General features: G+C 42.0%; 1 protein-coding gene across 2 annotated transcripts; it reads left to right on the top strand.

The window, feature by feature from the left end:
* The first annotated feature begins 52,669 nt into the window (after positions 1 to 52,669).
* RAI14 (retinoic acid induced 14) lies at positions 52,670 to 141,389 on the top strand. 2 transcript variants are annotated; one of them, XM_075137989.1, is made up of 18 exons: positions 52,670 to 52,852; positions 62,650 to 62,741; positions 106,735 to 106,865; positions 121,896 to 121,984; positions 123,787 to 123,851; positions 126,041 to 126,098; positions 126,821 to 126,891; positions 128,313 to 128,419; positions 130,694 to 130,872; positions 131,545 to 131,573; positions 132,554 to 132,640; positions 133,296 to 133,382; positions 134,081 to 134,141; positions 134,489 to 134,607; positions 135,117 to 136,643; positions 137,429 to 137,578; positions 139,164 to 139,229; positions 139,347 to 141,389. In XM_075137989.1, exons 2-18 carry the CDS (start codon positions 62,706 to 62,708, stop codon positions 139,422 to 139,424), a joined length of 2,940 nt encoding a protein of 979 aa, XP_074994090.1. In that variant the 5' UTR covers positions 52,670 to 52,852; positions 62,650 to 62,705; the 3' UTR covers positions 139,425 to 141,389. The 2 variants fall into 2 exon arrangements, with proteins under 2 accessions (XP_074994090.1, XP_074994091.1); XM_075137990.1 differs by having other exon boundaries at positions 52,761 to 52,852; positions 134,084 to 134,141.
* The last annotated feature ends 2,790 nt before the right edge of the window (positions 141,390 to 144,179 follow it).

Raw genomic sequence — 144,179 nt, 5'->3', positions numbered from 1 at the left:
TGGAGTGCCTTCCAAACGTCAGCTTGCATGTGTTCGAAGGAATGGGATCAGGAGAGCAACACATTTACCTACTGAATAACCCTCATTCCAACCCTGAATGGCAGAAAAGTAGCATTCAGATTCAGAAACCTTACGTGAAGCCTCTAACTCATATCTTGTCCATCGGATCTCCTTACTCAGTGCCCTGTAAATGTAGCAAGACCAGTTCTTGCCATTTATCCATACATCCATCCATCCACGCACGGCTTTAATGCTTCAGAGATCCATGTTGAAAGCTGTAGGTAATGTGCTCATGGTTCATGCTGTGGTTCTCATGGATTTGTATTTTATCTCTTCTTCATATATTAAAGTGAAGAACAGAATCTACATCCGGGAAGGACTTAGGTTTTACATGACTGTCTCCATTGCTCTGTGATACAGGTCACGGCCATTCCTGTGGAAACTGGACAGCCTTTGAACATTTACAGTCCATCGCCGTTTTACACGTTGGTCTGAGCCTGGTGTGAAATAGGGCTGGAAAAATCACTGCAAAACTTACTTGTCTTTTTCTACTGTCACAAGCCAAACGGTCATGGTTTAATGCAAGCTCACAGACCTGAACACCGAGTTTGTGTCAAAATTTTATGAACTCATTTATAGCTTTGTGATGAAAAACATGCAAAGCTTAAGCAGACTAAAGTACTTCATCTCCCTCACGCACATGCAGACAGCAGCGACTTCTCCTGTGACCAGAGCAATGTAAATGACTTTTGAGATAAGACAGAGCCCCACGAGTGCACAGGACCTTGGTGGAATGATACCTGCAGCATAGTGAAGTGGGTGAGCTCCCTGCATTGGGTGCTTGGCTTTCACCACCTTCAGCTCCTGTAGCCAAAGAAGGCTCCTCCTGGAAAAGGAAAACTTTATTTCTGCTCTGACACCTCCAACCACTTCACCCACTTGAGTGGGCAGAGAAGAATTCATTTTAATTACTGATCAATACAACTAGCACCAAGAAGTGTCTTAACATTAGGCTTACTTATGGCAAAGTTAGTTTTTCTCAGGTTTTTTAAAGATCCATTTTTGAATAGCAGACCTGGTGAAAATAATGACTGAAGCCTCTGAATTGCTAAGCAAATCCCTGCCACTCAGGGGTAGTACCAAACTTCCAATTCTGGTCCCAGTTTATGAAAGTCCTTAAACCTGTGTTTTCATCTACCTTAACTTGGCAAAACGTTTATGTTGCTTTCCTGGTTGGAGCTACGTCAGGAGCCCTAACTCTGTGCACAGCAGGTAGGATGCTGGAGGGGCTGAAGAAGATGCCACTGGCTCCACAGGCCAGGGAGAATTTGGGAATTCGACACGAAGCTGCATCTCAGAGCTGCTTGTGCAGGTCATTTAGAAGCTGCCTTCAGCCCAAAAGAGGAGGATGTGTCTGAGCAACCGTGTTGGTTGGATATGCTTCTGAGAGTGAAAGAGCAAGTTTGGAAACACAGAGAGATAACTAGTCTAGACGATCAAAACCGTAGATGAATAGCTTGAAATTCTCCTTTACATGGGAGATTTCCTGCATGTCAGGATTACTGGGGCTTTGCTTGCCAGCCCTGCTGTGTTTTGACTGCACAGAAAAAAAAGGGTGTAGAAAATTCATTCTCTGGGAAATGCAAAGTAGGAACTTGCTGAGCACTTTTTATTTAAATTACCCAGACACAGGTACCCACTGAATAACTTACCCTCATACCCACTTATGCCAATCCATTTTGAAGTAACTTATTTTGCTCTTGTGAAACTTGCTGTGTTTTTTAGCCTCCCATATGTGTTACATGGTAGTTATGTAGTAAGTAGTACCATCAATCCTAGCAATCATCAGGGAATTTAGCACCGTGAATATGTTGCTCTGTACTGCAACACCCTTACTAATGCTTGTGTAAGGAACCATCTGCTTTTAAACTTGTGAGAAATATTGGTAAAAAACACAAGCCTAGAAATGTTTTGTTGTTTGGGTTTTTTTTATTTATTTAAAGTTGGTGTGTATCCGAGTGCTTGACTTAGAAGGTATTGACAGAGCTCATCACAAAGAAGTGGCTTTGAAGAGATGAAGTTAGAGTAATGCCACTGAATAGGCTTATTTCTCTAGGTCTCACTTGAACAGAAACAGCACCATCTGTTGCTCTCCGTGCTGTCAATCACAGCAGCTTTTTCTCTGCCCAGATGATGATTAGGAGAAATGAACCGTATGCAACAGAAATTAAATGAGGTGGAAAACGTTTATTTTCAAGGTGGGCTTAGACTGGAATAATTTAACCTGATCCATTAGACGTGAGGGCTGAATCACAGCTGCTTTTTCACTTTACAAAAACAATGCCCAATCGATGAGGCTTTTTAAAAAAACTGGTAAAAGCAGTGCTGATTTTGCATTTCTCCAGCAGCCTTGCAGTGTAGGAATGACCCTCATAAAATTATAACCACTAGGGATGGAAAATATTTTCTAGGTTTAGTCTGATCCCTAAATGTCAGCTTGAGTACATTTCTCAGGATGCATCTTGCCCGAGTGGCACCACCCGTCATTATTTGACTGGTTGAGACGCTGCGTTTCTCTGGACTGCTTTCCCGACACTTGCTCCCAGAAGGGTTAGATGACACCGTGCTGAAAGCCCTGCTACCAGCTGGAAGCTGTCTCACAGCAGGGCTCTCACGTTACTGCGGCTGAACCCCGATAGCAACGGTGGAAAATTTCTCTCCGTTTTCCTCGGTGCAGTGTGAGCCAATATATGAAAGAGCGTCTGGGCTAAGCAGCAGACATGGGCAAACCATGGCAGAAATCTGAACAGGGAGCTCTTGGGCTGTTATGCTTGTGCCGTTCATCATTTCGCAGTTCCTCCTCGGAGGTGGAGATCCTTGTCCACAGTTTAGGAGGCAAATGGTGCTATTTGTCTAGGTTTTGCAGCTCTCTCTTAGATGTGAGTCCAGGTGGTGCCGATGGCTGGAGCCAAGGCGAGCTGGACAAGCCCTGCACACTCATACCCAAACTTGGGAGAGAGGACCTCCTATTTCAACTGGTCTAATGTAGTCTGAGTTATTCAGAAAAACGTTTGGCAGTGGTAATCTTCAGGGTTTATTGTTATTTGCATGGCAATGTGCTTTCTTGCAAGCAGTGGAGTAACGTTATTGCTAACGTTATTGCTATCCACGTGTCTGCAGGGCGGAGCAGCAACGCTCAGGAGGTTGCTCAGGGCGAAGGTGCTGCATCGGTCCTGCGCTCCCCGGTGCCCAGCCTCAGTGCTTAGGGACATGAATGACCACAGGCCCTGCAGGTCCCCGTCGCAGATTGGAGGAGAGCTACCAGGAGCTGCACCCCGCCGGCTGCAGCCCTCGCATATTGCCTTGCACAGGCCGAGCGCCAATAATCTCCTTTGTCTGTATTTTGAAAACGAGGTGAGGAAAACAAATTACTCTGTTCTGAGTGATAGAAGGAGGGTGCTGAAAGAGTCAGAAGAGACTGGCAGCTGCTGTTCTCCTTTACTTCAAAGTTGCGTTCGGAAAATTGGACATTGGCGTTATGGTTGAGATACCTTAAGGGTGCCTGATGGAAAATGTGACTTCTTCCCCTCCCCTCCTTTCCCCACACTGAAGTGTTTGGTTTCTTTACATAAAATATCAGACTAAAACTGACATTTGTTTCACATCAAGTCCCAGTTTTGACTTCAAGTTTTAAAATGTGAAGAAAAAGAAAAAAAAAATTGCTTTTTGCTTTTTTGGAATGGTTTCTCTTGTCATCCCACTGAAAAAGTAAGAAGATATTTAAAAAGAGGGGAAAAGTGGAGATTTAAAAAAGCAGAAACAGAGTAAACTAAAGAGCACAGCAAAACTAAAAATTTATTTCTTTGCTCCTCAGCTATTTTTCAGAACTACACTAGGTTACTTAATTTGCATTTTTCATGCTGAAATTTTTGTCAAAAATCAAAGCTATTTTACAAAAGGTTTCAACATCAATTGATGATGGAAAAGTATTTGTCAAAACTATTTGAGGATTTCTTCCTGTGCAGACAGAACATGTGGGGGCTGTCTGAAATTGGCAGTAGCCGTTCAAAATGTCCGCACAGGCTAGCACAAGAAGATGGAAGTGGATGTATTTTCTAGCCACTTGCATTAAACTTGATGGTGAAAGCTGAGGAATTTGTCAACCCCTCCAGCTGTGCTCTCCTTCCCTTATCAGACCTCTTGGCGCATGAATTACATTCTGCGGCAAAACCAGATGCAGATGGGGCTTCCCCGCATTCACACTGGCCACTGCAGCACACAGGGCACAGCCACAGCTGAATAACACCCTCCTAATTTATCCCCATCTAGATCAGGGGAGCAACTGCTGCTGGAGGAAGAAATAGTAAATGCAAAGTTAGGATGTCCAGTCAAAAGTCCATTATATGGGAGCACTGGTGCTTTTTCTGTGAGACCTGGGAAACTGCAGAAAATAAATATATACATCAGTGCTTGACTTCTGTCTGTTCTGGTTTTTATGGTCAGATAAAATAAAAGGAATAGCTCAGAGAAAGGCAAAAAAAAGTTACAAAGAAATACTCCAGTGGTGTGGCCTCAGCTCCACAGTATGGGAGGCTACAGCTGAAGATGCTGTGCCGTGGCAGAAAACATCTCCTGAAGAACAAGTTCAAGTGAGACTGACCTGCAGAAGCAGGCACCAGGCCAGGAAAGAGCACAGGAAGATCCATGCAGGAGTTCTTGGGGCAACAGGGTAGTGTTGAAGCAAGAATAATTTCTCACCAGCAAGGCCACCAAGATTGAATCTTGCATCCTGAATAAAGCAGAGATCACATCACTGCTGGGGAGAGCAATTCTGACTGAGTACGCTGGCAAAGATGCCCGGGTAATATTGTATGCCTAGGAGGTAGAAGATTGCAAAAACCTGAGTGCAACACCCCTGTCACACAGGCACCTTTCAGCTTTGGGCCTCAGGTGACACTTGCATAACCCCAGAGAAACCCATTGTTTTAACTAAGTGTGGTAACAGCTGTACTTGACCTTGTTTCAGTCTGAACACAGAAACCTGAAGGGCAGCAGTAGGCTGGCTTCAACAACTCCACCCTGCTCCAACACAGCCAAGGCTTTCTGGCAAGCATGGCACACCTGCCATGGACCTGCCACCGTGTGCGTGGGATCTTCTGAGCCAAGGTTGAGGAGTGGGAGAAAAAGTAGTCCGAGGGAAGCTTCCGGCCTTGTCTCGTTGCTTTCTTTCTTTGGACACTGTTTGCAGTTTGACTGGTGATACTCATGCCAGCCGCCTTTCCACCATTTACCTTCCACTTTCCCCAGCCCTGTGGGAAATGTTGGTTAGATCCCACAGAAGAAATCTCTTTTTCAAAATAACCCTTAAAGCAAAGAAACAAAGGTAGATGGTGAGTTGTTTGATTTCTTGCAGCTGTCAGGACACTTATCAGCACTGTCTGCATGTTTCCAAGTCTTTTTCTCTACAATATGAGCCAACACCTCTTATTCTCCAGTCACTCAGCACTATTCACCTCCACGTCAGTATAACATTTCCCAGCAAGGGAAACCATAACCTGGCTTCAAGGAGTCCCACAGAGACCAACCACAGCTGCGGGTTAACCTGTGCCAACGTTGTTCCTCTTGCCAGCAAGGGCAGCTCCAATCATCCTGCCCAAATACTCCAATCTCAAGCTCCAGCACATTCTCCAAAGCACCTGTATCTCTGAAAATATCTAGGGTGGTCACTGATGGAGAGACACCTATCATGGTAGTCCAAGCACAATCCTCTTCAGTACTTAAATTCGGATGCATACACTTCACCATGTATATCCAGGGCTAAAATATTCTTTATGTCTGGAAAAGAAATATAAAAATGATTCTACAAAGCCATAGAAATGCATTCTTAAGGGGAGAAAAAGATATTCTTGAGTTTCATGTCCAAATGTTTTCTTGTATTGTGGAATCCAAGCCACTGGCTGCTTGTTTCTTACATGTATGTTGAAAGTCCTGGTGTGATGAGACCTACATTTTGATACCAAAGTCAAAGGCCTTCACGCAAACAAACAAACAAAAAGGAATAATACTCAAACTGATGGCCTGAAATAGTATAGGAAGGAATAGTATAGGAAGGAACTGAGAAAAAAATTTGGCTGAAAGGAGAGCTGTCTGCAAGTTCACATCTGCTATATTTTCGGTCCTTTGACTTTGTATCTTTTTTATGCTACAATAGTCTTTCATCCATGCTCCTGAGGAGAAGATTAATTATTAAGAAGAACCCCCTCGCCTGTCTCTGTGATGATACAAAGGCACCTCCCCTGCAGCTTTCACACATAGTCACAGCAGAAAATCAGCGTCAAAAGGGTTTGATGAAATAGTCTTGAGAAGTTTGAGTAGTCTTGAAGAGTGGCTGCTGGAAAAACCATCTCTCTCTCTGGAGCAGTCTGGGCACTGCAAGGAACCACTATGGCTACACCTATCCTGCTACTTCAAACTGACCTTCAGACCCCTGCAAGACCCATTTCCATCAGCCATCAACACAGTAACCCTCAACAGCTGTCTCAACAGCAGAGACAAGCTCGGAAGGAGCTACAAGCCCACGGGGCAGCTCCATGAAAGAGAGTGCTAAACATCTCAGTGCCATGGTCAAGGAGAGCAAAGTACAACATAGAAGACTTTGGTGCTACCCTCATAGACAGGGACTGGGATTCACATGACTTAGGCTGGCTGAGAGCAGCTCCAAAGTCTACGCTATATATCTGTATGGACAAATGCTTTAGGCTTATACATGCAGCCCAGCCTTTCAGATGAAGTTGTTACCTCCAGGCTCACCTTTGAGCTTCTGTTTTGAGAAAATAGCCCCTCACAGCTGTGAAGAGAAGCTGGAAAACATGAGCTCAATATAGCAAGAACAGATGTGCCTTCTTGATAGGGCTGCACTAATAACTCTGGGATATGTCTAACACAAATTGACATTGCCACAGATGCACCCAGCTGAATACAGGAGCAGAGAGGGGCAGCAAGCTTGCACAGCTGTAAACATCCTCATTTATCGTTACTAATTGCACACCCAATTGCTGTTACCTCCCAGACAGGAGTCCCACTGAACCTACTGCTGCTGACCTTACAAATAGCTGAGAGGCTAAGTTCTTCTTTTAAAAACCCACAAAGTTCATTTCTTCACCGAAAGCCTCTCCTACAAATCCTTCCCCTCTTCTCCATGTGTCTCAGATTCCCACCACAGGCCTTCCTTTGCCCAGGCTTGGCTGACATGGCTGCTTCGACGGGCGTCAGCACACATGCCCTGTCTGCTCTCGGGTGCTGCTTCTCACCCGCCGGGACATGCAAGGTGATCTGAAAGACGGCGAAATCCTGAAAGCTGAAAGAAGTGTTTCTCCTATATGCTCTTCCATCTCTGCAATGCATGCAGGGGACCCTGCTGCTGTCTCTGCTTGCTTTGAAGAGGGAGACTTCCTCACCTACCCCAGCCCCCAGTCTGGGAAAAGCACAGGGATGTCCCATGTTGCTGAGACCGTGTGGTTTCAGCTCTGGCTGAGGGCAGCAGCAGACCCTGCCTGGGTCCTGCCACACTGGCATTCACTTCTGCAGCGTAAATAAAACCAGAACAACTATTTTGCATGGCTGAGCCATGTGTTTTTAAGGGTTTCTGGGGAAGGAGAGGAAAGCTGGCAGTGGGTTTGTGTGGGAAGAGTGAGCTTTTGGGGAAAAAGCCACGGGACTGGTTTTAGTCAGAGCTTTACATGGGCTGGATTAGTGAAACCTACCCCTGGAGTATCAGTTAAGTAATTAGTATAGTATATAAAATGAAGTATAATTTATGGAAGGATTATAGGTCTGTTATGAGAAGAACTGTGATGGAAGACAAGGTTTTTCTTGCTTAAATTAAAGCAGCCACTTTGCAAATTCAACAGGAATTTGACTGACCTCAGCATCGCTTACCCATGTGCCATAAAGAGTCTAGAAAAATAAATAGGCTTTTCTTTGTGAAATGAAAATATGTTTCTCCAGCACCGCGCATGCGCACAATGAGGCGTGAATGGCTCAGCAGACGGTGTGACCCGCTATTCCCAAAAAGTCGTGTGGGAGTATGGAGGCGCTTGGCCAGAAATGCCAATGTGCAGGAGAATAAACAAGGAAACAGGAGGGGAGGCTGGGGGTGACTGGGGAAGGAGCTGTCTCAAGGGGGTTCATGTAGCAGAGGAGCCCGTTGTGTAGGCAAGTATGCAGACAATTTCCGAATGCGGGATATTCACTTGATAAATCACAGCAGATTCCTTGGAGTCATGCCAAGCTCTGTATAAGTACATGCGTTTTGGATAAGATGAGAAACGCATGGGAGGACTGGGGAGGTTATAGCTGCCGCTTTGAAACATGGTGCCAGTGGGGAATTTGGAGCCATTGGTTAAGAGCACTCTTCTGGATATTCCAGTTGGTACTTGGAACAGGCTTATGTTATGAAAATATTGTAAAATAATGTGCTGTTCATACACAATAATGTTCAGTAATACTCTGCAGTGTTTCTCTCTTGCTGTGGCAAAGGCTCTAAGAAATAGTGACTCTCTAGATCAGAGATCTGTAGATAAAACATACAACTATTGTATTATCAATAATGAGTTATGTTAGTTTAGAAACCTTTTCCTGTAGTCAATTTGTGCATCACAAGATGCAGTGTTCAAGACAAGGGTCATTTCAAAATGGCAAGAATGCAGCACAAGCCTAATTGTGAATGAAGGCTATAAAAGAGCTTTTGTGCCCTGGAATCTTGATATTTTAAAGTTTGTCACAGAGATCTACTAAATGTAATGACGGTGAATCATAAGGCCTCCCTAATTAGGAGAAATTGATCCAAGACTGGATATCTGCCTATGTGTTGAAAATAACAGAAGCAAATCCATGCAAGTATGGGGCACATGATGTCCTTCATAAAAGTTAACTGCTAGCAGAAGACATCACTTTTCACACCATAGGCTCAATAACCCTTATGGGTTATTAACTCATGGATTAATCTCGTGATTAACAGGATGTAAGTGTCAGTGTTAGGTAGGCCACGAGGGCTGCCAGGCTGAGGCATGACTTGGATTTCTGGTGGGAGAAATAAGCAGAAGATGCTGTGGTCCCTGAAAACATCCGAAACACTGTGTGTGGTGGGGCAAAGGGGTAAAGTGGACACCACACACAACAGAAAAAGGGCCAAGCAGGCCACCTTCAGCTAAATCCCATGGAAAGGGCTGGCTTTCTTCCAACTGGGAGCACTGGGGGGGATCAGCAGGGGTGAAGCAGACATCCCGGGGCTTTTGGGGAGCACCAGCTGTGCCGTCAGGGATCAGAAGGAGCCGTATGGGTGACTCATTGCTGTAAGTGCAGTGGGGAGGCTCATGAGGACTTCAGCCAATGAGCCCTGCCATTGCCCAGCATGAGACAGTGTCATGCTTCAGAGAAGATGTCTGGAGAATAAACTCATCTGGGGCTTGGTCTAACCTGAGGAAAACCACTTGCAGCTCTCTCATGTAATGGCAACGTGTCCACCGATGCTCCACATCCTCTGGCCAGTATTTGAAGCTGCTCAGCTGGATATTGCCGAAGGTAGGCAGGTTCGGAGAGAAATGCAATGACCTGCAGTCATGGTCTCCCCGTTTTGATTTGCAGGCGGAGCAGAGATCACCCCCAGGGGATGAGATTACACTGTGACAGACATAAACAAGCTGGTGGCAGGCTGTTACTTTGGATGGAAGTGCACACGCTGGATGCTGCTGCTATCTGTAATGTATGTATCGATCCTGGATATTTGGGGCCAGATGTGTCCCATGCCTCTCATCACCATGGAGGTTCTTCCTGGGAAAGAGGCATTTCTTTCTTCTTCTTCTTGAATCTGTCACATTACTGCCTACAATTAGGATGATTAGTGATACTTGGGTCCTTGTTTCCATTAGGAGGAAAAACCTGACTATACAATTCAGCTATCTTTCCAGCATACTACAGTTCATTAACACGTAACATGCCCTCAGTCCCACAGCCCTGCAAACAGCTGGAACAAGCAGAAGGAGAAGCAACTTTGGTTGTCCCAACCATGCCTCCCTTGTTTCAACCTGGCCAGTGCTTCAGGCCCCCCCTGGCAAGGGCAGCATTTGCTCGTGGGCAGTGACTCACTGGCATCTCTCCGAGTGTGCCAGCATGACCACACGCTCACATAGATATTCTTCAAGGGTCTTAATTCAAGACAGGCATGAGCAAAAATAAGAAAATGTCTTAATGTTCTCTGAATTTGGAGATGTCTGAAATTGCAGATAGGATCTCAGTTTCACAAATGTGCTGTATCTTTAGCTGCCAGATCCCTGGATACGACCATCTTTGAATTTCAGAGAGTCTTAAAGCAGGAACCAGACTGGATTTCTGTGGCATGCGGTCCTGGCAGACAGGGAGCTAAAGGTGGAAAAAGGCCTGAAGGATACAGGATGGCCCTTGGGCACACAGCAGAGGGTAAATGCAGGACACAGTAAGAGGTGGGAAGGGGAGAACTGGAGTTGTAGGAAAACAAATTGAAGGGCATGAAGAGCCCCTAGCACGGGGCAGAAATGGGAATGGGGGGCAAACATGGAGGAGAGCGGTGTCACCATGAAACCATGACAGGGTGTCCCTGCATCGGCCCTGCCACAAGTTGGGGAGCAGAGGGGTCCCAGAAATAGAAACAGATATGAAAGTAACTCTCAGTGAGTCTGGAGGGTGAACAGAAAGGAGCAAGTCATGGGCCGGACCTACGCGTAGGTGCACACATGGCTCGTTGTCTCTCAGGCATTTTGAGCAGCTGGGGAGGAGCTTGAATGTAGAAGCTTAAAAGGGATCTGGCCACATCTGTGAAATACAACGTCCTGTGCTACAGTGAGCGTCATCTGAGGACTCTCGGCAGGAGCTTTCCCATTTCTCAGATTTTAAATGTTTTATGTTGCTCCAAATGTTACTCTTAGTCAGGGGCACTCACAGAAGATGCAGGATCTGTAGCTCTGAGGCGCAGATCCCATATTAACTAGGTTTTTTCTCAGGAATTTTCCACCAGGATTTTGAGAAGCCTGAATGAAATATGATGGTTGCATGACTTTGCTGATCTTCGTCTTCTTCTTAGAAAAAGGGAGAAGGGGAATTGCAACATTTTCTAAGGGGTTCACCACACCACCAGCAACCATTCAAACAGTGTGCACTGGGAGGGGGGGTCTGACTGTAATCTTTCTTCCCTTCCCTCCCTTTCCTTTCTCCCCGCAGTTCAGTCATGCGTCCTGACACCAGGAGCGAAGCTGTGCACGTGGAATATAACCCCCGTCAGCCTCTGCTTAGCTGCCGCTGTTGGGGGAGCACAGCCACTTCAAAGTATACAGCTTCTCCCTGGCTTCCCACTCCTTCGGGCCGAGAAAATGCTGGGTTTCTTTTTTCTTTTTCTTTCCTTTTTTTTTTTCCTTCTTCTTTCCTTTTTTCCCTTTTTATTTTCCCTTTTTTTCCTTTTATTTTCCTTTTTTTTTCCTTTTTCTTTCTCTTTTCCTTGTTTTTCCTTTTTCTTTTCCTTTTCCTTTTTTTCCCCCTCTACCTAATGACAAGCCGACAATTCCATAGCTGATCATTTGTTTAAAGACACAATGGAGATGATCCGGCCATGTCAGGGAGGAGGAGGTGGGAGAGAGCAGGCAGAGCAACGCCAGCTGCTTGGCAGAGGGCTCTGGGAGGCTGCGGTGCAGCACTCGCGCTCGGCAGGGAAGGATGGAGGGCTCTGTTTAACCAGGTCGGCTGCCTGGAGCTGGAAGAAGGCAGGCGTGTAGTGCCTCAGCCTTCCAAACGGTCTCTGAGGAAGCTGGGAGGTGTTTTTTCAGGTCCCTGAGGCAATGATTTCTAATGATGAGAAGTTCGACAGCAGGAAGGACGGCCGCCGGCCGCACTGAGAGCTCACACAGCCGGGCAGGGCAGGCAGCCAAGCCCTGTTGAAGGGGGAGGTTGTGAAAAGTTTGGTGGACCCAAGGGGCAGAAGTGACACTCTCGGAGGAGAGCACAGGGCTTCTCTGACCAGGCCAAACAACCTGAAAGGTCGCTTCCTCACGCTGCCAGCCGGTCTGGAGCATCCCCGGTCAATGCGGTCCTCAGAGCAGAGCCAGCTGTTTCCCAGCCACTAGCACTCCTCTTCATCCACTGCTGTTGCTCTGCAGAAAGGGACTTTTCTGTCCAAGACCGTGATGGCAATATGAGGAGAATTGCATGCATTTTGCCAACTTTTTATATGCACATTCATAGCTGATATAATGCAAATTGTTTCTTTCTAATCATAAGTCCCTGTTTATAAATGTACTTTCTGTCCATAAGTCCTAAATCATTTTACAAGCTATGGCAGTATGGCACTGCAGTTGTTGTTATTTGACAAGTGGATAAATCAAATAGAAAAAGGAGAATTGATTTACCCGCTGGTGAAAAACAATGCTATAAGTCCCCCAGTCCCCAAGCATCTCCCACTTCCAGTCCTGGGACTGGCATTTTTTATTTTCTCTAAAACAAAGTTTGAAGGAAACACAAGGACATCTCACATAGAATTTGTAGCAATTTTATACATAAGATAGCGTTACACCAGCAGTGACATAAATTTAAAAGTATAATGTACCAGAGAAAAATTAGTGCTGAGAACAGCATGATAGCTGGATTTCATGCTGTTTGCTATAATCTTCTCATATAATGTGGCATACATATTTCAGAATGCAAACACTCCAGCTTGCTTGAGTTTTGAATTGGAATACAATCCACATGACAAAGACTAGGAAACAAATGTTTGAGAGATGCCAGTTCATCTGTATCTGCACGTATTTCCTGAGGAAATGCAGGAGAAGGAGGTAAATATAATGCAGAAATAAAGGAGACTTGGAAAGTGAAATAGAGCGAGCACAAAATTAACCTTTCCCAAAAGCCCTTATTTCATCAAATAGAAAAAATCCAGGGCAAAATTTCCCATACTACTGTATTTATCTTGGAAATGTCCTGTAAAAATGTATTTCTAACACAACTGAAGCAAATTTACAAAGCTGTAGGCAAAAATATCAGGCATATGCAATGGAGTCTCTCCTGGGAACCTCTGGCAGTTGAACAAGACAACAGTCATAGTGGTTCAACAGCTCAGCAAACGTTCCTGGTGTGATGTGACAAAATTGAATTTGTACCCAAGGGACAAAAACACATGATCAGGGAGGTAGTTTTGATCCTGTACGTAGCCTTGATCAGTCCAGTTCTGGAACCAGGCAAACTGTTCTGCTGGCAATGTTTTTTAAAGATTTCAAAAAATTTGGAGAAGGTAAGAGTAATTAAATTATTCAAAATGCCTTTAAGAACCTCTTCCTTCATCTCTTTATCAAAATGTAAATTGAAAGGGCATTTGAATATCATGATTAAATAAATTCATGGGGAGAAAACAAGAGAGAAACACATTGCAAGAACTTGTGACTAGAACCTAAACCCAGGTGAATTCAAATCAGAAATTAGAAAAGCTGTACAAGTAGTGCATTGCCCAGTCCCTGATATGCTTGGCAGGCGTCCTGCTGGAAGATATGTGTGTTTATGCTTGATGGAGGAGAAACAGGTTGGTGTGGAATGGGCAAAGAAGCACGGCAGATCCAATTAAAAGCCATGCTTGGTCCGTCCAGCACAAGCCAGCAACAAGACAGCTCTTCTAAGTGAAGTGTGTAGGCTCCTTCTGTAGCCAATAGAGACAGTAAATCAAAAGAATGAATGACAACATTTATCTCGGACATTAGTCCCAGGAGGAGGTGAGTTGCCTTATGCGGGTGTCTGCTGTTTGGACTGGGAGACGAGACAGCTTCTTCTAGACGCATAACCTTCAGACAAAGTTCTGCGAGGTGAGGCCCAGCTCTGCCTGATGGTCCCTTTCAATCTGCTGTGACCAGGCAGGAGTGGCTGCCAGCACCTGCTGTCCTTCACTCAGCTCCCAGCCACCCACTGCTTTAACCCAAGATCTGTTGTGTCTGGGAAGAGCGTTGCTCCTGCTGTATTTATACAAACATTTAGACAAAATTTGCTCAGTAAGAACAGATTCCTTTCTTCAAACCCTGCCTTTTTCCTGCAATTCAGCCATTCTCAGCGCCTCGTGTCCCCCCACTGTCACTTCTGCTTGGTGGGATCTTTTGCTGCTTTTCCCTTACAGTGGCCCAAGCCCTCTACAGCTGATTCTTCTTTCTCATGTCCTCTTACACATTCGGTACAGACCCTAGTACAGGCACTGCCTCGTAGCTGCTTTACAGCTGGGTGCATTCATCTCGGTGCAGGCTGCCATCACAGGGCTCCGTGTCCCCAGCGTCGGCAGAGGCAGCCCCGTGGCGTCCCGGCAGAAGATGCCGAGGGCCCAGTGAGTCCGGCGTACTCCGCCATGTCGTATTTCCAGCAATAATCTCAAGCAGAAAGAAAAAGCATGGAAAATGGGGCTTAAGGAGCTCCTTCTGGGCAGTGCCACAAGACAGTGCTCCGTCTCCCTCTAGTGATGCCTGGAGTGGGGAGGCGGGTGGCAGAGCTCCGGTTGGACCATGGCTGGCATTTGCGTGTAGCTCATGCCTTACGGTCAAGCCCTGGGAGGGCTGCTCACCCCTCTGGGGACCTCTCCCCTCTCCACAGCCTCCCTCATCAGCTTCTTATCCCTGTGTCCTCCCCGAGGTAAGGGAAGACCTCAGCCATCGATGCCACAGGAAGGACAAGCAGGCCCAATTAATTGTACAGGTCAGACTGAAATAAAGCAGTTTCACCCTCAGACCACGCCACAGATGTACCACACAAGGGGATACGTAGTGACACATGAACCCAGTTCCTGCATCCATGCCTAGACAGGCTTTTCCCAGCACGTGGTGGGAAGCCCAGGTCCATACCTCACCGGTGGTTCCCATCTCTGTCTGCAGGACAGAGCTCTGGTTCACACTAAATATATCATTCATTATTGTGGAATGCCGTCCTATGGAAAAGCTGCAGTCTCTCAGGCAGCCCGATCTAGCAGAGGCCACGTGGGAGCTCATGGCATCCTGCTGCTGCCAGACACGAGTGTTGTCTGGAGACAACCATCCATGCGGGCAGCTTGCAAAGCAAGAAAGCAGGAGCTGGCAAAATGGTCTCGTGCCCTAGGGGAGTGTAACCGGTCTCCTTGGTGTAGGCATTGGCCCTGCTTTGTGCTCTGCTCACAAAATGCCCTGGATTACCCTCCCTGAGCAAAAGACCTCCCAAACCTGCTCTGTCTAGATAGCCTCATGTGGCAGGGGGTAAATACAGTGTTTTCGGTCATGCGATGAGAGGACACCTTGGAAACGTATCCTGGCACAAGGAGTGAGCTGCGTCCCCCTGAGCTCCTCTGAACAGGCCCTGGGACTCAGCCAGTTACCAGCAACGGAGCTGGGCAGTGGGATGGCAGCAGCAGCTCCATCTGCAAACGCTGGTGGGACAGAGCACAGCAGGGACACACAGCACAGCAGAGATGGGACAGGATCTGCCATCCAGCAAAGACAAGGGAAGGACACAGGGCCCAGCCGTTTCCAGCAAGCTGGTCCAGGAGGCACCGACCTCACTTGAGCTTGCATGAAGAGCAGAGCCCACTAGATGGCAATCACAGGTCTAGGATGGCCAAGATCCCTGCAAAGCTCCTCTGGTTTAGCTCTCTGGAAAAGTTAGTAAAACGTATTCTAGTGCCTGTACCGTGAGCACACTGATATTTAGTGCACCTAATGTTTGCTGTGAGTTGCTTAGGGATAATCGTCCAATAAATATGGAGTTGCATCTCTGTGTGATGCTACTGTAATTGGAAGTGCCGGGCTTTTTCTTTTTTGAATGGTCTGCATCATGGATGCTTCACCAGGGTGCAGTTGTATGCAACAGCTTGAGCTAATCAAACAGGCCACCTTGGCTGAAAGGAAGGAGAAGGCTCCTTCCCTGCCGCATCCCACCAGCTCCAAACGCTGTGACCACCCTCACTCTGCTGGACCTGACTTGCCCTGAGCCTGCACCACCCCGATAGCGTTCTGCCAGGCTGGGGGCTGGGGTGGCCCCACAAAAGGCACAATGAGCACCAGAACAAACATGAGGGAGAGGGCAAGACACGTCTGGGAGCAGAGATGTGAGCGAGGAGGGCAGGACCACTCTTATTCTTCTTGGTGGGAAATGTTAGCTGTTACCTGTAACTTCACCGTTAGAGACTTTTTCCTTAGGAATCTGCTTTTCTTTGAGGAATATATGTGGGGTTTAGCTGGTTACATTCATAGAATCATTAATCATTTTGGGAGGGACACCCAAGTGGAGGTCGCCCAGTTCAACACCCTGCTCCAAGCAGGTGAGATCAGTTGCTCAGGCACTTTTCCAGCCGAGTGTTGAAGACCTCCGAGTATGGAAATTCCCTACATCTCTCGACTGCTTCAAGATTTGTTCGCCCCCCCCAATGAAAAAGTTTTTCCTGTTATCTAATGCTCCAGCTTGTGTCTGTTGCCCCTTGTCCCATCACCATACACCTTCAAGGTGAGTTGCCTGGATCAGTCATACCCTCCCATTAGATAACTGTAGACTGCAATAACATTCCCTTCAAATTCCAAAGAACCCACTCCCAGAAGAGTATTACACCTACAGAGTTTTGCTATGAAAAATGACCGCATTTTGTTTAAAATTGCATTTTTCTAATAAAAGACACTTTGCAAAGCATTGGGCAGTTACATGCATAAACCCAACTGACACATGGGTCCTGAAGCAAAGCTTTTTATGTTGCTTCATAAAAATCAGTGCCTGTGGTTCCCCGCATGTGGTTCACTATGCCTGTTCAAGGAAGTGCGGTTTGCAACACTGGCGGTTGACACCCACATCTGCATTATGTGTCTGATTGCCAGAGACACACGAAAGCTTTAATGACTTCAGCTGGGGTGAGGGCTCTGACTCACTAACGGGCTTATGACAAGTATGGGAGAGCTGACCTGACTGCCTGCCCCCTCTCTCTATCCCACCCTCTTTTAGAGGTTCCCACCCCAAGCTCCAGGCACGGCTAGATGTCTCTTTACACACTCCTGAACTGCCATAAACTATAACCTGGCATGTTAAGGTAAACCAGCACCAATTTTGGTTCTCTTTCATGCATCAGGGCTGTAATTTGTAATTTCTGAACTGCCTCTCCCATTGATTATCTGGGACTTGATGGACATGGAAAGCTTCATTTCCAAACTCTGATAATCAGACAGCTGAATCATATAGGCTATATTGTGCTCATGGATAATTTGAGCTACAAGGAAATGGAGAGGTTATCTCTGCACTCACAGGCAATGAATCAACAAAAATACAACGTTAAAGAACTAAAGCTGAGGGAGGAGAGCAACACAAGTTCAAAGTCACATGAACTCACTGGCCATGCTCAAGCTAAGCCAGCTGGGAGGTGGGAAATTCTGCGTGACTTTGAGTTAACCTTGACAGCATAATATTCCTTCAAAAAACAGAGCACAAGAAGAACAGTATTGTCTTAAAAGTCACTGTTATTGCCAAATATCACATTTAGTGACTCCAATATTCAAGTCTCTATATCCAAGTAGAGCAGACCTGAAGAAATATCAGTCTAACTTTCAAACCCTTTATTCCTGATTAGTAAAACTCCCATTGAAATGTAAAGGTTTGACTGACTGTAACTTGTACTTAAATATTTCCACAGTCAGTTTGCAAAATAAATATTCTCCAAATCAGGAAAGGGACACAAAAGTCTCCCTTGACTCTGATGATTTTCCGTAATTCATATGATGACATCATGATTCCAGGCACTAACCCTTGCACTTGCTATCACATGCTGGATAAATGCTATGCCGTCTCACCGCCCCTTCCCGATCCCTTTGATCCAGGCAGACACACCAGCTGCAGCAGCTGTTGACATATGTCTGGAGGAAGAAAATTCTGTTCTGTGGAAGATTTAAAGATTTTCCTGTTTGATTCATTTGAAGCTGGAACAAACCTTCTGAATTTATTTTATGAAGAGAAACCTTTTCTCAAGCCTATGGAGATTTCATTTTGGCAAAACGGGAGGTTTTGTATTTTGTGTTGTATTACATAACACACAGTTTAAAAATGTTTGAATATTCAAAAATATTCAGGCGAAAGCAGGTTAGTATACAAACTAGAACCATGTGTTGAAACAGGACTTTTTCTTCCGTCTTGTGAGTTGAAACCTCAGCAAATTCAATTCCACTTCTCAGAACACCTCAAATTCCTCAGATGGGCATATCCTAGCAGCCTTTTCCACCTCGGCTTGTTTCACCACTTCCACTGCTGGCACCTACAGCAGTTTCAGAGCTGCTTTGCATCCATCCTGGAGTTACAGGAGTCCTATCACAGCATTTTTATATGCGAGGCCACATTTTGGGGGGGTTGTTTTGAGCACAGCTGTGCAAATCTGCTTGCAAAGGCAACCTAGCACAGGTCTGCTCGGGACACCGGCCAGCTCTGCCTGGCATGCAGTGGAACACAAATGGAGGTTTTTCTCAGCTCTAATAATCACAGCCAGACCTGGCGCTGCTTAATTTAACAGCAAGGCTCGGAGGCCAAGATTTTCTGTTAGCAGAATCACGTGGGAATTGTAAAAGGCTCAGAATGTCTGAAAATCAGGCAGCTTATTCAGATGGCTGAACAGCGGACTTGGGGACACAACTTTAGGCAGACAGTTTCAAAGTCTTGGTTGTACCAGCTATAGGAAGGAAGGTGATAAGCATTGTTCCTTTATATTGTGTAGAGATGCAGGTATACAAATGACTGAGTCGTATTGCTAGGTTAAGAAATCTTGCCTCTAATCTAGTGCATACTATATTGTCCCCCTTTTATTTGGGTATTCGTAACTTTATTACGCAAAAGTCCGTCTTTACCAGTGAATGGAAAAGAGATCAGCTTTATTATCCTCATAACTGCCTTTTCTTCAGAAATGGGGAAAACATTTTCACTGCTATATTTTTGCCTAGCAGAAACTAGAAAAGAAATTATGGAAATGTGCTGGCACAGGAGAACTGGTGCTAAGACAGGCCAGGACAGAGTCTTAGGGGAGACACAGGAAAGCAGACGCTGACATAAACAGCAAGAGTGCCCTCCTTTGGCCACCTCAAAGGTAAGTCCCAGAAAAGTTTGTCACCTGTCCAGATCTTCCCACCATCTTTCCTCAGGACCCATTTGAACTGTGCTGGCAGCCCACTTCCAGCTGCCCCCTTTCCTCAGTCCCCCAGATGTGCAACCATGCGGCCACAGACACGAGTCCCTTCTCCTCTGATTGCCTGTCAGGTTGTTGATTTGACAGTCAGTCCTGTGACCCAGACTGGATGGGATGGACACATGTCCAGCTGTCCAAGGGGACACGCAACAGTCTCTCGTCATAAATGAGCTGCTCCTTCTCTGGAACATATCTGATGAGATACTGCAGGAGAAGACATGGCACGTGTCCCGCAAACACTTGCAGTGGCTATGTGGCCCATCGTAGCTCAGAGGCTGGCTGCTGTGTCTTCTGAATCCCACACTTTCATTTGATCTCCATTTTCTTCAGGGAGGAAATGTTGGTGTCCTGGGAGCAACAAGCACCGAGAAGCTCATGTTCAGTTATTGCCCCTTAAAGAGAGGGTGGCCACATCCTTGGCCTAGCAAAAACTATCCCCAGTTCATGCTACCCATGGACCCTGCTGTTGTCCTTGAGAGTGTGAGATGTGAGCTCATGATTAAATAGCAGCCCCTGCCCTGGCCCTCGTAGTTGGCACAGGCAGATGTGTCTTGGATGCACAGTCCCCCTCCACAAAGTCCTCTCCTGCCCTAAGGTGAACGACAAATTGGCCAGGAGCTGCTTGTGGTGGCCCTCTGTACCCTTCACCATGGTGTGAACGGGTGCTCTCAGGTCACTGTGAGCTGCTTTTACTACAGATTTCTTCTCCTTCCCTGCCAGCCACATTTTCCCTCGAACGATATCTAGGTCTCCACCTTAGCAATACTCACCCACCACTTCATCCGATGTCAAATGCCTGTTCAAACACTAAAACAACAATGTCCTTGCAGAGTTTCCATTTACCTGTTACCAAGTAGACTGAAATTACTGGTTACATGCCTATCACTGCTAGCAGAGACCAAGGAGCTTCACTCGTGGCTAACGAAGGCTGGCAGCAGGCTTGCCTCTCGCCCCTCTGCACTCTTTCCCCTCTGCCATATCAAATCGCTGCAGCCCTTTGAGCTTGGTGAGCGGTATTGCCAATTAATTACAGCACAACTGTGAGCCCTGCAGGCGCCTGCAGAGAGAACAGAGGTACCGAGGGAAGGGGGAGCGAGATGGTGCCACTGCGCTCGAGACACTGGGTCCAGTTCCCTGTCTCTTTGATAAGGGACAAGTGCCATCACAGAGGGGCGTGCCACCTGCCCTGCTGCAAACGAACACTCTGAAATTTCTCCAATCCACAGCAAGACTCAGAGCTGCTCAAGGACCATCTTTTTTTTTCAGCAGAACAGTATAATTTAATTTTCTCTGGAGGAAAAAGACAGCTTTTCACTGGCAGAGAAGTTGAACCTTGAAATATTCACCTTAAAACCCAGAAGTTTGAATTCAGGTGTTTCCTAAATAGAAGCTTATCAAACTGTAAATACCACCATCATTCATCATGATAAAGAGAGACGCTTACATTGCAGGAGATATAGTTCACCTGAGGAGCCTGAGTACAGAAAAGTACAGAGGTATAAAGAAATTTGATTGCACCTTTTCCCAGAAAAGTCAAATGCAATGTCCAAACTAAATAATTTCAGAGTATGAATTAAAGAGAAATTTAAAAAAAACACCTTTTCTTTTTTTCCCCAGAAAATGCATGCAATGAAAACCCATATTTTTCAACGGTAAAACAGTTTAAATAAAACAATTCAACTAGTTTTATCGTATTATTTTGTTTCAAATAATATTAAGAAATAAAAACTGGTTAAGACAGCATGAGAAGCCACGCCACCCCCAGCAGATACATTCCCAATGGGGAACAAGAGTGTCTGCGGACTCTGGGTGGCTCAGCTTTCCTAGCACAACCTAATCGATCATCTTGCACGCAAACCTTGCCAGCAGCCCTGCTGAGTGGCAAACATAGGACACAAACACCAGCTTCTCAGAGGGAAGGAGTCGTGTCTGACTACACAGGACCAACCACCGCGGACCTGTTCCTCTGCGCACATCTGGGGCTTCAGGCAGTGAACTCCGAACTCATCCGTAGGGATGTGGTATTTGTCCCAGCTAACACCGTTTGAGCCCAAACAGGAGCACCTAAATTTCACCGTGATTCCTGCTATCCAAATTAGTCTGCTGCATACAGTTTTCAAAACTGTGGAAAGGGAAGGCCCCCTTGATAATGTGCTATTAGGACTATACAATGTATTCACAGTTCATTCACTCTCTTTTGGAGAAGGAATATGTTTTCTGGGAGCTCTGGCAGGTTACAATCCTGCCATGTGCCAGCGGTGCCATACCAATGCAAAAATGTAAACACCACATTGACATGTAATAAATAAGATGCACAAAGTAGTAATTCACCTCAAATCGGCACTAGTAAAGCTTCACCTGCAGAACCTGAGTCTGTTTTGGGGAAATGTTCTTCAGAAAAGATGCAGACCAAGAGGAATAAGGATTTCAGCAAGAATGATCAGCTGTCTAGAAACTGCTATCTTTCCAGAAAAATTGAAGTAATGGAGCAGGTTGCCTTGGGAAGCTGAGGAGGTTTCTAAGAATAGGTTAGAGAACATCTGTCGGAAATGGTTAAATTATATTTGATCTTATCTTGTAACAGGGGAAGGGACTAGCTGGCCCTTTAACATCCCTTCCAGAGCTATTTTTATGTTTCCATGACAACTCTTTTGCAGATATACTTTTTCATTGTATCAAGGCACTGGGGTACTTTAAGGTGACTCATAGAAGAAGCTTTTGGGGGTTGACACTTAACACCCACATGTGAATTGCTCCCACATGTGAATTGCTAATAACAGTTTTTCCCCAGATTGATCCTCATATTAATTATTTGAGGACCCTTTCATATAAATCTGTCGTGAAACCATTTTCATCGTATTTGCATCCTCCTACTGAAATTCAGCCAAGGATGGGATGACAGCAGCAAGATCGCACCCATTTTTGGTAGGACAGAGAGGGAAGAATAACATTTCCTGTAGTCACCACTAAAGGAAGTTCTTTTAAGCAAGATTTTCCAGCTGGAATTTGCCCAGGTATCCCAGAGCTCACATCATCACTCTTTTAAAAGCAATATCAGAACAAATGGCCAGAGAGAATTTGAATTTGCATTGCCTGGCCGAGATGGGACTGCGCAGCTGCAGCCTGGGGAAGGGATCAGAGGAGGGACATAGTGCAGAACCAGTGCAGAAGATGCTGTCAGTTTGGACATCCTGGAAAGCAAGCCAAAGGAGAAGCTGCAAACTGCGAGACCACAAATCAGCCAGGACTGATAAAGAAATACTCAATAAGCAAATATTCTTGGCCAGGGAATAAGCTCTTACAAGAGGTTTCCACAATAGCAGTAGCATAGAAGATGAAAACAGCTATCGAGCGACAGAGAGCTGGCGGTACAAGAGCGGAGGGTGAGGTCAGATATAGCAGGTGGGATGGGGGAAATTCACTTTGCCTTTTAGAGACAAGCTTAAATTTTCCTCCCTATGGTATTCTACCCCTCCTAACTGGTATTCTACACCCTCCTTATGTAACTGTAGGAAAATGTTAGTTAAACAGACTCTGGACTGCTACCCTGAGCAATCTCCTAACCGGCCTGGCGGGTGGCTTGGCAATTGCCGAGGATTCAAAAGCCCGGATGGAAAACTCTGAAACAGAAGCTCTCGCCACGTAGCACATTGGCATCCTGCGGAAAAGGCCTTGGCCTGGGACCAGGTACTTCTGAGTAACAAAATCAACCCCAAGGACAAGCTAGCATGGATACTTTTTAATTGTAATTTACACACTGCTTAAACAATTTTAGTCAGTCACAGAAGTACAAGAGTAGTAAGACCACACAAGCACCTACACAGACATACAGACAGCAATGATGGAGCGATGTTACACGCCTGTTAAAAAAACAACTGCTTATCTCTCCCTTTCTCCCTCCAAACAGTTTTTCTTTATTTTTTTCTTTTTGCTGCACCCCACCCCACTTCAGTTTCATGTGGAATTCCCACAGGGCCAATCCAGGCCACATGCCCACAGCTGGGATCTGCTGGTCCCCCAACATATATCCAATGCTCCTTCGCAGATGATCTTGCCTGGAGGTGCAGCCAGCCAGCCATCGTGAAAGCTGGGCCGCCTGGGCCATGGCTGCTCTTACTGAACCAGGAGGCAATAGGAACATAATGAACATAATGAGGAGCTGGGCCAGATACACATCTCAGTTGGACTAGTATTGAAGTTGGGAATATATTGGTGTGCAGCTGCGATGAGTGAGGTCAAAGTGAGCTCTCAAGCACAAAAGGGAATACAGAGCAGAGGCAGCTCTAGGTCAAAGTCATAGGAAAGGCGCCGTGATGCTTAACTGCATTTATAGTTACTCTATACGTTATATCATACATTATGTTCTTCCTGCTCCTGCAATCCGGGACGAAGTTGCTGAGGAAATGGCCTTTAGTTCCTCCACCTGTCCCCTGTGTGGCTTGTGGGGGGGCCTCTCCATCGCTGTGGGAGCATGCAGGACATGGGATGGGAGGGACAGCTGGCATTGCTGCACTCACTCAGCCTATTTAACTGCTAAAAAACTCCTCTGGCATCCAAGGAAGAAACAGGAGGTGAATAGGTTAAAATAGGTGAATAGGTTAAAAGGAACCACTGGGTACTTCATAGCAGCATGAGGAAATGAGATGAAGATGCATCACTTTTGGTTTTATTATTACGCAATCCTTTCACCACATGGGACAACATCCAGGCAGCAGAAAGGGTTCTTCGACTGTGTTTTTCAGTATTACCAGGAGTGGGTGATTCTAGCTGTAACTCTAGATTAGGTATCTCTGGTCTAAGGGATTTGTTTTGATTCCTTCTGTAGTCAACAGATAGAGAAAGGCAGCTGCAAAGGGGTGATTCACCCCACCCTAAAATAGATGTAATGAGTCATCCCCAGACAGGCTTATCTCCTTCCACTGATTATAGAGAGAGACCAGACAAATAGCTTAGGTGAGATGCCATAGCTTTTAGATGGCTAAAATTAAATGGGTGGTATCCCAGTCTGTAATCACAAAGGTCTTTAGGTTTCCTGGCCCAGTGATTTTGCTAAGAGATAAAAATTTTTCCGTCTTCCACTTGCAGTGAAATATCAAGTGTTCTTGTGTATTTAGAAAAGCATAGTCCAAACAGAGGTCTCAGCTCTCAGCACAATTAGCAGAAATTCCACAGGAGGATAAATAGGGCTTCAGGCAGCTGGACCTGATGAAAATCCAGGCTACGTTATGTGTGCTCCATAGCCACTTAACGGAATGGGGAGTGTTTATTATTAGAAAAATGCATTTTGTGGTCCCCCAGCACCACTTGCTGTCACGGTTAAACAAACACACCATGAGACGCTTTCTGCAGACACTGAACAAGGAACCTAACTGAAATGCTTGAAAATGAGAAGATGCCTAAATCCAGCCTTCTTCTGCGTGCATTTCGTGTAGAGTCCGCACCCTAGCCCCATCCTGTCCTCTCCTCTCCTGTCCTCCTGTAAGCAGTGACATGTCAAGAAATCTCTGACCCCCTGACAGAGAAGAGGAGCAAGGTTTGCCGCAGCACAGTAGAAATGTAGCCATGTACCTTCTTAAAACTTCAACATGTTTTACAGAATAATAAATAATAGCCCATTGCATAGCTCAGGGCAAAACTGCTAAAAACAAGTGAAGTCAGTTCTGCTGGATAAGGTATGGAACAGCACGAGGGCAAAATGTCGCAGCCCAGAAAAATGGGTGCGGTGGGGTGGAGAGGGAGAGCAGAGCTCCTGGGCCGAGGCAGAGAGCAGAACGATGTCTTTGCACTGCCAAGCACGTTTCCTGCAGCATCAGTATTTGCTTTGGTTGCATTTTCCATGTGACATATGCCAAGGCGGCAGAGCTGCGGAAGGATAAAGCCTACGGACAGTGGCAGTTTCTCTGGAGCCTGGGTGGAAATTGAAACATCCCAGCGTACGCAAAAGGCTTGTGATTAGTGCTGTAAGGGACTCAGTGTGGGTATAGACTTAGACCCCAAGAAACAGGGGTGAGCTGCTGCTTGGGAGTGTCTGGAGCACAAACCAAAGCAAAGCTTCAGCACAGCTGTATTGAAACTGGGGAGATCATATAGCTAAAATCTCAAACAGCTGCCAGGGCCTCATCATTTCTGGAACAGCTGTAGTGATTTAAGGTGTTACCTCCTGTGATGAGGGAGGTCTCCATCACTCCTGAGAAAAGGAAGAGTTAAATAACAGTATCGCACAGTCCCAGAGCTCCCTGACTTGGGAGGCTTAGACCACCTGGTAGGTAGCTACACAAGGGAGCAATCCACTGACCAGTTGCAGCAGTAAGGAGTTAAAATCTTTGCTTCCCCTTTCTTTAGACAAATAAATCTTTCTGTGGTTGCCTTGAAGGAAGAGCCGGCTGTGGTATGTAGACCTCTGGGAGAGATTCAGGCCACTGGTTTTGGTGGGGGGAGAGACCAGTGTGGCGAGGCTGCTGCGAGCCACCTTCCACCCCAAGCTTCTTGCTGGAGTTTGGCAGTGGCCGTTCAGCTGCCCGCTCCTGTCGCGGCCGTCCTGGGATGCGATGTCCCACAGCAGCCCACACCTGAGGGAGGTGGGCTTGCCCACACCAGGTTATTCTGTATTTACCTTCCTGTCCCTGGAGTCTGTGGCTGGCTGAGAAAATGTGTCACTGAAAAACCTCATGGAACGGGAATACAGGACCCATGAAAAAATCTAGCAGAATAATTAAATGAGTGAGTTAATAGCTCTTGGAGCTCCCTTTCCAGCAATGCTGGGTGTGCCTTCCTATTTATATTTGACAGTGTTTTTCTCACACCATAAGGACAAGCAGCACAGACTTTGCCGCTCCACGCGGAAGCACCGAGGAGCCCGGCAGAGTCACACCCCGTGGAGCTGCTCACAGGAGACCGCGCTTTCTCTCGAGAGATCCCCATCTGAACAGTCTCCCCGAATGTCTCCTACCGAGGCTGCAGAGGCAAAGCAACAGAAAAACACTCTGTACTAACACTTCCATGCAGAGAGTTGTTTCGGAAACTGTCGTCCCTGCCAAGTATAAAAAAAGGCATTTTACCTAAAGGAAATGACTCCTGCCAGACAACGAGCTATCAGATCCCTTCCAGATGGAATTTGTACTTTGAAGCAACACTGTGCACTGAGCAACCATGTTACAGAGCAGGAGGCACCGACCTTGGAGGAAGTGGAGAGGTTTGCGTGGCTCCTGCGTGCCTGCTGCAGATCAGAGCTGAGGCTCCTTTTAATGGACACACAAAGTTTTCATGGACAGGGTCAATGGCAATACAACAATAGGTATGAAAAGAGGCATGGGAGAAGGCACTGAAGGGTTCAATGCTTTTGGAGGTAATTTGGTTTCTCCCAAGATGAAACAGGGGTAGTTAAATAAGCTATGGACACAGGCAGGAGCCCCAGATGCAGAAACTACCTATAACGGAACAGTAATTGCAATTCCAAATGCAATGAAATCCAGGAGTATTAAAGTGATGCTGATACCAGCTTTATGCACCATGCTGTGGCATTATATGGCTCATCGTGCTGCTGCTACCTCTGAGATGGAGCCATGCCTGGCCCCTCTGGTCCCTGGGCTGGCAGCACTCATCCCTCTTCCCTGCGAAGACCTCGAGCGGAGCAGGGCTGCCTGCATGCTGTGGAGCCTCAGAGTGGGTTTATGGCTTGTTTTCAAGAGGAATGTAAGAAAAAAGCCATCTTACATGGTAAGCTGTGCTGTGGAGAAATAGTCCCAGGGATGTGACTTCATTTCCTAGGTAAACCAAATCACAAGGGGAGCAGAAGGCTTGTGACTGTCCGAGAGCACAGATGCACAGCCAGTCCCAACCCTCACTGCCTCTTTGTCCAAGACGGGTGGTATCATGTTATGAAGTGAATCCTAGTGCTGGTTTCCCTTGTTTTTATGAAAGATGCAAGTGTTATTGCCCATGGCTGTTACAGGATCTGCTTCCTCTTTAAAATGTACTTCCAAGAACAACATTCCTTTCCTATTATCTTCTCTTTTCTCTCCTCTCTCCTTCTTCCTAATCCCTTCTCCACAGACCAGCCATTTGTCACTGTGTTCTCAGACTAAATTCCCCATCAAAACCTCCTCCACCTGAAGTGGAGAAAAGGGCTGCAAGCATCCTGCATACCCGTCCTAAAGGCTTCGCAATGCCTTGCACAGACCAGCCGCAGCTGCCCACTCCAAAACTCTCCATAGTCCCTCCTCTCTTGAAACATCTATCTCAGGGTATTAGGTGGGCAATACCGTGACTTGCAAATGCTAAGAAAGCTTAGTGTGGGGTGCTTGAGGAGCAGGGAAGGATCTTGTTCTGCTCTTCTCCGCCTGTCGCTGGCAACCTCCACCAGGTTGCCATACACTGAGCAGCCCATAGCTTTTTAATTGAAACAACCACCTCACAACCTCTATTTGGTTTTGCAGGACTGGAATTACCAGCAGGATCAGGTGTGTGGCCTACTAAGTTTGACAAATTTGATCATATGCATTTAATCAAGAACTTTACTACAGGTTTTTATATAGGTGTGTTCAAACAGCTGAGGGTAGGGGGGTCAGGGGAGTCTTACCTACCTGAGCCTCAGGTCAGCCTCAGGCTAGGGCAGTTTGTCAAGGAAAAACGGCAGGGAGAGGAGGGAAATCAGACTGTACACAGCCTAGTCCTGCTGTAGTTTTGGTCTCTTAGGATTAATTAACTTCATTGAGAGCAGCCAGAAAACAGCTTTAATGTACGCCGCAGCTGCAAGCAGTGTAGGCACAGTGTGAGGATCAGTTGCCACTGATCCTTGGTAGTCAAATGCCTGAAACCAGTTGCCATTGCTCACAGCTAATGTCTAGAGTGTGCTTTCGCTCATCTCCCTCTGAACAACCGCCACCAGCGGCTAAGAAATGTCCTCAGGCAGGGCGTGGAGGAAAAAAGCTAAAGGCTCTTGCTTAAACCAGTTCTGTGCTTGTGTTTGTCAGAGTCACCCCAACCATCATGCACAAACCAGAGAACAAAGTTTTAGACCCTCAGGACTGGATCCCGTTTCCTGGAAAGTCAGTGACTAATCCCCCAGGAATGGCTGCGGTGGGAGATTGCTGCAGCACAGTCCTGCTGCCTCACAGCTTGCCCCGATGGTGGGGTGAACAGGGCTCTGAGGAGCTCCACAATAAGCACACTTCTTTGTATAGCTCAGTAACTGTGCACACATCACTGCTCCTCACACTGATCCTTCCATCCATCCTTGCCAGCCCGAGCACCATGCCTCTGGCTGAACTGATTAGTATCACTGAGGCGCTGGATGAAGAGTGGTCAGAGGGACGACAGGGAAAAGGATGGGGTGAACTCTCCTGACAATGAAATTTGAAATTTCCTCTCCAGGAGAGCCCTATCTCTCTCTGTCCTGGGGAAGAAGTGGCCATCAGGAGCTGTACACTTTCAGTGGTGGGGAGAGCTGAGACCCTGAGTTGACCTGCTTTAAGGTATGAGAAATGAGATCAGAAAAGTGGGAAGACAAAACTTGCTTCATACCGTCTTTGATACCCTTCACACCTGAGGACCTGAATTCATCTAAAGCTGGGGATTTAAAGCTCACATTTCACCTCTTGAGGAAGAGTCAGGCTAAAACACTCACCCCCTTTAGCCTTCCTTCTGCGTCAGTGTCGGAAATCAGAGTCTGTGTTGGAAAGCCCCTTGTGCTCCAGCAGTGACAGCAAAGGCTGGAAAACTTCCCCATTCCCGGAAATCCCCTAGCAGCTCCAGCAGCCCGGGGCTGGGGAGATGAGCCAGAAATGACCAGCGTTACACTCCTGGAAAGCCCAACCAGGCTGTGGGCTGGGCAGGGGCTGTGGAGAGCATTGCAGTCAGCGGGGCAGAGCAGCAAGTGCTGCAAAACAACGGGACCGGGAGCTGCAGGATGATGAAGAACAGTAGGAAAGGGTGCTGGAGAGGAGCCTGGGCTTTTTCAGCAGGGAATAATCCAGGAAAATGAGGATGACTGAGGGGATTTTTCCTTCCTTCCCCAGCCTCCCATGTGGGAGAGGAGTTACCAGGGTTCAGCTGAGACTAGTGGGGACCAGCATCTGCTTCCTCTGCCTTTTTCAATTTCTTTATATACGTATATGATTGTCTGGAAGAAATGTCTTCTGCATTCCAGACAGGGATAATGAAATCCATTCAGGGCAGGTATGGGGACGGCAGGTAAGGCAGCACAGGTGGCCCAAGCCAAGGACTTGGCTGTGCACAGGCAACAGCCCAGCAGTTCCACACCATTGCCATACACCCTTTCACGCAGGAATCGGCTTCCTTCATCCTCCTCCCACTTCCTCCTACTGCCCCTTCCTTTCCCCTCCATTCGGTTCCCGAGGGAACAAAAGTGCACTTAGGAAGACACAGCTCATCAGCCTGGGACTTGCTCAGAATATTCAAAATCCCTTTCTCATTAGGGTTTTTCACATCAAATTAGTTTGATAAACGTTTTGACCTCTCATACCGCTGATAAACTCTGAAGGCTGATCCCCTCCTCCCTCTACCCTTACTGTAAATATCTTGCAGATGCTCTGCTCATTTTTCTTCTATTATAGCCAGCTGGCAACTTTGTTGGCACACGAAAGAATTCCAGTCCTCATAGCAAAGCAACCTTTTAGTCTTTAACTCTAGACGTCTTCTCACCAATATGCCAATCAGTTGATATTTTTAAGATTTGTATTTAATTTTGCCATTAGACCAGTGGACAGAAAGTGTAATCGAGAATAAGCATCTTCAGAAAATGCTGTTCATCAGAATGAGAATATTAAACAGATACAGCTGAGAAACATTATGGAAAGGGCCAAGTGAATTTCACAGAAGGTTATTGCCTATTTAAACCAGTCTATAGCAATTTATATGGATAGAATTTTCTATTAAATTCCTTAGGTGGGGCTAAAAGTTCACCTCGAAGGATCTCATTCCGTACTGAATTTTCATTTGTTGAGTATATCCCAGATATTTCCAACTTTGTTTCTATATAATACTATTATTTTCATCCCTATTAATTGCTAAATGTTTTTCCATAGAAGAAGAAGCGAAGCAGCTAGCAGGATCTGCTAGGTAGTACTATGCCTGCTATGTAGGCATCAGCACGCACAAACTGCGTTAAGTCCATGAGGCTGACATCCAAGGAATGCACACAAAATCACGGGAAAAATGTGCTGGACACAGTTGATTTGGAGCCCCTGTGGTGCTGTGCGCTGTGCGAGGAAGAGAGCTGGAGAGAGAGGAATTCAGTTCTGTCTATGTCGGCGGTGAGAAGAACAGACGAAGCACAGGAGAGGGTGGTTTGAGGCTGGTTCAGTATAACCTGCCTTTGACGGAGCTCGTTAGTTTGGACTCTGGGCCACACAAACATAGTCACACAGCTTCCAGGCAGCCCTGAGCACAGGCAAGGGGAGACTGTTTCCACTCACCATACACCCACACAGGCAGATGCCCAGAGCAATAGGCTTGTCTGAAGGAAGCCAAGTTAAGCCTGTGGTTTTCGAGCGCTCCCAGCACTCGTTCCTCTCCCATCGCCGCCCCCGCGTTATTCCCATGCAGCAGCCTGAGGAGCGCTGAAGTGAATTGCAATGGGCAATGCCTTTTTCTCCTTCTCCACATACGCTTTTAGCTCAGAGGAGTTCGTTGACCCGCTCCAACATGTAACATCACATGTGGCACCATTAACAGTGGTTTTAGCATGAGTAACAGGGAGGCGTGAGGATGACACAACCAGGAGCGTGGGTAGGAACTGGTTAGGCAGGTGTAGCTGTTGGGAAAAGCATTTACAAAGTTTGGCTCAGAAATGGAGAGGTTGATCTGCAGATAAGTGGGGGAAAGACAGAAGGGGTAATAATGTGAAGATCAGCCCAATATCGTGGAAAGGACAAAGACGGAACAAGCATGGAAAATCAGGGAGGTCTGAGGAGCACCAGGAGAGGATGGAGCAGTGAAACTGAGGGAGAAGAGCATTTTGAGGAGTGTGTCTGGTGAGTGGAGTGGAAGGAGCAGAAGCCAGATTGATGGCATGTCAGACAGTTCTGGAAGAGACAAATTTGAAATGAAGTTATGGATTCTGCTTCTGAGGCAGAAGTGATTGATTTGTGCATCACCATTACTTTTATCCAGCCTACCAAATGAAAGGTTGTTCGCTGTCACAGCATGATTCAAGCATTTTCAAGGACCAGATCTAGAAGTCACAGTTAAATACATTGAGCAGTTGTGCCTAACTCACTTGAATGGATGCACTGGTAAAAAATCCAATACTGGCTCAAAATCTTTATGCATGCAAGTTAAAAACTGCTTGCACTCCTGCTCCCTGCACACACAATATTACCACCTTCCCTTTCCCCTTCAAATCCCCTCTTTTCCTTTGGCTTGATTGCCTCTGAATAAAGAGGCAATCACAGCCAGCCAGGAGACGAAGAGATATAGGAAATCTGACTGACCAGTTGTCTGTGGACTCTTGGCAAGTGAGAAGGTTAAACAAATGGATTCACAGGCCACGTGTGCAGAGTCAAACTGAAACGCAGCTGAGTTACTCGCTTCCCCTAGCTCAGCACCACCTCTGAACCACAGCCCAATTCATCAGCTCCTGACAACCGAAACACTATCTCAGAACGCTCCTGGGATTAATCCGAGCCCTGCCGCAGTGTCAGCATACAGCCAACCTGCCTGTCCCCACTAGCATCAGCCCTAACCCTTTGCAGAACCTTGGGACGAGTCCCACCCCAGCCTATTCGGCTTGATCAGACTTTCCCCTTGCCTTCACAACTAGTGTCAAATCCAATCAAGGTCTGAGAGCTTGAATCTCCCAGCTCCATTATTACCCACCTTTGTTCATTAGCCCATCCAGACCTTAATGCAGAGACGGCTTCCCCTCAAGTCTAATCACACAGCTCCTGCCTTAGTCATTTCCTATTTTCTCCTGACCCAGTGCTAACTGGGTAATGAACTCAACCACCCTGAAGCTGAGTCCTTTGCAGTGACCCCTTCACCTGGGACGCAGGGAAGTCCTGCAGCTCACAGCAAGCTGGGACAGAGGCTGCTTAGTCAATGCGCCCAGTGGCATGACCCGCCTTATGGGTGTGAGATCTCCAGTAGCAAACCAAAACCACTAAGCAAAATAGAAGTGTTTTACAGTGAATACATAGCAGAGTGCGAACATGGTGGAGCTGAGAAGGATTTTCCCATGTATATTATGCTGCCTGGAGAAGGAGGAGTTGGAGAAAAATGTAAGACAGCGGCCTTTCTAACCAGGAAGGATGGGCAGGACAGGAGCCAGCATCCCTACAGGACTTAAATATCATGGTCCTGATTAAGCCATGGAGCTTTTTCATGGTCATGAAAGGGCCAGTGTAGCTAGAGAGCTGTAACTGGGGGCAGAAGGGAAACCTGGGTCTCATCGGATCATCTGGTTGCTGGGGCAGGGGATGCCAGGCACACATGCCCCAGCATCTGCAGTACAGAGCAGGCCAGAGGAATTAAAGGTAAGGGACAGGCCAGTGAAGCAGTGAAGAAGGAGATTTTCTCTTCTGTTTGCTTACCGTAACCTTGTTTCCAGCCTTGTAATGAAAAGCCAGATCCTGTTTCTTCCTGAGTAGACTCTTACTCTGCCTGTACCCTTACATTCCTCTGCAGCTGGAGGTGGTCCAAGTGGGACTCTCGGATTCAGTGGCTTTTTTTTGTTTGAGATAACTATTGCAAATAAAGCACTGTGTGCCACCCCTGTCTTGGGTGTTTGCACTGTGACATCTGTTTAGCTTCATAAAATAAAAGGACCCTCCCTTGACTCCTTCAAGCTGAGTGAAATGGGAAGTAGACGTTACAACAAAAAATCAGAGAAAACTGTAACTGTATATACACAGACATACTCCATCAGAGGCCTCATACATTGGGAGCTGGTCCACGGGCACGCAACCAGGTAGTCTGCAAAGTTGCCAGGACATAGACACACAACTGCAATACCTGCAGAAGTTGTTTCATGATTATGGCTATGTGAAATTGCACCTCTAGTTACTGAAAACCTGACTAGTAAATGTGAGATTCAGTTTGACATAGATCTACAGTATGTCCATGAAAACGCCAACAACTTCCTAACCTGCATGCATATGTAAATCAGGCTCTCAGGCCATGTATTTGAGTCTGTACTACAGGTTTTACTACAGACAGCTTTGAACTTTTGACTCTTCGCTCCACTATATTGGGCCCAAGAGAATTTTTTCATTCCCAAATGAAGGAGCTTTGTGTGGAGCAAACACGAGACGAATCAGTTTGGTGAATGAGGGTTTGCATCTTTCTTCACTTCCCCCCTCTCTCTGACCCCACCAGGTCCTCAGAAGCCAACGATGGCTTTAGCCTGTACTGGCCAGCAATAAGGTAGTTGTGGACTGCTGATGCAGCTACTATTCAGATGTGCCTATTTCTCCCCAGTAAGGCAAATTGTAACATAAGTCCTGTGAAAGTTATTCTGTTCTCATTTAGACAACAATCTTCAGAAAGAAATCTTTATCTCTTCTAAATCCTTATAACTTACAAAGGGAAAAAGGAAGCATAAAGCAAACACACATTTAAATGACCTGGATATGGGCCTCACTAGAAAAATCTCAAATGCTTCTGTGGTCACAAGAACAATTTTCACTCCATGTTTCTGGACTTCGTAACACACCACCAAAAGCACTCGACATTGGGAAAGTAAAATCTCTTAATGGAAATATTATAGACTTGTAATTTGCTTAGGCAGCAGTTTCTGTAAAAAGATTTCTTACTATTCTAAGGAAATCAAAAACGTATGTTTTGTGTTCATATAAAAAGCACAGCCATTAACAGAGAAAGGCCAGTAAATAGCAAGAGGGTTACAGCAAAAGTCTTGGTGCAGTGCTATTTTAAGGACGGTTCAAAACAAGTATAGACTACTCTGCTGAAAGACTGTAGCAGACTTTTATACACAAGTCGTTTAGCTTGAAATGTAATGGACAGCATAATCAATAAGTAAGTACTGAAACTGGTTTAACTTTAAGATGGACTTCACTTTGGGCTTGAGTTCTGTTGCCATTTACACAAGGGTGATTTCCTTGTCCTCAGAGTTGTAATTCAGAAGGCGCAAATCCGAACAAAATTTGTCTTTGGCTACACTGAATTGCTACGATACCATTAGACCGTCGAACTCTGCAGAGGGACATTACCTTCACCTTACCCAGCTTGCCAGATGCTATTCTGGCTAAAGGAACATTTTACCCAAAATGGTAGATGGCTTGTTTTTTTCCAGGACACTCTCTGGATTACAAGCCAAAGGCTCAGCATATAACTACTTCTGGTGCCAAAATGTGGGGACAGGTACATGCTTATAGGATTTACTTAGTACATATTGAAGTGTACATCTCTGAGTGAGTGACATTTCTGAGTGAATGATATAGGTCATATTGCTGGCAAAGTTGTAAAGCAGAAGCATAAAGTTGTACACATTGAATTAGATTTCCAAATACTTTAAAGTGTGCCAGATGAGTTAATATATATAGAATTGCCATTCTTCTGTTATTAAATCCATTCGTTATCTGTGAAACAATGAATTCCAAGTAGGTCTTGGCCACCATTAAACCGCTGTATGGAGGAAAAAGTATTTAAACAGCAGTAAGTGATTTGAGGTACACATCTCTCTAAAATAACTGGATGTTCAAAATGCTTCAAGCACCCACATTAAAAAAATCAAGATCCTTAACCTCGATTCGTATCGAACACCCCAAAATGGAGTCACCCAAAGTCACTATTTTGTAATGACAAACTCAGTTTCAGCTCTTTGCAAACTCAAGCTATGTTGTTTAGACCTGAAACTGAATCCCTTTGCAGTTTCAGCATGTCCAGATCAAGGGTTTAGGTCTGGTCTTTTTTATAGAAAGTGGCCCAGCTGAAATGCTTTGAAAATAATTGAAACACGTCAGAGTGTTGGTGAGGATCCAGGGTTTTGATTCTGGCTCCTCTCTAATTTAAACCCTCTATTTGATGAATTTACTCAGAATAACAAAGGCTGAAGGCTAAATGGGCCTGTGGTCATGCCTGGAAAGCAAAAGGATTTTTTTTTCTTACCGTGAAGAATTTATATTCATCATACTAGGAATTTAGACTGACTTCAATCATTTTTAAGTATTACTGTGTCAAGGAAATGGGACAAGCTGAGAGTTGTATCTCTAATAAAAGATATCTGACAACTGAGAATCACCTTAAGCAGGGATTATCTAACTGTAATATTCTCAGTTAATAGTGAGTACATTCATGTTAGGCAGCTAATGGTTTTAAACAGCAACTCACTTGCACATCCACACAACCGTAAGCAGCGTTTTGGCACACTTTCTGGCACGTCTGCAGTCCTGCCAGGGCTGCACTAACGATGAGTTTCCCAGTTCACAATTGCGTGGTGCCTGACTGAAGCAATGCAGGGTGAGCCGACCTGCCGTGTGAACTTTTTGTTTCTGAGATGTCTGGACCCTGTGGAATGTGAAAGTTTCCTGTTTCACCAGTGTACCATGACTTGCATTTCGGGCAGAGAAACATGTAAACATAATTAGATGGCTGGCAGCTAAAATTCCCTTTGAAAACGCAGTCAACCTCTGTGGCTTTCATTTTTATTTTATTTGGGGTGGATTAATCTGCTATTGCTCGAGACTAACTTGCCTATTGCCTTAAGAATTTGGGAGTATTCCAGCACACATGGGTTGTGTGTGCCTGTCTGTCCAGAGTAAAGGTGAAGCAAAAATTGTATGATTTTCACAAATCAAGCACTCTTGATTGTAAGTGATCAGAAGATGCTGTGTTATTTAGCTTCTTTCTGGTTTTCCTCCCAAGTATCAAGATATGCAGCTTTTAAATCCCACCAGCAGCAGGGTCCAGGCTTTCAAAACTCAGAAAACATGTGTATTTCTCAGCTGAGGGTGATGAGCTGCAAACAGTTATTCTGCTCCCAAAGCAGCTGCCTCCTCTGTTCAATTCTGCTGTTATCTGTAGCGAGGCTGAACTGAATCAATGTGAGGCCGATACATTATTGATCACCTTCTGGGTAGGTGTAACAAGATGTGGAAACTCAGGGGCTGTTGGAAAAAGAAAAAGGGACTGACAAAGGGCAAGGTCTGTAGCTGAAGGTCAGCAATTCCCTCCTGTAATTAGACACACGAATACCTGATTTTGCTAGAAACTACAGTCAGGGATTCACCCACCTCCCTCATGGTTGGGTAGGAGGTGCAGACTCCTGGTGTCACTGCCTTTTAGGTTTCTTGTAATATGAGGACACTGGAACTTGTACGGACTCTAAGAGCAGTTCTCCAGGGCAGGCCTCTGGTACTAAATCAGGATTTGCTGCGCTGTCTGTGATGGGGGAGGAGTATCACAGGCAGATTGATTTCAACGTATCAGGAATTTCTGAGCCTGTGATTGCATTGAATGGACAGAGAGGCTTTTCTAAACTGCTTTTCCAGAACATCAAGGAAGGACTTTTAAAAACTAATATGCACGATGAGGATATACTAATTTATCTTCAGTCTCTTGCAAAGCACTCACAGTGCTCTAGAAGCCAGCCTGTGAGAACTGCTTGACAGTTAGTGCCAGGGATGTGCATTGACACCCATGAAACCCAGATAAATGACCTTCCCATATTTTTTCTGGTTTTGTTGCATAATACTTTCCCTTTTCATGGCACTATGTTCAGTAGAAATGCCATGTCTACTATTTTATTTAATCTTTAAAGTCAGTTTTCTCCTTTCCATTTATCAATTCTGCACATATATTATGTCTGCAACCCCTTTGTCTTAATGCCGACTATAGGTAATAGATCAGCTCCAGTTAGCTAGTTAATTTTGAAATCTGTACAGTTACTGGCTATGGCCAAGGTTATTTGCTCAAGCAATTATTGAACACCAAGAAACACTTATTGGTAAAAAAGCACTAAAATCTTTTGACCTCCTTAAGTAAACATTGCAGGAGTATGTTTAAGAAAAATAAAAAAAAACCAAGTTGCAGTGAAAAATCTGTATTGAGTGAGGCTGCATCAGCTGCAGATTTCCATCCAAAAGATGGAGATGTCCCTTACAGTCTAACTTCTGGGAGAAGCTCATGCACTCTCTTTGCATCCGCACTGGATATAAGGATAAGAGGGGAAAAACAGCAATGGGCATTAACCGCACCTTGAAAACAACTCCCTCTGGGCTCCTGCAACATGGGATATTTGCATTAGTAAACTCACCATAGCCGAAGCACAGACCTTAGCACTGGACCAAAATCTTTTGTTTTGCGTCAGCCTGTGTTAACAAAGGTCTACGGCAGACGGTGCTCACCCTTATGCCGGTGTCAGCACCAAGCGGCTACCACTCCCCCCAGACAGCTTGGCACAGCTCACTGATGCACATGCAGTGACTATAGGGTGCTCTGTAAAGTCACAGACAGCCCAAGGGAATGGAAGTGAAGGATGTGTAAAAATGGTAGGAATGTATGGTTATGTGGATCTGACTAACTTTTTTTCTGTAATTGTATTATTATTTTAAGAAGAACACCTCCAGCAAGAGAGCATGAGGGAAATCAGAGGAGGAGAAGGAGGAAATTGGACAGTGTGTAAGAAAAGTATACAAAGAAGGGAAAAGGAGCCACAAAGAAAAGCCATGAAACATGATTACGGAGAAAAAGAAGGAAAATTTTGAAAGGAACCATTTGGAAAACAGAACAACAACAAAAAAAGAAATAATAAATGCTGAATGTGTTCAGTGCATACTTATGAACTGAGATGTCGTTTATATTTGAAAGAGTATTATTTGTTCTTTCACACCCAGAAAACAATCTCCCACACCCACTTTATAATATATTCTCAATGTTAGCTGGATACAGTTATACTCACAAACAGGATGCAATAAATTTCTGTTCATGTATGTACATAAAAGAAAAATATTTGCTGTAAATTTTCTGATTTTGCTGACCTGCTTAAATGTTGAGGAGGTTAAAAAGTATTAACACAAACTATACATTTTCAACCTTCTCCCCTGCCCCCTTCCTTTGCCCCAGAATTTGTGCCACAAGTTTTCATTTAAAGTTCAGGTTGAGTATGCTGTGTTCCTAAAGCACAGCTGTATTCCTAAACCACAGCTCAAAAATACACCCACAGCTCAATTTTTAGGGCAGAGTTATACATCTTTCCTATTTTTCCTTAGCAGTAAGGCCGGCATAAAGAGTCCCCACTGCACACTCCACCCTGGGACGTGGGCTCACAGCTTCCCCAGCTGAGCTGATACAATTGCTTGGGAGGTCACACTGAACACATTTTTGCAGTATTTAAGGAAATGATTTAGGTAAAACCCTCCCTGCTTTTCGAAGGCAGAATGCTTTTTCTGTCCAATGTGGAAGTTTTACTGGAGTATGACCCTTGTGTTTTTATAACTGATCCAGATCAGGGTTATCATTAGCTTAAGGGTTTCCAGACATGCTCTCCCACCCCTTCTCCTCCTCCCAGGCCACTAGCAGTCTGCAAAACCTTGTAACAGCCACAGAGGGGATCTTTTACTTGAGGCTGTGCAGGAGAATTTTCTGATGCAGCCTCTACCTAATATCATACCCATTCTGCTTATCTACCCAGGATGAAAACTTTAGGAAATCCTAGTCTAGACCTAGGTTCCTAAGGAACTTATTTTTGTTGACAGAAAAAGAAACTGCATTTGTTATGTCTTTATAGCAGTAAGAGAGGTTTTTCATGGTTATCTGTTGTTACTCACACATTTTTATTATTGCTTTAAAAAACATTTATAGAGCATTCAGACCATAATCACACAGTTAGCAAGTATTCCTACCTCCCAGATCATTACTCCTCAGAGACAGAGGAGGCTGGGGTGGAGGGAGAGAGGCAGATCTCAGCCGAATGGAAAGGACCAGGAGTTGTATCTCACAGAACTAAGTTAATCAGAGTGAATAGCAATGATTTTTATCAGTGACCTGGGTATGGACATGAAGTTTCTGTTCAAAATCTGCTTTGAAAACATCAGAGTTTATAAACACAAAACAAGGCTATCGTGCTCAGGTTGATAGTCCCTCACAAAATTTTTCCTCCTACTAAAAAGCTTATTCATGATTTTCTATATGAATCCCATTCAAAGGTAACAAGCAAACCAACCAAAGAACATTACAGTATCTTTATTCTCCTACCATTGCAAAAATGGTGTATCTTTTAGAGTTGTTTGCAAACAAACAAACAAACAAAAAAATAACATCTACAGAAAAAAATTTAAAGATGGATGGATTTTTATGGTTATAAGTGACCACCGTGATCTCATCACAGGTGTAGCCTGTGTCACAGAATTTCATTCAGTTAATCTTTTACACAGTCCAGTAATTTGCAACAGCTAAAGCTCATCCCCTGGAAAGGTATCCATCTGCTCTTGAAAATTCCTTCCTGAATTTGTGCTGAATTCCAGGGGCCAGCAACCACTTTCTTTTCATGCCCCATTGCATCAGTCTGAGATATTAATGTAATTTACAGCTAGTCAGATGTCCCCTTTCATTGGCAGAACAACGTAAAGAAGGTTTAATAGGCATGCAACTGAGTTCCAAGTGCATAAATAACTAAAAATGCAAATATACATGAGGTCCGCTATAGCTACCTGATGAGCTGGTTGCAAACTGTGTTCTGTTCAGCCCTGGAAATCGTGCCCACTTTGGCCCGATAGGTAGTGGGAATTTATGATCAGCTTTAGGATTTTGTTCACATTCATTTATCCTTCAGGGCATGCTCAAATGCCCTTCTGCTTTCCTAAGTAATTAAGGGGGTCAAGCAAGGAGATCTGGGCTCCGGGAAGGTAGTATGTTTTGAGCAGTGATAGCTTGGATAATTAGTCAGATTAATTGATAGACAGAAGCTTTCTTTTTTCTGGTTGTGTCCTCTACAGCATAAGGATTCTCACTGTAGAGGTACTCAGGCTTGGATATAAATCTAGATATATTAATTAAAAGGTTGTCTTTAAAAAGATCAATCCATGACCAGCAGCCTTAGAAAAACTGAATGTCATCACTAAGGCTGCCCTCTCTGACACAGTGCCTGGGAAGAAAGGATGGGTAGAGGAGAGAAAATGGGGGAGGAGAGAGAGCGTTAAAACAAGAGTGGGAGAAACAGAGGCAAACAGAGGGGAGCGAACCAGGCAGGGAAAAGAAAACACAGGTCATGGAAGAGGGCAAAGGGATGAGGGGAGATGTAAAGGAAAAATCCAGACAAAGAGAGAGCAAATGGGCTGGAGACTGAAAGACAAAAGGTGTGGGGCAGGGCGAAGGGAGAAAAGGAATTAGAGGACTCTATTTCATCAATTATTGTCATTACTAATGGAAACGTTTCAAAAAACCTGATGGATCCAGAGTCCTCTCAAAAATTTACACATGTAGCATGGGAAGGTTTTGAATGCAGGGCATTTCTTTACACGCATGGCTATGAAACCCAAATTGCCCTCTGATCAGTGAAGGGAACTGTCAGCATAAATGATGTTTAATGGCTGGTCTTGACACTAGTAAGGATTTCCTGCACACTTGATTTATAGCCCCAAGGAGAGAGTCTGTGAAACAATCTTACATACTGAATTTCCAGTTTAATAGACACTGCCCCAATATTCAATAGAAGTATTTCATGCTCTTCATATATTCTTTTTTTATGGATTTAATCTCATCTCAGAGCAATAAAATCTTAGGATATGTTCCTACTGATTAAAATTTAAATTAAACATAAATTGATCTTATTGATTAGCTGATCTATAGAGTCTCAACCTGCCACTACCTAGAGATTTGATGAGAAGCACTCGCTCTCTTTTGCACATCTTCAGATCCCTTTTGTAGCAGGGAAAGGAAAAGCTTAGATTGATACACTTTCATGAAAGAAAAAGTTTGAAGAATATGACTATGTGTTGGAATGCTTTCAACTAGACATAATATACATACTGCTACAGGTTTTAACTGTTTTTCTGACATTTATGCATTTCATCCCTTTCTTATATCTATAATCTGTTTTATTTTAATAGAACTATTTGCGTGAGAAGAAGCTATCTGAGTAAGTAAATGTTTCCAAGATTGGCCCCTAACTGCTTTTAGTATGGTTATCAACACTGGCCATCTGTGTTTTTTCATTTTAATTCCATAAATGAATGCTTGCCCTTTGAGAATTTCAAGGACCAGGAAGTAGCAATAAACCTCTTCTGCAGCTCCAGACTGAATACTCCAACAATTATTAGTTGATGGGATATGCAGGGAAAATAATTCTTTTTGACAGTGCAATTTATAAGCATAATTTCTTTTTGCTAACAAGTATTATAACATTTCTGTGCAACGATGTGGCTGGCTTAGCTGTGTGCTTAACCAGTTTTGAGCTGGTCTTTTGTGGTGCAACCTAACCCAAAGAGCAAGTATATAATCAGATAAGTAGCTCTGTGTTAATGGTACATCCTGATTTTGGATTATTAGGCTTTCCACTTAATTTTACTTTGCTTTAGAGACTGTAAATTCCAAGCCTGTATTTTGTAGTTGGTAAGTAAGGAGAATTAAAAACCTGCAACCAATGAAAAGAAGCAGTCCAATCTGCCATCTGTACTGGAATGGCTGGAATGCTGGTAAAGGATATAGTCATGATCTTATGATTCAGTGCTTACTCAGCTTTTGTTAACGCTCCCATAATTAGTTTTAATAATGAGATAATACCTAAGGATCCAATCTCTATACTGGTTTAATGTTACTGGGAGCTGTAACCATGTAAATGGAAGCAGATCTGGCTCCAGGACCAGATACTTACTTAATATTAGCTGAAGGAAAGAATAGAGCATATGGATAGGTTCTTGTTTACACTAAGGTAAGTAAAACAGTGCAAATGTAATTGGATCCACTTTAAAGGAACTTTACATGCAATAAACAGCATAAATCATCCTTATAAATGTAAATGAGAAGACAATCTATTGTATTAGGTTAAATTGGCACAAAATTAAGATTTGTAATATTTCACAAAGTTCTTGACATCCACATGAAATAAAAAAAGTTGGTGTTAATAAATGCAATTTGCATTTACAGCATGAAGCCCACAAAGCAGAACTCTGTGCTAATGTTCTTACCCTGAGACTGAGCACAAATTGACAACAAACTGAAGGGAAGAGACCGTTCTCTAACCATTCAAGAGAGGAAAAGGTGCAAAAAAATCCCACAAAAGTATAAAGAGTGATAAGTTGTATCATTTTTCTTACTGATTTCAGGTATTAGTTGCAACATAGTTATGGATTTTTTTTAAACAAATGATCCTATTAGCTCAATTACGCCTTTTATGAGGAACATCACATTCTTTTCTAACCTTCTGGACTAGTGAAGCATGAAGCCATTCCTCATGGACAAATGCTTCTTTAGATACCAGTTGTATAAAGCAATACATGCTATTTTGTAGATTAAATTCTGCTGAATACCGATGGCAATCTCACTCCATCAGGAATTGAACTGAGATTTAAAGGCCTATTGTCATGGCATGGGTTCAATTTAATTTGATACAGCTTTCATACATGGGTACATAAAATGCAATCCTACCTCCTCACATGCAGAGAGGGGATTTGGACAGGCATTTGCTATTGTGTAACAAGATAAAGGGACTGTCCTGGTTCTGGTTCCTATATCAAGTTAAAGTAAACGAATTTAAAATAAGTCAGGAAGCGCTGACTGTGTCTACATTAACATTTTGGTTTGGTGTGGCTTGAGAGTGAATCTTCCATCATGTTGGTTTGACTTACAGAGCAACTTTGGTGCATATGAATTAGATTCAGAAGAAGCTCCATCCCAGACGCCCATTAAACATGCTCCAACTCCTTGGAGGATGGGTCTAAAGCAACGATTTGCACTTTGGATGCCTTTGAACCACCTGTGTCGGGGACACTTTGCTCAGGGGACAAGACTAACCGTTGTCCGAAGGAAAAAATCCCAAATGCATGTAATGTAAATATGGTGGCCTAAGCTAAAAAATGGCTAGCTAAAGCAGGCATAGGGCATTATCATCCTGACTTATAGATGTCTCTCACTGAGCCCTTCTATTCACTTGTATGATATTCATTCCTCACTGAGCAAAAAAGGTCTGTTTTGACATATTCTGAAGGATGGCAGGTGGGATGGTCAGGTTCCTGGAACTGACAGCAGAGTCTTGGGAAGGAATGATGCCGAGAAAGAAAGGTCAAGGGAAATTCAAAAGCTGCATGAAAGCTCCATCAGAAATTAAAATGAAAATGAAATTCAAAGACAAGACTGCCATTCCCAAGGGAATTTCTTATTCCACGAATTACATTAATAGAGACTCTCAAAGCAAATGGACCTATTTGCTTTCTTCAGAAAATGCCGTGCTGCAAACAAATCTCTCAAAGCACTGAACATGTTGAAGGATGAAGTTGGTAGCAGAGACTGCCTTCTTCACCAGACAGCACCTCATTGCAACCAGCTATCATCTCACTGCGACCTTTGAAGAATAAATTTTCCAGATATAATCATTGTGAACGTGATTGCAGTTTCATTCTGCATACTACTTCATATACAAACTGGACTTACAATATCCAGAGGAGCAGAGCAAAACATATGCAGGATTCTGGAATAAATACCAAGGCTGAATTTAAGAGTGATTTAATGAAATTGTGCTTTGAGTTGAATTGAAACTTGTTGGAGATTTAATGAGACAAAAAGTGGTATGTGAAACTTGTTCCAAAAGTCAGAATAGCAGAGGCTAAGACTTTTGCCCAGCAGGAATGAAATTCTGGATAGAGAACACATATGGGCCCAACTAATGACAGAAAATATAAATATATCCAAATGCAAAGATTTTAGGATCTTCATTTAAAATATTTACAATTAATAACTTTAATGTACCATTTACCATGAACCAATCTGGTTCAATTATGGGGCTATCCTCAGGGATAACTCCATAGAGAAAATTATGCTGTTGTAGAATTTGGAAGGCAAAATTTGGGTCAATTGATAAAAGGGGGAAGGTAACCTAGTCCTTTTTGACAAAATGACAGAAAATGATGGTTTACAAGCCATTCTGTGAAGCTTCATGTGCACAAATGTTCTCAAGACTCTTCCTTTCTTTGGATTTTCTAAATGAAAACCTCTTGGTTTCACAAGTGGTTGCAGAAACAAATGCTGAGAAAAGGCAATAAAAATTATTTTAAGGTACTTGGTATTTACTTCATTCCAACAAGCACCAACTATCTAACGTTCATAGAAAAAATGTTTGGTGTAACCATCTGTCTCCACCCTTCAGTATCCAATCACAGCGATACTTTTTTATTTAACTACTTAAAATGGAATTGACAACATCCTTACTGCTAATATGTATGCACTGTTTATTTGCAAAACAGATTTGTGTTTTAAAATTGCAAAGTAAAATGAAATGGCAAGCAAATGCCCAAGTAAACAATTCTATCTTAATTACATTCTGTGCTTTATTATTACGTTTTGTTGTAATGGTTCCATTCCTTCCAGTAATAATTTCAACCTGAGGCTGTAGTTTCTTGGCTTTTATTTTTCAATGCACTTAAAAGTTGATTAATAAAGTGTATCCGTATCTCTCAGTAGTTGTATTCTTCCTTCCAGGGCAACAGAAGGAAATAACTAGCAACTGACTAGAAACAAATGTTCATTTTTAATATTTAATGATCTTTATTAAACCTGAAAGCTAAAGGAAATGCAAGCAGCACCAGACTGTCAGACGGGCTCTTGCTGTCATGGCCTGTGAGAACAGACTCCTGTGCCCAGGGCAAAAGCTAACAGGTTCCAGAGTCAGGCTCCATATTTCCTCAGAGGTTGGTAGCACCAGACCCCTTTGTAAGATCAGACCTTTCTGCGTGAGCTGGAACTCTTGCAAAAAAGGTGCTCTATTCTCATTTCTTGGACAGCAGTTCAAACTCAGGAAAAGTTTGAAACTGAAAGAACCGGTATGAGCAAACTGAATTCTGTACTTTCTCTTTATTGAAAGACAACAGTAAGACACTCCGAGATGTTGCTAATCCTGAACAGAAGTTGGAGAGAAGAGTCTGCTTTTAGGAACTCTGCATACCATCACTTGTAGAAGCCCATGGTTTCAAGTGGATTTGTGCATGGCTAGGCACCTCTCAGCACGAATGTGATCTGCCTTAAATCTGAGCACACCTAACCTGGCATCAGATCAGCACAGTCACCTCATGGTGTTTACACTGATGTGCATATGGAGTGCATTGCTGGGTATCCCTTGTGTTCCGCTATCCACTTAGCTGGCTAATGCACTCTGGAAAGGCTCCCAGCCTGTGGTGTGTTGCTGGCCCCCTCCCACGGTCATGACCATTCATTTTTTTGAGACCTTTCACATTCTTTCAGCTCCCAAATTCTCACCAACGGTGAAGAAAATGGTTACTGCTTGAGTGTCTTCACTCCCAGATGCCAGCTCTCTAAGCAAGAGAATAAATGTGTTTCACATACCAAGCCCTGGGAGATAAAACCCTCCTCTCCTCCTTACCAGACAGAGTCTATTTGGTGGGACAGTGATAGCCAGACCTATCTACAGTCAGCTGCTCCATCCCCAGCTCTCCACCTGGAAGGGGAGGAGAGGCAGAGGAGCGAGTCCTAATGGTTCCTAGAAAATAAAGGCTCCTGGCATGCTTGGTGTAATTAGAAAGCAGCAGATGCGTTTGTAGTGAGAGCATGTTGGGACTTCTGTTACATATGTTTCTCTGACTGGGAAAGTAGAGTGAGATTTGGCCAACTGGTCACGAAGGATGGAAGAGTGTGTGGGAAGGAGAAAGGGGGATCACCCTGCTGGTGACCACTGACCTTTTGACACAACGCACACACAGGATGATGTGATCCTGTGAGTCGTTCCATGGCAGCAAAATTATTTCTTTCCTCGAGACCAGAGGAACCTGCCAAACAGATGGATTGAGGCTTCTTCAGCGGTTCTGAGGCAACAAAATGTCTGAGACTGAACATTCAAGCAAAAGAGCAAGTGCACAGTGTAAAACCGTGAGAATGGAGGACATTTCAGCCATGGCGTTGTACAGATACACGATATTCCATGTGGGAAAAATTCTACTAGACAGAAGAAATCACTTTAAAGAAATTACTTCAAAAAGGTATGAATGATTTCTATTCAGTGGAGTGAATTTATACTGGTTCACCCCTCTGGAGAAGGTGGCTTTGGCTTTTTTTAATCTTGATAATGCCAAACCCAGATCTCATCACTTCATGAAACTCTGCCCTTGTGTCCATATTTGTAATCTTCTGCATACAACTGCATTCTTCTGTGATATTTTGGTTTGTGACAATCTCTAAGAACTGGTACAGCATATCAAAGATTTACTCTCACTCCTTTGTTTGCTACATATTTGGTGGCAATTAGGTGCTCCATTTGTAGAAGTCCTTATGCAAAGCCTCTCTGCTGGAGCAGGATTACGTAAGATTTATATCTGTCCTTGTGCAAAGTGCAGAAATCTCCAAGGTCTCCACACTAAATTGCAAAGTCTTAACCTTGGATCCCATCCCACTTTCCAACCCTTTGATATTTTTTCTTGTGATGCAGGATAAATGCTATAGCCATTCCTGAGAAGTAAAAACACTAATTTACACCAATCCCAGCAGAGGCAGGGGGCTTTGCATGCAAATATGAATCAAATCCAAATAATTTGTCAGTTTGATTATTGTGATACAGGGGAAAGAAATCTTGGATTTTCCTTTCTTTTTTTTTAACAAGTTTTGATTTATACGTACAAAAGAAAGATCCTAAAGCCTCAGAATAAATGAAGACTCATAGAAGAAAAAATATGGTCTGCAAGTCTCTGTATCAGAGGAAGCTTTTTAAAAAACAAAACAGATGACTGACATAGTGAGATTTGGTTCTTCTGGAGATGTAAGGAAACTTCTTTTCCAAAAGCTGGAAGAGTGACAACTAAGATAGAATGCATATGGGATTTTGCACCTCCACAACAAAATCATCAGCAGAAATTGTGTCATGGGAATACAGCGTGGGACAGGACTGAAGTTTCAGCTTGCAGATGCCAAGTACATTAAGAAATCTTGTAAGGAGCAAAGACAAAAAAATAAGCAGTTTGAAATGCCATTTGCAAGGTGCTTGGTTTCTCTGTAATGCAAATAGTCATACAAAATATGCAGGAATGTGGATTTCTTCGGTTTGAATAGGAAGAGGAAATTGATTTACAAATTCTGAATGGAATAGAAACCTCAGAGCAAGAGTAGAGACAAAGCAACTCCCTGCATAGTGTGGAGTAAATATGGCACATAACTGCCTCCTCCTGTGGGAACTGCTTTGAGTTTTGTGCTATTACAACATAATCAAGGTGCTCGCTGGTGTAATTGAATACTAGGGGTTTTACTCTTCAGTGATCCTCAGATTAGTATAATATTCTTCTTGGTTGTTCTTGGGCAACTGGCCTTTCAAGACTTTCAGTGATGTGCCTTCAAAGAGACCTTTATATTTGTGAAGGGGTGGAAGCCAGCTCTCTGCAAGATGTGCTCCATCTGGCCTCTTGTAGTTTGGTGGCTTCACACAGATGTTCCCATCAGGCTTTCAAGAAGTCTCAACCCTCAAGCTTGTAGGGAAGCCTCTAGGTTGTGCAGGGACTGGGAAGCGAGGGATTTTGTCATGAGTGATCTTGATCCCCAGCTGTATCTGTGGGATCAAGCAGAGAGAAAATCTTCCTCTCGCTTGTGGAAGAATGGAGAAAAGTTGAGCAAGCCGAAATGCACGGAATTCCCATGGCCCCATGCAGGAGCAGCTGTGCAGGTGAGAATGAAGCACTTCTGTTAGAAAAAACAAAGAGAGGATGCTACACAAAAACAGTTCATTCATGGTATAGAGACATGAAATATGCCCTGTTGATTCTGGGATAGGCTTTTAACAAAGCTTTGTTTTTTACCTCCAAAGGTCTTGTTACGGATTTGGACAGTTGCCTTTCTGCTTCCTGAGCTTTTTCTACAAGAAGAAATGAAGCACTTTTTCTTCTTTAAATTATTCACATAGATGCACTGCCATTTCAGGCAAAATCTGTTTGTGTAAGGAGTGCGTTATCCTCTTTTGTTGTTTCCATGGACTTGTGCTTTTAAAATAATTTAAGAATGAAATATGTTATGGAATAATTCTGAGGATGAGTCTCTGTGGGAAAGCTGCATTAGATCATCAAGCCCACTTCCTTGCAGCTCCAAGCTGTGGTCCCCACAGGGAAGATGTACAAGATAAACTTATTTTACACTGGATGTTAGTGAAAAGGCCAAGAAATTATTTTTCTCCAGTTAAACATACAGAAAGCACATTCAAGCACAGATTTCCATAATAATGTGAGAAAGTAAAAGGAAGAAAGAAGAGTATTTTTACTCTTTGTAGTTCAGAAGGATTGCATTAATTCCTTTTGTATATCCCAGTGGCTACAAACTAAAATGAAAAATATATCCAGACGCAGATAATATCCTTCCTCTCACAGGGAGAGAAGAGTGAGCTACATTTCTGGAGGATTGTTCTCTTTCCTAACTGGAACCGATCCATTCAGTCCCACCCAGCTAAGGCTACTGTTTAAGGCAGGCTCCCCAAGGTCCAGCTGACTTCTGCTGTGAACCCCCTGAAGGATTTAGCAACAGTGACACAGACAGCCTGGCCTCCTCCGTCTGCTCCTCATTTCTGCTCCTACAGCAGAGGAGGAATATTCAGGTTTACAGGGCCCAGTGGAGGGCAGCCCAGCCTCGTGGTGCCTTCTGCGACCATGGCACAGCAGGGCCCTGCGGTGCAGGAAGAATCGCAAGGGCAAAACAACTGAATTTCTCTGGAGCTTTCCTAGAAATGTCACCTGGGACCGTGAAGAAGTCAAACAAATTACAGGCTAGAACTCCACGCAGAAAGGTGTGAAGAGGAGAGCATAGATGTAAAAACTATGGGGAAAAAGGAAGGTTGGTGAAAGCAGAGGAAATACCCCCTAGCAAGTGCAAGTTTAAATATTCTAGACAGTTCCCTGCAACTATTTCTGGATTTTTCCTTCAATCTTTGAAAGGTAACTTCAAAGGAAAAGAAGTCCCTAGGTAGGCTTTCCTCTCTCTCAAGATTTTGTCTCAGTTAAGAGCCCTGTCTGAGCAACTCCTGTTGTGACTTTCTCCAATCTTTAGTATTTTCCTGTGTTGACCCCATCAGGCCCAATGCTGGTGCTACACAGAAACAGTAGAAGAGAAGAATTCCCAACCAAATTTTCTGAAACATACCATATTGTGAAGAGTCATCAAGTACCTCCTTTCTGTACTAAAAAGTTACTAAAAAAAGAAAGTGCTCTGGTGAAAGCAGATATAAACCACACCTTTTAGCTGTCTCACTTGTTACCACAGAGATTCTTGCATTTATGGGGGACATCTGTCACAAAGAGTGAAAAAAAAATTTTACTATAAGCAAAGAACAGCCTGGGAACAAAATCATGTCTCAAAATCTAAAACCAAACTTTCTTTAAATTATCCTTCAGCAAAAAAATAACAGCTAATGCAAAACAAACTATATTCAGATCGGAAATAATCAGACCAGAACAAGTCCAACGAGGGAAGAGAAAATGTGGCACTTACAGCTCATAGAACAGGTATAAGCTGCTTGAAGGATAGCAGGGAAGTGATCAACCAGCTCAGGAATGTGATTTCCTTTGCAAATAATTTCTAAATGAAGATGTGACCAGCGCTTTGTGTTCTGCAGAAGGCAGTAGCCAGAAGCAGCAAAAAAAATTTAACAACTAGCCAGAAGCATTAGCAAAAAAATTAACAATGCCAAGTAAGCTAATTAGCAGATGCTATCAAGTCAGTGCAACAGAGTGATAAGGTGTGATTAAAGACATCTTTAAGCCACTTCCAGGCCTCTCTCTTCTGGAGAAGTAGCTAGGAATGCATGGGTGGTTTCATCACGTGGGTAGCCGCTCAAAGTCAAAACTGGTTGCAACCCCCCCAGCTTCTTCAGGAGACTGAGCAGAAGAGGATATTCTCTTCCTCTGGCATCTTCACCTCATGCCTGCTGTACAAAGGAACAGAGGGGCATAGGAAGGGCGTCACGTTGCCGACACGCTAATACTTAGATTTTAAGAGAAGCTGCTTGTGTAGGATGTACTCCACCTTCTGCTTCTTGCAGATTAGATCCTCTCCATCTTACTAACAACTTCTGTTAGCTCATGCTGAGCATTTAATAAAATTCTCGAAGAGTTGTTCTCACCCTGTAGATACACAGTAGAAGCACAGGTGGAAAAACATGACTATCGCAGAGTCCTACAGCACACTGAGGGCAAAATTAGGAATAGAGCTGAGATCTCCTGATTCTCAATCTTGTGCTCTGCCTGCAGAGGCTTCAGTCACGGAATTACATCGGAGTGTTTTGAATGAGAGGCAATGCCTTGCCCTTGGAGAGGGACCCAAAAGGGGGCTCGGAAAAGAGATAAAAGCACAGTCTTCCATGCAAGGAGACTAACCTAGAGGGCAGTTAGGTTCTGTCAGTTTGGATGAGTTTGGATTAATTAATTTAAGCTAACTGCCACCACAAAGCCCAAAGCCTTTATCCTGGGCCACAGTTTACTTCTCTGGGAACTAGTAAGTACTGTATTTCCCAGTTCTCAAAAGCTGAATATTATCATAGAATCATAGAATCATTAAGGTTGGAAAAGACCTCTAAGATCATCGAGTCCAACTGTCAACCCAACACCACCATGCCCACTACACCATGTCCCTAAGCGCCTCATCTACACGTCTTTTAAATACCTCCAGGGATGGTGACTCAACCACTTCCCTGGGCAGCCTGTTCCAAGGCCTGATATTCTGTAATACCATAGCCAAAATGTACTATCTATTATTCCTGTGTCATTATATGTGACCATCCCATGCAAACATGCCCAAACCCCATTTTTATGATATGCTGGCATTGAGAATGGAAATAAAAATTCAACATGGTCAAACTATTCAAAATGTAAGAGACTGTACTCGCATATTAAATAATTTTCATGTTAGTCACACATGATTACATGGAATTTTGCTGGTGTTGGAAGAAGCAGGCAGAAGACTTTCTAACCATATTGTACACATGTATCCGGCTTTTAAAAATAACTGGAATTAAAAATAATTGCATAATAATTGCAACATGTTTTGTAGCTGCTGAGCTAGCATTGCCGGAGAAGTTTAATTTTCCTATTTTTATTGGTTTTGTACAAATTAAATTCTCAGCATTAACTATATTAGATTAACATTCGTGTGCATGTTTTTTGTAAGAAAAAAGAGAGGAAACAGTGCTGGCACGATGGCTGTTCTCAAAGGTAGAACACATGCAAAACAAAGTGGCCAAGGTAAGGACTGCAGATTAGCAGAGGAAAGTATGCTTCTGGTGATAATCAAGTGTATTTGTTTAATAACAATACTTGCCACTGTTACAATAATGACCTAAAGTTTTGAAGTGCTCATTTCCTCCCTGTACTGTTTGCCACTTTAGAAGGTGTGGATATGGTTGAGAACAGAGAAGATAAGAGCGATCAGAGAGTTTAAAGGAGACCTTCTCAGGCGGGGAACATGGTTGCGGTGAGTGGGACCAGTAGATGAGTGTGACATGATGGGAAGATGACTAGCAACTCTGGCAGGACTCTCGTGGTGGGATGATAGGCAGTGGCTCACCAACTCACTTAACAGGACAATTTGTCGACAAAGTGTCCAGAGTTCCTTGCATAGATGAAGGCAACTGTGATTTTTTTGGCGATACGTTGAGGTGGTTTGCCATCGCCTTGCCGGAAGACTCAAGAAAGGGTGCTCTGGAGGTTCAACTTTGAGAAGAGGGGTTTGGCCTACACAGAAAAGAGACTTCTGGAGCACATCCAGTGAAGCAGTACTTTGGCACAGCTATAAAGCCCACTTGTGATTTTCTAACCTCTAAATTCCTGTGTAACCAAACACTACACTGCTCATTAATTTGGATATTAAATGAGAAATGGCCCACTTCTCTTTCTTCTGAAGCACTCCTTCCTGCCTAGGGGTGTGAGAAAGGGGAATCTGACACACGGGGAAGCTTTGGAGGGAACTGAAGCGCAGGACTTCTCTCATGCTCTGAAGCACTTGCACTCTTTGAAGAACTCGATATATTTTCCCCCCCCCTCAGCTTTCTCCAGAGGTGGTCAGAAGGCATCCAGAGGCAGACGGGACCTGACACCCACCTCCCCACATACCCTTCCCACACACACCCGGCCCTGGACGAGCAGGGTGGGCTCCTTGAAGCGTCTCCCACCACCACCCCGGCTGACAACTCCCTTTTTCCACCCCTTCCCCTCAGCAACCCGCCCCTCCGGGCGGCAGCCCCGCGCGCCGCCACGTGACCCTCCTCCGCGAGCGCGGGGCTCCGGCCCCCCGCGGGGAAAGGGAGGGGCGGGGAGGGGTAAAGCCCCCTCCCCGCCCCTCCCTTTCCCCGCGGGGGGCCGGAGCCCCGCGATCACGTGGCCGCGGAGTGATGTCACGCCCCCCCCCTCCCCCCCCGCCCTATCCGCGCGGAGCGGCCGAGTGTCCCGCGGCGCGCGGCGGCGCCGCTCCGCCCTTCAGCAGCGGCGCGGCTCCGTGCGCGGCGGAGACGATCGTAGCGGGACGCGGTTCCTCCATGCGGTGAGCGCGGCTCGGCGTGAGGCGGCGGCGGCGGCGGCGGGGAGGGAGGATGCGTGCAGGCACGCACGGCGGCGGGCGTTGTGAATAGGGGCTTTGTGTGCGGCGCCCACCTGCCCCCGCCGCCGGGGACTGTTGCCGCCGTTGCCGGCCGGCGCTTCGCCGGCGGAGCCTGAGGGGAGAAACCCCCTGCGCGGCGCAACAGGAGGAACCGTCTCCCTTCTCTTCCCCCGGCGCTGCCGGAGAGCCCCGTTTCCCCGGTGTGGGGTTGCGGAGAGCACCGGGGGCGCGCAGCCCGTGAGTCGCTACCGCTTGACTGTTTATTTTTATTTACTTTATTTATAGTTTTATGATTATTTTTCCTCTCCCCTGGGTGGGTGGCGGGGGCTGACAGCTGCCAGCGGGGGTGAGCGGTAGCACCTCGGTGCAGTCAGGCCGGCGCCGGTTCACCCCCCGCCACATACCCCCACCCGCCCGGCGGGGGGGGTCTCCGCGGGTCCCTCAGCCCCGAGCGGAGCCGCGGGGGCCGCCCTCGCCGCCTCGGGGAGGGGATCGCCCGGTCCCTGGCAGCGCGGGTCCGGCTGAGCCCCGGGGGCTCCTCACCCCCTCTCCGGGGGGGCCCTGACAGGAGCTAAACCCGCCCCCGCGGGGGAGCCCTGAGATGGCCTCGCTCCGGTAAAAAAGGTGGCCCCGAGGGCGGCGTTGTCTCGGTGCTCGCGTGGGGCGGCTTCTCTCCGGGGTTTTAGTGGGAACTCGGGGAAGGGAGGGCTGGCTACCGGGCTCCGGCGGGTCCCCCCGCGCCGCCGCTAGCCGCCTCTCCTCCTAGGAAGGCTACGCCTTCCTCTGGCAGTGGGGGCTTAAAAGATGAAGATTTTCTGTAGCTCTTAAGTTTAAATAGTCTGCTTTAGGAATCGCATCAAGTTTAGCTAGGAACCTGTGCTTCTAGCTTCCAACAGAGCACGTGAAAGATTTTTGCTTTCTCTTGCACAGCGTTTGGCAGCACAAGCCTTCTGCAGTCTGCTGTTGCCACTTGTGACATTCTCAAGTTTCTCCCTGTGAAAAGACTAGTTAAATTCTGCTTTATCAACATTACAGGATCTTAACAAATTCTCCCGTTTGTTTCTATAGTGAGTGTGAGCATGCTTATTACAGAAGTGATATAAAACGCTTGCAGTCTAGTGGAGTTAGTGCTACTTTGGTGGAAGCTGTAGTCTCTTTTTTTTTTTTTTTCCTTTATCCCAGCGGGTTGTAGATTAGTGTGTGTTATTTAAAAAAAAAACACAAGCTACATATACATCATTTTAGAAAGGCCTTCTGATGTCCTAGATTAACTAGGAGTAAATGAATTTAGTAAATATCTGTCAGTGACCTGCTTGGCTGTTGTCTTGGGACACTCATGGAAAGCTGTCAATGAGATTTTATTTATTAATTGAAGAATTGCATAACAGCCATATGAACCAGAGTGAAAGAGCATTTGAGTAGAATGAGGCTTGATATGACCTCAGGGTTCTCTTGAGTAGAAGCCAAGCTCAGTGCCAATAAGTCACTATGCAGTAGCAGATGTCCATCCTTCCAGTCTCTAAAAATATTGGCCCTGTGCTATTCTATTCCCTCTTCCAAGAGTGCATCTGCCAGCAAAGCAATAAAATGCTGTCTGCTCCCCTCTCCTTCCCTGAACCAAGAGATGGATAACATCAAGGGGAAAAGGGACGAGGCAGGCGGCTGCTGGTCTCATAAAGTGATGTAAGCATTTCACAAGAGGGTTCACTCACTTGCCTCATCTCTCTCTTTTTTTTTCTTTTTGTGTTCCCCACTATGTTACTTTTCTTCTCCCCCTCTCTGATAGGGAGTTTGTGCCTCTTTTGAGGGAGAAGCAGTACCTGGAGAAACATGAAAGCTAAGTTCTTGTGTGAGGTGTTGGCCATTTCTAAATCCTACTGCAACAATACCCTAATTGCATTCCTTTTGAGAGCTGATTGTGGGCTAGTTCTTTTTTGCACAGGGATAATGCTTGAAATAACTACAGAGAAAAAACAAGCAAAACTAGAACAAATCAATTCAAAGCTTTAGTGCCTTTCCTAGTGGCAGAGATAGTAAGTCTACTATGCTTTGAACTGAAAATCCCGAGGTGGGAGCATAGCAATCCATAACATCTGGGGTTATAGGTTCGAGTAACTGGCTCTCCTGCTGTTTGCATACTTCCTGCATGTCTGAGAAGCCTGTTCTCTTGCCTGCAATCCCTGGAGTTGCTGTCTAGGTGCCTGTGAATGTACACAGATGATAACTCTGTATTTGAGGTAGCAGGGGGCTTGTTTTCAGAGTTGTCAGTCCTCGCTGCTCCTTACATTTTGAGGGTCATCTAATAATGCACTTTTAGGGTACGGAGGAAGTAGTGCGAATAGCTGTAATTCGGTTAATACATTAGAGCAGAGCTTATCACTGTTGTACTGCCAGAGACAAATGCAAGTCTGGTGAAGTGTGGAAGCAACTGATGATCTCCACTAGCACTTAGGACTAGCTACCAGTCTAGGTACTTGCCAGGGACTGCTGGAGTGGAAGTACACAGCAGTGAAAGAAAGCATCCTTTCCTTGTGTTGAGATCCAGAACAGGATGGACAGTAACGCCTGGAGGTGGTGGTGGTAGTCCGTGTGCTGAACTTGAGACCACCGCTGGAGGAGGGAGCCTCTGGCCTAATGGTTAATGCATTTGCCTTGGAAGTGTTAGATCTCGACTCAAGTCCTTTCTCTGCAGGCAGAGATTTGGATGAATGCTGTAATAATGTATGTGTATTTTCTAAAGCTGCCATAGTCTCCTTTTGGTTTTGTGCCTGGAAGCCACTGCTGGTATTCAAAGTACTGTAAAACAACATGTGTGGGTTTTTTCACCTGAATCTGTGGGGGGATTGGTAAAGTGGAGAGCCAAGTTTGCTCAGTCATTACAACAGAAAAAGAATTTGTATGCTGGTCTGTCTATGACTTTGTAACTTGAGTAGCGGAGAATGTTCCACTTCTTTCCTCATAATTGCTGAGAGGCAGGGAGCTACTGTTGGTTATTGCAGATGTCTGGATTCCCAAAGGCACTGGGACACCCTGAAACGTCTCTGGGGAGTTTGACACTCGAGTGCTTTCTGAGGACTTTGTTTACAATGACTTGTTTACAGTTTACAGCATGATAACGCTAAGGGAGATCTAGAGATTCATAGGTCTCTGAAGGCTGGGAGAAGTATCTTAAACACTAGATCTTGTTTTCCAATATTTGTACAGCACCTAGTGCTGCTGCTATTGAATGTAAGATTCAACAACCTGAATTAAATCAGAAAAAAATCACTTGATTATCACTAAGATGTAGGTGTTGATCTTGCTGATGTTCTGCTAGTTTATAGCATTGATAGTCTTCCAGGATAGAAAATATCTGAATTCCTAGTACTTTTTTTTAGAGGTGGAAGCACGCCCAACTTTCTTTCCATTTTTGGGTAATGTTTAAAAAGATACTGCATTTTCATCAGCCAAAATATTTTCCCTACCCAAGAACTTGGAAGCTGAATACGGGAGTTGTGTTATCAGCACAGTCTCTGAAGGTATTTCTAGACTACAGGAGTTTTCAGTAGGATACTTTTCCAAGACCTTTCAAAAGTATAAGGGCAGAGTTCATGGGAGTGGGGCTTGGCAAGTGTCTTAGGTAATTAAATTGATGTTCCCATCTTCCTAACTCCTGCCCTAATAGATGACTGTTCTGCCTGAGGCTATTTCAGAATACTCATCCATAAAGTCATGGATATATCTCTTCATAGATTTAACGTTCCATCTGTACAGATTGTCATGTTTGCATCTATTTGAATGGTTGATATAGAATATTAGGAAGGGAGTAAGCATAAACAAGTACTAGCTGTTATCCATCTGGGTTTCTCATTTAAGAACTGGCATTTCACAAGTGGGACTCTGTGTCATTTTTCTCCATTTCTAGTTGTAGCTGGATGCTTCAATTCCAATCTAGCCCAATCTAGCCCTGTTGGACTAGGCATTGAACGTGGAAAAGTCTTCAGGACTGCAACTTATCTTATGTATGATCAAACCAGAGAATATGGTCTCAAAATTGAGGGGCATGCAAGCGGGGAGGGCTTTTTGTTTTAGAGACGGGGAAATTGAAAGCAGAGAAAGACAGCGGTATGTCCCAGTTCATGCAGCAAGTCTTGTCTCTTTTACTGTGCTCTTCAGTGAGCTGGATGTGTGTTGACAGACAGTTCCAGACAAAAGAACTGGAGTAAGAACAGAGTAAAGTCGTTGTAATGAATGAATGACGAATTTGCCTGGACTTCGCTTGAGCTAGGATTTTGCCTGGAGTGCTGTCTAATATGCCAAGTAAACAAATTAGGGCAATGTCACATTTTGATTTTTCTCTACTCTTCTCCTGTAATTCACTGTGTCTAAGGCCTTGTTGATGCAAGCTTTCTCCTAGCTGTCTAGAACTGATTTTGAAAACACTGTTTAACAAACTGCACATATCCCCACATCGACAGTCTTGCCTGGGTTTGTATTGGTTGTATAACATCCACAGAGGCCAGTACTGCTTCAGCTGAATCCATTAAAAATGAAGTTTATCATTTTCAAATTCTGAATATCAAAAGGAAGTGTAAGAGTTGATGCAAAGCGTTCTGGAGGGAGGAGCAATAGCTGTAGATTTGTTAGTGATGCAATTATCTATGTAGCTCTAACTTTGGAGCTCAAATGCTTAAACTTGTGCAGTTCAGCACATCCTTGCCGGTGATTTGTGAACAGATAGAGGGATTGTACTAAGTTACCCAAGGCCCTTGCTATCTCTGATGTCTGATTCTGTTTAGAGTGGGATTAACTGTATATAAATCACTCCCACTCTTGTGTAGTACTTGGGCTTCTCAGTGCATTTTTCAGTGTGTTTTCATTAGTAAGTAATAGTAGATTAATGAAGCCAAGAATTATTTGTCTTTATAGGTGACATTAAGTTTAAAAAAATTCTGTTCCATTTGACTTTTCCTATGATAGGAGGATGGGTTACTCAAGATGGAAAAACTGTGCTGTGCTGATAAAGAGTGGGGAAACGTTCCCATTGCTTTTGGTCACATCATACATGCTTCTCTGCTTTGGCCTGAGAAATAGAAGAATATGCTGGATGGAAATGGGAACTTAATCAGAGATGAAGTGTTGGGTGGTTTTTTTTAGGACAGCATGGGCTTGCTGCATTTATGTGCGAACAACCAAAGAGGCTGAGCAATGGCTAATGCCTCCAGGTGGTCTTGTGGCTTTGGCAACGCTAAGGAGAAGCTTGGGTTTGAGTATGTTCTTGGATAGTAGGTCAGGGGAGCTCAGGCATGTGAAACATTTGAGAAGTTGGGTACTGAAGGTGGGCAGCAGAAGAGGTGCTAGTAGTGTAGATGCGTCTGGCTTCTCTGCAGTGCTGGCTGCCACAACGGCTTGTGCTTCTGGGTCAGAGCAGGGCCTGTGATTTAGAAAGTGATCATCCAGACAATAAATGGTGGTGGTGTGCTTTGGGAGAAGACACTTCTGGGGCTCCTTATTGTCCCCTTTGAGCGTAGGTGTATGCATGCAAAGGAGATGTAAGTGTACAGTGGCAGTGGTATTCTTCCAGACCATCTTTTCTTCCCGTGCCCCCCGCCCCGTTATGTTGCCAGATCTTGTATGGAGTCTTTAGTTCTTTCCTGTAGCCTCATAAGGTGAAAAAAATTTTGACGTATTTTTGGGAGGGGAAGGAGAAATTAGTTGACAACATGAATCGTGTTTTGCTGCAGAAGAGCACTGTCCGAGATGGAGGCTTCTTAGAGTGCTCTGAAAGAGGTGCAAGATTTTTGACACCTAAATTAATTGAATTCAGCACTTATCAGTAAGGGGTAACTCGTTGGCATGAACAGTGTGCATAGTGTATGGTTTTACTGTAAACTTGTAGTTTTACTTAGTAAAACTAAGGCTGTTTTACTGTTGCATCACTGGATCTTTGGCCATTCAAGGAGTTAATTGTAACATTAAAAGGCCTTGCTCTGATTTTAGTGCAATTTATTGAAAGGAAAAAAATATGACAGTATTGTTGTTTACTGTGATTTGCATGAATCTTACTGTAAATCAGTGGGGAAGATTATCCTAATCTGTTACTTATGTTTAAACCTGAAGATTGTATTATGTATTAAAACACGGTTTCAATGAAAGTATTGAGGCCAAAGATTACCACCACTTCAGTGTCTATTGTTTTAACTAGATAGGTTTACCACTAACCTAAAGATGTTTTCTGTGGCTTGTATTCCTGAAAGCTATTTCTTAACATTAAGCTGAAGGAAGTTGAGATAGAGAACTAGATATTTAATTTTGGAGCTAATGGTTAAAAGCGTGTGATCAGCATTAGCTGTTGAGAATCCCTGGAGTTAAGCACTTCTCTACTGCTAACTTGCTGCAGCTACAAAATGACAGCGCTCAGTATTTATTATCACATTTGTTCTGAAAGTGGAGAAATGCCACTATTAGTAGACATTGCTTCTTGTTAATACCTGTGATTCATTGCAGAAATACTGTTTTGAAGTGTCTTGATGCTCCCTAGTGAATTTTTAGTAGTTGTTTCCTATCTTGTAAAACAGGACTGTATTAATGGTCCTTCCTTTATCCCCCCTCTGGCAAATGAACAGTTGTCATAAAGCTCTGCTGAATCAGGATGCTGACCTCTTCTTGCATCAATTCCAATAATTACACCCTTTGAGAGGTGACTTCCTCCTTTAAACAGTGCCAAGAAAAGGCAGCCCTCACCGCTTCATGGGTTTTTATCTCTACCGCTGAAGGATTATGGGCATTATGATGCACAAGCTGTAATCTTAACATTTGTGTTTAACTACCTCTTATGGAAAAAATACAGATGTGACACACAATAAACTTGGGAATGGTATTTTTGTGTGCTTGTGCATGCTTTTTTAATTATGCTGAGGACTTGAGTTTCACATTCAATGTATAAAATGCACTTACACAAGAGGTGAAGTATCCTGTGGGAAAAATAAGTTGGCTTCTAATAGAAACACAGCTCACCTCCTTTCTTCCTTCCTCAAAAGGGGGAAAAGTAACATATTAGGAGTGCTTGTCAAGCTTGTTAATTAGACTGTATTACAGGTTCCTCATAGAAGAGAGTCCAGCTTTGCAGCTGTTCTGTGCATATACCTACAAGGAGTTGTGATCTCCCCCATAACCCTGTAGTTGAGTACTTTATCTTCCATGGGAGCTGTAACAAATCTTTCGTTCATGGGAGCCAAAAATGCTGAGGGGGTGGAAAGGGGAAAAACAGCATATAGCAGACAATTCTTTGGCAATCTGTATGTGAGGAAAGATTTCTTGTTTTCAATTCCCGATGCGTAGGATTTCTTTATATTAACTGGTCTAATGAAACAGATTACCTTTTTTTAGTCAAACATGCTTAACTTTTCAAATAAGAAGTCCTGCTAATTTTTGGATTTTGTGGGATATTGTATGATGTTTCTCAGCTTTTAAAGTTCCTTTAAATTGTGGTTTTGTTTTGTTTTTCCCAAAAGTTTTAAAAACAGTTTGGGTTTTCGTCTTCCATTTTCTTCCCCCCTGGTGTGATATGTAAAGAAGGCCAGATAAGTGTCCTGGCATCTGTCTTGTCTGTACCCTGGCATTTCTAATCTTTGCAATGCTCATCGTCCTTGGTGTTGCTAGAGAATGATTTAGGAGATTATTGGGCTCTTGCTGAAGTTCAGTCTCCTTTCCAGTGCAGGTTATGACAGCTGTTGTGCAATTCAAACACTTTCTCCAAAGTTTGAGTAGGTGTAGCAGAAATAAAGTGGTGTGCTTCTCTTGGAGCAACCTAAAATAATTCCTTCTTTTTGATTGTTCAAAACTTTTTTTTTTAAATTTTTTTATTTTTTATTACTATTTTACAAATACTCCATTCAGCCCAGGAAAAAGCTAAGAAATTGTCACTTAAGCCAGGGAGTGAAAAGCTTCTGCAATTTTTTTTTTCTTCTGCTTTTGCATGCTGAAGAATTAAAATGCCACAAGCCCATTCTCCTTGAGATGAAAAGCAAGAACTTTGAATGAAACCCCTCGTTCATATACCTGAAAGCAATCAGGAATCTGATATGACTTTAGAATGACTGTTTAATGAGACTTAGAGTCATTTAATTAGGTTTAATGATATTTTAACAGCTTACCCCATCCAGATTATCTATTGGAGGTGTGTGTTCTGTGGGAAATGTAGTTGTATGTATGTAGTATATGGGATTTTTTGTTTGTGTGGGGTTTTTTGAAGAGAAGTACTTGTGTTTGTCTTAAATGGCTGTCAGATAAATACAGGCTTGAACTAAATGACATGCTTGCTTAGTACCATTCAGGAATAGTGATTGGTGCTTAGCATTGAATTTTGTGGAAGCATTCATATATATTCTACCAAGAGTATACTATGTAGCTGCACTTTAAAACTCATAGTAGAGTGATCATGTAGAACACAGCAACTTGCTTCATAATAATAAGAGACATTCTTTTATGAAACAATTGAATCTCACTTTGCTTATCAAACTGTAATCTACTGTTTCTGAAGAGTGGTGTGAAACATTAGTGACCCTGCATGACCTATTTGAATTTATGTTCCAGTCCTCATTTCAGTTATTTATTTCTCTGGCTAGACTCGTAATATTTTTTTCTCCTTTACTTCTAGGGTAGAGGGAGGAAGTTTATACTGCTGAACATCCTTTACTTTAAACTGTTCCTTCAGAAGGAATTTGTATTGCAGCTAAAACTTGTAGATGGGAGGGGCTGGGGATTCCAGTGAGTGTACTGTAAAACTAGAAATTTGGAACATTTTTGCATAGATGGCTTTGCCCAGTCCAGATGTATGTTGCTCTTTCATTAAGTTTTTCTGCTGTGCTTTAGGAAAAAACACATTGCCATGCTACTTTAACATGCTGTTCACCCTTGCGTTTGTCTTGGATTGGTAATACGTGGTATACTGAAGCTTTCTGTAGGAAACTTTGCCCTGGGTACTGGCCCCCTGTTCCCCTGTGAGAGCTTGCAGCTTGTCTGTAATGTTAGTTGTATATGATTGTGCAACTGCTGCTTTTCTTCACTTGAAAGGGAGGAAGGGGCAACATGACTGTTTGTGATAGTGCACCGTCAAATTAAAAACAGCTATGACTCCAAGAATACACATACAGTTTCTAACGGGGAAGAGTATACAACAGTTCTTCCAGTGATAACCTCTGCTCTTGCTCAGATGGTTCTATCTGCTACGTTGTGTTGAGCTCTCCTAGTATGTGTCATGCATGGTTTAAGTATAATTTTTGATTTGGTAGTGGTTAGACTTGTACATACAATAGTGGTGGTACTTCTGCTACCCAGTGCAGACCCACGGTTGTAGGATAGTAAAGTTTCAATGAATGACTTTGCATGCTTATTTCTGGCATTTCCCACTTTACAAATGGCTGCCCTGATGATGATGATAAAATAGACAGTGGGCAGAGAAAGCTGCTATATGTATGAATGTGTCGGTGATCTAATTATGTTGAGAGGTAGCTAATATAACATGATACACTCTTGAGTTTTTGCTAAAGATTTGCTCTATTCTTCTGTGATCAGACTTAGGCTTGCTTTTAAGTTTGGAGAAAAAGAAAGTTTCCCTTAGCTGGCTGTTAATCTTTTTCAGAGCTTGAGGGCTAAATTCTCAAAGGGTGATATAGGTATGCAAATTCAATTCAGACTTGGCTGCCAGTGATCTGAATAGTATCAAGTTGGAATCTTATTTTTCTTTCTTTTTTGTTTAGATACTGAAGAAGGATAAAAAGCTCCTCGAAAGTTTGGAAGGTTGAATGTGATCAGCATGAAGAGCTTAAAAGCAAAGTTCAGGAAGAGTGACGTAAGTATTTCTGCTCAGTTTGACTGTTGGTTTCCATGCTGGAAACAAGTTCTTCACTCCCACCTTGATAAGGTTGTAGGTTAATGAATTACAGAGGAGAAAACCTTTTTCCAAGTGCAAAAGCAATGCCGAGTACAATATGGAGTAGGCTGTTTCTATTCGGAGTGCAATTCTCTGTTACGCAAACTAATGGTATTTCACTACCTTGCTCACTGTAACTGAATCACGCACATATGTGTGGGGTCTGCAGAACTTCTGTTAGATTGTGCTGGTGCCCAGGTTGAAACTTTGTTCCAGGTACAGGGTTAAGCCTAGAAAGGACTTTACTACCCAATCATATTTCTGTCTAAGCGCAATACCATTCTTATCAGCGTGGCGTTTGAGCGCTTAACAAAACATCTCCTCAGTCTGTGGCAAGGTTTCTTTGTCAGCAAGAATGCAGGAACCAGCTGTGCAATTAGGGCAGCTGTGGCTTATCAGTTCTAGCGTGACAGGAGAGGTGGATATGAGGCTTGAGCAGTGAGGATGACAGACATAAATATGGTGGTCCTACAGGAGAGTCTTCAAAACTGCATTTAGAGATACATTAGGCTGCACATCATATATTGCTTCTTGCTAGTAGTAGTAGTATCAGTGGAGACCCAAGCTTGAACTTGTATAGTAAGCATACTTCCCTTGGAGCAGCAGAACTGCGGTAGTCCAGTCCTGTTCTTGCCTGTCTTTTCCTATCGCTACTCATTCCAGCTTCTTGTCATGCACTAATGTTAATGCTTATTTGATAGTGCAGTGAGCAGTCAGTGAAATAGGTGACTTTGTGTTTAATTGACTTTCCAGATTTTGTATGGAATTTGTAACAGATATCCATGATCTCTGAAGAATGCAATGTTCCATCCTTCATCCTAAATTTCTGTGCTGCTTTGAAAGAAGAGATGTATTGTTGTTTGTCATGGCCAGATTCCCACGGGGTCCTACAGCAGCCATGTTTGGTAAAGGTACATTAAGTTTGAAAATGAAGCTTCTTCAGAGGTTTTGATGTTCAGGGATAAAATTGCACACTGCACTCAGGAGTAGTACAGGCTGTGCTTTGATGCAAAGACGGTCTCATGGCACACTATTAGAGTGGTGCCTTTAGCTGACTTGTAATGCACTTCAGTAGCTGTGAAGAAGGTAGAGATGCTGTTGTGGTGTAATCTGCAGATGTGCTGGTTACCGCTTAAAAAGTCTTTTGAGCTACAGGTTAGCATTTGGTGCAGCTGCTGTGTTGGCTTCCTAGCAGCAGCACTGGCAGATGCTCTACTCCTTGAGTTTAGCAAGAACTCCTAAAAACTGCACTGCTATAAACGAGCTAAATATGTCATCCAACCTTTGGGAGCAGAGGGAAACACTTTTAACTACTTATGCAGTGTTTGGCTTTTGCTAGTCACCAAACTGAATCAGCCAGTGGCACAGTGTCTTGTGCCACTTCACAACAAATTAAAAAATGTCACAAGCCTCCGGTGTCTCATCTAACTGAATATGCCATGCACTTTAGAACTGCTAGAATTTTGTGGTCATTGTTGCTCCTGTTGCAATGAGTAGCAGCAATTGCTATTTTGAGTTCACCTACACTAGTAAAACTTTTTATAGGCATCTGCTTGAGTAATGAGAACAGTCCCTTGGCTAATATATGAACACACTTGGTATTATGGAAGTTAGGTGTGCCTGTGTGTTAGGATGACTTCATTCACACTTTTATGCTAGTTGGCTGGGCTGCTGCTCTAGAGCAAAGACTGAGCGATATGCGTGATGCAACTAGATCTTGCTGTAGCTAGTCCACCCACTGTTACAAATTGCACTGGTTCACTTATTCCTTACTTATCTATCCTTGATAACTCGCTCATGCCTCTCCCCAAAACCAAGTGGAGTCTGAAAGTAATTGCTGTTTTGATACTACTGCTGTCTGCTGGCTGGAGACAAAATTGACCGCAAAGGATTTTTCAGGTACCTAAAATTTAGATATGCAGCTCTAAGAGCACACCAATCTAAGTCTGTGACAGTCTAGTTTCCTCTGTTTTGAAGCCAAACCTTAGGGGCATAATTCAAAACAGCCAACAGGAGCTGTTCTATATTTTGTGCAAGATAAGCAAGGAAAATTATTCTTCTCTTCTCTTTGGTTTCCAGAAGCTGCCCTTAGCTGTAATTTATGAGGAGGAGGAAGAGGAGGTGGTTTTAATTGGAGTTAGTCTTATTTGTATCTCAATTCATAAGGTGTGGTAACTACTTTTGGATTAGGGATAAGAGTAAAGTCAGCAGGGATGGAGGGACTCTTTTTCTCATCCCACCTCCCTTATGTTTCTTTCTGGAGGAAATCTTTAATGTCTTATTTTGTAGAACTGAAGGTGTCTTGGGGGAAAAAATGGTACCCTTCTCTTTAGCCTCACTGTTAGCATTAAAAAATAGGAAGAGAGGGAGGAGTAGGAGTAAGTCTTCAAGGTGTGTGTGAGAAACAGGAATTACACAAACACTTCTCCATCAGTAGGGCTGATAGCATAAAACTGTATGCTGGAATGCAGACGGCACAGGAAACTTCACTGATGTATTAAAGCTCTCTGGGCTTTTCTGGAGTGGCTGAATTGAAAGAGGGCACAATGGCTGATAGTCATTCATCTGTTTCTGTGTCCCTGCTGTGGGACTTTGCTTTGCTGTAGCTACACCTGTCCTGCAGCTTGCAAAAGAGATGACCCTGCTCTCTCCTCTTTCATCTCTGTCCTTCTGGTTTTGAGGGTATCTGACTCTGTAGTGAGCCAGTTCAGGGACATAAAGTAATGGAAAATTACTTTGTGGGGTGAGTTTTAGCTGGTTAACCCCCTGCTCTGTCTCACTGTAGGGTTACTCCTGAAAGGAATGGTGAAAGTGGAGGAGCAGCAGGACATCCCTTTCTGCAGCTGTTGCTTGGCTTAGCTGCATTGTCAAATCACACCCTGAGATTATTGGCCTAAAAAGCACAGGGGTGGGCATGCCAGCAAAGGAGTTGCAGGAACACACAAGTAAATAAGGCTGCTAATTCTGATATTTAGCAGAATTGATACAATCCACAGCTGAGAGATGGGAGCGTGCTCTTCTTAGACGGGAGAGTGACTCCTCACTTCATGTTTTTGCTGCTCAGCTCCCCTGTACCTCACCTGGTTCACTCTCTGTGTGCGCAGGCAGCTCCATTAACTGGAGAGTCTTTTTTCCTTGACACAATCGCTGTGATATCTGTCCTGGGGATGACTGTTGTCATGTGAGCATGCGTATTTGGAGTGGAGGAATGAGATTTATCGCTCTGTCACAAATGAGTATTGTCAAAGTGTGATGTGTAGTTACAGGAGTATGCTTGTAGACTAGAAATCTGTGAAGAGGATGCCTAGATGGGAGCAAATGCTGAGACTGGAAGCTAAGCAGTGGATGTGCACGCTTCAAAAGTATGTAGACAAAACAACAGAAACTGCACTTATGTCTTGACAAAGCAAGTAGTCTCTTCTGCCTGAGAAGTTGTATTTTCTCGACTCTTTCCTCAACTCTTGCCCTTCATTATCAAACTCAAAACTTACTATTAGTAACACCGAAAAGCGGACAACCTAAAAGGATGACCATTTTGATTGTTGCAAGAGACTATTACATGTAACACTTGAAAAAGTTGGTGTGGTAATATCGGGAACTTAGAGCTTGAATTTGTTTATAGAGTGTCTGTAGTTTATTCACATGATAGAGAATGAATGTCTTTACCTGGTAAAACAGTAGTTCTTCACTGTTTCTGCTTGAAAAAGCAGAGATTCAAATAATTCAGTTAAAACAAAAACAGTGCTACTGACGTCTTATTAGGCCTTTTATTAATATTTGAGACTGGAGTGTTTTCTGTAGTAACTAGTAATTTTGTGGCCTGACTTCAAAAGCATCTAGAATCTTAAACAGGCAGATAAGGGCCAAGTGGATTTTCAAAAGTCCAAAGATATTAAGCCTGTCTAAACATGTTTTGTCTGCTTCTTAAATATGACAAGATACTCATCAACATTTTTAGGCACCTACACACATTTAAATATCTAGCTCTTTGATACTAAGATGTTGTAGGAACCTAGGTGATCTGTTTAGGTAGATTTGTTTTTAACTGTGTTCTTGATTACTGTAGAAAAGGCATATTGTGTGAAGGCTGTGTTGGGTTGGATTGTCTTCACTCTCTGACTTATATCTGTGGGCGAATAACTGAAAAGTTTTAGGACCATTTTCTGCGAGTATTGAAGATCGGCTGAAAAACATGTCTTGCAATTTGACAATGGAGCAATTTTCTTCTAATTGCTAGCTTATTGACTGGACAAGAGGAAGATTAAAATTGGGATTTGTTTCCAAATATCTTCAATACTGAATAATTAAAATAGTAGAGTGTCTTTTAAAATTGAAAATTGACTGTGCAGTTCCACAGAAAAAGTAGCTATTGTCAGAAGCGGAGCCAAGACAGGCTGGGATTTCCCAGTGCTAATTGCCAGCTCTAACTTCTGGTATTTCTGGAAATGCCTATTTGTTATACTATCATGCGGGGGTTGAAAAGTTTGCAGTTCTTATGAAAATTTCTGCTTTTTGGCCTGTGGTGTGGTTCCATAAATCTCAGAATGATGAGGCAGTTAGGTATGTTGTAGTATAAAATCTCAGTCTTAATCTAGACACTATGCTAATTAAGGCTTGGCACTTCTTTTTAATGCCACTTCTAAGTAGTAGGCTCCCATTCAACATTTTTAAAGTATAAAATGCTACGTGGGGGTCTGGAACGGAAAGATTGCTGGGATACATTCCATTGAAATCACTGTGTTCCCATGTGCTCTGGACTGAATGTGTGAGAGAACAAAACTTGGGTGGGGCAGCTTTGAAAACAATAAAGCAGGATCTCCTTTAAACAGCCCTTAAATTCTTTTATCCACTGAAAGCTACAATTAAACTAAAAAGGAGCATGGGATTGTTGAAAATTGCACTATCCACTCTGTGTACATGTACTACTTTCTTTCAGGGTAATTGTGACAAAAAAAATGCATACGGAGTTCATTCTGGCTAAAAAGTGAAAGAGTGATGTTGTCTGATGACTTTACCCAATTATTTAGAAAATGAATTACTGAAATTTGTTTTATTTAGGTGTCCTTCTTTTATTGGTTGTTGAATTAAATAAGCCTGAAACACATCATCAGGATCGTAGCTTTCCCTTAGTTTACTGTGTTCTTCAGTAATAATTTTTGATTCCAGTATACAGTGTGTAGGGGAAGACTTGATCTCTGAAATGTATAGATTGTCCTCAACCATCTCTTCTTGGGAAAGGAGGATTTAGCCTTCTCTCCCTCTCGAAATGCCATGGCTCCTGCTTCTCCCTCTCTCTATCAGGAGTCAACGGTCCTATCTTCCGCCCCATTTTCTGCTCCGGAGCTGTTTGGCTTCATGCCTCCAGTTCTGGACAGCGTAAGGCTCTGCTCTGATCAGCTTGCTCTCCAGGCCAAAGCTTAAATGCTTTGGGCAGGGAAGAAGTTAAACATGTTCTGAGTCCTACATTATATAGAGGAAGACCTGCTGCCTGTTGCAGTCAGTTCAATGTGAACGTCTTGCCATCAAGTAGTGTCTTTTCTTCATTATTGACAATAGGAATGTGCTCAGAGTAATTCTAAAATTACCTTATTCAGGTAAACTGTAATTCTGGTGCACCTGAGCTCTCTGTAAGGGGACCAATATCAGCCCGTAAGTTATGTAGCATCTCTTGATGGTGGAAGGAAAATGTAATGGAGAAGGTGAGTAAAGACCGATAGATAAGGGTAAGGGAAAACAGAAGGGAAAAAGAAAAGGTCTGAAAGGGAGGTGGGAAGAGGGACAGTTGAAGCTGTAGGGTCAGAGTCACTATTTTGGTATCTGTTCTGTGAGAAAGAATAACTGGGCTCTTGCGGGATGCCTGTGGATCTGCTGTCTCTGGATGGGAAAGTCCCGAGCTTTGGCAGAGTGTTTGAGGCTAGATAACTTGCAGATATTCTAGAAACAACCTGCAGCATCTCCAAATGGTGGGACAGAAAGGAGAGGGAATAGGTTAAATGAGAACTATGCTGTGGTGTTTGGAATTACAGTAGAAGAACCTGGGTTGGGGTTGGCTTGCTTTGAATAAACACATAGTTATTTCCTAAAACGGGATTATAATCTGGAGTATAGCAGAGAACCTCTTGGTTGGGTTCCCAGCCAGTCTTTTTCAGTCTGTAATAAAAAGTCATTGTCAGTTATAAATTCATGATTCCTTTGTCCGGTGCTAGTCCCATGTCTGTTAAATGTGCAGTGTTCATCCACAGATTGGGTTGATCATGGATAGGTGCAGTCGTAGTCAGCCAGTCTTACAAGTGTAGTTGCATAGCAAGTGCAACGCTATTAAACCCCCTGATTGAAGTCAGAAGGAGCTTTGGGGCTGAATGAGTGTCAGGTCAAACCTGCAGATCTGACCTCACTCACCCACTTGCAGTTTCTCTGTCCTGTTGGTAGCACATAGCGCTCATCTGGGCTCTGCTTTCCACACCTGTGTTTGTCCCAGAACCACTGCCCTAAGGAAATGACACGCAGCTCCTGCACTGCTTTCCTTTTGACTTCCACCTCCACCCATGCTTGTGCCCCAAATTAGGTGAGGAATAATACCTCCCATTACTATTGGCCCTAGAGTCACATTCTTGCCCACAAAGAATGACACGGGGCTAATGATTCTTCTGTAAATATAGGTTGGGGAAAGGGAAGGGTGTCTCCTTTTCCCAGGTGCTGCCTGCCCAGGCCTGTCAACTTTGTTACCCCAGACTTCTTGCTTGCTCACCTATCTAGAGCTGGAGGAGGGGTTGGAGGCTGTGTGAGGGGAAACACTGATTAGTCGCTGGTTGGCCACAAATGCTGGTCTGCCCTGCCAGCCCGCGCGGTGCCTGGCAAGCTGAACACTTTGCACCTGTGTTCTCATCATGCCGGGATGGCTGGTTTGGCCATCCTCATGTGATCCCTCATTAAAAGGAATACATGTAAAACATTTGCAAAGATGAAGAGGAACCCTCCCATTACCAAATGGTTTTAAATGGAATTAAACCCTGTAGCGTTACGGACAGCAATATACAAAATTGTAGTAGATAAGTGCAGAAGAACCACAATGTGAAGCTAGCCAGTTTGTTGACAGTTCATTACTAAAAATACCAAAATTAAGCAGCATGAAGTGGGGGTGGGTAGGAAGAAGAAAGGCAAATTGGCATATACAAACTGGAAAAAGTTAGTATTTTTAAATGTATTGGTAACAAGAAAGGAATCTTTGTTGTGTAGAAATATGTCTTTTGTGTCCCATTAAACAGAGCACAAAAGTTCAAAGGCCTGAGTTTGGAAAAGCTGGAAAAAAGGAATTGTAATTTTTTCATTTATTTATTTATCTTTAGTAAGATTTAAATGTAATGTAAAATAAACTAAAAATATGATAAATGAGCAGTCTGTGTGTTCTTACACACAGACTTACATTATAGTTACACACAGTTCTTAAACTATATCCTCTCTCTTCCTTTTCGGTGCTACTCGTGCCTAATCTGATTAAAAAAAAAATTCTGTCCAGCTGTCAAAGTTGTCAGTTAAAACTTATGTAAAGGAGAGGATTTAATGAATGGTCCAGTCTTTGTGTTTGAAGACTGTTGTCTTGTCTTTACTAAGAACAAAAAAACAATTTGCTGTGAATAGGTGCTATAGTATTATCTAAATAATAAAACACCCATACATTTTATTTTACTGGAGATTTGAGCCTTTTCATCCTATGCTTATATTTTGGGAGCCCGTGAATGATAGGAGCAGACGACAAACATTAAGGAGTTAATCAAGCTGAAATAGATGCGTTATTTGCCGTATTCCAGCAATATTTTCTAGTCCTATTCTTCAATTAGCTGTTCTGATCGTGTATAGTCCATGCAAATGCCCAGCATCAGGGACATGTCAAGCCCTTTTCTGCTCCCTTGCTTGCCACATTTGCAATTCCTTGAGGTTCATGCCATGCACATTTTGAAGATCTGTGAAGCTTAAGCATAGAGGAGAATGAGGGTGTCAGTGGCCATTCTTCCCGGGAAGTACCATGTGGTGTTTAGGGAGGGTTGTGACAGCTGAACTTTCGGCACTTCATTGAAGGTACCTTTTCTTGTTCAAAGGTCTAGTTACTGAAGCACTGCATGGAGCAGGCAGGTAGAAGGAATGAGGATGAAGAGGCTTTCCTGTATTGTAGTTGTATAAGAGAGTTGCTCTGTTCTTTTTAACACAACTGAGGAGGTGCTTTCTGTTGGCTGAAGGCAGGTTTGTTGGGCAAGGTGAGGTTGATGGGTGATGTTTGTGCTTGACCACTTTGTGTTAGCTACAGTGATTAAGGGAATGTTTAAAAACTGCAGGTCTGCATAGAGAAAAAAAGCTGTGATGAATAGAAGGCTGAAAGCTAATGAAGTTTTTTTGCTAGTGAGAAAAAGCTATAATACCGCAGTGTCTGTCTTACGTTACGACAGTTTGTATCTATGCTATAGCGTAGTGGACAAGTGTTTTATGAACAACTGCTCAAGTTTTGTTAACAGATGATCCTACTCTAATGAACTTTTGAAATATTGCAGACTTTAAAATGTATCACTTTATTGGGAATTGATGCAAGGCCAATAATTTATAGTCATTCATACTTGACTGTAATTTGCTTGTATGAATAGTCAAAACCTGACTGGGCAAGACTCTGAGCAACCTGCTATAGTTGACTCTCCTTTGAGCAGGGGAGATGAACTAGGCTATCTTCCAAACTTGACCATTCTGTGATTCTGTATAAAGATTAATATCTTGAAACACATCATGTAGGAAGCTTGCAATCATGTTGAAAGATACAAAGCACCCTTAAACAATTAGAGGTATCTTATTCTAGGGTCTTAACTGCCTGAAAAACCTTGAGGCTTAGCCCCAGGAAAGGCTATGGTGTCCTTGCCCATATGTTAGTAGTATAGCTGCCTGGACTTGCATAGTTATTCTGACATGTGAAAAGCTATTTAATGAGCTATTTTTCCTACTTCTAGACCTAAACTACCTAGAAGTACTACAACCTTATGCTTTTAAAAATACTGTTGACTTTGTGCTGGCAAAAGCCGTCGTGGCTGAATGTCTTTTAACTACAACTGCAGGATGTTGTCATCTCTTAGACTTGCGGCTTGTATTCACATGTATTCTTACCACAGGTACTCTTCTCTTCCTGTATTTTGCTTGTTACATGGACTTCAACTTTACCTTGAAGTATTTTGAGATAGGAACATCTTTCAGTGCTGTTCTGGTGTAATGCTTAACACTAGTGCTACTTGATACTATTTGGATTTTGAGAGGTGACATAATAAAACTAGCGAAACATAATCTGAAACTCAAGCTAAATTTACTGTTCTACAGCTGTCTGAGGAGTCTCATTCCCCAGATATGCTGCATGTGCATAGCTCAGATGAAATAGACAGTTAACTGTCCAGAGCACTTGCATTGACTTGATGATGATGATAGAAGCAAAGGTGTTTTAATAATTTTGCAAATAATGTGGTTACCAATGCATATGTATGCGTCTGACATACCTGTTTTGCTCTGTTCACAGGTGCATACCTCTTTTCTTTCATCTTTGCTTCTTTGCTGTGTGTGGTGGAAACCTCTTAGGAATCTTGTAAACTTGGGTAACCTGTCTGCTTATCCAGAGACGGAAACAGTGCCCTTTGAAGTCAGAAGAAAGACTTCAGTCTGCTTGACTGAGTTTTGAATCAAGAACCAAAACCAAAATCCTGGCTCCATGGAAGCATATGGTGGGGCTTCAGTGAGGCACGGATTTTCCCTGAACCTAGCATAGAAATACACGTGGCTATTGAGGATGCTCAGATTGGCAGGTTGTCCAACAGTGGCTTCTTTTTAGGGTCTAGAGTGTGTTGGATTTTTGATATGTTTTCTTCCCCCCTTTTTTTGCTTCGGGGAGTGATTGCTTATGATATGACATGAATCTCTTTGATAGGAACAATGGCAACCCCTCAGTGACCTTGCCCTTTCGATGTGTATTTCAGATGTATAATTTATAGATGTATAGGAAATCTAAGTGAAATGCACCATTTGAGATATGGGTAAACTCAGGGATCTTCCAGGAAGTAAGCAACAGCGTGAGCTTATGGAGCATTAATCAATGCACTGCTTGTGAGCAATTTTATTGCACATCCCAGTTGCAGACGGATTGCTGCATTTTCAAAGTAGAGGAAGCTGCATCATGCACAAGCGCCTTATTAATCATTAAGAAAAGCTATGTGGTAGGTCAATGAGGAGAAGCTAGTGCACTGTCAGATTCATGTCTTCAGTTGTTTTGCCTTCGTTGCTTCTTGTCAACATGCACAAAATGGGGAAAGGCATTGTGTAGTAATGTAATCAGATTTGAAATACAACCCTTTCAATGGGAAATGAGGGAATTTGGTTGAAGACAGTAATTTGTGCATACAGGTGTAGAAGCTGGTTAATCTGCAGATGTGTACTTGATTTGGAGGTTGATTCTTAAAGGCCTTTGTAATGTCATAGAATCATAGAAACATAGAATGGTTTGGGGTGGAAAGGACCTTTAAAGGTCATCTAGTCCAACCCCCCTGCAATGAGCAGGGACATCTTCAACTAGATCAGGCTGCTCAGAGCCCTGTCCAACCTGACCTTGAATGTTTCCAGGGATGGGGCATCGACCACCTCTTTGGGCAACCTGTGCCAGTGTTTCACCACCCTCATCGTAAAAAATTTCTTCCTTATTTCTAATCTAAATCTACCCTCTTTTAGTTTAAAACCATTACCTCTTGTCCTATCACTACAGGTCCTACTAAAAAGTCTGTCCCCATCTTTCTTATAAGCCCGCTTCAAGTACTGAAAGGCTGCAATAAGGTCTCTTCCCCAGGCTGAACAACCCCAACTCTTTCAGCCTGTCCTCATAGGAGAGGTGTTCCATCCCTCTGATCGTTTTTCGTGGCCCTCCTCTGGACTCACTCCAACAGGTCCATGTCTTTCCTGTGCTGAGGGCTCCAGAGCTGGATGCAGTACTGCAGGTGGGGTCTCACCAGAGCAAAGGGGCAAGAATCACCTCCCTCAACCTGCTGGCCACGCTTCTTTTGATGCAGCCCAGGATACGGTTGGCCTTCTGGGCTGTGAGCACACATTGTCATCTCATGTCCAGCTTTTCATCCACCAGTAACCCCAAGTCCTTCTCGGCAGCGCTGCTCTCAATCCCTTCATCCCCCAGCCTGTATTGATACTGGGGGTTGCCCCGAGGCAGGTGCAGGACCCTGCACTTGGCCTTGCTGAACCTCATGAGGTTCACATGGGCCCACTTCTTGAGCTTGTCCAGGTCTCTCTGGATGGCATCCCGTCCCTCAGGCGTGTCAACTGCATCACTCAGCTGCAAACTTGCTGAGGGCACACTCGATCCCACTATGTCATTGATGAAGATACTAAACAGTACTGGTCCCAATACGGACCCCTGAGGGACACCACTCATCACTGATCTCTCCCCGGACATTGAGTCATTGACTACTATCCTCTGGATGCGACCATCCAGCCAATTCCTTATTCACCGAGTAGTCCGTCCTTCAAATCCATATCTCTCCAATTTAGAGAGCAGGATGTTGTGGCGGGACTGTGTGTTGACCATGTTATGTCTATGTGTTTATCAGGGAAGGAAGCTGGAGACTTTTAATTCTTCTGGCTGTGGCTAAGGGAACCTGAACTTGTGCTTATGCCGTATATAGTTGTTAGAGAAGGAGTGCAAGTTCCAGCTGTCTTAGAGTGTGTCAACTGCATTTACTGGCAGAGTAATAGCATACTTAATGGTGGGATTTTTGTGGATTTCTTTTTTGCCCACCCAATTACGTTCCTGTCCCACTTCTCGTGGTACCAACAGACCTCTGCTCTCTGCTTTTGCTGTATTTGTCTCGTAACTGTCTCCCATCATGTGTCAAAGTGTGATAAGTACAAGCAGTGGGTGTGCATCCATGCAGTTATGTTGGGATAGGTGTTGCAAACAGGGCTATGTGTGTGAAGTGCTGTATGGCAAGAAGCTGCCCTAGGCTTGGTGTTGGGCAGCAATTTTTCTCCAGTAGTGAATACCACTTCTTAATGCATATGTTGTTTGCTTGTAAACTTGAAGTTGCTCAGGGTGTTTTGGTTTTGTTATTCTTAGTGTAGGTTCCTTGTTTGCAAGCCAGGTCTCGCTTTAGCTGGATTGCTGTCCTGGTTATTTAGCATGTCGTGCTCTCAAGAGGAAGGTTGTGTTATCCATGTGTTTGTGAGGATCATCAGCTTAGATTAATGTCACAGCAAAAAATTCCTGAAAATTTCCTGTTGTGGTGCACAGCTATCTCTGTTTACTCAGATGATGGTAAGATGCATGAGGTCAGATGAAGGCTGGATTTTTATGTTTGTGAATAACGTTGCTTTCCTTAGAGGATCATTTGAGGTAGAAAGTAATTTTGCTTGCTAAACTGTGATATAGCAAATGGGACGTGGCAAACATGAGCAGTGTGTGGGAAAATGGCTACAGGTAAGTTTCTTTAGGCCTGTTGAAGGGTGACTATCAGTTTCTGTTATATTGACTAGGACTTCGGGATAATGTATGGTATGTTTTCTCTCATTTTTAAATGTGGATGCTTGCTCAGTCATTACACATTAGGTGGTAACCACCAAACTTGCTTTATTATTTTTTTCTTTTAATTTAGGCTAGCTGGGGGAACATGGGACTATCCTGTGGCTATAAAAGCTTGCTTCCAGGCTCTTCTCATTTACTAACTCATTGCACATTTTTGGGCAAATAAGTGACTGTGGCTGCTGTTTCAGCCTATAGGATACATAGTATCTACCTTGTGTAGCTGTGCAGTGTTGTTGAAGGGAAGGCATCAAGTCCAATCTGAGATTTTCTGATACGAAATGGAAGAACATTAGGTAAGTGTTCTTCAGGGACCAGGAGGGCGAGTTTAGTAAGTTAACATGTAGCTGAAATGTACTTGGCATTTTTTACTGTTTTTCTTCTGGTAGCATAAGAATGTAATTGTTCTGCCATGATGTATTTTTCCCAATCCCTACAAGGGAGTTTCCATGCCTGGAATTTAGATTTATAATCTGCTTTTCTTTCCCTAATGTATCCTGATACTTTTAGATTAAGGTCAAGTCACTTTATAATTTATTCTTGAAATGCTAAGTTGCCCATTTCCTGCAATGGTGACTCAGATTGTATCTGTCTATAAGCTAACAGAAAAAAGCCTGCTATCTAGAAATGATATATAAATATTACTTAATGACAGATTTCTTCCTGCCTTTCTGCAATAGCAGTCTTGCACTCATTCCCCTCTCCTGTCTCCTGGATAACTATCATAGGTTTAATGTCTGTGTTCAAGGCAGCATTTTCATTTTCTTAGATTTATGTTTCTGTTTTTAACACTAATAGTTTTTCTGTTTTTTCGTTGGTCTGTAAATTACCTATATAGTGCTTAGTAGCTTCAGTTTTATGAATGTAGGATTGTTTTGGCTCTCTGTACATACAGCAAACACAATTATGAAATTATCTTCTTTGACATAAGAAAAACAAATTAACCATTTTTAAGTAGTTTGTACATGCACTGAAGGTGGCTGTAAACAAACTGAGTACAGTCTCATTTAGAAGGAGGGGAATAGATACTGTAAATCTCATCATTGGAATTGACTTAAGCTCCTAGTTGAACAGCATGAGAACTGCCAAGCTAGTGCAGTAAAGGAAGGCAAGGTTAGAATATTGGAAGAAGGGCTCAACCCCTCATCTTTCAATGCAAGTTTCTGTAATCTTGTGCAGGGACTTGTTATCCCATCTTTAAAATAAAGGGGAGGTGTGTAGGAATATTTATATAGCGTAGTTGTGGTGGATAGAAAAGTAATTCTGCAGTGCTGGAATACTGTGGAAACATGGGGGCTGTGTAAATTATCTTAAGGAGAGACAACCAGCTTCTACCATGCCGAGCTTAATTTCTTTCTCAGCTCTACATAGCTTGAGAATCCTCAGACTGTTCTGACCTTGGTATGTCTGCTAGCTGTTGTTGTAAACTTCTGTCTATTGAGTTTCCTCCTGTTTAATATCTGTGGGTAATTAGTTGAGGTGCTGCTGTTGCACTTTGCTGGAGATCTGACCTTCCTTGCAGGGCACTTGAGTTTGTCCCAAATATGTGTAATAGGACTGCATGAGGTTTGCATGGACACGTCCATCAGTAAGATTCAGAGGGGTGATTTTAAATATGGAAGCCATAAATGGCCCTGACGATAGTCGTTTTTAATGATCTTTTCTGAAAAGTAGAGGTCTGTGTTCCTGGTGACAGGGTACTCAGGACCTTGTAGGACCAGATCTTTTACATTTTAGTAGCTCAGTTGTTTTCAGTAGGATTGCTCCCAGTTTTTGTCAATGCATGGTCACAGTCTGACCTAGAACATGCCTCCTCCTCCTCTGTTTTCAGTGTGTGTGGGATTTTGGATGAATTGTCAGTTTTCACACACAGCTGAAATGCATCTTCTTTTTAAGTATGTTTGAGTAATCCATAGTGATTAAGCAAAACAAGTAGGAAAGAATGTGATCTTGCTATATGCCATGATTGTAATGACCCCCTCTTTGAAATAAATCAGTTGTTTGTCAGAAGACTCATGTCTGCATAAGCACACGGCATTGCTGCAGACAGGAAGTGCCCTAGTCTGTTGACCTCGTCTCCCAGGGAAAATCAAAGCTCTCATTAAATAAAAAAAAAGAAAAAAGAAACCAACTTGTCTTCGTGGAAGACAAAGGCAATAATATGTATAAACTCTTTCTTTTTTTTTTTTTTTTTTAGTTTATGAATGTGCAATCTGATATTTAAATTGCTTTTAGAACTTTCTTTAATGCAGCTGAAAAGAGTGAGGTCAGATGTATTTTCTTAGGGCTGTATTACACTCCAAAAGGGTGAACAGGAAATGGTTTAAAGGAATGCCAAGAACCCCCTATTCCCTAACCAATTCCCTTGTCTTCTTTTAACCAGCTTTATTTCAAATTGCATGCTTCAGCTGCTGTGAGCATTTCTGGGTTGAGAAGAGGGGAACGTTTCAGTGTGTTCTTAAGTTACATCATCCAAGTTCCTTTGCCTGCAATTTAAAGAAGAAAACTGACTGGATTTTAAATACAACTGTATACAGACCAGGTGTGGGGAAACTGAGATTTTGCTATATGCATCTCTGATCCGTTCGAAATGCGGGGAGTGCTACCTTATTAACACTAGAAATGGTGATAACCTAATGTGACAATAATATTCATCGCCATTTCCAATCATTACTACTTTTTTCAGGAATTTGCAATTTAAATTTATGCAGTACAATCCACATTTATTCACTTTATTCCATGAATTCTAATTTTTCCATTTCTAGCTACGTTTGTCTTCAAAGCAACCTTTTTTTTTTTCTTCAAGTCTCCTGCTGCAAAAGGAGGTAAGTCTAGAAAATTGGAAAAAACAACTTACAAACTATTAAAAAGAAATAAAAGTGAGCAAAAAAAAAAACAAACCCGGATTTCTTTGAAATGTTTATGTACAGTACACTCATGGAAATATTTAAGACTGTTTTTATATTTCCTTGTTGGTTTTGCTTGTCACCTTGAAGATCCAGTTAAGAAACACAAATGAACATCTCCTTGTAGAAAAGAGGAATTTGAGGTAGATATTCCAAAGAGCTGCAGGGGGAATAGCTTGTTTTCTGGAGGTGCAGCATGATCTTGGATTTCCTGGTATTCATAGGTGAGGCAAGTCCCTTCCTCTATGGGAAGGTTACTTGCTAGAGCAAGTCACCTCTTTCTGAGGCTTTGAACAGATGTAATGAACATGTGTCTTAACACCTGGCTTCTAGTCTAAAAGCTCATAAATCTTTTCATACGCAATGTGGCTGTTACTAGTGGTGTATGTGATGGTTGTACCTATTGGCTAGTTAATAGGGCAAATCTTGCAAATATTCGCTATGTTTGCCAGAGTGCTGCCACACTGAACATGCAAGGCTAAACCAGAAATGTGCTAAATTCCTTCACAGAGTATGTGTCATGTGAATTTTTTATGGTCTTGTCTCTTTGTGAGTCATTTCAAACATATACACGTAAGTGTAAGTTCCAAAACTAACCTACTGTTTATCTTAAAGTATCCTTAAATAGTCATATTAGACATTATCCTGTGCTCTTTCAAACTTGGATATCAATCCAAGATGTCTAAAGTATGACAAAACTAGATAAGCTGACTAGTAGTGTTGGTACACATTCAGGAGTTTAAACTTACTAATGTTTGGCTCCTGTCTTATTCAGAATACACAGTTGTAACTTCTTCTGTAGCTTTTGAACACAATGATTTGGCTTTCCAGAGTTCAGCAGCTTTGCTGACTGCCTGGCTTAGATGATCTCTTATAACAGTGTTTACAGAAGTCAGAAATATTTGCACAACAGTAATTATTGAAGAGGACTAGGAACTCTGGTTATGAAATCCAACACCTATAACAATAATTAACACTGAATGGTTGGGTGGAAGGCATATAATATGCAAGAATCTACAGTTAGTTGCTATATGACATCAAAACTGTGGTTGTTGAATACCTTAACTCATTAGGCATGTGGGCAGGACCTTATAATGAAATCAGAGGGTCTTCTCCAGTCTTTCTGACACTTGTAATTCTAGTCTTAATGAGTTTTTCATGTAATTAATCCTTATCAAATGTGTGATTTTTGCAGCCTTGGGTTGTATGGGGAGACTCAAAATTATAGAACTACTGTATACCCCTCCCACTCCCTGCATTTCTCTTCCATCTTCTGTTTGTTCCTGGGCTGTTTTGGTAGGGAAAGGCATTAAGGGAGGAGACAGCCTACCATTTTTCTTTCTACTTGAGGAGTACTCTGGCAAAGTCTGCTTGAGACCTTAGCTGGATCTTTAATACTGCTTGCCTCCTGCAGAGGTGGGGAGGTCACTTCAGTCTCTCTTTGTGGGAAAAGGATTGGGACATTTGAGATCGTCTACCACTGCTGAGCCCTGGAGAAAAGTTCTTGGTTGGAAGCAAAACAAACCAAAAAACCAAAGGAAAAGAAAATATGTCTATTGACATGAAGCCTGAGTTTTATGTGAAATAGAAAAATAGGAGCTTGCACTGGCATGAATCATCATCCATGTTCTGTTCCTTGTTTTCTCTTTAGCTGATAATGGGTGGAGTTCTGAAGTATTTCAAGCTAAGCTAACTTCAGAAGACACTAACTTGGGGGAGAGTTGCCATCAGCCTGGGCCTCCATTGTCCTGCTGCAGCTTTGAGGATGTTTTTGGCATTTCTTCGTGTGGCTTTTTCACACTGCCCTTGAGGCATTATGCTTACCAATAGATCTTAGTTGTTGTTTCTGCTATAATGAAAAGCATCATTGCTAAGCTGTGCCTTCTTCCCTCTTTCCATATCCCTTTGCTGTTCCCGCAAGCTTATTATGTATCTGTACCACAGAAAGCTAGTACTGGCCCAGGATCTTGCTATGCTTAGTGCTGTTATTTTTATTCCCTCTTCTCGCCCTTGCAGTTTGAGGGGTTCTTCTCTTACAAAGTTTCATTCTAAAATGAAAGCCACATTTCTCTCTCATAAAATTCCAAATACAGTTGATCATACCTAAAAGAGACGCCGTGCTTGTTTGTGGAGCAGCGGGTAAACATAATTTGTGCTATGCAGACTTGCCGAACATTAATAAATTCCAATCACCCAAGTTGATGAAAGACACACATTATCTGTTTCTGGCAAGAATTATATTGCGTCTAATTAGGCCCAACTTTAGAACATACCATTTCATGAGCAAAGTTAATTACATGTTCTTAGTCTTTGTTACAAGAAAGCCTAGTGGTGGGGAAAATCAGCAGTTGACGTTAATTTGTGTTCTCTTACTTAATGCTTAACTGTCTCAGTCTTTTAGTATGTAAGCTTGCCAGACCTGCCATGCACTGCAGTTGCTGGGGAGAACATAATTTCAGCTGATGAGAATGACAGTGAGAGAATCTTATTTCCAGTAGTGGAAAGCAGTGTGGTTAACTCTGTAATGTTCATGCAGTTCTCCATTTTCAGTGACTCAATAGAGAGGGTGTTTTTAAGGGAGTTTATCAACTGGTTTTTTGTATGCAAGATGGTGGAGTGGAGTTGCTGCTGTTAGTGTTAAAAGTCCCAAACACATGCCTTTTGACATCTCCCTTACTTTCCTCCTTGATCCCCCAATTTAAACCTCCTTTTCTAGTAAGTCTACCTGATTTATGTTCTAAATATGACTACATATTCTGTAAAAGTTGTAAGAAAATAAGAAACATCATGTGAGCATTTTGCAATGTTTCTTGAGATTAGACAGAGTTAGTCTTAGATTTCTTAGATTCCACAAGGTCCTTTGTGAGCATAACTAGCAAAGCCTGGCCTCCCTGCATGGTTGTTTCATATTCCTTCTCCACTTCATCACAGTACCTGTGGTTTTCCCACTCTGGCCTTCCGTGTCTGCCCTTTCTACTCTTTGTGCTCTTCCTCTGATGTGTGTGGAGGCAACTCTCTCCCGTGTCCCCCAAGCACCTGCTGGGCATCAGGCAGTGTCTGCTGGGGCTGTTCCAAATTGTTAAAGAAGGTAGTGCAGTTAGCTGTTTGGCATTTGACAGATCAAACAAAACAGCTAAGCTCATGCTGCAGCCTTTGATGGAAGCACTGTATTATTCTTGTTGATATAATTGCTGTTTTTGTGAAACTTGCATGAGCTTATTTATCTTGGAGACTGCTTCCTCGGAGTAGGTGTACTGGTATAGAATGCTTGCATAAACCTCTTGGCAGGTGGGTGGGAGGGAGGAACTGACACCAAATTAAAAGCTATTTATATTAAAAGAAATAATTCTGGAACAAGAACAGGACCCTCAAACCTGTATTGCTGAGTTTGCTGAAACTAGCCTTACCAAGGGCTGTAGATTTCTCTGACACTTGGTCGCGAATACCAGCAGTGCTAACAGAAGGCTACCAGGTGGGACCAGTTTTTAAAGCTGACAATTTATGTTCAAGAAGAGGGATATGGTTTCTGCCTATGCTAAATAAACTTGTTAGGAGATCCGATTCTACTCTGTAAAATAGATGGAACTCTAAAAGTAGTGTCGCACTGAACTTGTTTAATAAAGCCACTTAACATGGCTGTTCTGGAGACTGTATTTTGGCAAGCATCTGGCTACACTTTCAATTTGAGAATAATCAAGGGTAAATTGTTTTCTCTAGTGCTTTGTGCAGTGTCATTTTCAACCATGACTGGGGCCCTGAAATGTGAGGGTAATTTGAACTCTGACATAGAATCATAGAATCCTTTAGCCTGGAAAAGACCTTTAAGATCATCGAGTCCAACCGCAAACTTAACACTGCCAAGTCCCACTAAACCATGTCCCTAAGCACCACATCTACACGTCTCTTAAGTACCTCCAGGAATGATGACTCAAGCACTTCCCTGGGCAGCCTGTTCCAATGCTTGACAACCCTTTCGGTGAAGATATTTTTCCTAATACCCAATGTAAATCTCCCCTGGTGCAACTTGAGGCTGTTTCCTCTCGTCCTATCAGTTGTTACTTGGGAAAAGAGACATGCATCTAACTGCACAGTCTCTTGTAAAATAAATAGATCTCAACCTTTTGCTACATTGCAGTATTATTTTTTTTCTGCCTGACATCCTGTGTGTTATGTTGATGGGCATAGCCTCTGCCCAAGGGTATAGTCGTATTCCGTCATTGTCGTTGTTTTGAGAACTTAAATGGTACATCTTGCATCCTATTTCTTGCTACGTTTACACTGTTGATGCAGGCAAGAAATGAAAGAGTTAGAATTGGGTATTTTGTCATTATCATAATCCTGCTTCATTGTATGGTGTAAATTTTCCCGCTTCACCGTTCAGAGATGGAGATTATTTACTCTCTGATGTCTGAAGCTGCAAGTGTCTCACATATGCATCAATCTGGGCAGTTTTCAGGAATGCTGGCTGCCTGGTGTCTACTCTGTCTGGGTTGCTGCCTCCTCCAACCTGTCACAGCAGCAGAGGTTTTAGGGGAAAAATGTATTGAGGTACCTTGTCTCGGGAGACTTTGCCTAGAAACAGGCAGTGATTAAATAGCTTACATCCAAAATGTGCATATTCCGTATGGGAGATATGTATAGCATTCTTGGTTGGTTCCTCAGGAGCTTTTCTCAGTTTTACCTGAACAAGATGCTGTAATCTAGTGAACAGACAAGATATGCTACTCTATTAGCAAGTCTGTCAGACTGATTCCTGCATCTTAGACAAATGCAAGTGAGGGATGTACAATTTCTGCAACATGAATTCTGTTGGATAGCTTGGGAGATGCTCTTTCTGTGAGAATGAACTCTTCTTGGTCTTGTTTCCCTTCCCTTCGTTTCCCATCTATCTTCTGAGAAGACGAGCAAGCAAGATGCTCCACTACAGGGTATTGACATTGAAATTGTACAGATGTAGTGACTTTCACAATCTTTCTCTCTTAAGCACACACATGAAGTGCAAAAAAGGATTGTTTAGAGTAGATGAACCAAAATAGTTGTGGGACTAGGTGCAAAGAGATTTTGCTCTCTTCTGTGGGGAGGTGTTGGGACTTGTAGCAAAATACATCAAACCACAGTCTGCATAGCTTTGAGGAATAGAATACATAGTTGTGATACCATCTCATTTGAGCTGTACTGTTTCTACTTGTGGTGTTTCAATAGTGCAGTTGTTTTGTGAGCCTGGGTGCTCTCTGGAATTAAATAGAGCACGTGATTGCCCATTGAGTCATCTGTGGCAGCGCAAAGGCTGGAGCAGGAAACTATGTTCTAAAGCAAATGTTAAAAACTTGCATTCAGTGGTAAAAACAGGACTTTGCAGTGCTGCCACTTGTAAAACACAAGCAGTCAGTGGCCTCTTCATTAGTATACTCAAATGCCTGATGCAGGACACTACAAAGACCTTACTGCACAGACTTCTTTTTCCTTCATTACTGGAAAGCTGAGTTGGGTTTGCAAGAAAAAGCCCTGTTTCCCATTTTCATCTGAAATATGAACTCTGCTTTACATTCCTGACCCGTAACAGAGCTATTCCAAAACCATGCTTTTTCTCCACCAAAGCAGCATGTATTGAATTATAATGGCCCATCCTGCAATGCAGACATTTTAATTTTCAACAGGCATGAACTTCTGCAAGGGGGTGAAAGTTCGGAGGGGGGGGGGAGGCTAATGCAGAAAATATGAACAGAAATATGGTCTTTTCCCAACCCTCTGTTCTTTAGAACATTGTCACTAAAAGAAATTAAAACCAGAAAGAATTTAAAAACGATTTTTATCTTGAGAAGAACTTGATGCCTATTTGAGGTTTGGAATGTAAGTCATGAATTGAAAGCCATCTTATGTTTGTGTACAACTTCACAGTATTAAGATGGTGGGAGAAAAATATACCTTTGTTTGAGGGCTAAAAACAGGTCTGTAATTATGTATAATAGGCAAAGATAACTGACTGTCTTGCTTAGCCTTGGCATTTTGGTGTAAGGGAAGGGGAGCCTTCTGCAATCAGTGCTTTCCATTGAAAACACTTAAATTCTTCACGCCTTGTAAAGCATGTCATCTGCAAGTTGTGTGCATGTTGTTGAGCTGGTTAATTTCAGCTCCTGCTGTATCTGTTGCTTACTACTCATCTGGCTCCATTCCAAGCAGAAACTGAGCCATTTGCCTAATGGGATATGAAGTTCTGGCTGGTGCCTTCTGGTTGCAGCTTTCTGTAGCTCAGGGACTTGAGCAGCCTAAGAGATAGCTGCTGTAAAGGTACAAATTGTGGTGTAATTCTGAAAAAGCTTAAGGGTGAAGAGTTTGAGGGGGAAGTTAGGTGTGAGTAGCTAAAGAGCTTAAATTGTGGTGATGGATTGGCTATTGTAAAGTGCTAGAAACCTCTACTTGGCTTCCCTGAAGAAGAAGAGCATCCATTTTTTGCAAAAGCGTATCCGCCTTGATAGACATGTTATTGGAATAATGCTATATGTCATTAGGGCAGTAGAAATGGCATGTATCACTTCTTGTACATCCTCAGGCAGTCTTATGAAGCAGGAGGGTGTTATGTATCCTAACATAACAGGGAACACATCTCTTTTGAAAGGATCTAGAAGTCCTGGTTGACAATGCTGTGTACAGAATTAAAGCAAGGCAGTGGAGCTGTCTGTTTTCCTAGAGCCTGATTTATGCAGGAATTTACTTCTGACAGAATTTGGTGGTAAAGATTCCTTTGCTTTAAAAAAAAAAAAGTACAAGTATCTCACATGTTCTGATTTGTGAGTAGGCGAGCTGCACAGATGCAGTAAGAAAAGGCAAAAACTTAAATTTGGATCAGTGTTTGTGTCTGTTCAGCAGAAATGCTGAAATAGGAGGAAATTGTAAAATCAATGCAATTAATTCTAAACAAATGATGCTTCCCTTGTCCTGACCAGCCTGTAGCTTCTGTTGACCTTGTTACTCTGGCTTATTGATCATCCCTGAGATAGACAGGGATTCATGTACTTTAAAACTGGGTGGAATTTGTGCTCAGTCTCCCTGTGGCAGTTTCAAAATACATATGTGGAAGTGTGTGCTTTTTCTTTTTTCTTTTTAATTGAGTGGTTATAAATTTTCCCTTTCTCCTATCTGTGTTCATAGACTGACTGTGAAGTGAATGTTTTGAAAAAGGTTAATCCTTTTACCTTTTTGAAGACTACCTATGGTTGACCCAGCTATATGGAATACAGATAAATACAGATAATACAGCTAAGTCTAGCTGATTGTGGAACAGGTCACCATGATAGCATGCTCTATTCTCCCACATAAACAGTTAAGGAAAATGGAATCCTTTAACCATGCAAATCAGGTATAATTGTACTCTTTGAATGGATTCTTTGCCTTTTTTTCAGGTGTTGGTGCAAGAAACACCCTTTTGTGCTGTCTTCAGAAACAGAACAAAAGTATTCTTGAATACTATGCATTATCATAGATGTGTTGAACTCCTTTTTCATAGCTCTTTCCAGTTCTCATGTGATTCTGTTTATTGCAGGGCTCCACAGTGTATTTCCCAGACACAAATGATTTCAGGCTCAGTTTAGCAGGAGCAATTTCAAGATGAGTCTGCTTGTACTATTATTTTAAAAATAAACATGAGTATTCGTTCCAGCATGTGTCCCTAAGTACCAACTCTCTCTCTGTCCCAGAGATTGTATTAAACCAGTGAAATAGTTGGTATATTTTCTGTATTTGGTGGGGAGGAAGCCTACTTAGATGAATATTTTCAGTATGATGTATATTTGTTATCTGTACAATCCCTAACAAAAGCAAACAAGCAAAAAAAAATCCTTTATGTGTAGCAGGGTCCTATCACACCATGGTGTTAATACTGCCATATATACTAGGATCTGGACACAATTATTTTCTCCTTTATGTTGAAATTCTAGCTATGCTGGGAAGCTAGTTTAAGTACTAACTACTTTGATGGTTGTTTTCTTTTGTGTCCTTGTGTTCTGCTGAAGCACATAGAAATTGACTGACTGTATGCAACAGAGAGATACATTTTGGTAAAATATATCTCGTGAGTTCTGACAGAGCTGTCTGGGAGTGGTCTCCACGGTAACCAGGCCTTTCCTGGCAAAACTGAATAGCCCTGTCTAGAATAAGTGCTGGTAGTGACTGCCTTGGTGCAATAGCAAGAAATGTGTAATTTTTTGTTAGATACAAGTAATTAACTTTCTGGTTGTGGACCGGTGTTTTATTTAGAGATCATCCATGTTAGACAGGCTCTGTCACCTCTCTGAAAGGGTTCAGAGTTCAGTCCCAAGCTCCCAGGGTTGGAAGAGATCATGTGTTGAAGCATGCTCAACTTCTGGGGTTGAGAATAAATCTTTTTGTGCTCGTCTCCCCGGTGATTTCTCCTTCAGCCAACTAAAAACAGTATTGACTTGCTCTGGTGAGAGGTGCGTATGCAGCCAGTGAAATATATGATGAAACCTGAAGTCTTACATGCTCTTTTTTTTTTTTTGTCAGACTAAATAAATACTTCTTAAACATAATCATTTTTGATGGCTTAAAAATAATTAAAGTGTTACACTACAACACCTAATTTTTCTAGGTCTGCTGACATGCATAGATTTTTTTTATTGCCCTTTTATTGTGTGTTGCAGTCTCATGCAAACAACAGATGGATCATAAACAACAGAGTATGTTATTTTGGACTTTACATTGAAATTCTATCGTTTCTGTTTGCAAAATACGACATCTCTTAAAATAGCAGTGGCATGACTGGTTATAGTGCTTGCGGTAACTCAGAGCATGTATAGTGTGTCAGGATGTATGGAGTGTGTTGATAAAGCTCAGTTAGACTGGCTGTCATCCATTTTCCACTTCAGTTTTCCTGTTTGACATTAAATGTTTGGAAAACTTTTTGCATAGGCATAGAAATAAAAGAATGATGCATTCTAAAATAATATAAAGCTAAGGAAGTGGCTAGCTACCCGTGAAGCTCAATATTAATCTAAAATTTTTAATTTATTTCCAAATAATGTAATATTCTAAAAATTTTTTCATTTGCCAAAATGTTTGTTGTCTTCATTAAAAAAAAAAAAACAAACCACCCCAAAAAAACACATCAAAACAAACGAACAAACAAACAAACAAAAACCAAACCAAAACTGAACTGGAATGGTGGAATTCTCCTTCCCCTCATTTATACCTGATGTTGAGTCTTTGTTTTAAAAGCTACTCTGAAAAGCTATTGCATAAAGGCTTTCCAGCTCTTTCTAACACACCATGGAGGCTGCAGGTAACCTTCCAGCAATCGTGAAGCCTTGGCCCAGTGTTTGATGTCTTTAGCATTTGCGCTAAAAGAAAGTGGCATTGGAGGTGGCCAGCCTGTAGTGAGCATAACAGCCCAGTTTTACAAAGGGGAGCATAGTAGAACCAGTTCAGTGGCTGGGCAAGCATTCAGCGAGCAGCCTGAGGCAACGTGTTATGTCAGGGGCTGAGTACAAAGCCTTGGACAGCTGCAGCACAGAGGTTTAATTTATGGTGACGTTCCAGAGAGCGTGCCAAAACTTTCCTCACTCCTAAGGAAACACTTTCCAGTGCATAATCCTTCAGCCTTGTGGAGTTCTTTGGAGATGCTGAAGAGCACTTTGGGTTTTTAGAATCATAGAATAGTTTGGGTTGGAAGGGACCTTTAAAGGTCATCTAGTCCAAGCCCCCTGCAATGACCAGGGACATCTTCAACTAGATCAGGTTGCTCAGAGCCCTGTCCAACCTGGCCTTGAATGTTTCCAGGGATGGGGCATCGACCACTTCTCTGGGCAACCTGTGCCAGTGTTTCACCACCCTCATTGCAAAAAATTTCTTCCTTATATCTAGTCTAAATCTACCCTCTTTTAGTTTAAAACCATTCCCCCTTGTCCTATCACTACAGGTCCTGCTAAAAAGTTTGCTGCCATCTCTCTTATAAGCCCCCTTTAAGTACAGCGAGGCCGCAGTAAGCTCACCCTGAAGCCTTCTCTTCCCCAGGCTGAACAACCCCAACTCTCTCAGCCTGTCCTCACAGGAGAGGTGTTCCATCCCCCTGTTCATTTTCATGGCCCTCCTCTGGGCCTGCTCTGACAGGTCCATGTCTTTTTTGTGCTGAGGACTCCAGAGCTGGACGCAGTACTCCGCGTAAAAGTAGAGGGGCAGAATCACCTCCCTCGACCTGCTGGCCACGCTTCTTTTGATGCAGCCCAGGATACGGTTGGCCTTCTGGGCTGCGAGCACACGTTGCCGGGTCATGTCGAGCTTTTCATCCACCAGTACCCCCAAGTCCTTCTCGGCAGGGCTGCTCTCAATCCCTTCCTCCCCCAGCCTGTATTGATACTGGGGGTTGCCCCGACCCAGGTGCAGGACCACTATGCTCTGGATGCGACCATCCAACCAATTCCTCACCCACAGGAGAGTCCATCCATCAAATCCATATGTCGCCAGTTTAGAGAGCAGGATGTTGTGGGGGACCATGTCAAAGGCCTTACAGAGGTCCAGATAGACAACGTCTGTAGCCCTACCCATGTCGACTGATGTAGTCACTCCTTCATAGAAGGCCACCACATTGATCATGTATGACTTGCCCTTGGTGAAGCCGTGCATGGAGGACCTCCCTGTCCTCCAGGTGCCTTAGTATAGCTTCCAGGAGGATCTGTTCCGTGATCTTCGCAGGCACAGAGGTAAGACTGACTGGCCTGTAGTTCCCTGGGTCTTCCTTTTTTCCCTTTTTAAAAATGAGGGTTATGTTTCCCCTTTTACAGTCAGCAGGAACTTCACCAGACTGCCATGACTTCTCAAATATGGTGGATAGTGGCTTAGCAACTTCATCTGCCAGTCCCTCAGGACCCACAGGTGGATCTCATCAGGTCCCATGGGCTTGTGCACCTTCAGGTTCCTTAGATGGTCTCGAACCTGATCTTTTCCTACAGTGGGCGGCTCTTCATTCTCCCAGTCCCTGCATTTGCCTTCTGTGGCTTGGGCAGTGAGGCTCGAGCACTTGCCGGAGAAGACTGAGGCAAAAAAGTCATTGAGTACCTCAGCCTTCTCCATGTCCCGGGTAACAAGGTCTCCCGTTTCATTCCGGAGACGGCCCACATTTTCCCTAGTCTTCCTTTTGTCCCGACATACCTATAGAAGCTTTTCTTGTTGCCCTTGATGTCCCTGGCCAGATTTAATTCTGTCAGGGCTTTAGCTTTCCTAACCTGATCCCTGGCTGCTCGGACAATTTCTCTGTATTCTTCCCAGGCTACCTGTCCTTGCTTCCACCCTCTGTAGGCTTCCTTTTTGTGTTTGAGTGTGTCCAGGAGCTCCTTGTCCATCCATGAAGGCCTCCTGGTGTTTTTGCCCGATTTCCTCTTGGTGGGGATGCATCGCTCCTGAGCTTGGAGGAGGTGGTCCTTGAATATTAATGAGCTTCTTGGACCCCTCTTCCCTCCAGGGCTGTATCCCATGGTACTCTACCAAGCAGATCCCTGAAGAGGCCAAAGTCTGCTCTGCTGAAGTCCAGGGTAGTGAGCTTGCTGTGCACCCTCCTCGGTGCCCTGAGGATCTTGAACTCCACCATTTCATGGTGAGCTTCACATTCTCCACCAGCCCCTCCTTGTTGGTGAGAAGAAGATCCAGCATAGCACCTCTCCTCATTGGCTCCTCTATCACTTGGAAGTTATCATCAACGGATTCCAGAAACCTCCCAGATTGCTTATGCCCTGCCATGCTGTCCCTCTGACAGATATTGGGGTGATTGAAGTCCCCCAGGAGGACCAGGGCTTGTGAATGTGAGGCTGCTCCTGTCTATCTATAGAGGGCCTCATCGGGTTGGTCTTCCTGTGGTCGGGTGGCCTGTAGCAGACCCCCACCCTAATGTCACCTGTCCCTGCCCTCCCTTTAATGCTGACCTATAAGCTCTCGGTCAGCTCCTCATCCATTCCCAGGCAGAGCTCCATGCACTCCAGCTGGTCATTGACATAGAGGGCGACAGCCCCTCCTCATCTCCCCTGCCTGTGCTTCCTAAAGAGCCTGTATCCCTCCATCCCAACACTCCAATCATGGAGCCATCCCACCGTGTCTCTCTGATGCCAACAAGATCGTAATGCCAATAAGATTTGCTCAAGCAGATAGTGATGTTCTGTGGTGAGATTATGGAGGACTTCTGTGTTCACACTTCACTGTAATTTCTGTAGTCACTACAGTAATATTACTGCCATATTTTGCTAATAGCAGTATCTTCACTGTAACCTTTTCTGGAAAAGTAACAGGAGGTTGATTTCACTGTCTTAGCTTTGTCAGTCTCTTCCCATTCAAACAGCATGCCAGGCCAAAATCTTTAAAATTTGATTTCTCAGAAGTAATTGCAGGGCTGTTGAGAAATACTATGTGGAGTTTTCCAAACTTGATTGGAAGTCCTTGATTTTTTTTTTTAATGCAATGAAGTTCTTTAGAAGGATAAAACAAAACTGATACGTGGTAATTGATAGTCCAACAGTTTAAAAAAAAATATTTTTTTGCTATCATGCAGGCCAAGTTCTTGAGAGCTTCCTTTTCAAATCCATATTTAGGTACATAAACAAGGTATTTAACTTTCAAAATGGCTGGTTCAACAAATAGTTCAATATTTCTGTAGTGGGATGTGCATGGCATAAAATATACTTAATATAAGAAATGATAGTCCACAGAAGTTGTACCCTTTCATAGTAAAGATGTGTCCTCAGCCTCTGTCAGAATGACTGTTTTATCCATCCTTAGGTTTTTTATTCAAACCCTGAATTAAAGTGTGGCCGTAGCCTGTCCTTGGTTTAGACTTCAACCCTTGATTCAAGTTATCATTAAAAGCTCCTGCCAGAAGATTACAGGAATCGGTGGCTGGGGTATGACCATACAATCAAAAGCATTCCAGCTTTCTGCCTGAGTGGTTAAGGCAGCATAGCCAAATCTAGTGGCTTTAAACCATTTCTGTTCTGCAGTCATGTAAAAATGTTGGGCTGGTGATACAGAGCTGGCCTGCTGAATTCAAGATTAGTGCCTTGCTTTTCTTAATTATCTTTGGATACTTGAGGGGGAGTTAAGAGATCGCTAGGGACCTATAACATACAGGTTGCTTGAGCGCATATTCCTTTCTTAGGAATATGCTTTTTGGTGAGTTGAAGCACAGATGAGGGGTAGCAATGATGTTTTTTAGTTTCTACTTTCCATCCCACTACTGAAGAAAAGCAGTGTCATCTTGTGGTTAGCTGTTTCTTTAGGGTAGTGTTTCTAGCATGACCTGGTCCTGGTGCCCATCAGGCTGTATGGACAGCAGTATGTCATTGATTTTTGTTCTGCGAGGCAGGAGAGGGAATAGGAGCCCTGTGCAAAAAGCAACAGGGCTGAATAGATTTCTGTTAAGAACAGCGATTACTGGTTCAGATTGAGGGTCCCTAGTCTTTTGTTTCCAGTAGTGCCTGTCAGTGCATACCTAGGGAAGAGCGAGTACTGAGCAAGTGTGTATGACACTTCTCCATAATACTTTCCTAGCTGCTGACTATTTTCAGCTCAAGCCATTTCCTGAATGTGGAAATCAATTCCTTGTGGTTTGAATTAATGTCTTCCAAATCTGTAGTGAATCTTTCTGCCTAGTATATGATCAATCCCTCCCTGAACGCACGTAAACTTATTGCGTCTGCAACATCCTTTGAAAGGAGTTCCACAAGTCTGCTATTGACTTTCTTTTGTTTTGACCAAATTTTAATGTGATGGTCCCTCGCTGTGCCAGAAAAGACACTGAACAGTTGATCCCCATCCACCTTCCCTGTATTATTGATTTTTATCAACTTTGTATCCCCCTTAACTTACCTCTCTCTTTTGAGGCTGAGGCACCCTAGCCTATTCATTCTTCATATAGATGCTGTTTTGGATCATCTTGGCACTTCTGAAACTTTTCCAGTTGTAATGGCATTTTAGAGAAAGAGACCAATACTGCACATTGGTGAACAGCTTGAATGTACAGTTGGTCTACAGTCCATAGTTATTCTGTTTTCTTCTTTATGCCTTACCTGATGATTCCTAACACACTGATTTTGTAGGGATTGGACTGGGAGTCAGGAAATATGGATGCTTTTCCTGGCTGACTTGTGTAGTCACTTGGCTTCTTGGTTTCTACTGCTTCTCTAACCTTTTATGTTGATGTGGTTAAGTGTGCACGCTCTTATGGAAAAAGATACTCAGTGTATGCTCTTTTAGTGGCTGCTAGGGCCCTGTCTTTGTTGCACAGCAAGGTATTATTACATAGGGGGGAATTGTAACATGGTGGTTTTAGAAAGGTTTTGGAGTAATTATATCTCAGTCAGTCCTCAGTAATTTTCCCTTGCTAGTTTTGTCAGTATGAGAAATGAAACTATTGCTGCTTGTCATTTTTCCTTACTTTTCTTGCTGGAATCAGTCTATTTTTCTGGTAGCCTGACTTGAGTTGTGGGTGGATTTAAACTACCTACAATAAAAAGTGAAGATATTTTATAGAACTGTTAGACATTGCATGCTTAGTTAAGGCATCTGAGCATACCTTCTTAAATGGCGCCCTGAATATAATGAGGACCAGAGTGATAACAATGTACTGAATGGTTACCATTAATTCCAAGTGATCATGTGAAATATTTAAATAACTGAGGTATTGATGACTTCTGTTGTGCATATTTGGGTAATTCAGAAATTGAAGAGTATTTTACCTCTTACAGATGATGGCTCCGATTTCCTTCTCAGCAGCTTTTTTCATTCAACCTTTACATAATGCATAAAATAATATTCTTTGCCACTTAGTGGACGTGTATTCTTGGTTGATGTGTATTCTTTTCTCTTCGCTAGATAGTTTTAAAAGGGAAGTTTCTTTTGATTTGCAAATAGTCCTTTAAACTCTTTTTTCTAGCATTTTCATGTTAATTAAGTATGAAGTAATATTAAATCACAGATTGCTTTGAAAGTTTATAAAGGCAAACTTTTTAGAAGCTGCATTACTGCAGAAAGGTGTAACAAGTAAGTAGTTCATTATGCCTACTTAGCTGAGGAGTGTTTGTAACAATAATGGTTGATGCATTAATGTAGATTTTAAGAGCAATACCGATTTTTTTTCCAAGAGAAGGCTTAAGAATATTTATCTTGGAGACTTCTAAAAAGCCCTGCTTATTTGTGTAACACCTTTTTAAAATAGCTAGCCAGATGGATCCAGGGAATGCTTGTGCATGTCACATGTCTAACGCCTTTCCTTCTCCTGGGACCAAACTACATTACATCATATTTTATGATTACAAGACAGAATTTTAGTGGAACGTGGCCATCTGGTTGAGTCATCTGTTCTCTTCAGTTTTGGAAGGATTATACTAGCATCTTCAAAAGACTGTTAAATTTATTGGCTTTTTTAACCCATAAAATTTGGAAACCTTCTGCTGTCTCTGGCAATGAAAACTGCCCCATTTTCAGCTTATTATTTATACAATCCTTTGCAGTTATTAACTGAATCTGTTAAAGATGCTGTTACAGGATGCAAAAAAGATGTTTGTATGTTATTTTGGGTTTCCTATCTCATGAGATGGAAGGGAACCCAAAGATATGTGACGTGGATTCTTAAAAGAAACCAAAAAAACAACAAACACACATTCTTTGCATTTTTGTCATGACTCACAAAGCTCTTAGGTGTTATCTCTTCTCCCTTGAAGACTTAAAACCTGTTACAAATCCTTGCTCTCCCTTTCTCACTCCACTCTCTCACATAAATTATTGAAAAGCATGTTTTGAAAAGGATGAGAATTACCTCGCCGCTGACTGGCCATTTGCTCCTGGGACCAGTCTGAATTCAGCAGTTATTCATTCATAGTTGTTGCATTAGATGCACTCCACAGAATCCAGCATAGCCTTGGTGTGCAGTCTCAATCTTTGAAATGTGTGTAGAGTAAACAGAACGTGATGGGGAGTGTGACTAGGGATATTTGTCAGGTCGCTCTACTTGTAAGCATCAAAGAGGTAGGGTGGCTTGAGGAAAACATTTCGTAACATTTATATTATTACTAGGCATTTCTCTGCCATGTCAGCCCCTCCATGGACCCTGACAAAGAGGTTATGGCTGTATCAGGGATGTTTTTGATGATGCGAAAGGAGCTGGTAGCACAGCAGGCCCACTCACTTCATGGGATTGTGTGCTCTGTCTCCAAAGAGCCTCTGGGCACTGCCCTTCAGGATTTTATGCTTTGTGCATCTTCTCGTAGATTTTTAATTTGCAGTGGCTTTGTACTGGGAAGGTGAAAATCTCTAGGTTGCTGAGCTGCTGAACTCTCTTATTGTAGAAAATGTGCATGGATCTTGTGAAGAAATCAGAATATAAGCTAGGCAACCCGAAATGGGGTTTCTTGATGTAGCAGCAACAGTATACCTCACAGGGGCATCAAGACTACAACAGCCAAACCATTGGCAGCACTTATCTCTGATGAGAGAAGAGTAAATTGATGATTGTGGCATGCAAATATAATCCAGCCTAGAAGTAATTAATAGGAGCCAAGTGAATCTTTTTTTTTAAAAAAAAAAAGTCTGTTTGTGACTTCTGTCATCTTGTGTGAATAGTCCTAGCATGTTTGGTGAGGTACACGGTATCCAAATTATTAAGAGCACTGTAGTGATGGCACTTAGCACTCTAGTAAATCACATATGGGTAAGAATATTCAGATGAGAATGTGAGGGTTATCTATGTGTAGACTGGTCCGTTAATACAGAACTGGGGGGGTTGCGCCAGGCAGCAGATAGCTCAATCGCTGTTGAAACAGGCAAGAGTTAAACCCCAGCACTAGCTTGGGGCAGCCGAAACTCTGTTTCCACAGGCTGCCTGGAGGATGGTGTGCAAGCTGTGGCCCTGACCAGATGAAAGGTGAGGCCACCCAATGCCTGCTGAACAGAAAATCTGCATAAGGGCTGTGCATGTTATTATTCATCCCTGTAGAGAAATGGAGCTCCTTCTGCAGATGAGGCCTAAGGGAAGGAACCAGGGTGAGTGCCTGCTTGCTCTTTCTCTCCTTTTACTTAAGGCCTGCCACGTGTGGGGAGTTGTTCCACATACAGAGAGTCTGATGCATCACTTGTCTGATTCTCAGTGCATCTGGTGTGGAGGATAAACAACGTGGGAAGATGTGGTGGTGTGAAATCTCTCACATGTTCTTCTCTGGCTGCTGAAGTGGATTTTATTTTCATGCAAAACAATTGCTTGCTTTCCCAATTTCCTAAGTCCAACTGGGAATGTGTCTTAGGTGTAACTTCCCTATGACTCTTGGATTATCCTTCACTGCACCCATGGAAGCTAGTATTTGATTTTGGAGACTGACAAATATTAGATCTAGAGATCAATGCATGCCACAAACGTCTATCAGTGGCCTCCTGAAGATCAGACAGATAGGAAACTTTTTTGCCTTGTTTTGTAGTCATGAAGTACTTTTGGAGGTTGACTTGAGCCCTTGAAGACTCCAAACAAAATAATTTCTTGGAATAGGGATTTGTCTCTATGTATGCACTGTGTTTTGTTTGGCTTTGTCATGGGTTTCAGAATAGAAGGCTATAACCCTCTAACAGGGTATATGTCCTTTACAAGAATGACAAATTCAACTATAAATAGACTGTTTTTCTACTCTGAATAGTTTTGAGATTTTAATACATATTTTGTTACAACTTTTGAAATTGTACTGCTTCCTATAATGGCATTCTAGTAGGTATAAAAAATAATGTGAAGTGGATTTGAAAACAACTATCTAAGATGTTTTCTGGTGCCTGTGGAAAATATTTAAGATGGTGGAACTTTGTCAAGTAATCTACTTTAGTCTTGCTAGTAGAGAACAAAAAAAGGAAACAGCTTTCATTGTGAGCTGTGATATCATGTAGGCATTTGTAATACAAAAATAAGATGCCGTGGTGGCTGATACATTATGAATACATCTTACAGCAGTAGTAATATTGATGAATTAATGTAATTCTGGACTGTGTGCAACTCTGCTTGGTGTTGAATTTTTTTTCTTGTCTGCAGACTTCCTAATTAGCCTTTGTGTCTCTGTTCCCCTTTGCAGAATAATGGGGAGGAAAAAAGGGCAGCAGCTCTAAACTTAATGAAAACCAGCTTACTATGCAGAAGTGGCAAGATAAGCAATGTTTGGAGAAGTTTAGCAGTAGGCAGGAGGAAAGATAGAGCCATGGGTCTAAAGTGCCAGTCCTAGTAAGTGAGGTAATGTTGCAGCTGAGTGGGTTCCAGCACAATGGATGTCAATTTACCCATCTGGAAGCAAGAAGATCCATCAAGTACCTGTGTTCTCTGACTAAATTTACTAGTCAACAGAAACTGGAGGGTGTTACTAAAAATCTAGGCAGATGTAATCCGCTCAGGTACTCATACTGAAGAAATAAGTAGTGCTGAATTTAAAAACAATCCACTAAGGAAGTGCTATGTGTATGGCATTGAATGTTGAAAGCTAACAGGCTGTTCCTGTCACTGTCTCTAACCAGAGAGTTCAGATATATGCCCTGGTCATGAGGTACACTCTGATCTTCACAGACCATTGTGTCTAACACAGTATTGAGGAATGCAAGATAGTCAACACAATAGCTTAATAAACAAACTTTGCTTGCATAGTTGGCATTGTCCCTGTATCTTACAGCCTGCTTACCACCGAGATATACTTACCAGATAAAAGGTGAAATTAGATTGTCCAGCCAATTTCAATTTAAATCTCATGATTTCTCTTTTTCCCAACTGACTGTGAAGCAGTTGTGCAGCAGAAATCCTGAAAACTTGAAAGACCTTGTGTGAGTTGCTATTTGACCTTGATACATAGCTAAAATCAGTTGATTCAGTAGTTCTTCAATCTTAAAACTTCATTAGAAAGCAGTCTTTTCCATGCATCTCATGCTGATGATCAGTTTGTTGTTTATATATTTTCATTTTTAAGTGTAAGGAAAACCTGAGGGTTCTCGGTGGTCCTTGAATAACCATTTGAGAAGGGTGGGGGTTTTTTTAAAGTCTGTGTTTTGACACCGCATGGATTTTTTTGAAGGAAAGAGCTGCCTTGTGTCCAGCAGTAAACAGTAGTCCATTAGATGTATTTTAGTTTTAGTAACACTTACTGAGTAATTTCAAGATGAGAAGAACAGTCGTCTGATTTCATCGTAACTCAAATCTTTAGAACTATGAGAAAAGGCAGAACAATGGGAGATGGTGACTTCAAACAGGATTGATTCAGCTTTTTTATTTTTAAAAAGTCCCTGGCATTTTTTTCCTGTGTTAACATAAACATTGTTTCATTTATACAAATACACGCAATTCATTCTTGGCTTTACTTTTTCCTGTCTTATTGAGAATGATCAGTTGCATGTGGTGTGATTACTGCTACATCCTTTGCTATCTGAAAGTAAAGATTAATCTCCAGTTGCTGTATCGGTGATCTGTGAGGTGATAAACAATGGGCAGTAGCTGGACTTATTGCCAATGCTCTGGCTGTATGTTACTAATGATTTAGATGTAGTTTTTCTTCTTTTGTTCTAATGCCTTGCATGTTGTAAGCTTTTTGCTCATCACTTTTCCTTTATCTCCACTGGAATGAAGATGGTTACGTGAAAACATCAGTAATTGCTTAAAAGAAAATAGAAGCCCTGATGTACCTAGATGTGATGTTAACAGGAAATCTCACCGTTCCTCAAATGGAAAGAATGATTCCTTTTATCCTGTTAAAAGGCTTAAAAGTAGTATCTGAAGGAAAAGTAAATCGTGGCCTTTATTAGGAAGTGAAATGAGCAGCACGTGTGAGCTGTGTGCCTCCCAACCCACACAGAACTCCACCACATGCCTCTAAGCTCACTAGGTGTGGGCCAACTGTATTCCTTGGTCTGGGTGGACTGTGTCACACTCTCTTGGCCTCCCTTGCAGACTTCTGGGCTCAGCCTTTTCACTTTCTTACTCTTACCAAAGTGAAATCTTACAGTTGAGTTATGAAGAGGCCACTTATCTATGCTTTATTAACTGTGCAGATTCCCTATGCTGACCTTACGGCTACGGCATTTAAAGACTGACTGAAATTGTGAAACCAAGCACAGGTTTGTGAAGGGAAAAAAAAAAAACAAACCCACAACACAACAAAAAACCAAGAAACTTACTAACAAGAAACACATATCTCAGCAAAACAGCAAACTCTTAAATGCATTTCTTTCCATTTTCATTTCCCTCTTGAGTTCTTGGAGCACAGCTCACAGTCTGCTGCAAATTCCAGTCATTATTTAAGCAAAGACCACACTAACTTTTTTCTACAACATTTCCCCCCCCCCCCAAAACTTGCAGTCTCAGATGACCATTTCAGTCAGGTCATCTTTGCCCTTCTTTGCTGGTGAAAGACCCTTTCATTTCACAGCTTGTAGTCCCCTTTTGCCAGGAAAGTTTCCGGGCAGCTTCACTGGCTGATAGAAGCGCCCTGCTGAGTGACTTGCTGTTCAGTTGCATTATTCTGGGGTTCAGCATGAAAAAATGGTTTGCTTGGATAATAATCACTTCTTTATCTACAGAAGCTACCCAATGAATGGGTAATTATCAAGGTTTACTGACAATCCACCGTTAGTCTTTTGTTACCATTCCTTGTTCTTTCACTCCAACTGCTTCCTGCTTTCCCCATGGTGCTTTTTATCTCCGGTTCAAATGGAATTCATGGTCTGACACAAATACAGTCTCCAGTGTCAAACAGACCTCACGCACTTTACGTGGACAGTTACCCCAACCAGGCGCAATAGCACAAGAAGCAAGAGGAAGGCGATGGATTAACACTTCTGGTTGTAAAATGTTCACAGGTTACTTGCATTGCTGCTGCTGTTTCCACCTTTAAAGAAGGGCATGTGTAAGCTCTGTGAGCTGCAAATGTTTTGTCTTCTTACGAAAATACAATTAATATTATTAGCCGTCAGTCACCTAAAATAGACAACATGGATGGCCAAGTGAAGCTGGAAAAGACTATTCCTGTTGTAGCAATTAATGACATTTAGATAATATCACTATGAATTACTTTCAAAGCCATTGTCACGCTTTGCTTTTTTGACAACTTAATTAGAGGTCAAAACCTTACTTGTGGTGAAGTTAATGAACATAGCATCTTTTGGCATGGCCTTCAGGGTGCTGCCTCAGTGGAGTGCGGTGCGACAGAGGTCAGCTTGCAATGCCACTGGTGCTATATATGCACCATGGGCAGACTTTGGAAGGTACGGGGAAGAGCTGGAGTCACAACTGTTGAAAGTGGCCTGGGAGGCAGCAGCTTCTGGCATCTGCTAAGCTCTGAATGTCTTGGGAGCTGCTGCCACAGACTTGGATAAGCTGTTGCTGATAAGCTCAACAACATCCTGCCCCTCTGCAAGGGAGATTTCCACTCCCACAAAACAAGTTTGCTACTGGCAAATAGGATCTCTAAATTGGGGACGGAGGGCAGGGAAGCGTGTAGGCTACTTACCCACATACCACTGACTCCTAGGTTATAATGTTTTCAGATAAGCCATTCTTTCGAGAAAAGCCATCGTCTGTTGTTTTAACTTTGAGGGATGTTTTGTCTAGTGAATACATTCTCTACAATAGGACTGTTCTTGTTTTTAAGACTCTCTTGGGAAGTCCAGCACATGCGGACTTTCGTGGATGACCTTGTGATGCAGTGGTGTTCAGTGTCTTTGCCATGCGATTTTTTGTGACGCCAGTCTTTAAGTATTTCTTTCCTTTTCAGACAGTGAGTTGCTGAGTTTGAAATTACCAGGAATTTCAATTTGCTACTCAGCTTTCCTGCAGTTCTGATTTCAGTGGAGATAACATAACTCTGTCTCCAGTAGGTTTGCAACAATGCAAGGTCACTTAAATCATCTCCTGTAGGCTGCCTGCCAAAGATAAAGAAACAAAGTTGTTGTCCAGTTAATGTTTGCTCAGGTCTTTGCACATGGAAAACACTGTGTACAAGTGCGAAGTAGAACTGTCACTTCTTACTATATGTTGTTATTTCTTGCACGACGTTCACACGTAATCTCAAAGGCAACTGAGGCTTAATATCCTGATGTGGTGGTGATGAAAAAAGAATGGGTACCTTTTTTAAATATATTTTTTAATTCTTGAGCTTCCGTTCTGGAAAGGAGAATGTTCACTTTGTGAGAAGAAAACAATGTGTAAAATAGGTAGTGCAAGCTTTACCTATAAAAACAGGCTTCGATACGAATGTTTCTTTTTGGACTCAAAACAATCTGTCAACTTGTCAACACAGTGTGTGTTCCCAATGATGAAGGATTTTTACTGGGCAGTTTCAGCCCCAAGAGTATGGTAACTACTTTATTAGTATCTTGCAACCATAGAATTATCTCTAGGTTTGCAGAGGAAATAACCTGTGCATAGAGGAAGCTGAGAGGAGCCACATGGTCGACAACTGTCAGTACAATTACTGTTAGTAACTGCTGCCGAAGTGTGTGTCGGTGGCTGATGGGGTGCAGTTTTGAGAGTTCAGCCCATCTTGATGGTGATCATTGCAGTTGTGAGCACTCTGCATTTGGCTTGAGTATCGTGCCCTTTTTAATCACATAATCATAAACTGATGGTGTAAATCAAGTCAAGCAGTACTCTCCTGCCCTCTGCCTCACTCCATTAACCTTGACCAGGGAGTGCCCCGTGCAGGAGTGGCTTTCCATCCCAAGCATGGCTAGCTCTTTCCTGCCAACTTCTTTCTCAGGTTCTTAAATGTTTAAATATGGAAAACACTTAACTGTTACCAGAGAGATGCTTCTGAGTGAGGCCATACAGCACAGTTTCCTATCTGAAAAATGAAAATTAAGACTAAAGAGCGTGCTTGAGAGGGATGTTAAATTTCAGTCAGAAATTTCAACCCAGCTCTGTTAAGCCACCTGATGTTTGGATTTTAGCTTGCCATCCCTTCAGCTGTCACTGTGTTGTATTTCGTTTCTTTGCTTCAGCATGGCAAGTGATTGTTGCAGTTAGGGTTTAATAGGGATGATGAATTATCTGATACCCTACATAATTATACTACTGTTAGTAGGAAAAGATTGACTATTTTTAGGCATAACTGAAAATTTCTTATTTTATCCAAAAACTTGCACTTCTTGAGCTTTGATCTCTTCATATGTAATGCCCATTATCGCTACCTAAACTGAACAGTATACATACATTTAAAAAACACAAATGACAAACCAACCCTCCCCCCTGCAAAAAAAAAATCACCCCAAAAAATCACCCCAAAAAAATCACCTGAAGAAGTACTGAGTGAAGTACTGATTCTGTTGTATGAAGCTGAAATGTGTGTTTCATCAGCTGAATTTTGCATGTGTTCACAAACCATTGTTATTGCAGAATGTTAATTGTTTGAAGGAAGGCTGTTGGTAACTGTTTGGCATGTGGCCTACAGAAGCGGGGAGGGAGGGAGGGGAGTAGAGATAAAGAAACCCCACATATACAGTCTTTTCCAGAGTCAGATTCTTCCAAATTCATTACACACGTGTGTTTACCTTTACACTGAGCTGCTCAGGTTATTTTTATTTGCATGCTACATGTATAGCGCCATGTGTCATGCTGTATTACTCAGTTGGCTAACTTGCGTATTTGCAACATTCTTAACACAAAACAAGCAAAATACCAAAAACCTTAGCTTTATTACTGATGAAAAGTACCTGCTTAGCTGCTCAAGTCTGATGTTTCTGTTGCTCTGGTGCTGTACTAAAGAGATTTTCCTGAAGACCCTACTGCTACTCTGTGGTAACCTTCAGTGTGATGTGCCCTACATGGGTTTGCTCAGAACGATGCATGTCTAGGCTTCTCTGACATAAGAGGAAACATTAATTTGTACTACCTGAAAGAGTGGTAGGAACAGGACTGAAACTTCCCAAGGGCTATTTGGTGGATGGTGCTGTGCTACTTGGATGAAATGCGAAAGTTGAGTCAGTGGGTGTGGATAAAAGCAAGGGGTGAGTGCTGAGGAGCCTTGTGATAGAGGGGGCAGGATGTGGCGCTGGGGCAGCTGAAGAAGGGGCCTTACAGAAATGTTTGGGCTGCCTGGATAAGTGGAATGTGGGATGGTTTGTGGGGTTGCAGTGGAGGAAGCTTGATGCAGCAGGTTTGTGAAGTTAAGGTCTCCAGTTATGCTGGCCACCTGAGTCCTTCCAGTACTCTTGGCAGAAGGGAGCATCTCTTGTGCATTTTTTCCAGGAGACACAGATGCTGGTGCTGCATGATAAATGGCAGTTCAAGGTGGCTTTTACACTGAACAGTATTAACCATGGCTGGGAGTACCCGTGTTTTGCATCGTCCCAGCAGAAGTTACCTCCCAAGCCTTTGGGTGGATACTTGATGATAAGTGTGACTTGTGGGGTCAAAAACAGGCTAATATTACAAGAGATTCAGAAATTGTATGTGATGCAACAGTCACTGCCTCTGTTCAGAGATCTGTATTTTCTGATTTGCTCTGGGCAGCAGTCGCTGTGCAACTTTTGATTACATGAGGCACCATGAGAGCCCTACTGACTTAAATGCCTCCTACTTGCTTGCCAAGTCATGGATACAGTGTCTTTCTGGGTGTCATATCTATTCTCTTTCCTTCTAGATTTTTTTCCTGAAGAGGATGGGGAGTAGGGCTATAATTGCCTATTGGAATGGATGTTTTTGAGACTCCATTGCATGCCATTTATTTTATTAGCTGTACCTTTAACTTCTGGAATGCATTGTACAATGCTGCTGTTTTGAACACAGTGGGAAAGAAAAAAACAGTTCAATCCTATCAGAGGAATACTTGAGCAACAGTTGATGCCTGCATAGTTGTTTTTTCTGTGTGGACAGATTTATCCCTAATTTAATTTTGAAAATAAAATGAGATCTGTAAATAGATTTATATAACTTGCATTATAGTTAAATGTGTATAATTTTGAGAGAGCTTGAATATAACATTGACATTTCATCTACAATAATGACACGTTTATTGATGCCCTAGAATGGAAAAGATGCATAACTTTTGTATGGGCAATACAACATGATGGCTTTTAAGCATCTTACGTAGAACACAGCTATTTTAGTTTATAAATGAGCATAACTCTGCTGCTCAATGATGAAGGGAAACTGCGTGTATCCTTTTGTTTTCCAGGAGCAAAACAAAATTGCTGATACAGTAGTGTTAAAGATGTTATAGCATCAGTAAGGAAATCTGAAAACATGCAGTTGGAAGAACTAATGTAAACAGATTAAGTATGTGGCAGTCTCTAAAATTATTAATTCCGTTAACAACTCCGAGTCACAGTGCTTAGAATAAGAGACAGTAATTAGATGTAGAACTGAAATTAGGGATCTAAAATGACTACCAAATACAGATCTTCCTATCCTAGCCTTCAGCCTCTAACACTTTCCTTTAAGCTGGAAAAAGGATTACCAGCTTTGTGTGAAAAATAAGGAAATGTACACTGATAGCCTTTCCTTGACTCTGAGATTGATCTGATAGAACTGAGTGTTTTTAGGGTTCCTGTGAGAGACTGTGTTACTTAACAGTTTGTCCAAGTTCTGTTCTGTTTAGTTCTTAAATACGAGGGAATCTGTTTAGCTGTACAGGTAAGTAGGAAGCAATTTTCTAAATAAGGCATCATTAAATCTTTCTTGAATTATGTTTGTGTGTCTGTAAGTGTGTATTTTTCCTTACCAAAAAGGGTATGGTTGAAAACCACAGTAAAGATGAATTAAAGTCTCTGTTCTTGTAAGAGACTAATACCATATCTCCTAAAACGTTTTACTGTTAGCATGAACATGGCATCATTCTGCAACATCAGAATCAATTTCAGACCACTCCAGGCTTCCCCGTTCAATATCTATATATCTCCTAGGTGCAGCTTCTGCACTAGATAAATGCTGAGGGGTAATTTGGGACCGAGCTGTGTTAGTTTCTCTTGGGTCTGGGGTGTTAATGATAATGTAATTATAGACAGGTATATAGTTATCACAGCCGCTTCTCAAAGGGGAAATTGACTCTTGATCTCTGTTCTTTCTTAAATTTGGGAGTTGGCATTAGTGTGCATGCTTTCTTATACCAGAATACTGGATATTGGATTATATGTCAATAATGTTTCAATTTCATAGCTGAATATTGAAGGAATATTCATAAAACTGCTTCCTGAAGACGTGGCGTTTTTTGTACTAAAAAGCTGAATGCTCTTCTGAAAGCTGTTCTGCCAAGGATTTTCAGCAGGCCTTAATCTTAACGTTTTCCTGTAGCTTATTCTGTTTCATGTCTCAGAAGTAAACTGGGTATTTCAGGTCACAAGAAAATCTTAAATTAGATGTTGTATTTCTTTTTCAAATTACGGGTTAGTATTGGGTTAGATGGGTGGGTGGGTGTGGGGTGGGTGGAGATTATCATGTTACCTGCCATCTCCTTTCTTTTCCAGGATTTTTTTTTAAAAAAAAAAAAGCACGAGTTAGGTGCTACCAATGCTTTACACTCATCTTGGTGATTTGTGGGTAAGGGTGATTCATCAAATATCCTATATTTAAGTATTATATACGACTGAATAACAAAAAACACAGAAACAGGACAAACTCCAAAACAAAAGGCATAATATGCTGTCAAACAAATAGCGTTAACTTTAAAGGATTTTATTTACAAGTAAGAAACATTTTTTTAACATCTGCTTTTAATAATAGGCTCCCTTTAAAGCATGAAATTCCCCAAATGAAGAATATGCAATGTTTCATTTTAGGTGGAGCCTGCTGCTTGGCTGGCCACTCATTGTCATGGAGTCTAAATACTGCTAGGTGAAACAATTTTTTTTGCTGATATAATTAATGCACTAGAATCTACTGATACAATTAATGCACTAGAAATTTATTCCAGTGCTATAAGAATAAAGAATATAACCTGCCTGACGTGCATTTACCCACCAGTCATACCACTGCTATAACGGACTGCAATTGCTCTGTGTCTTCTGCATGCCACTTCCTTTGACAGAGCTGCCATTCATACTCTTGGTTCCAGGTGGTGTTCTTTTCAATTCTTGTCTGCTCGCCTGCTCAGACTGTGCTCTCCCTAATGTTTTTTAAATAACTAGTAACCCGGAACACTTTCCTCCTGTTCTGGTTTTCAGGGTGTGCACAGCCTGTGGAGTTAGTTCATATCACTGTGCACCTCGTACACTTCTCCTCACAAGTCCAGACAGAGAAACATTGAATTTTTTGTTCAGCCAGGGGCAAGAAAGTCTGTGTAGAGCATCAGGACAAAGAGGGTTTTTTAAGTTGAGTATTTCTCAAGGAGCGTATTAATACGAATTTAGTCATTCTGAAAGTTGTGTAGAAATCGAGTGCTAATGAATAGGTGGTCATGCTGGAGATGAGCTGACGGATGGCAAAGAGAAAGCCACAGTCTGTAGAAGGTAACTCTCCTGGGTGTAGCAGGGTGCTGACTCTAATCCAAATGCAGCTTTTAATTACACCAGATTGCTCTTCCTGAAGACTGAACCCTGTTGTCGGTCCAGACTAGAAGGCATGGATTCAACTTTCACTCCTTTTCCAGAGCTTGTTTTGCTGTGATCACATGGGATACAGGAGGTTGATTGTCCTCTGTTTTCTTAGTATCTTGCTAGAACCAGCTTGGAGATCTGGTAGAGGAAATAGGCCATGTCCTGAGAGCTCAGCGGGGAAGTAGTGTCCTTTCCCTGGTTCAGCTGATGAGAAGGAGCAAAAAGACTTAGTGGATTAAGTTTGGAAAAATTTAAACGTAGGGTGGTTGTCTTTTCTTTCAGCAGCACTAGGGATGTGCCATCTATCTGAGTGGTTAATTTATTTGTTTAAAAGACAAACGTGGGGAATACAAACTCAGTAAAGCTAGTTGCAGTCTGCAAAGGGCAATCTCTTAACCTGTTACTCTCTACAAAGTGTGAGCTGGGAAAAGCCTTAAATATTGAAAGTTTTGGCTGGCCTGTGTTGTTAGGGTGGGGTGTGAATCAGCCGAGGCACCTCGTTGCTTATCCACATGATGTATGTGATGAAGGTCCGATGGGGCCAGTGCAGCTCCAAAATAAAAACCAGGACTAGACAAATGAAAGAGAACTTTTTTTAAATACAGTAAGAACAAATGGATTTTTTTACTGCACTACTCTTCTACAGAGTTTCCATGTTAGAGGTCGTTTCCAGTGATCTCTTTAGGCCCTGGCTTGAGCCATTAAGTCCTTGGGAACCTGTGCTGCACAGCTTGCAAATTACTTTTATGCGGCTTTCTCTGTGCCATTTCTTTGGGTTGGACTTTGTTTCAGCTTTCAATGGTGATAAATGTGTGCAGGATCATTCAGGAGAGCCTGGACACTGTGCTGGTACTAATAATATTTCTCCCTTCTTTTTCTTTTACTCCAGACCAATGAGTGGAATAAGAATGATGATCGGCTGCTGCAGGCGGTGGAGAATGGTGATCCTGAGAAAGTGGCTTCATTGCTGGGTAAAAAGGGAGCCAGTGCCACCAAACAAGATAGTGAGGGCAAAACTGCGTAAGTCCAACTTACATTGTGATTTAAGCACAAGGGAGGGGAAAAAACAGCGTTGGATGTGTATGCCACTTACATGAATTAAGAACCAGAGACCATCCTGAAAAGGAAGTTTTCTTTTTCATCTGAAGCACAACACAGTCTGGAAAGCTCCTTTCTAGTAGTTTATATTTGTAATTCTACATTTAAAATGCCATTTCAGAATCACAAACCCATTGAGGTAACTTGAAGCTGGATTGCTGAGTAGATTGGGGCCATTTTAGGACAGGGTATTTTGGGACTCTGGTATTTCATGGCACATGGCAGACTGCACACTCCAAAAGGCATTAATCTTTGGAGCTATTTTTTCCCATGGACATTAGTTTAATGACATAGAAATTAAGATAAATTTTCTTTCTAATGGGTTAGTTTGAACTGAAACTATGGTGACTGAGTTTTAAAATCTTGCAGATGCTAATGATTCGTGCAACTGTTCCTTGTTTTGATTGAAGTTTGGCAATGACAGTTTTGTGTGAACAGGATTCCTTTTGCACTCTCAATATATTTCATATACAGCATTTTCTTCTTCTATTCTTCCTCTTGTTCTCCTGTGGACGTTCTGAATTGTGGAAGATAAAAGATTCCAGTAAGAAAATTACAGCCAAGAGATTGCTATCCTTAAACTTACTTTCTTACAGCATAGAAAGATGAATAAATGGATAAATGAGAAATAGGCATCCTGTGACAGAACCAAAGCCTTCATAAAATTCTGGATAGATGGGGAGAAAAGAAAACAGTTTCTAGTCTTGGGAGAGGCAGCACAAGGCAGTTTATACCAAATAATAAGTTCTAATGAATTACCTCTGGGTTGCATTTATTGAGTCACGCTCTGCTTCTTGCTTGGTCTGTTTCAGTTTCCTACATCTGCTCCATTTCTGTTCTGCATCTGAGGAAACTGAATGATGGCAGTGACTCATAATGACCTGCAACTTCTTACTGCAGAAGTCCACGTCCTCTAATTACTTCAAGTGGGCTTTCTCCACACTTTAATATGCTTTTAATTTTAAAAAGTTGCATACACGTGTTTTTCTTTTGAACATAATCTAAGCATGACTTCCATTGACTCTTCTGAATTACAGCTATGTTTAGCATCTCATGTTTTTACAGTCAACATAACTTCAGAGCTAGATTCTTAAGCTGCACTGTATCCAGTGTAACACCTAGTTTGCAAGTTTTATATATAAATTGATACTATGAATTTTTTTAGGGAACCAACGAAGACTGAAATTATCAATGAGTACGTACAAGCCTCTTAACTCTAAGAAATAGGCTTGTTGTAACTGCAGGGATCTGGTGCAATGATTTTCAGCTTGACAGGGATACACTACAAAATTCCCCCTTTTTCCTCTTTATTTGCAACTACAAAGAAGTTGATGACCATATATTTATATTAATGATGCTGTTACTAATAATGCAGGTACAAGTACTTCTAATTGCTTGGAACAAATGTGAATTAATGCTATGAAGATCTCTGCTTATGCTTGTTCTGAATGCTCATTTAATTGTAATTTACTTTTTTAGTTATTTGTGTGTAGTGGTTTAAAAGAAAGCTTGAGAAAGAGTGAAGAAAAACAGTATTCCTGTGATACAGAAATACAGTGTGTTAACTCTCATTCTGTTTCCAATGCTTTGGGAAACTTGGCAGACCTGCTGAAGTTATTTCTGTCTCAGTTTTGAAAGGTGAAGACTGACAGGTGTAGAAACAATGACACCGATCTGGAGAGACATAGCTACCAAAGAGTATCATGACCCAGAAATGTTCTCCAGTACGGCTTATGAATAATGGGCAGTGTCTTGTTTGCATTTTTCCCACTTTGGAGTCTTTTTTTTAGCGTGCGCAAAATGAAGTACAGCCATCGTTTCTGTATAGGTAGGCTTGTTTCTCCTGTGTTTGCAGTGTGATCCCAGAGCTTCATTCCGGCGCAGTGATTCTGGGTGCCTAGCAGAGCTGTTTTGCCCTATCTCAGAAGCTCTGCTTAGAGGCATAGACCCTGCTGCAGCCCACGCTGTTAGTGTCCCGCAGAAGCATGGCAGTAGTTTGTCAGCTACCTCATCTGTAACATGGGAGACTCTCACGCTGGGAAGTGCAATCTGGGGAGGTCTGTTTGGGACAACTGGCCACCATCATGCTCAGATTTCACTGGTTACATTTTAGAAAGTGGTCTGCAGTGCCATGTGGGAAAGGAGCTCTTTGGATGATGGTCTGTTGATCCCTGTGAATATATATTGATGCATTTGTTTACATAATTAGGCTGAAGGTGACTAACCAGAAGAACATGATGGATTCAGTTATATAACAACGTGCATAATGTGATTAAAGACTTTGGAATGTGCTTCAAAGCAAAAAAGGAGAAACAATTACATGTTGCAGTACAGGTCTGTCATTGTCTGTTCCCTTAAGGTGTGACAGTTTCTTTTAAGATCTTTTCTTTTTCATTCTTTTTGTTAATAACCCTACAGACAAAATTCTTGATACTGCCCAGATCTTTATTTGAAGTATAGTAATATAGTATACACTATTTTAAACAGAAGGTGGAGAGGACTCTAATTTTTCATGCTTAAAGGGGTACTTCTAAGTTCTCATTTTATAATCAAATGGCTGCTTAATATAAAATGCATGAACTGAGAGGAACAGAGACCAGAACCCAGGATTTTCTCTGTTGTTGAGTACTGTATGCATCATTCCACTAAGTCCTGCTACGACATGCTCAAGCTCTGGCTCAGTTTTGGACATAACCATCTAACTTTCACCTGTGTCCTCTTTTGCCTCTGTCCTATAGGTCCTTTTCTTCTTGCCCACATGCAATAAAATAGAGATGCTCAAATTAATGAGGTCTAGGTGCCAGTAAATTTCTTAGAGGTAATATTTACAGATTTTCATCAGGAGGTTTAACTCTCCAGCAGTACCTCTTAAAAAAAGTATTAAAAAAAAAATCATCAGAGTAATGAAATGAAGTTTTTAAGATTTGCTTGACTTTCCACAGCACCATACTGCCTCTGACTCAGTCCTTTCTATAAACAATAAATCAATTTTAAGGCCATGGAGCAAATCCACCTTTGGCATAAGTTGACACAGCCCCATTGTTGCTCCCACTTACAAAGCACAGACTATTGCCAAGCACACTTGTAATAGAACCTATCTGGAAATCTGACTCTGCCATTGTAGTCTTATTCTGCCAGATAGGGTTTTTTTTTTGTCCAGCTTCCTTAAACAACAAAACAGTGCTTTCCAGTTTGGAATTTGATCATTTAAATCCCACTTAAACTAACAAAAAAGGGTTTTCAAAGAGAGCCTTTTCAGGAGGGGATAGGATTCATTCATGTACTGCACTTTCCAAAAGAGCAAGTGTTCAAATGGGCTGTTATTTAAAGAAGCTGTTGCTATTATTGAAGGGGAGTGCAGGGGGGAGAATTTTGGAAAGGATTCACGGTGTATAAATGGCAGCACTTCCTTGTCCCGAAGTTTTTTGTCTGTGTGCCAGTCCATCACTGCCATGATTGCCTGTTTCTGCAAGGTACTGAACTAGAATTAAATGCTTATGGCTATTAAATGAAACAATAAGTCTCTGTAAATTTTTTTAACTATAATTGAATCAGATGTTTTTTAATAAAATGAGTCTGACAAGGGTACAAAAAAGCTTTAGAAATCTCCACAAATGTACTCTTTAAGGATTCTTTCACAAAATTATTGTCAGTAGCAGTTAGTAGAAATGATATATTTTCATTTGAATCAGAATGTTCATGCCTTGGAGGCTGAACTGAAAATACATTTTGGAGCATATTCCAACCCCAAATTCTTTATATTTATCATGTACATAGTATTCATTTTTCTTTTCTTCCTTTTGGATCTTATTGTATAAGGAGGTGGGGTGAGTGGCATGAGGGACATCACTGTTGAAAAAGTAAATCAGGTTTTAATTACCTTTGAGAGAGAGCCTTTCCTTGTACGTAATAATATTTATCTTAAAGGAAGCTATTGGAAGAATACAGATTTACTATAGTCGTTATACTGTTCTAGTTGAGAAAGAAAGCCATAGAAAATGGTTTAGACAGCCCATCTTCAAAATTGGAGAAGTCAGGTGAGCCCAGTGCCTACGAAAAGGAAGAAGAGTTGTATTATCCTCCGTTTCTGGATTACAAATTGCTATAAATCCTCTAGGAGACCTTGAAATTCAGGCACTCTCTACATTATTTTCTTCTGCACGTGTTGGGGGTCCTCAGTCTAACACCATGCTCTAGAAGATGTTTCTTTTGTACAGACTCTGTGTCATCTTTTAAAATTGCCTAAACACTTAAATAGAAAAGCATACTAGCATACTGTCTTTTCAAAATTGTACCAGGGTATGAGCTGCAAGACAGGTCTAGTGCCTGGGGATTGTCAACTCTCCAGGAGTGGAGTTCATTGGTGTTCCAGTGACCTGATTCCTGACAGAAAATATTGTTTAATTTACTTTTATCACGATACTTAATTTATGATGGTCCAGATGGTCACAATAATGTCTAAGTTTCAGAGCATGGACAAAATAAAGATGACCACAGTGATCTCCACCTGTGTTTTACCTCTAGCCAATAGATGGCTGAAATCTGGTTCTTATGCCAAAATTTCTAGTAAAGTTTATTTCCATGGGAGATTTGGGTGTAAAAGCTTTTGTCTCTCCAGAACTTTCCTGAAGTTCTTTTCAGGTTCAAATCCTGATTGTTCCTTTTTGTTCCCCCTCTCCCCTGCAGCATTGTTGTGAATATAATTCAATTAAGATGTTAATATTAAGTTTCCTGAAATTGCTTTCTACTTTAGACTAACACTTAGAAATGCTAATGAAACATCTGGGCATGGTTGGGCGAAGCTGTCCTCTGCCAGGATACTAAATTGGGCAAATTAACTTTCTATTACGTTCAGTATGAGCCAATTGTTAGTGTATATTGAGAGGAAATGCTCATCTCTCCATAACGGAGGAGCAATACTTAACTTTGATTTTATAATTTGGCAATACATGAAAAAATCCACATTTCATACGAATATTACTATATTGACAATCATGCAGGCTTTTAAATGAGATCCATGGAGTGGAATTCATACAAGTGGTTTGTTCCTGGCTCTTGACTGAAACTGTGTAGACCATTTCTGATGGTTTTGAGTACATGACCCCTCATGTAGACTTGGAGACATCATGATCGAATTTTTAGTGCTTAGCTATACTTTTGACAGGACTTGAAATCAACAGCATTCAGGTTCTATCATATGCATTTTTTAAGCAATTTTTTATACAATATTTTAGTATTTTTATACCTTCATGTTATTAAAAAACAAAGTGAAGAGGCCATCTTCTGAAGAGACAGAAATTAATGCTCTTCAGTTTGATTTCAATTACAAAGATCCTAAACTTCACTTGTGAAAAACTGAAGCTTCTTGCTTTCTCTCTTTAGTGATTTTCTATATTGTAAAGCAAACAAATTCCACTTATTTAAAGAACAAACTCCCTATTTCATATAAAGTTCTGTGAGCATTGAGAAACATCCCGATGAGTTTTGCATCTACAGGAATTCCTGTAGATGATAGCTAGAGTTCAAAGGGGAAACGATCAGTCTGTAATTTCTTCAAGGAGCCAGCTTGCGTCTTCTGTTTTATACTTGCTTTTTCACACAGGCTGATAGGATGGCTATTCTTAATAAACTATTGCATTTCATTATTTATTAATAGGGCTGTCATCTCAGAAGAAAGCAAGTCATCTTCTGAAGGGCCCCTGTACACGTGTTTGGATAGCCTGTGAGCCGCCCGTTCCACTCCTGCTCACGGGTAGGACTGGCAACATCTGTAATGCAGCATCAGGCAGCCACCGGAATTCCCTGTAAAGCAGCTCCATTCGCAGAGTTGCCAAATACCCAGATTTTACCAGACCTGGCCAGGTTTCAAGAAGTTTGTCAGTTGCTTGGATCAGAGCATAGCCTAGATGGTTGGAAGTTTTTGTATGCCTGGCTTGAAACAGCTGCAGCTTGGCTCACGTGGAGGCAGAACCCAGCGCCCTGCTTCCGCGTGAGGAACGCTGTGGCGGCTCCTTGCGCTCGTCTTACCTGAGTGGGCAGGGGAGCACGAGGGAAGCGTGCCTCTCATGGGTCGGGCCAGAACCAGGCTCTCTAAGGCTGGAGAGGACAGGGCTACGTCTGCAGTTGTTTTTCAGATTTGTATCTACATAATGGGCTGCAGTTGTTTTACATGTTTTTCAAAGACTTGCACCAAATGAGCTATATGTGTAGATTTTAATTACACCAACTGGCTTAAAAACGTACTCTAATCTAGGAAGGGAAAGGAAACAGGCAGCCAAAACAGAGCAATGTGCAAATGTTGGATTTATTTCATTTGTTTAGCTTCAAAGTGAGGTCTCAGACTGTGCTGGTGGCTGCTTATTTATCGGGCTTATATATCACTCTGCATTTTCTGCTACCTGCTTTACAGGTGCATTCTGTGTTAGCAAAGTACTAACTGGAAAATGTGGGAAAGCTCTGAAGTTGCCTTTTCCTTCACGTGTCTGTGTTCCAGTCCCTACGCCTCTTCAGAAATGTGGAATCTTAAAAGCTTTGATAGTATAGTTATTCTGAAATACAAAATAAAAATATATTGCCATAATCATTTAAAGAGTTTATAAAAACAAATGTTAAGAGGTCATCTTAACCAGTGGTCTCTGAAGAATGTGTTATTAGTAGGTTAATTACTGTAAGTACAGGTTATTGCACTTGGTTTGTAATTTCCCTATGAAGTAAGAGAAGTTCACTTTATAAATATTTTATACATTAAAAAAAAAAATTCAAATAGTTCTGTTGCTTCAACAGAGGTCTGAAGTATTGTAAGTGTAAAAGGCACAGAAGCTTCAAACACAGCACATGACCCTGAGCTATCCTTTGTCAACGTCCATCATGTCGTGTAAGGACATCCATGCTCTTTGGTTCTAGGAGCACTATATGCAGTTCTTAAGCCTTGCTGGATTTTCATGCATCAAAAATATTTTCTTTAGATTAACTTTTACTCAGTTGTTCTCAGCCTTTCCAGCCTTTTCCTGGCCTCTTGTTATGCTGACATGGTTTGGGATTTCCTTGCTCTAATTTCATGACTTTTCATGTACTAAGGTGGTTATTAGCATTTGCTGGCCCATAGGCAGCAATACCAAGTTGGTCGTCTTGAGGATGGAGGTCAAGGGAGATGCTAGTCGTTGCTCTCATTGTTGGGCTTAATTTTAACTTTGAACTCTATTCTGGCCTTGCAAGAAAGCGCAGCAGATGGCTGGCTGGTTTTACCTAACTCAGGAAGGAAGTTATGTTGTTCTGGGCACATCCATGGCATCCTCAGGGAGTTCACCCTATGCTAAAAAGATGTTTTGCCAGAAGGCATGTATATTGAGAAGCTAACTGTGCACCCATTTGGGGTTTAGATGTGGGATGTGTTTTTAAAGAAACTATCGGAAGGCATCTTCCCTACTCCTCTGCCTTCCTCCATCCGTCTGAACTTGGCTTTAGAGGCACAGGTAACATTGCTCTCATTTCTAGGCTCTTTAAGCTTTTTGAGACTTCATTGTTTGTTGTACTTTGCCCGTTTTCCTACCCTACAGCACCAAAAATAAAAGCAGTATTTCAAAACTTTAAACTTTCTGTCAACACCTAGAAGTGCCCTGAAGCTCGCCCTTGACAGAATCTCTGTTGCAATTTGCTGACGTTAGTTATTGAGGGACTTTTAAAATGGACACTCTGCAGGAAACTTCATATGATAAATCTAAATTGTGAGCACTTATGTTTACAATTAGTGGTACATGGAAGAAAAGTCTATACATTTCAGACTTGAAGTGGGAGTTTGTGGTAATGTGGTAATAGAGTTTGCCAAAGAAAACTGTGTATGAAAATGGAACTGCTGGAACACAACCTGAGAATGAAAAATATAAAACTTCTGGGGATCCCAAAAATCTCTCTGAAGAGCAGCTGGGTGGATATTTTTGCTGAGTTTGAAGGATAAAATCAGGAGTCTGTAGCTTGCCAGCTTCTGTGTTGCATGATGCAATTGCTTCTTTCCTATTAAGAAAACAGCCGTTCAACAGGCTTGCCTTTTATTAATGTCCTGTACCTCGAGGTGTGTATGATTGAAACAAGACTTTTTATGCTATGAGGCAAAGCTGGAAACTTTATATGAAAACTGCATTTGTTTTTTTTTTTCTGAAAGCTATTCCAGAATATATAGTAACACAGAAGTGGCATGTAGGGTTTTTGCCAGAGGGTTTTGTGTGTATTGGAGGAGGGCAGATGCCATCTCATGTTTAAATAGAAGATAGGAGAACACAGGCTGTGTGCATCGCTTCACTTTGCAGTGACTGGTGCTAAGGGAGAGAGGGGAAAGATCTCCCACAGCTCCTAGTAAATCCATACCTGCCTATGTCAACTTCCTAAAATCTTAACCTGCCTGCACTCCAGAAGATGTCCGTAGCAACTCATTGATTGCATGTCTTAAAACTCAGAATATTTAATTTTCTCATTTTGTAATGGTGCCAGCTCTGGCTTGAAAAAAAAATGTATTTCCTCTAACTGTTTTTCCTAAGCTGATTTTTGCACTCTTGTGGCTGCATGCATGTGTGTCACAGGATCATGGCATGGACTGCCAGTGTTTAATGAAAAGCCGTATTTATTACATTTACTCTTAGGAGGAGATTAAATGGGTGCAGTGCGAAGCTATGGCTTTTATTTGTTTAAAAAAAAAAAAAAAACTAAAGAGCTAGTACGTATTGATAGTGGTACCTGTAGATGTCTGATTTTCCTTTAAGGCAATCTGGTTTGCCAAACATCTGGATGGTTTTTCCATAATTAAATGACTGCCTGTTCCTAAGACATATATCTTCTCAAATGAGTGACTATCTCTTGATAATACAGTCAGGGAAAGATAAAGATTCTGTGGCTCTCACAGGGAAACACTCATGGTTTAATCTTAGTTTTTAGGTTTAAGGTGAAATTCTACGTCCCGTTCCTTCCTTTGCACTCACAGGGTGAGTGATGAAACCACTGTGGCACTCACTGTGGCCGTGTGATGAAACCAACAGCCTTGGTTTTCAACTGGTTTTGTCCCCTGTATCAGCTCACCAGCCACACAGGTGCTTACCTTACATGTGCTGGTGTGAAGAAGAAGCAGAACCGGGCAGGCGCTGCTCATAGAAGCAAGATCCTTGCTGGAGCAGGCAGTTACTACTTTGCTGAAAGCCCTGTCTGGGTTGACAGAGGAAGGCAGAAAACACCTCCAGTTTCAGGACCATTCTGGGACTTCCCAATTTTTAAATCTGAAGGTGATAATTTTTCTATGAATTAGATTCAGGATATGTGAAAAATTTGTTTTGTTTAGAAGGCTTACTTTCATGATTGCTTTTATGCTGATAAAATCTCAAACCGTTCACAGAAAAGTAAACTGAATTCTGCTCTAATTACTGGTCATCGTGCTCTATGTGAGGGAAGGCCACACTGAGTGACAGCAGGCACTTCCTTCATGCATAGCATATGCTGCTCTAGAGGTACTCACGGCCCTTTCTCCTCCAGGTCAGGTCTTGGGCACTCTAGTACTTCTGGCACTCGGCCTTTGGTGGAAAACAATCAGAAGCGAGATATTATCTAATGTATTAATTTTTGCTGTTGTTATTGAAGTGGGACTTGAGGCTTTGAGGGATAATAGACATTCTAAGCTAGGTGCTGCCTCTAAAATGTGTAAAAGCTCAAGTCAGTGCAGAAAATCAGCTAGGTTATCAGTAGGTCTCTTCCTGACTGAGATAGCTAGCGAATTGCTTGCCTGTCTGATCTGGTAGCAGCGAAGCTTGAGTATGTTCCATTTTTGTATTTTTTCAGTCAGCATTACAAAGACTCCAAGCAGCTCTGTATCTTTATTTTATCAATCTTGTTCATTTGTATGAAGGTATTGGTCAGTCGGGAAACTATAAATCACCAAACTGTTGGCAGACAAGTCAGACTTTTTAAAAGTCAACAAAGAGTTGACGTACATTAGAAAATGGAGAAAAATGGTCTGCCTTGGGGAGGGATGTTTTTACTCAAAATAAACCTTGTCAATGAGTGTATGTGAGTTCGTAGTGTATTTCAAACATTCTTGCCCTTAAAATATTTTCAGAGCACTCAGATTAAAATGGCAGAGAACAATAGTATTATATGCTTGCATATAAGTTTGACTTCGTTCCATGTTTGTCATAATAGAAAATAGCAAATACAATATTCACTTAGCATCCGTAATTCAGCCATGTTCTTTATTTGCTTTGGATTTTGGTAGGTAATGTGTCAGACTACTTTTAGGCCCTGGAGAAAATCTGTGTTACAGAGAATGCTAATTCTGCCCCGAAAAAAACTCTGGAGCGTGACTTTGCTGAACAGAGATGTAGCCCCCTGATTGGGTGTAATTTTTCTGCTCTTTTTTTTTTCTGTTTTTCTTTTCACAGATGAAAATTTCCTAGTTAAAAGGTTACTGTCTTAAATTAAGACTTCATATTTATTTTTTCTTATTTTATCATGTTCCACTCTACTTTTGTGGCATTTTCCCCAGATATGGACCACCCAGTTGTTTTAAGCCAGCTGTCAAAATAACATTCAGTGAGAGGACTGTGCTCAGTTTTGCAGGATGTAGCAGTGCAAATGGTTAAGCAGAGAACCTGGATATGGCAGACCCATGTCTTATTGCTAAAACCACCTTAGCAAGCTCAGTTAGCTCCATTTTTAGAAGTCTAACCTCTAAATGTGGATTAATTCTGTTCTTCTACCTGTGGTGAAGTGATTTGTAAAGAAATGTTTTATGTGAGCTAAGTAGTAAAAATTACAGCCCTTTTCTGTTTGAGTTAGACTGGCATTTAAATAATTTCTGGAAACACTCATTCTCAGCCTTTTAGCAAAGACAAGCTTTATCTGAACTCTTGTGCTCTGTCTGTCAAACAGTGATTGAAGAAGTCTCCATTCCCTTGCTAGCTTGACTTTATAACCAAAACGTGGAAAAGGTCCTTTGCCTTGAATAAGGGATGGGCTTGTTTAGGAGATGTTGTAAGTGGTTCAACAGTTGACATCTATCTGTAAGCAATCTGCTGTTTAAAACTAGTTCAGGGATGTCATATACAGCTGGTCACTCTCTTCAGTCACCAAGCATTCATAAAAAGCATCTCTCTATCAGTGCATTTGAAAATCTTATTTGAGTAATGTTTCTGGTCAGGAAATTTGAGGTCCTGACAGGACTTTGAGGTGATAGTCTTGTAGCTGTTCTCTACTTGACCCTGAATCTGATGAAATTTTGCTGTGTGTTTGCTCTTACACTCAAGGCCTTTTGACTCCAACTGCACGTTGTGTTCCTCCCAAAGAACATAATTTTTTACTTTATCTTGTTAAGGACTGAGTAGTTATGAGACCTGTACATTCCCAATAGGAAAAAGCAGTGTCAACCAACTGATCTTTATCAGCTGCTGCAGAGGTGGGTCGCGAATGCTGACTTGCTTCATTTCTGGATCCAATGAGAAAACCACTGGGAAGGGTAGCTGCTCCTCTGCTGCATTGCAAGGTCTGAAGACAATAATAAAAGACCATCCCGCCCCTCAGGAAGAATAGAAATGTTTTACAGCAATAAAAGTAATCTATCTCAAATCAGTTCAGGCTGGGGTATCAAGATGTGGCTCTAAGTGGTAGTAACAGGCTTATCTATTGTGAAGGGAAAATGAACTATGTTGTAATGGGATTTTAGGCTGAATGAGAATCTAACCCTCCGTGTGGCCCTTGCTCCAAATGAAGCCTTACATGTTTGTTTTTGTTTGCCTAAGTCATTGCACAACCAGGAAGTGGGAGGAAAAGTTGTTTGCTTTCATATCAAGGGAAGTTTATTCGTGAAAGATGCAAGTAAAATGCACCACTGCTTAAGGCTTCCAGATGGTGAGAACTCCGATGTTTGGAAACCTGCAGCTTTTGCCTCAAATATTTTAGGAACGTTTATGTAGCTTGTGAAGAATTATTCTGTATTGAAATGAATGTTTACAGGCTTCTTTGTTTCAAGAGCTTGCTACACAGGAGCCCTCAGTATCTACTACTAAAGTAGTTTGGGTTTTGTTTGTTTGCTTGTTTGTTTTTAACAAAAAAGTACAAAAAAAAAAAAAAGCAGGGGCTATAACTTTAAAATCAGTTAGAATTACTCCTCAAGGGGAAGTGTTTGCCCCACGCTGAGTAAATACGCTGACTTAAATATTAAATAGGTTCATTCCAGTCTGGAGTCACTCTCCTCTCTATCTTGAGCAGGCCTGATTTCCTGGTAAGCCAGTTCAGTTTACTAAACCAGCAGCTAACTAACCATTTCCCTTATTCCCCTCCCAATTGCTTTTAGGTTATTAAGAAAAAACATCTCACTGCATGGTTATGTGAGAGGTGGTAGCAGTACAAGGATGTAGGGAGGGGACACACAGCAAGGAATTGGGAGGGAGCTGTAGCAGCCCAATGCTGCTTAGGTCACTGTATAAATGACTGAAAATTAAACCTTATCATCCTCTCTTTTCATGGGACTCTCCACATAGCTTCTATATTCTTGCTCTCATTAGATCTTTACATCCTTCATACATGTTCTCTCATCTTTCACACCATCTGTACTGCTTACAGATGATGTTTCCTTCATCCGATAATTTGGGAGAAGCAATATTTTTAATCAGGCTTTTTTTACTTGAAAATATTTTGGCCGTGTGAAACAAAGCATCTACGTGTATGACGACTTGTTGAGAACTGCCATGGGAATTATTTGCGTTGGTGGATGTGTTCATAGATGCATAGCCTGAAAGGGGTTAAGTTTTTCTTCTCTCTTTGATACTTTCTTTGCAGTCTGATTTTACCTAAATAAAACTTCTTTTGCACTTGCGTATTCATGTTGCATTTGGCACGATCCTACACAGTCTGTCCATAAAACCTCAGTGTCCCAGATTTAGCCAAGTTATTATTATTCAGGTATTTATTATTCTTATGAATATTGTTAAATGTAAGTGAGCCAAGTGCGTGCTTCACAGCCTTCCTAATATTTAAGTGACTTCGATTGTATTGTATGTCTACACAAATGTATCTGAACGTGTTTTCGTATTTGCTGGTATGTTGTGCTGGCTAAATTAGAGGTGTTGGAATTTGTCAGACTCCCTTTGTGTCCCTCCCCCAGCCATTTTCCCAGAGCCTGAGAAATCACTTCTTCTAAAGAAGAATGTTTACACAACTTTGCATTGGTCACTAAGTACATGAAGTTTTGATTTTGAATTACTATAGAAGAGCCGGCAGCAGTGCTTTTTATGCTCTTGGAAGTGTTAACTCTTCAGTTTGTTTATGGCAGTAGTAAGCATGAAGATGAGCACACAGAGTACTTTTATATTTGCAGAGAATGGTTCAAAGCTTAAGTGCTGCCTGTCTGCCGTTTGCAATCAGCAGCAGCCAATGTGGAAGGACTCCTTGTAGAAAGTGAGGTAGTTGCTGTACTTGATAGAGGACTCTGTTCCGGGAGCTCCCCTGTTTTGATTAATTCTCCGCCTTTTGCCAGATCTTGTCTCTACGACTTTTTCTCTGCTGAGTTTTCAAGAAGGCTGCAAAGAAGCCTGTGGCTTAGAGAAACACAGTGTTGCAGTTCACATACTATGTGCCAGAAATATGTTTCATTCCTGCCTGTTATTTCCAGTTTCCCTGGTTAGCAGGCTGAACTTTCAGTGTTAGTTTTAACATTTAGAGGAAGCACGTGTTCAAAATGTAAACTCTTAAATATAGTAGTTGGTGTAGCTACATGATTTGTGATGTTCCCTTTAGATTCCAGGGGAAAATCCCCTTAACACAGGGGTGCATGATGTTAAAATTGAATGTCTCCTTTAAAAGATATCAGAAAACATCCCAGGAATACTGGCTTTTTCAGTTTGGGGCATGTTGATGAAGGCCCCAACTTTTCACATGCAATTTAATAGTAATTGCAATTGTTTTATCTTGAATCTGTTTTTTACATTATTCCCACTGGAAAACAGCTCTGTATATCAAGCTGATATTTGTAGGACCCACAGGGAAGCAGTATGTCTGCCTGTACTGTGCCCATATATTGAGACTCGCTGATGTTGGCATGATATGCATCTCTGTTTGCAGAAGCTTTTCCTTCGTTTTTGCTTCCCAGAAAAATTAAGTCAGCACCGTGTGTATAGGACTGCTTCTGTGAATCTTGAGGTGCCAAGGATGTCAAACATGAACCTTCAGCTGTAAAAAGTCTTGAATTCAGTCTAACTTCCTTGGTTATTCTGTAATTATATCTTTGGTAATTGATGCTGTTAAGTGCATCCTGCCATGGTGTGGTTGGTAACCTCTGCAATTTCCCACTGTGCAAGCAAGCAGGTGCTTGAGGTGAAAAGTAAACCTAAAGGTTGAAAAAATACATCTCTAGCATGGTCTCACAAATATCCAGTAGCTTTTACTTCTCCAGGTGATATTCATAAACGCTAAGAGTTTTTTTTCCTCCTCTACATGGAAGAAAGATGAGCTCTGTAAAGGAAAGTGCAGAAGCACAACTTGATTTAGTTTAATTTAGGAGCCGAATCAACTTTTAGAGGAACTAAATTTTGTCCACTGAAAGGGGGAAATCAGGATTGACTAGAATGACTAGAGCAAAGTCAGTCATTGTGAATGTTTTCTTCATTCATTCTCCAAGCCCAGGCATTCTGTGGGGATATATTACATCACTAGGGACGTTAGTTTAGAAATTGGATGGGACTAGATGCACATAAGGTATATGGCATGGGTTAATGAGACAGCAACCTGTGTAAAAGTATGACTACAAAAACTTTTTGATGTGCCTTCTCACTTTCAGAGCGATTACACCTTCTTGGGAGGCAGTGGAGGAATGCCAGAAGATCTAAGGACAGGGAGGGGACAACTTGCCAGTAATTGGTTTGTGAATGAAAGAGAAAGGAGGTCTTAATAAAAGAAAAGTGACATGTAAATGCTCTCTTCCAGTTTTCACCTGGCAGCCACGAAGGGACATGCAGAGTGCCTCAGGATCATGGTGACACATGGTGCAGATGTGACAGCCCAAGATGGTGCAGGTATGCCTCTGTGAACCTACACATGTAGCATAATACACTCAATTTGCCTATATAGTTCTTGATATGCAGAGTGCAACTACAGATTTGACAACACTGCTTTTCTCCACACACTGTGTAGGAAAAGCAGTTCTAACACTTGCAGGTTTAGGCATACTTGCTTTTCTGCACGTAGAATTCAGATTCTAAAGCCCTTAAAAACTTTTGTCCTAATACTATAAATGTCAGCATTTATAGTGGACTCCAGATGCAAAATAGTGGCTCGATTTTTTTAAAAATTTTATTTATTTTTAAATTAAAAGAACAAAAACAAAACAAAACCAAAACAAAAAACAAAACCAAAACCCCCTCTCCCAACTCTTTTTGTTAACTTCATTTGAGGCTTTTTATAGGTTAAATCAAGATCTTCGGTGTTGCTTTTATGTGTATCCAAGCTATTAACCACATTAACTCTACAGGACATGCAGTAAGACATTTCATCAGGATTATGACGTAGTGAAAAGAGCTGGTAGGCCAAAACAGAGCTGAGATCTATTAAGTATGCTGTTTCAGCCCTCTAAAGTCCTATGCCTTAATTACTACTCCGCTAGGAGAATGATGGGAGCTGAATTTGAAACTGGCAAACTCTTCTTTATAGATTTCAGTTGACATATCTGTGGAGTCTGTGCCCAGCATTTTCTCTGGCTAGCCAAGTCACCTGAATGAGCTGTCAGCATTCTGTCTCTCTGGTAATGATCTGTAAATGTTGAGCTCACAGGTTCTGTTTTGGCCACCGATTGCAGCCTGAGGGAATTTCTGTCACACATGGAAATTATTTGCCTCTATAAGGAAGTGTCTGTGATACTGGAAGAAGCATTCAGATTATACCTAATGATAACAGAATATAGGTACCTGATACAGACTATTATTCAGAATTCATGCTTCACCTTGCCTCAGGGTTTATAAGTTGTTTGGATAATCAGAGGTTGCCTGCTCTCACCTGAGAGTGTCGACCCAGTGTTCATTAGGGAAAGCCTTGTCTGTAATAGTCATATTATTTACAGTGAGATTCTGCTGTCACAAGTGGCTCTGTATTGAGTACTAAATCTTGGCTCCTTCTTTGCTTAGTTACATGGATAATATATTCTTTTGCTGTCTTGACCTCTTTAATTTTTCAGATGCTCTGTAAGATGAAACTAGAGGAGAGACTGCAATCTTTAAACATAAATCCATAGTCAGTACATCACTGTATTGCATAGCTAAATATGAGCTCACAGATGCTAAATAAATTAACAGAAAAGAGAATCTATGAGATGCAAACCGAAGTAGGCCTATGTCAGAGTCCTCTTCGACATGCACTCCATGGATGATACAAGTTCATTGCAGTGGTAGCTGGTGAATTTGGCTGGTTTTGCTCTTGGTGCTGGGTTCCTTTTTCATTGCCAAATGGAAGAAATCATGAAGACGCTTGACAGAAATCTCTCTGCAAGGGAGGCTGAGTAATATAGGAAAATTGTTTTTTAAGAAACAAAACATAACTGCGCAATCTTAGACTTCTGCCAAGATACAGTCTGACACAATGTTTGTGTCATTCCTTTATATGAAGCTAGACATTAAGATTATTCTGTTACCTGCCTGAACAACACTCTGTTGTAAATACATTCTGCTTGATGTAGGTTTTTATTTTATTTTCTCTATCCTTACTTTTCATGTGTCGTGATAGGAACAAGATGGAAAATTCAAAATTTTGTCTTTGTCATGCAAGAGTTTATTGCTGTGCTTTGGCGTGATTGAATACTTAATTTGCTTCGCTTTTATTCATTTAGGGCACAACGCTTTACATCTTGCAGCAAAGAACAGCCACCCTGATTGCATTAAGAGGTTACTTCAGGTAAAGTAAAAATTAAATTAATTTTGATTTTTTACGTTTTCCTTTTGTTCCTCTAGATTGGTTCTACTAGATATAGACACATTTCCTGCTGATAATCTGCATCACACTCCTGTACTGTTGTCCTGTCTCCTTGCAATGAAGAGAGCTGCTTGAATTTGAAGACCTTTTAGGCGCTATGAATGGATGATAGAAAACAGTGTGGTATCTTTTCTGAGTGGTCCACAAATAGTTTTCCTTGTGCAGTTGATCTGACATAGCGGGGTTGGGTTTCAAGCAGGTTGCAGCTTCTGTTTAATTTCCTGTGATTTGTCTGTGTGGTTGGATGGCTTGGAAGTAGATAGGTTAAGAGGTATAGGGGAAAAGGATTTTTCACTTCTGGGGGGATTTTGATATTGTTCCACCGGAATGCTTTCAGTCTGTGGTTGACCATAGAAATGTCCGTCAAGTTTAATGTCAAAGGGAGAAGAAACCAAAGTAGTTTAGATGCTAAAATATGGAAATACTCGAATCCTCAGTGAAAATGAGGCAAAGGACAGTGAGGGGTTAGAAAGGGAGCAGAAGGAATCAGGAAAGAAAATAAGAAAAACAAAAGTGAAGATTAAGAGGAGATTCTCATGGTGTTGAGGCTGAAGATTCGCGTTAGTAAGCAAGGAGAGGCGTTGTCCATGTCTGCTCCATTTCAGAAAGCCAGGTGAGTTTTGGTGGAGGTGATCAGAGGAAAGGGACACATTTTTAGGAGCTTGGAGTTATCAGTAAGACTGTGGCTCAGACTACAGATGAAATAGTGAATAACAACCCCGCTTGAGCGCAGTTGTACAGAAGGAGAATGGATCCTATATCCCAATCTCCAAATTCCTTTTACCCGATTACCTTGGGCCTCTCCATTTGTCCTGTGACTGACCCTTGTCAATGTCTCTGACAATATTGGGTCCAATTTCACTGATTCCCACCTCCAGACTCGTTGCAAGCGGACTCCTCTGTTCCTGCACACCTGGAAGGTGTTATCATTAACCACTGAGGCTCCCCACTTCGGGATTTCATGGCAAATATCCACCAAGTCTGACGCAAACCCATTTACAGCATAAACAGTGACACCAAGCTGTCACTGATGGTATCGCATGCAGCAGCATGATCAACTCAGCAACTAGATGTGTATTTAATACGGAGTGTCTGCTACACATTCACTTACCAGCTATAACCACAGAGTGCTTTTGTTGGTATTTTGCTAATTTTATTACAATATGCAGATTTCTAAATATGTTTGTAAGTGCAAACCCATTGGTAATATTCTCCAATAATTCATGCTGTTTGGATTGCTTTCTTGCTTCTGTGGACCAGCTTTGTGATATAAACTGTTTGTATGTGTGAGGAACCGCTAATTTTAGCATGCTGTAGTTGAATTAAAACAGGCTAAATAATTATTTTACGCAGGCAGAATCTTGACATTTTTGTTACAGAATCTCTGTGAACCTGTTTTCCTAGGAAATCGTAGAAGTTGGAGGCAGGGCTGTATTTGAAAATCAAAAGCTCTAATGTTTGTTTTTTAGAAGTCCGTTATTTCAGGGTGCTATTTTTATTTTCTTTGCTGTAAACCCAAACTAAAATCTTCTGTACCAAAACAGCTCTTGATAAAGATTTGTAATTTGATATTTTTGTATTTATTACTTCGAAGTCTGGATTGATCAGTAGTAGCTGGTGGCTTATAATACTACAAAATATAACTGGATTGTTGATGCTTTAGTTTTTACAAATGAAAATGAAGCATTATTGCCTTCGACAGAAATAACTCAAGACTACGTGCATTAGAATGTGGTTGCTTCAGCTCTTTCTGTAATGTAAAATATGAAGCTTTTCTGAGGCAGAGGAGACAGTTTCTTTCCTTTTTTATTTCCTGATTTAAATTGTTCCAAAACTATAACATTTTTAGGGATACCTCCCTCACCATGAATGTTTCCTATGGCTTCAGTGTAAGCTGGTACCAAGAAAGGAGAGACAAGATTGGTGGAGAGGAAAGCTGTGCCTTTCTTTCTTTAATTCTTTTTTTGTTATATGGACTGAGCTTTCTGGAGTACCTCATAAAACTTTTCCCAAAGACATTCAGCACTCTGTTCTTAGCATCAAACATATGTTTTATTTTCTTTGTGTTTCTCTAATGGCCTTTTTTTCCTTCTCCTTTTTGAACTGTGCAGAGTAAATGTCCAACAGACAGCACTGACAATTCTGGGAAAACAGCTTTACATTATGCAGGTAACTTCTTTGTTGAAAGCTAGTACTGTCTGTTTTGTTATGCTTGATATTCCTAGCTCTTCAGCCTGGTGAAGCTTTTTAGGTTCTAAGTGCATAAATTCAGTGACTCCGCCTGATGGTTTACAGATTTTTGGATGAATACTGTGAATACTGAATTTCAGTTAATTACAATTAATAAGTTCACACTTGCAGATGCAGAGCCATTGGAATATTTAAGATTAGGTTGATTCTGATTTCAGTCCTTTAAAGATTGTATCTGCTCATGCTAATCTAGACCATGAATATTGGTTGTATTTCTGCATACAGCTTGCTGTTCATCATAGAATCATAGAATCATTAAGGTTGGAAAAGACCTCTAAGATCATCGAGTCCAACCATCAACCCAACACCACCATGCCTACTAAACCATGTCCCTAAGCGCCTCATCTACACGTCTTTTAAATACCTCCAGGGATGGTGACTCAACCACTTCCCTGGGCAGCCTGTTCCAAGGCCTGACCTCTCTTTCAGTAAAGAAATTTTTCCTAATCCTTTTAGTCTTTCTTTCCTTCCTTCTTAAAACGGAGAAATACAGGTTAATTTGGTTTTCTTGGACACCACTGTAATGCTTCAATATTGCAAGTGGAAGTGCGGAACACAAATTTTGAAAATGAGGTTTAATGGACTTCCATGTTTGTCTCTCTCGGCATTTTTTTGTTTTTGCTTTTGTTTTGTTTTTTTAGCTGCATGTGGTTGTCTTCAGGCAGTTCAGCTTCTGTGTGAACACAAGTGTCCAGTTAACGTCAAGGATTTGGTACGTACCTCTTCTCCTATTGTGTACTTCAGAGCTTTTACCGCCCTCTTCTCCAGTCAATCTCAGGTGCAGCAGTTCAAAGAAATACTGTGCTTGTATTTCTTCCTGGATTCTCTGGCAGAGGAAGTTCATTTTGCAGCTTGCCATACCAGAGGTGGGGAAGTGCTTCACAATCTAACACAGTAGTGTCAGGATTTATTGCTTGTTAAATTCAGACGTTGGTACAAGTAGCTACAATCAATTCTGATATATTCAAAACATGATTAAAAGTCTTTCCATTGACTCCAGTAGGCTTTGGAAAAGGCCCGTTATGTGGCCAAGTGCTGTGAAATGCTCACAAAGCCCAACCAGAGTATGATAAGCCTGAGGGGAAAAAATATACTTGGTGTAGTCTAAAGGCTCAGGGACATTACATTCACTATTATGAAATGTCTACAAACAACCAGGTTTATCTTTGGGAATGATGCAATTGCCTGATAGAAAACCCCCTGATGATAAAGGGAAGCGACCTGACAGAAATCAGGCACAAAAGAAAAAAAAAAGCATAGAAACATTTAAACTTGTTTGTTTGTTTGTTTTGACTTGGATCTATCTCTTTCTTACCTGATCCTTTTACTAAAAAAATCTGTCACAGAGGTTAGACCTAAAATTTCAGCAGATGCATTTTAAAGGCAGAAAAGGTTTGTTCAATCTTAAGAAGAGAAGGCTGTAGGAGTATCTTAAAATGACCTCAGCTACATCATGGTTGATCATAGGGAAGAAGGACCCACACCCACCTCAGAGGTGCATGATAAAATGATGACAAGCAATGGTCAGAATTTGGGCAGTGGACCTAATTGGGAAATTCCACTTAGGTACTAGGGGAAAAAAATCTCACCAGGAAGGTGGTCAGACACTGGAACTGGTACTCAGAGACGTCATGGTATCTCTGCCTTTGGAGATGCTTAAAACTTGACTGGACAAGTGTCTGAGCAGTGTACTGTAACTTGAAGTTTGCCTAGCTGTGGATTGAGAGCAGAGGGGGAGAAACCACAGATGACCTTTAAAGGTGTCTTCCAACTAAGTTATTCTGTGATTATATTAAATTTTATATTTTTGCCTTGTGCTTAATTAAAATTATTGGTTTTGTTGTGGAGCTACTTAAAGGTATTATGTGATTCCAAAATCATCATGTTATAGCATTAAGCAAACAGCAAAGGGAGTACGGACAGGGAAAAGCATTCCTACTCCTAATGCTGACCCAGTGGTCAAGGAAGGAATTAAAGTAAACCCAGCTACATTTGTGGTACACGAGAACAATGTACTGATAGCGTGTTGTTTGTGCTATATAGAAGGAAAGTTCATAGCTGATGTTTAATTCTCAGAGTGATATTTGTAAGAGGATGGATTGTTGTTCATAGTTTCTTTAAATGCATTCCTAGGATGGGAACATATCTCTGCTGCTTGCAGTACAAAATGGTCATACGGAAGTCTGCAAATACCTTCTAGATCATGGAGCAGACATCAACACCAAGGATAAAAATGGAAGGTACGGCAGGTTAACATGTTAATTCTTCCCCAAGGCTGACTGTCAGATGAAGCTCTCATCTCAAATCCTTCCCCAAACAGTTGTTGTTATGTGAAATAATGCCTTCTGTACTAGACAGCATATCCTGATTCTTGAGAAGGCTTACAGAATTCTGCCTAAAGGGAAAGGTGAAGCAGAAACTAAGCAACTATAAAACTAGATGTACCTGTACATTTTTCTTTGGGCTACCAGAGCAGTAAATCCCATTTTTCAATAATTGCTACAAGAATCTGATTGATAGTACTTACCCACACATTGCTTTGTACGTGTCGCAGTTTTAAATGCTGCTCTGTTCTTGGCATGAGTTAGTTTCTTGAATTTAAATCCTAAAACTGTTAACTTGGGAGCGACATCTGTGGAGGGTTCTTTTTTCTACTGTAATGCAGCCACAGCAGCAAGAGAAAAATACAGTAGAGCTGTATAGTGGAGATGCTGTCGTCTTACAAGGTGCCATTTTGTTGTGTTAATAGATATCTAGTGTGTCAGAAAACTGTTTTTAAAAAGCAACATCCTTGTAGCGAAAAATGCACTTGTTCTGATGATACTGATGAAGGTCAAGAGTCTTTGAAAATTATGGACTTTTATAAACAGTTGGTTAAACTGTGAAGGTAAAGCAGGATGCTGGGAAGACTTGGCACTTAAAATAATCACGATTACTATCAGGTGTATGTGATACAATGCCCATATTGTTCTTTGGCAACACCTGGGAGGATAAGATTGGGCCATAACTTGTTTTTATCAGTCCAAAGTTTATTAGTGCGCTCTTTGTTTTAAGTTGTGTAAAGAAAAACCCTTTGTCGTCTTGGTTGGTTTGAATGGCCTCATCGGTGCTTTGAACCTGAGGCGTTGTGCACTCTGGGACCTCTGCCTTCCCCTCACTCCGATACTGTTTAGTCAACAGACAGTGTTAAGAGTTTCTAGTTTAATTGGATGAAGGCATTTCTGTCATAGATAGGACAGACTTGCATTTTTGTATTTTATTTTTTAAGAAAGTATTGTGTGTAGGAGCAAGAAAATGATATAACATGGAATACACCATTTTACTTCTCGCTTCCCTTCCGGTAAGGAGAGTAACTACTCTTGCATCTCCTGTTCACAAAGGTGGTTAAGTTTTTATTGAAAAAGGAGAAGCCTTACTGGGAGAGGAAGGGGATAGCCTTTGAAAATGGCATCTCCGATTTCCTATCTTGTCCAGACTAAGCGAATTATTTTGGTAATCTAAAGCCATCCCTGTGACTGTGGAAGTGTTATCCAAGTTGCCACTCAGCACTACTTTTTAGCACAGCACTGCAACAGCCGTCACTTCTCTAGGGCTTACCTATTATGGGGAGTACGTTTGGTTCATCAGTGAAATGATTGTCTTGATACCTAGCAAATATTATCACTGTAGTAACTTTTCAGTTTCATATCTGCACTGGGGAATGTGTTTGCCAGTGAAGTTGGCCAACTTATTAGGTATGTTTTCATGTTAAGAAGGGAGAATTATGCAGGAAAGCAATATTAGAGCATGCTTGAAAGGTGGGATTTTCTGTGTGTTTGTAACTATTCTATACGTCTTTGATGACCCCTTCAAGTCATTGAGAAAAACAGATACAACCTGTTAGGAAAACACTGCTTCTGTATGCTACCCTTACTCTAGGATCCGGCACTGTCTAGCTGCCCTGTGCTGGAGAGGGAATTGATTGTGTTCCAATGAACTTTTTTTTTTTTCTTTTAAACTGAGAGTGGCTCGGGATTTGACGTCAAAGCCATCCCTCAGTCTCACTGAAGAGCTTTGAGATTTATTTGGCTTTTTGGTTGAAATCTGTCTGTCTATTTTGTCTTAAAAGCAACACGTGAAGGGCAGCAGCAATGAAATAAAGGTTTTCGTGTTGTACCACCACTTGCAGAGCTGTAATTGGATGTGGCAGTGGGATTTGATAGTCTGACTTTATCCTGCAGCTGTTTCTAGCTACGACTTTCCTCTTAGCCTCAGGAACCCATTTTTAGAAATGTTTGGAGAGGTGTGCGAAGCATGCCAGGTCTTTGCAGAAGGTCCAGCTGGGGAGTATGAGGAAGAGGAGGAGGGGCAGGCAGGTGTTTGTAAGGAGAAACAACAGTACATGTATGTGTCAATACACATGTTGATAAAATCTTAGACTTTATTGCACAATCTGTCACACTTTTTTCCCTGAAAAATGAGCTGCTGCTTAAAGAGTACAGTGTTGACACTTGCTCTGTGTTTGTTTCGTCCAGAACTGCTTTGATGATGGCTTGTGAAGCTGGTAGCCTTAACATGGTGGAAGCCTTCCTTAGGAAAGGTGCAGATGTCAATTTAGTAGATGTCTTTGGACAGAATGCCCTGCATTACTCCAAGCTCTCCGAGAATACAGGGATCCAGAATCTCCTATCGTCAAAGTTATCTCAGGATGTGGGTATGTAAGAGATGCTGATCTGCAGTATGTTTGTTCAGCATGTATGTTTAGCAATGAACAAATTTACTTCATAAGATAGCCTGAAAAATTTCAAAAGCCATCTTTAAGACGGTCTGGCTGAGGCTTCCCAAAAGCTGGAAAATGTGGTCTTTACCATAGATGGTAATATTTAGCGTGGGATAAAGCACTGAGCAGGGCAAAAAGATGTGTTTTGGAGAAAGAAAAGGTAAGCTGATGTGGCAGCATTGTGAAGTCTTGCATACAATTTGGAATAGATCCTTTTTTATTATGTGGAAGAGTAAGTGGAACATACAGCTCCTCAGTACAAGGTTTGGAGAAGGAGCTAATGCAGAGAGAAAGTTTTAGTCAAACTAAGATGGATTTGTAAAGTAGGAAGCTAATGTGCAAGAATGGTGCAAGACTATAGTAGAATAAGAATTGTCACAATCGTTCAAATTTTATCTCAATATGAAACCCAAAAAGCAGCAGAGAAATGGTACGGTTTAAATGGAATTTGGAAATTGAAGTATATTTCTCAGATTTCAGTCAGGAATTCAAAAACCAAACCAAGTATTTATGGTGTGGGAAGTAGAGCTGAGAGATGGGTTAGGAATGGCAAATAGCTTTTTCTTTGATAGCTGTTCTTAATTCCACTTCTTTTCTGCTTCACAGATACAAAGTCACCAACAAAAGCAAAGCAGGTATTTGTCCTTTTGGTTTTAAAAATATTCAGGCTATATAGGCTTGTAACTTAAGAAAAAACAGTAATTGACATGACTAGAAGCACTAGTAAATGTCACTGTGAGATGTGCTCCCATTGCCTACTCTGTAATGTGAAAGGTTTTTGTTGCTTATTTAAGAAATGTGTTTCAGGAACATCGCTTTTAGACCTAGCTTCTTTCTGTAACAGCAGCCAGCACCCCCAGTGAGAAAAGGAAGGGAGGACGTGTGTGTATGCATACATGTGCGCTGGGAAGATATGCCACTTTTCTCATATGTAATGCAGGAGCTTGGCTTTTGGACTCCCTATCTCTTTAAACTGTAGAGAAGATGATCTAGAAAAGATGATCATCTACGTGTTTCCGAAACACATAATTGAAGGTTATCCTCAGTTACATCCTGCTGGAGACCCCCACCTATGAGAATCCCAGAAGATTTAGGCAATTAAATTAGTTTCTTACATTTTTTATTTAGTATCATATCTTGGAGTGCAAGTAGACCTTGTAGACCTGCTGGTGGCTGGAAAGTGGACGAGGGTGCAATGCACTGGTTCATTCCTTCTCTGAGTGGAGAGGTGGGTTTTTCAGGGAGCTCAGGCAGAAGTTGGTGGAGAGGAAAGATGGTAGCCGTTAAGAATGGCATGACTGGACTACGTATATGAATGGAAGTATTTAAGATCACTAGTGCTAAACCTATTGTCAGCTTCTGCTTTTTCACTAAATCTTGTTTGTTTTCACTGAAGCATGGATTACAAGGGGGCAGATTCTTGTTGTAAGGCATGTTTAATATCTTTGTGTTAGTAGAGATGTAGTCTTTGCATAGAAAAAAAAAAAGGCACTGCATGAGCTGCTAAAGTTGATATTAATGTGGGATTTTTTTTTTTTTTTTAAATAAAACAACTTGCTCGGACTTTACTAACCAAACTAACAAACCTACCTTTTCTGGCTGGTGAAACTTTCAGCATGATCAAGGCTCTAAATTATGTTCAGAAAGAAGTGGAACTCCAAAAAAACGCAAAGCCCCACCTCCTCCTATCAGTCCTATTCAGGTAAAGAAAAGACCAATTTTGAGATGCTTTTAGGGGGTGAAAAGCATTTTGAACATTAAGTGAATGTTATGGGCTGGATTTGCTCTGTCACTATTATTTTATATGTCTGTCTTACCTGAGTGCTTTTCCTGACATTAGGATGACGCCATGAAAGCACGTGTTGGTTAGGTTAGCTAAGCAAAATTGCTTGAAATACAGCACAGTCTAAGATACAACTGTACAAATGTTACTGTACAATTGCTTCTTCCATCTAAAGTTGAAGGTCTCCTGGTTTTGCCAACTTCCATAAGTAAATAATTATGTATATTTTAATTATACATATATATGTACACATTATTATATGCACATATACATACGAAAGTAAAATACTTTAATAGATTTATATAGTATCAAAATGCAGTTTAACAGTTAGGTTTAATGTTAAACTGGAATGTTACCTGTATAACAGCTACACTGGATATGTAATACTGACTCAGAAGAGCATTGTATAATTAGACCTCCTCTTTGACACTAACCTAGAATTGTGACTTATGTTGGTGCGGGGAAAAGTACTCTTTAATGTATGTGTGTGTACATATATATAAAGGCACGTGTTAGAGAGGTAGTTCTACGTACACGTATGTATACATACCTATTTATATAAAATCTTTTACAGCTTGGTGATCTGTCCTCTCCACACTCATCAACTTCAACGCCCATGACTGGAAAAGGGCAGGCTTTCTTTGCTGACCGAGTGTGCAAGGTATCAGATTTCTGTGCTGGTGAACCTTAGGGAAAGAAAGTATAGTAATCTGTTTTGCTTAATAATCTATTTTGCTGACTGCAGAGTCTCCTGTGTATTAATTAGCTGAGTTTTAGGAACAAAAAGGAATCCAAATCTATTTCAATGTAATTTATAAAGCAAGTGTGGATTACTTTTATGTTTACTGAATATGTAAATAGAATTAGTCATAAATTAGTTAGTATTTAGGAATATGGCTATGAAAGTAAGTATTAATGCTATGAGAGCTCATTACCTAATACCAGCAAAGTGCATGGCATTCTGCAATGCAAAAAGTAGAGACCCTTTCACCAAAAGACCTCAGGGAAATGGTTGTCTTCTGTCTGATCTTTACCTTATGGTATTGAAGATTTTTTTTTTTAAATACATGACAATATATTGCTAATATTTATCACGGGGGCTGTAGCCTTCCCAACTATCTATGAGATAGTTGCCCGTATTTCATTAATATTTAATGAGAACTGGGCAATGGAACTTGAATGGCTTTAGCAGACTTTGAAATACTGGCCGCATGCTACAATTAAAGAAGACCCCAGAAATAAAGGAAGCCCACTTGCCAGGCTTTATCCAGCAAAATCTGTACTGTCTATGCTTCTCTTTGGTGAACTGTCCAACTTTACATCTGCTTTCTGTAAAAGCATTTTCTTTTGGTGTCTCAGCAGGAAGAATTCAGCTCCTTGCATCGAGATAATAAAGACAGACTGAGTGACAGCACAACAGGTATACAATAACACTTAATCCTTATTTTCATATTTGGTTAGATGTTTCAGATGGTGTGAACTGTTGAAATTTGGTCAGAAATCCTCTGTGCCTTTCTGCTTAGAATCTGAGACACAATAAGTATTGGGAGGAATGTTCTGTAATTTCACTAGCAGCTCCCCACCAAAATCTCTGGCTTCTGTTGGGTGATCTAACACATTTTTGGGGAAAGAGTTTCTAGGAACAGTTTGCTTGCTCACTACATGTAGTGGTCATGGGAACAAACTGTTTAATTTGAAAGGTTAGAATAACTAACCAGCTAGCATTTCAGCTTTTTGAAAGCTTTTGAATCTTTTTTTCCTTCAAAGGTGCTGATAGTTTATTGGATGTGAGTTCTGAAGCTGACCAGCAAGATCTACTTCTGTTGATGCAAGCAAAAATTGCTTCTTTGACATTGCACAATAAGGAGCTGCAGGACAAATTGCAGGTGGCATATTTTTGTGCTGTTCTAGTGCTCTCTTAATCTGCTAGCAGAACAAAGAGCTGCTTACCGTTTTAAAGAGATGTATGTGAAGATAATTTAACGATCTTGGTGGTAAGATCATGGAAACACTCTGCCCCAAAGGATTAAATCAGTGTTTTGATCTTCTCACTTTTCCCATAAATTACTGAATAACTTTGCTTATTATGACAACCACATTCTAAAAGATGTTGTTAACAGTTGTGTTAGCAGAATTTTAATATGCATAGCTTTGATTATTAGCTTATGGAGATCAGCCCAGACTTTCAAAGGAGCTTGGCACTTACTGCCTTCTCTCGCTGTAGATGACTAAATGGGAACAGCTGGGTTTTGAATTTTTCTAAAACTTTCTTCCATGGTGCTTTAATTGTCTGTCTCTATAGGATGTGGCAAGATTTTCTTGCTTACTCTATTCTAAAAAATACAATCATGTACTTGTTTTTATTGTGCAGTTGTTCGGGTTTCTTTTTGCACAGGAAAGAACACCTAAAGAAGTGGATTCAACCGTAGAATCTTATCATTCAACCCAAACAGAGTTTGAGCAAACAGCAGATAGACAAAATGAGTTCTCGGCTCAGGAGCTGAAATCTACATTAAATGCCACCCAAATTCAAGAAAAGTTGTCAAGTCCCAGTGAAGTAAAAATGAAGTACCTCCAGGAAGATTTAAAGGATGTGCAGAGGAAGTTAGAGAATTCTGAAGCCAAAAGAAAGCACATAGAGGCTCAGGTCCAGTCTAGAGTCCCAGAAACAGATCATTTAAATAACACAGACATTTCAGAAAATGGTTCTGATCTTAACCTGAAGTTCCAAGAAACTCAAAACAGGTGTGAGGAAGCTGTGAAAGAGGTTTTGAATGTACAAAGGCAAATGAAGCTGGGTCTTGTTTCCTCTGAAAGTGAAGAAACCAGTTCTGATCTGAGTAGGTTGAAGGTTGCATGTGGAGAAGTTGAAATGCTTAAGCAAGAATTGAAGAGAGCGTTGGAGGAAAGTGAAAGACAAAAAGAGAAAGTGAGAGAGATACAGAAAAAGTTTGAAGAAAGAGAGCAGAATGTGGCAAGCAAACTGTCTGTGGAAGAGTGTGAGGAAATGAAGAATTCATATTGTTCAGTGATTGATAACATTAATCAAGAGAAAGCATTGTTGATTGAGAGGTACAAAGAAGGGCAAGAGGAAATTAAAAGGCTACAGGACAAGCTGACAAATCAGACGCAGCTAGAATCTAGTGCTGAAGCTGGAGAAATGAAAGATGCGATGCACAGAATGATAGATGAGCTCAACAGACAACTTAGTGAATTGTCTCAGTTGTACAAAGAAGCACAAACAGAGCTTGAAGACTATAGGAAGAGAAAAACTCTAGATGATATAGCTTTGGACTACATTCCTAGAGATGAACATGAGAAACTGATGCAGGTAACAAATTCTTTGAAATACAAAGCAGAGAATGAGTTATCAGAAATTAAATCCCAGTACACAAAAGTATTAGGTGAAGCAGAAGAACTAAAGCAACTGTTAGACACTCAGAAACAAAACTCTTTGCCAATTACTGAACACCATCAGGTGATGAATGCACTCAGAAATACTGTAAAGGAAATGGAGGAGGAAATAAATGACCTCAAAAGACTGCTTACCAACAAGGAAAGCGAAGTAAGAAACTTACAGAAGGAATTACTGGAAGAAAAAGCTGCAATTAATGAAGCAATGGTACCCAAGGCTACATATGAAAAGCTCCAGTCATCGCTACAGGGTGAAGTTAGTGTTTTGTCATCCAAACTGAAGGATGTAATCCAAGAGAAGGAAAATGTGTCCTTAGATGCTATGCAACTGAGAAATGAAGTTTTGCACTTGAAAGAAGAGAAAGAAGGTATGCATACTCTGCTTGAAGCAAAAGAACGAGAAGTGACTGGTCTTCACCAAAAGTATCATCAAGCTCAAGAAGATCTTCTTGAAATGAAAAGAAATTCTGAAAGCTCGTCAAAACTAGAAGAGGATAAAGATAAAAAGGTTAGTGATTCACTACAGTGGAGGGACAGTACATGAATCCAGACTGCAAAACATGTTGGATGGCGCATGGGTGACCTAATAGACGATGTTGTGTCGAGTGTCACAGTGTGGAGTAACTTTTGAGTGCATTTGCCGATAAAAAATTCAGATATCAAAGTCGATATGTTTGTCTTTACAGTTAGTTTTCCTCCCCTGTGGAGATATGTATGATCCTTCAATTTACCTTTTTTAAGTTTTGCTTAGATTGGGTTCACACTATTCAGGCAACTGAAGTCAAAGAAGTGGGATTTACAACAGGAAGAGATTCCGGAGGAGACAAGAAAACAAAAGATCAGAGAGGAGCAAAAATTCACTATTCTGATTTTACTATATCATCTCAACCTTAACATGACTTGACTATTTTTCCTCTGCAACTACCATATCTGTCACTACAAATTTCTTTATAAAAAGCTATGTATTTTGCTAGCTGTGAGTAGCTGGCCTATGTTTGGTATGTTTCTTGTCTTGTGTTCAGCAGCCGTGTTTGTAAAGGTGGTCAATTCAATCCTTGTTTGTAAATATTGCTGGCTTTCAGACAAGGAATGCATTTTGAATTGACTGGGCTAGGAGGGGGGATAGAGAAGCTGTGTAACCCTTTGCTTACATGATGTCTCTCTTTGTCCATTGAGTTTACATCTTGTTTTTCCCCACTTCTTAAATTTGTCACAAATAATGCCAAAATGAGACCCACAAGAGCACAGTATGCCTTGCAGCTTTTGATGAAAACCTATTTTTTGCCTCCCCAGATCAATGAAATGTCCAAGGAAGTTAGCAAATTAAAAGAAGCATTGAACAGCCTTTCTCAGCTTTCGTACTCGACCAGTGCCCCCAAAAGACAAAGCCAGCAGCTGGAGGCATTACAACAACAAGTGAAGCAGTTGCAAAACCAACTGACTGTAAGTGTGGTGATTTGTAAACCCACCATTATTCCCAGTTCCCCGAAGATATGTGTGCCATTCTTCACTCTGCCTTATTTAAAACGGAGCACAGTCAATGAGTACAAGGAAAGGAATTTTCATCCAGAAATTCTATAATTTCTCTGTTTCTCTGAAACATTTAGGAATCTGCAAGTCACAAATTGCTCTTTAGAAACAGTCTAACTAAAGAAAGCTGTTTTCCCCAGTATATTCCCTCAGATCAATAGTGGAGCAAAGTTCCTGTACTTGTAGTGGAATGTAGTGACCAGACCTGCTACTGAGACCCTGATTTGTGAAGAATATCACTAGTGTACAGTGGATTTGTGTGTTCTCTCAAGAACATTCATCATCTGAAGTCGTCTTGGTTTTTTAAGCTAAAATAATTTTGACTTTCTGGAAGAAAATAGTCACTGAAGGCGTGAAGTTTCAAATCAAGCAAATCCATCTGTTTGTAGGACACACAGTTTATTCTCTGAAATTCTGAACAGCTTAAAGATTTTTTCTAAGATTGTACTTGTTTGTGCATGAAAGGTCCAGTCTTCTAAGATGAGTAGAGTCATAATTGCTATTTCCAAGAGCTTGCCTGTCCAAAGGAGCATTTTAATTCACTGCTGAGGGTGAAAAGAAGGTACTGCTCACCAGAGGCCTTTGTTGAGAGCCCTGGAGTAACTCTGAAAGGAGAATTCCCAGCCTGAAGTGCTAAACGGCTTACCTGGTGTCTGCTTTCCTACTTTCCCCAGCAGAGAGAAAGAAGAGTCAATATGCATATGGGGCAGAAAAATTCCCTTGCAGTGGGGAGAAGTAAGTAGGCAGACAGTTAAACACTGGATACTGTCAGAGTGAAGGCCCAGACTGTTTCTTATCCCGTCCCACCGAGTCCAAAAGGACCCTTCATCTCCCGCTGCTCAAGGACAAGCAAAGTAGTGTAAGGTGCAAAGATATGCAACACATTAGGAAAGTGGGTAGGATTTAAAACAGGACAGAAGCATTCTTTCCTTCTTGTAGGTTAGCTTTCCTAACAGCTTCACATTTATTTGGAAAGATGGCTTCTGGGATGTGGCAGTCTGTGAACATGAAAAAGGAGGTTGGCTTTGCTTTTTTGAATGTATAGTAATTAACTGAGGATTTCATGGATTAAGACCTTGTAAGCACCTCCTCTTCCCTGGGAAGGCATTAGCTGACAGATGGGTCATTGACTTCAGGGAAGAGCTCAGTTGCAGTTGAGGGTTGATTTGTCAGAATATTGTTGGCTTTCCTCAATTCTGGTTGCTGATAAGCTCAGAAGTAGAGTATGTGCTCATTCCACATCTTCGCAGCTCAGCGCTTCATACAACATCTCACCAGCTTTTTTACTGGGATGGGTAGAATTACAGCGTTTCTGTGGAGCTCGCTTCCAAGCAAATTATATTTTGGATGGCTAGTGGCACAGTACCGTCTGAGCTGGTTTTCCATGCATGCATAAGACTATGGTTTGTAATTCCCCAGAGCTCTCTAAATCTAGTTGGGGAGTTCTGAATTCAACAGTTCTGAATGCTCTGTGACTTTCTGCTTAACTATTTTCTAGGAAACAAAGAAACAACATCAGGAAATCGTTTCAGTTTACAGGATGCATCTTCTCTATGCTGTGCAGGTATGGTTGCATATTGTCAGTTACACAGTGTTGGTATTTTAATGAAAGGTGTTTCTTCTGCAAGAATAGAGTGATGCTTGAATTCAATCATCTTTTCTTTTTTCTCCCCGTATCTAGGGTCAAATGGATGAAGATGTCCAGAAAGTGCTTAAACAAATTTTATCGATGTGTAAAAGCCAATCACAGAAGAAGTAAACAAAAAAGCCAAGGAAAACTCCCCGTTTTTATTAATCCTGTTATGGGTGTTTATCTAGATTTGCCTTAACATAAGATTTTAAATTGGCAATTTGCTGCTTTTGTGTTATTGTGCTGTTTGTGAGGTGGATTTGTTTGTCTGTCTCTACCACTTCCCATGTGCATTTGCGTATGCCGTAACTAAACACATGCCTGCTTTTCATATCCGAAATGTAAGTATGTTCTTCAGACTTTTTACTTAGGCCACTCCATGTCATGTTTACCCTGAAAGTACTTTCTAGCTTCCTCCAATAGAGGGAGGTTAGTCTAGAGGAAAGCACTCGTATTGCCTGGGTAAAGGTGAAATTCTCCATAAGGTCTTCTGTACTGTTTATAAGCTGCATCTTGTTACTGGGGATTAACTTAGTTGCTTGATGTTGTAGCACTCAGGTTCCTGACATTTTGCCATATGCAGTTTTTGGCAGAGCAGAAGAGAGCCTTGTGGCAGTGAGCAGAAGTAGATATTTATGGTAAGCCAGAACATCAAACAGCTACCCTTCTTAGTGTAATATTATTTAAGATTAACACACCATAAGGTAGCTGTCTCAACCCATCCAATGCACTGAGTACACAAAAATCATACCATGCTTCATAGTTTCCTTGAACTGCCTGGTAGTGGAATGAAACTATTTCAAAAGGTAAAATCATTAGTTTATTGAAGTTCTGTACAAAGCAGTACAGAAACGTCTGTATAAGCAACCCTTTATGACAGGTTTAGCTATCTATGCAAGTGTTGGCCATGAAGCTCAGGAACAAAACCAGAACATATACTTTAGACAAGGGATTCTAGTGAACACAGGATGTTTACAGTGAATGTCAATGCCTCATACTTCCTAACCTCACTTTTGTAAAGATCTTCTCTTCAGTATATTTTTATTGACCCTCTAATGAATTTTTTTGTAACTAAACCATTTTTTCTACATAATGTTTGCATTAAGCTTATTAACAAATATTTTTAGGTAATCGTGTTTTAGAGAATTTCTTTTTATACCCCCAAGTATTGAGTAATAGTGAAGCACAGTGACATGGTTTCAGTTTATAAAAGATCTGTACGGAATAATAGACCTGTCTGTCAGTGTGGTCCAAAGCAGTGAAGTGTAAAATGTAATTCAGCCTGCTGTTTCAAAAAATGTAGAAATGATAGGTAGAGAACAGCAAAAAGTGTCGAAAATTTCTACATGTTTTTTCTAGAGGCTAGGGGCATCAGTAAAGCCTTTGTCAGCACTTTTAAATTTAAAGTCAAATAAAAATGCCTGCTGTGGTATAGTATGAAACTATGGAAAAAAGTTTCTAAGCACACACTGCACTTGAGGGTACAACCATTCTAGCTAGCTTGCAGCTTCACTACGGTATTTGTTTTATTCTTGTTAGTGGGTATGTCTCTAATAGAGAAATCTTCCAGAGCTATATAATCTATGAAGTTTATATAGAGTCATAATATGACAAGAGTCAGCAGTGCCTCAGGCTGACTGGACTCATAGTGCACTTCTGTCAGAAAATTCCTAACCCTGGCAAAACTGAAATGGATTTTAAAAGCAAAAAGAAAAATTACACCTTTGCATCAGTTAGACCTTGGTGTTACTTTTCTCGGGTGGTTTAACTAATGCCTGCTAATTTTGAACAGTATTTTATAGTTAGGTGGTTTTGAAAATGCTCCAAAGAAATGTGAAAAGAATTTTGCTGCAGCACTTCAAAATGAACAACAAGATTTTAAGCATGCTAATGCTGCAAAGTATAAAACTTGATGAACCATTTTGTAGGTTGCCTGATGGATTTAGTCTTCTACTTTGTTTTGGTTTGTATATTTATTACTATTATCTTTGTGGAATATTGAAAATTATATACTACAGCATAGTAAGTTTCTTTATATGTAATTTACAAGAAGTTTCCTTATGCAGCAAATAAACTATTTCCAATTTTTTCTTCTTTGTTCTTTTTGTGCCTTCATTTACTTTTTGTATTGAGGGAAATCTCACTACACTGTTTTAATATAGTGCAAATATGTTCTATATCTCATGTTTAGATAGCTGTCAGATGTACTGGGTTTTCCTCACTGAAACTGCAATTTGATTAACTTTCTTGATCTGTCAGGTAGAATAGAATCCACTCCAAACCCCGTGCAACCAGTTTTGCAGATTATGCATTCTATATGATTGCTAAGTTCACAGCCGTTTCTCACGTCATCCTGCTAGAGGTAATGCAGTTTTCCCATTGGCCACTGGATGCATTCCGACTGAGTTTATAACTACCCTAGAGCAGTAGCAGAGATTGGTGAGGTCCCACAATTTTTCAAAACTGTGGTTCTCTATCACTTAGCACTTCATTCCACGCACAGAACTACAGTGAAAGTATATATATGTGTATATGCATATGGATATATGGGTGTGTATACTTCTCTTTAAACTTAGCAACAGTTACACAGTCAGTCGTGTTGCCTTTTATCATCTCTCCCTCTCCTGAGTTTTATTTGAGAAACTAGTTTTTCAGTAACTTATTTGCCAATAATATCTTCCTATCTGCGGGCGGAACACACAAACGGCAGGAACTGCACCTCTTTTAGTTACACTCTAAGGGTCAAATAGCTCTTTAGCCTCTTGTAGAAAATTTCTGTAAGCTACTTAGTACTGGGTTTCCTTTGAAGAAGGCTGCTGACACCCTGGTATGCAGAATGTGTTCGTGGTGAGGTCACCTGGCAGGGCAGGCTGTTGTGCCATCACAAGCAACGGACCTGCTACCAAGCGTCTCCATCTGAAGCGCCGTTTGCTTTCCTTGTGGGTGGCCGGATGGCAGCTCTGTTGCCTAACAGGTTTTTTTCAGGGGCAGACCAGGGGCAGTCCTGCATTTTGCCTTCAGAGTTGGTTGTTGCCACATTTGAGTGCTTCCCGAGCATCACGGGCCTGGTGGTTATTTATTTCTGGTCTCCTGCATGGGCAGTCATGACAGCATGGGTCTTCTCCTGGGCAGTATTTTTATAGCTGATTTCTTCCCCCCCACACTAAGCACATGAGTACTGGGGATAACAATCCCCTTACCAACTCACAGACAGCAGGTCGCACACTACAGAGATAATTTGGTTGGACTGCTCAGCTTGAACATACTGGCTCTTCTCACCCATCCCCTATCCTGTGACAGTAGAGAATAGTGACAAATGGTGGCCGCAGACTTCAGAGGACTGCAAGTGGGTTGAAATTTGGGAGGAGACATCTGTTTAGATCTGCATTAAGATCACTTGGGGATTTTTTCCCTCTTGCTGGAGAAAGAAATTGTGAGTCCTCCTTATTTGGCATCTGGCTGTCACAGTCTAGGTGGGCATGAGAAGATGATGGATAATGAAGTGATTCAGGAGATTTCAGCAGCAATCGAGAGGCTTCTTGTGCTGTGCGTTCCTGTTGGACAGGTCCTGTGGCTTCAGCAACACGAAGTGGCACATAGCCAATACCTGAGCTCAGGGGCGGTTGGCCCTCTTGGATGGGTCTGGCTACCTGGGCGTGCTCCGTGCCAGCAGGACAGCAGCATCCTCTTGCTCCTTTCCTCACCGAAGCGTGTGCATGCTCCCACTGTGGCTTGTGGCGATTTCCTGCTCACAGGTCCGCTGTGCAGAAAAAGGAAAGTGGTCGTCGGTCCCCCTGTACCTAGTTTTGGTACGTTTGGGGTTTTTTCTGCACAGTCCTACTTCTGGAGGACTGAGAGCATCAGTAAGTGTCATTCCCCTGAGGCTGGCTTTTTAGAGGAATAGGAGAATTGGGAGTAAAAGAAATGGTTGCCAGATGATAGTTTTTCAGGTACCTCATGGACAGAGGCACGAGGTAAGAAGTTAATATTTCCCCATGTTGGCTGAGCAGGGGGCCCAGTGATGGCAGAAAGGCCCTGCTGGTCTTCCTTCCACCGCTCCTCCGGTCAACTAAGTGACGATGTGCTATGTGTCAGCTCAAGACAGCAAACGCCAAGGGAAGGCCGGGCTGCTGTGTGCTGCAGTAAACCACAGCACAGTGCCCTAGGAGAAGCCACCAAGAGAGGGCCAGTGGAAAAGCTGCCTGGAAATAACTTGGCAGATGCTACACCGCTATGTGGAGTTTTAAAGCCCCCTTCACGAGTTTTCCTGAGCTGGCTGGCTGGGGGAAGGAGGTGGGTGGTGTGTGGTTTCACTGCTCTGAATGTTTCAGCGCTAAATAAATTACTGTTGCTATACATTTCTTGTGTTTAGACCATAAAAGCTGCTTCCTGGGGGGCTTTGGCAGTCTGGGGTACCAGCCTCGAGTGTGCAGGAGGGCGGAGGGTAAGGAAGGAGCCTGGAGGTCCATGTGGGCCACAGGGGGAGAGCTGCCTCACGGCGGTGGAGCAGGGCTGTCCACGCCAGCCTTCGCCCGTCTGACCTGCCCCAGGGAGGCTCTGGCTTGCCTTGGGCCAACCAGAGTGTCCTGCGGCTTCCTCCACGCTGATGCCAACCTTCATCTCAGCAAAAGGCAGACACGAAAGGCTGAAGAAATCCGCCCGTACACATGGCAGAGACCCACGTGCTGCAGGGAAGAACCGCTGGCTGAAGTGGTGTGGTCAGGCTTCCCAGCACGGGGCAGGTCCTGGAGCAGAGGCAGTCCTCTTGTGGCTTCGGCTGTCTGTGGGGCCAGGGCCTCGGCCTGCCGCTGCGGGAGGTCTCCGGATCCAGGCTGCAAAGCAGCTGCACGGTGGGTCATGGTGCTGCATGTTGAAGAAACTCAT

This window comes from Calonectris borealis, chromosome Z (genome assembly GCF_964195595.1).
Source record: "Calonectris borealis chromosome Z, bCalBor7.hap1.2, whole genome shotgun sequence".
Classification (NCBI taxonomy): Eukaryota; Metazoa; Chordata; class Aves; order Procellariiformes; family Procellariidae; genus Calonectris; species Calonectris borealis.
Note: the sequence above shows the minus strand (reverse complement) of the source record. Positions and strands in the feature narration are given on the sequence as shown.

Excerpts from the sequence above, each read along its gene's own strand:
- RAI14 (XM_075137989.1), top strand. The coding sequence starts at position 62,706 with ATGAAGAGCTTAAAAGCAAAGTTCAGGAAGAGTGAC. Across the intron at positions 133,383-134,080 it reads TTGCTGACCGAGTGTGCAAG|CAGGAAGAATTCAGCTCCTT; the intron begins GTATCAGATTTC and ends TTGGTGTCTCAG. Across the intron at positions 134,142-134,488 it reads ACTGAGTGACAGCACAACAG|GTGCTGATAGTTTATTGGAT; the intron begins GTATACAATAAC and ends TTTCCTTCAAAG.